The sequence below is a fragment of the Lissotriton helveticus genome, chromosome 6 (assembly GCF_964261635.1).
Source record: "Lissotriton helveticus chromosome 6, aLisHel1.1, whole genome shotgun sequence".
Classification (NCBI taxonomy): domain Eukaryota; kingdom Metazoa; phylum Chordata; class Amphibia; order Caudata; family Salamandridae; genus Lissotriton; species Lissotriton helveticus.
In genome coordinates, this window is record NC_136067.1 from 1,308,946,730 (window position 1) to 1,309,090,908 (window position 144,179).

Sequence of the window (144,179 nt, forward strand, 5' to 3'; positions counted from 1 at the left end):
GGATTCAAAATGGCCCCTTGACCCCTGCCTGTACCAGTCCTCAAAATGGCCCCCACCCACATGGCCATGCCCCATCAACACCCCAAAAAATCGAAAAACACACAAAAATCACCACAATCCAATGCCATCCATGCCCTCCATGATGTTTACATTCAAGACACCCCACAGAAAGACTAGGCCCATGCACCACTGAGTACCCCTGGGCAAAAGGCCCCAACAACAGCCCAAAAATCGAAAAACACATAAAAATCACCACACTCCAATGCCATCCATGCCCTCAATGATGTTTACATTAAAGAGACCCCGCAGAAATACTAGGCCCGTGCACCACTGAGTACCCCTGGGCATAATGGATGAAAGCAAGGCACATTGGATGAAGGCCTATGGCACAAAGCACACTGCCTGGATTACAAAATGGCCCCTTGACCCCTGCCTGTACCAGTCCTCAAAATGGCCCCCACCCGCATGGCCATGCCCATCAACACCCCAAAAAAATCGAAAAACACACAAAAATCACCACAATCCAATGCTATCCATGCCCTCCATGATGTTTACATTGAAGACACCCCACAGAAAGATTAGGCCCATGCACCACTGAGTACCCCTGGACAAAAGGCCCCAACAACAGCCCAAAAATAAAAAAACACATCATAATCACCACAATCCAATGCCATCCATGCCCTCAATGATGTATACATTCAAGACACCCCACAGAAAGACTAGGCCCATGCACCACTGAGTACCATGGGCAAAAGGCCCCAACAACAGCCCAAAAATCGAAAAACACATAAAAATCGACACAATCCAATGCCATCCATGCCCTCAATGATGTTTACATTAAAGAGACCCCACAGAAAGACTAGGCCCATGCACCACTGAGTACCCCTGGGCATAATGGATGGAAGCAAGGCAGACTGGGTGCAGGTCTATGGCACAAAGCACACTGCCTGGCTTCAAAATGGCCCCTAGACCCCCACCCACATGGCCAGGCCCTGGACCAGGCATCAAAATGGCCCCCACCCACATGGCCAGACCCTCGACCAAGCCCCACAACACCCAAAAAATCAAAATACACACAAAAATCACCCCAATCCAATGCCATCCATGCCCTAAATGATGTTTAAATTCAAGAGACCCCACAGAAAGACTTGGCCCATGCACCCCTGACTACCCCTGGGCCTACTGGCTAGTGTGGCTTTAACACGCACCCCAAAATTACAAAAAAACTTCCACATAGATATAACAGTGAGCTATTCAATTCCATGCCATCCATGCCATAAATTATACTTAAGTTCAAGAAAACTCACAGAAACAGTTGTATCATGCACCCATGACTAACCTTGGGCCTACTGGATACTGTGGCTACCCACAATATATAATTTTTAAATTTGTGAAAAAGTTTATAAATTGTAGTTTCAGCAACTGCAATGCCCAAACAAACAAAACCAACTTACTTGTAAAATCTCAACTCTAAAAGTGATCCAAACAAAAAGTCCTCAAATACAAATATCCAGCAGCAGCCACAAAGAGTAATCCTTCCAGCTCCAGATCCATATGAAAAGTGACCAGGACATGGACAAAGCACTGGGAGGAGCCTGCTGGACAGGAACAGGAAGTTGGAGACTCTGGGGCACTTCTTTCCTCCCAACCCCCCAAAAATGCACTCCTTGCACAAAAAAGTGCAGCCAAATGTCAATCTGAGGAGTTATTCTGATCCAAATCATCAATTTCAGAAGGTTTATGCTGCCAGCGATAGATTTCTTGTGCAGAATTGCAATTTTTGCGATTTCGGGAACTCGAGAAGTTCAAATCTCCTGCCCGATGTCAGCTGCGCGGCGCATCTACGTATTCGCTATTGTTTACTCTTGTGATACGTGATCGCGGGCCCTTATGACGTATTCGCGTTCTGAAAGTCTCGCATTGCAAGATGGTGGGACTCCATGACGTACTCGCGGTCGAAAAGTATCGCGCGATCACGCCATGACGTACTCACGGTCGAAAAGTCTTGCGCGATCACGCAGCAAGATCGAAAATGGCGCAGCACACGCAAACCAGGAGGAAAATAACTCGGCGTACTCAGAATCACAATAAGTCAACGCCGCGCGCGCGAGATTGTATTTTTGAAGCATGACCAAGCAAAAAAAATACGCCAACTCGCGAATTGAGAATTCTTTGACAATTTCCCGAGATTCGCGGACTGCGAAATTGCCAAAAATTTGCACATTCCATGAGCGGAACGGATTTTCAGCCCATGCTTCATCGTTTTGTGTCCAGACTAAAGTCAGAAATCTCACAAATGATTAAAAAGCACAAATTGTGTTGGCAGGTAAAGCTTATCGATGAAATTCTTAAGTATGCAAAATACTGTGGGGATGAAATTGATAACAGGCGAAAGAAATAAGAAGAAAAAGTAATGTGGGCTCAAGTGAAATTGACAGAACAGCAGGAACTCCAGTTAAGTCAACAAGCAAATAACCAAAGAAGCGAGGAAGGACAAGGTGAAAGCAGTGGAGGCAAGCCAAGAGGGAGAATGAGTAAAGAAGAGGCAAAGAAAAAGTTTCCCTGTCATGGGTGTGCAAAATTGGGGCATTGGAAGAATGAGTGTAAATTAATACAGAATAATAATGTCCAAAATCAAAATTTGAATCCACAGATGCAGAATGAGGTTTCAATGAGACAACCACAATAGGTAATACAGAATCCGTTACCATCTGCCCCTATGCCAGATTTTGTGAGTTAAACCAAATACAGTGTGGACACCGGATTTCGGGAGGGAAGTAGTAAGAAAAATACGGTAACATCACAGTTTCTTTTGCAGGACACATTCTTTGAGGATACATACTGACGGTGCTTGAGACCGGGGGAAGAGGAATGCGTACTTGACGCATCCTTACCAGTAGATCAGTCAGGTCCTTACATTGATGGAAAAGTTGTGGGAATTTACATCACTTTTTTGTTGGACACTGATGCTACCCATTCTACTGTGAGAACAGCAGACATCTCAAACCTACCTCTCACTGGAGAAGCGATCTAAGTAGTGGGCCTTTCTAATAAGCAGATTAGGACCCCTATCACAGAACCAATGGAGGTGTGTATTGGTAACTTTAAAGAGATGCACAAATTTGTTGTGTGCGACTCTAGTTCTGTGCACTTGTTAGTTAGGGATTTGTTATGCAGAATGAATTGCACAATCTTTTGCACACCAAATGGTGTTGAGATTGGTTGTATGTCAGTATAACGCTTGCATTTACCCCACATGCCATTACAACGCAGGGATTATAACGAAAGTCGTTACAACGACTTTCCCTGGAGGGTGCTGGAAAGTGGAATAGTTTAATTCTCTATTCCAACTCCAGCCCACGTTGACAGTAGGGAAGGTGTTGGATAGAAAATTAAACTATTCCCTATCCAACAGCGCCCTCCAGCGAAAGTCGTTGTGTAATCCCTGCGTTGTAATGGTAGTGCGGGGTAATCCCCGCGTTGTAATGGCTGTTCTCCGTTGAGATTCAGACTCCAGATGAAGATGGAGTGTACAAAATCATGTTAGCTAAACAGGAGACTGTAATTAAAAAGATGACCCTAAAGGATTTACCAGAAGAGCTTTAAAATACGGTAAACCCTGATGTATGGGATTTTTCAGGAAAAGAAGTAGGATTAATGGCAAATGTCAATCCAATAAAAGTGACAGTGAAGGAAGGTGCAGTATTCCCAAATACTCGTCAGTACAAAATGAGTCCGGAAGTCAAAGCAGGAGTTGCTGCCAAAATCGAGCTTTTGGTTGAGCAAGGCATTCTAAAAGAAATAATGAGCAGTCCATGTAATTCACCTATAATTGGCATAAAGAAACCAAGCGCAAAATATAGGGTAGTTCAGGACCTGCGAAACGTAAATAAAATTGTTGTCCCATGTTGCCCAGTAGTACAGAATCCAGAAGTGATTCTGAATCAGATACCATGGAGTGCAGGATGGTTCACTGTAATTGTTTTATATCATGCCTTCTTCTCCATTCCTTTACATCCAGACAGTACATTTTTATTTTTGTTTAAATTTGAAGAGCATATTTACATTTGGAATCGTGTTCCTCAGAGGTACACGGAAAGTCCATCGATTTTTTATCAGATTCTAAAAACATTTCTTGATTCCTTGGTACTGCCTGGACAGTCCGTTCTGGTGCAGTAAATAGATAACTTGTTAATTGCGTCTAAAACACAAAGTGACTGCTACTGACCAGATTGGACGGCGTTACTGACAGCGAAGGCTCGCTAATCTACCCACGCCTCGCGGAACCCGCTCCGCGGATCCCGCTTCGGATTCCCTGTGTTTGGTGCTTCGGGTGTGGCTTGAAGGCAAAGGGCTGCGAGCGGCAACCGGGACTCGCATTCCCAGGAGTCCCGGTGTGCGTGAGTGGCCGAGTCACCTGGCCCCGCTCTCCCTGACCGCCTCGCCCCACCCCCATCTGCTGCAAAAGGGGCTCGGACTTACTGCTCCATGGGACACTGCTACTGACCAGATTGGACGGCGTTACTGACAGCGAAGGCTCGCTAATCTACCCACGCCTCGCGGAACCCGCTCCGCGGGTCCCGCTTCGGATTCCCTGTGTTTGGTGCTTCGGGTGTGGCTTGAAGGCAAAGGGCTGCGAGCGGCAACCGGGACTCGCATTCCCAGGAGTCCCGGTGTGCGTGAGTGGCCGAGTCACCTGGCCCCGCTCTCCCTGACCGCCTCGCCCCACCCCCATCTGCTGCAAAAGGGGCTCGGACTTACTGCTCCATGGGACACTGCTACTGACCAGATTGGACGGCGTTACTGACAGCGAAGGCTCGCTAATCTACCCACGCCTCGCGGAACCCGCTCCGCGGGTCCCGCTTCGGATTCCCTGTGTTTGGTGCTTCGGGTGTGGCTTGAAGGCAAAGGGCTGCGAGCGGCAACCGGGACTCGCATTCCCAGGAGTCCCGGTGTGCGTGAGTGGCCGAGTCACCTGGCCCCGCTCTCCCTGACCGCCTCGCCCCACCCCCATCTGCTGCAAAAGGGGCTCGGACTTACTGCTCCATGGGACACTGCTACTGACCAGATTGGACGGCGTTACTGACAGCGAAGGCTCGCTAATCTACCCACGCCTCGCGGAACCCGCTCCGCGGGTCCCGCTTCGGATTCCCTGTGTTTGGTGCTTCGGGTGTGGCTTGAAGGCAAAGGGCTGCGAGCGGCAACCGGGACTCGCATTCCCAGGAGTCCCGGTGTGCGTGAGTGGCCGAGTCACCTGGCCCCGCTCTCCCTGACCGCCTCGCCCCACCCCCTTTCACCTAGCTCATTGGCCCTTTTGACTCACAAATACAAGGCTCCTACGCTGCGCGGGAGCGCGCGGGAACGACCGGGGCGAAGACCGGGCAAAGAGCGGGCCGTTTGAGGCCGTTCGAGGTCTGAGCGGTCTGGTCTGGGCCCCCTCTCTTTCGCCCCTTCCCCGTAGACCCTCCCCTCCTGGACGCTAAGAAAACCGTATAAAATGCCGCTAAGATCAGGGAAGGAACGTTCTGTCCAAATTAATACTTCTAATGGCGTCGTTTCTGGCCCCTTGGATGCTTTTATAACACGGGCTACTGGTATCTTAGAAAAGGAAATCGCAATGGTCGAGAAAAGATTGTCAATAGACCTAATTAACGGGAAGCGATCCTCATTGGGGGCCTTAGCTTCATCTATCTCCCCTCCACCCTCTGTACCCCATGCTGCCTTCAATTGTGTCCATACCATCTCTACGGACGCAATAGTCCATACAGAAAATATTGGGGATAGCGAAGCTAGAGATAAAATAAGGGAAGAAATGAATAGTGTAAATACTACCAAAGATACACAGGGGGTGGGGGTGGAGGATAATGACTCGCTGATCAGCGAGGAGCAGGATTTTAGCCAGCTTACTGGAACTCCACCCCTCAACCAGTCCGACATGTCCATATCATCTGAAAATGTTTACTCCCCTATATCTAACTCTGGCCCTAATACTAAAAAAAGAAAACGGGATTTTGGAATGTCAGGGGGAAAAAAGCAAAACATTGATGAAGTACATAAAGTTCAAGGGGAATGGGGCCAGGGGCCTGAGCCTCACCCAAACCCGTTAAAACCCTCAACGCACAAGAACATGCTATGCCCCACCCTTTTGGCCTTGGGTTCCTCAACCACCTGTCCCATGTGCCTCAATAGTGATGAGGTTTTGCTGGCAAAAATGGAGGCCATGTTTAAAACATTACTCATACCAATCCTTGAGCGGACCAGGCTTATGACCACTAAAATTGATAGTATGGTGGATTTGATCCATTTAAACCATACGATGCTTCGAGCATTATCTGGTTCAAATAATACGGGTGCTATTGCTGTACCAGCACCCAGTAGGGTTCCTAGTAATAACAACAATATGGATAAAGGTAAAATTGCCCCCAATAAAACCATAGGAATGAATAACATCGCATTTAAAGGGGGCCAAACAACTAACTCCTTAGGAGCTGGTTCTCAAACTCAGGTATTAAAGCCCCAATCAAAACCAGTGGTTAAACAAAACACTGGTGGGCGTCAAACTATGGGTCCTCCTATACAACCTAACTTAAATCTCCCTTCTCCAAATAACTCAAGAGCCCAACGTACTGCTTCTTCCAATCATAGGGAGAGGGGGCGTAAAAGACCAAATACTCCCAGTGTTGATCTTCCACCTGAAGCAGCCCTACATACCATCGTTTTGACCGGCGTAGCCCCATTAAAACCGGGTGCAAGGGAATCTTATGGCGACCTTTTTAATAAAGTCACTTTCTGGCTGAACAAAAATCGCCCGCTACCCCCTTCCACCCCCACGGAGATATTGTATGTGAGGAGAGTAGATTGGGTTGGGCCGGAGGCAAAAGACCTAGAAGGAGATTGCATCCTTATTTCGCTTAAAGACTCATGGGTGGTAGATGTCATTAAACGAGAACCTAGGTTTGCAAGGCAGGGGGATGTACAAACTTTAGCATTATCTTATTTGTATCCGCGCAGGCAAATACCTTTTCAATCTTACCCACTGTTTCGTAAAGGTCCTGCTGCAAGACATCCCCCGGCATTAACCCCGCTTGACTACCAGTGCCCCTTTCTTTTTAATCGTTTTGGCCCCCTCTCTGGACTAGAAGCTATAGATTGACTCAATGATTCTTCTAGTGAGTCTCTGATTGGTAGTGTGACAATGTTAGAACCCACTGATTATAACATGGTGTGCCCAACTGAATTAACCAATCGAGTAGATGGGGTAGGAGGCCGCACAGTAGTATTAAACAGCCCTCGACCATACCTTGCTACCCAGGGGTCTTTGATAGACAATAAAATTTAAAAAATTATTGACGCCCCAGCAGAGCGTGTTAAGAAACTAGTGGTTAATGCCAATACAGGGGTGCTTCACGGATCTGCCCAGCCCCTACACCCTCTATTGCCAGATAACCCGAAAGATTGTCTAAAAATTTTGTGCTGGAACATAGCGGGTATTAAGGCGCGCTTTGCGTCTACGGATTGGTTAAACTTTATGGACAATTACGATATTATCCTGTTGCAGGAAACATGGGCAACTGAGCCTGTCCATAAGTTGGGTTACATAAATTTTTTCAAACCCGCAATCAAAGGAGGCAAAGGGCGGGCTGCAGGAGGCTTGCTGATCTGGGTAAAACAATCCCTGGGCCTCTATCCAATGGAGCTCCCGGTAGAGAGTCAAGATCTCCTCGCTATCAGAATAAATAAAGGGAGCAAGCAAATTATGAACATTGTTAATATCTATGCAAGAGGCCTGCCTGGTGGTCGAAGCCCACCCCTGTTGAAACTTGTTGATCATATGATAATGAAAATGGGCGGAGGCATTACTACCATTCTAGCTGGCGATCTAAATTGTACTATAGAACCAGTATTAGATATGGGAGACCCATGGATTATGGAAGATGATGCTGTATGGGGTGTTCCAGACTTACAAGTGGAGAAGAAGGCTAAAGTAACAGAGGCTGCAGTGTCTTGGATGGCTTTTTGTTTACAAAATGGGTTCCGTGCATGTAATGGCCGCTCTGCCTCGGATGTGAAGGGAAATTGTACCTTCGATAATGGCCAGAGGCAGAGCCGCATTGACTATATTTTACTGGACATGGAACATTGGGCTCTGCTAATCGACATGGCAGTATTAGAGCGCCCGGAAAGCGATCACAATCCACTGTCCTTATTACTGAAGACACCGGATTTAAACAGACACGAGGAACCATCTGTCACTTATACAGGGGACGTTCATCTTACCAACGACAGGAGGAGATTGAAGTGGTCACGGGTTATGGAAGATGAGTGCTTACTAAATAATATTAATGTCGTAGTTGAGAATGCACTTAATGAAATGTTGCAAATAGATATAACGGGGGTGGATACTGAAGCAGCCAATAGTGTGATGGGTGTTCATATCAATTGTTTTGAAAATGTAAAGACCCTGTTATCTAAACCATGTGGAAATGTTGCTGTTAGAAGTAATTGTTTGCCCCAAAAATGGTACAATAAGGAATGTAGAGAGGCACATACAGCTCTCATTTCTGCCATAAAATCTCGGAACATGGTTGGAGTGAGGGCTGCTAGACTTTACTATAAAAAAAACCTTAGTAAAGCTAAACGGGAGTGGGAGGATGAATTTTGGTCAGACCTCCTGGAGGCCTCCACCACCAACAATCAGAAAAGGTTCTGGGATTTGGTCAAATGGGGCAAAAATATAGATTCTTCTACTCCGGGAAATAATGTGCCACTTGAGGATTGGGTTTTATTTTATTCGGCCCAGTTTAAAGGTAGCAACGATGAGACTATAAACCGCTTAGGCAATGTATCCAGGCTGACCCCACAAAGTGAAAAACTTACCTTCACGGTCGCTGAGGCCGAGTTGGCATTGGCACTGACTCTCCGAGGTAAAGCCCCCGGTATGGATTTGATCCCTGCTGATTTGTTTAAATCTAATCCCACCCTGTGGCTGCCGTACATTACTAGGATAGCTAACACATTGGCCCTTGGAGCTTTAGTCCCTGGATCTTGGAAAGGGGCCGAGATCGTCCCAATTTACAAAAAGGGTGATAAATCCATCCCGGGCAATTACCGCCCTATCAGTTTAATCGATTCGATTCAAAAGATAGTGGCGCGTATGGTCCTGGGACGGGTCCAGGGATGGATCGAAATTGAGAATATCTTGTCACCCATGCAGGCGGGCTTCAGATCGGGAATGAGCACCATAGATCAGGTTTTTAGATTCTGCCTGATCTATTGGAAGGAGGTTTGGTTGGGTGGTGGCACCATCTATGCTGCATTTATCGATCTGAAGTCCGCCTTCGATCTGGTGCCTAGGGATAGGCTATGGGGTGTGCTGAAAAGTTTGGGGTGCCCACTGGAATTATTGGACCTCATTGTAAGATTCCATGAGGACAATTTTGCGAGGGTGAGGTGGGGGGGTCAGGGACAAGTGACGGAAACATTCCCTGTAACCCGAGGTGTTCGTCAGGGGTGTGTCCTGGCCCCTACCCTCTTCCTCCTTTTTATCGACCAAGTCGTTAAGTTTTTCATGGATACCCCTACTGACGCACCAATGTTGGCAGGGATGAGGTTCCCGCTACTTGTCTTCGCAGATGACACTTTAATCCTCTCGAAGACACGTGGCGGGCTCCAGCGGGCTCTGGACCGCTTCGAGGAGTTTTGTGCCACCAATAATTTGGTAATCAACGTGGGGAAAACAAAATTTATGGTTTTTACAAAGAATCGCTTAGTTCGGAGTTCAGTGAAGCTGAATGGAGCAAACCTCGAACAGGTGGATACAATGACCTATTTAGGGGTTACCCTTGATAGCCGTTTAAGATGGAAAGATCAGATTAATACGCAACATCTTAAACTTGCCAGGCTGACGGGTTGTCTCGTCAAAGAGCAGAAGGAATCAATTACAAAACGGGTCCTACCGGCCCTTAAGATCTATGATGTTAAAATCTCTACAGCCATTTTATATGGCGCGGATCTATGGGGCCATATGGACTTGTCTAACTTATTTAAAATTCAATGCAGATTCCTTCGAAATTTGGTGGGCCTCCCACAGTCTACACCTTTGCTCCCCCTTTGTCTGGACCTTGGTTCCCCTCCTATTAACGAGATGGCAAGATTCAGGTTAGTGGCACTGTGGAGACGGATATGGACATCCCCAGACCTGTCCCTCTTTGCAGACGCACTGTCGGAAGTCAGGTCTATCAGGGGTTCAGCGAAAATACCATGGTTCTCTGCTGTCAAATCCATTCTTAAAGATATGGGTTTGGAACACCTCTGGACATCCCCACAATCAAATGTTTTCCCACCCAAAGATGAATTTAAATCTTTATACTGGGCCACTATCCGCCTAAATAGAGTCCTGTTGTCCAACAAAAATGGCCTTACAGGCAGGTTTTTAACATTCAAAGTAGATTTATTGAGAGAGCCATATTGGGATGTTATATCTCGACCGTTAGATAAGAAGCTGTACCATCAGTTCAGAGTGGGCGCTTTGCCCTTAAACATTTTCCTGAATAAACGGTCCACAGGGATATCGCCCTATTATACATGTTGCCCAGGCCATATTGAATCAGAAGGCCACTTCTTCTTTGCCTGCCCAAGGTATGGAGCACCCCGAAAGAAATGGTTAAAACCCTTGTTTAAAAAATTGCCATTTAAAACAGCGATGGAAGCAATATGGGCGCTCAGAACTAATACTTCAGAACTCTTTGTGATAACTTTGGCTAAGTATCTGGGATGGGCTTGGCTTCTAAGGCTTAAAACCATCATGCCTTAGCGCCAAGCACAAAGGTTATATTGCAAATTGGTCATAATCTGTTTAGCTTGAGTATATAGCTGCTAAATTATCCTACGACTACGCCTCATCACCAGTGTCCATTGTTCGCAATTTTGAATTGTGAAGTTGACTTTTTTATGCAATGAATTTTTTTTATAAAATATTCAGGCCTCTTTACTTATCGATTGAAATTTAATCCTGTTTTATCTATTCGATATGAAATGTTTTGCTCTTGTTTTTCTTTTATTGTAATTGAATTGGTTATATTACTTTGTATTTTTTTTTTAATCTATTTTGTCTTTTATGATTTGATAAATCGAAAAAAAAACTTTAAAACCTGAACCTGACTGCATTGTTGATACAATTGCATTACTGAATCATTTGACTGAAAGAGGACATAAGGTGACACCTGAGAATTTGCAGTTTTGCACCACATCAGTCAAATATCTGGGACACCAGATAGAAATAGGGGTCAGAAGAGTGACTTCCGAAAGAATCTAAATAATTAGAAACATGAAACTACCCCAAACACAGAAAGAAATTAGGATGTTTTTCGGAGTTGTTGGTTATTGCAGGCAGTGGATTGTGGTATTTGCAGTGCTAGCTAAACCACTGATTCAACTGACGAAGAAACGGGCAAAAGATCCAGTCGAATGGCATGATGAAAGCATGATTGCTTTCTTAAAATTACGTAACTGTCTGTGCGAGGCTCCAGCTTTAGGGATGACTGATTATTCAAAAGAATTTGCATTGTTTTGTGACACAAGAGACAATTGTGCTCTCTCAGTCCCAACACAGACCCATGGCTTAATGCAACATCCTGTGGCAAAAGTACACTGATTACAGATAACACTAAGTTAAATTGCATTAAACCTAAAAAAAATCTTATCCTACTTACCCTGTAGTACCCAAAAGGACCACCTGTGCACCATAATGTATAACCCTGCCAAAATTCAGTCAAATCTGTTCAACCGTTTTCCTGCTGCACTTGAGTACAAAGTCCATGGGAAATGTATTGATTACCAAATGCGGTTTAGGACCACCTTTTTTTCTTTGCACCCCCTTGGTATGTCTCCTCGAAACTTTGCATACTCTGCAAATGTACAAAGAGGAATACGTCTTTAAAGTTGTTTGGAGATTTGTTGATAAGGCGCAAAGTTATTAGGGGTGAAAAATCTGAGGAATTTATATTTCTGGTGTCTCTAACTATAAATACAGAGTGGCTACCACCACCACCAGTTAACAGAAACATATATTTAACAATTAATCCACAACGTGTATAGGGTTGGTGAATTTTAACAAGCAGACATTCCCTCAGCGTTATCAGCCCATACCATCATGATGGATTCAGAACAAGTTATATTATGAGATGTCTGCACAACACTTACATACCATAGCGTATCTCAAGCGGAAGGACATTTGTAAAATAATTGAAATAAAGTCTCCCATAAATCTTGCATTCAAATTTAAAAAGACCATCATTCTCTAAGTGTTGTCGGAACACACCATCATGGCGCTTTAAAAACAAACTCAATGGTGTATCCAAAAATGGAACACTATATTTAGTAAATATTAAATGAACAATCACATCAGTTATTGCTCATTATTGTACACACAGTGCCATATTAAACATGCTCAAATAGAAATTTTCGAATGTGGTCCAACTTTGGACAAAGAGGACTCTAGATATTCATTGGCCAACTCCCAATGCAGTGTTAATTATAACTACTAACTGTGTCACATGCAGGCATATACACCATGACAAACATTATACTTCAAGTTAAAACTATCTAAGAGGCTGAATTATCATGACCTAAATACCCATCATACTTTACAGTTAAAATGTAGAGATGATAACCTTCTTATATAAAATGCTGGATAATTTTATACTCGCATAAAAAGCCGAACAGGCATAATACTTCATCAATATGCTTTATCCCAAAGAAGCACCATGTTGAAATTGTTGTCCTTATGTAAACTTTAAACCGGAAGCACTCCTTAAATGAAATAAAACACAAATTAAGTCTTGCACTAATCACTAATCAATTTACAGGTCTGTAAAACTCATAACACATATGTGTGCAAGTGTCGACCTTCTTGAAACCGAAAGTGTAGTGCTCAAACTCAAGAACGTATGACCATCATAGGGAGAATAAACTAAAAGGCAACTGTAATAAAATAGGTTGCTTGAAGGAGTCAAAAATAAAACTATGGTGATAAAATAAGTCCTAATCATATTTCTCATAGTTCTCTATGCAGGAAAACCATGGTGTATTACACCTCAAAACTTTGTGTACATCTTCGAAGAATGAAAATTATCTTTAAAAAAAACACATGTCCACTAATACAATCACCAAAGAAATGTGTCAGCCATCTTCAACAAGCAAAGAATGTGGGGGCGTGGCAAGATAGTGGCCTGAGAGGATGCTGAAGTGCGAGGCTCCTCCGGCCCGGACCCCAACACAGCTTCAATAGCGGCTCGCGGATCCCCAAAACGCCAGCATCCATCACTGCGGACCGGCGGAGCTCCTCACCCAGCTTTTGGAGCGAGCTCGCAGCCTGGAGCGCCCAGAAAGCGCCGTCTCACCTGGGGCCTGAGGCCGGACCAAGAGGCCCGGCGTCCCACCGGTGACCCGGCGGGAGACAGCGGGACGTGCCCTGCGGGCCGCGGCGGCAGGGAAACATTGCACACGGAAGGCAGAGCGTGGGGTGCTCTGGGCGCGGGCGGGGGCTGTCTCGCTGGATCCGGCTCCGTCGTCCGAGGCGCCACACGGCTGAGCACAGAGTGGACGGCGGCCCGCACGCATCTCGCGGGAGCCGCAAAAATCGAGGCCCCGGTCTGGGGCCTACAGACAACACCACGGTGAGCACACAGAGCAGCCCGGAGACAGGGGGGCCCTCCTGCACACACCTAGTAACCACAGCGGAGGGGCAGACCGCGAGCCTGCCCCTACATTGAGGGTGCCCGGCTGGGGGAGCTGAGGCCCGCTGAGACACGGCCCTCCACGAAAATTGAGGCTCAGGCTTAGGGGCCTACAGCAAAGAGCGACCACCTAGAAGGCGGAGGCCCGCCTAGAAGCCATCAAACCTCATCGGACAGGGGTCACAGGGGCGGGGGACAACCCCCATAACCGGGAGTGTGTGAGCGAGGTGAGGAGGGGCACGGAGCTGGCCGGGGGTGCCTATTGAACCACCAGCGATGACAGGGCCTAGGACAGAGAACTCCTAGAAGAGGGGGGGGCATTCCTCCCGAGAGACGGCGACACCGGAGACACCTGGACTCACGGCAAGCTTCCTCGCGCCACCTGGCCGGCCTACCCATCCTGAAGGGACGCCCCTGGTTGGTCCAGGTAAACTAATACACATCTCGGGATGGCCGCCGCGGGACGCAGGGGGGGTCGTACGATTACAGACATACTCACCAAGGGGGCCCCGAAAGGGGATAAGAGTCCATCCCCGCCGGTGACGGCAGGCAGCTCGGGATGGGACGACGGGGGAGCCCCCATCACCAAGGCCTTTCTCGAGACCCTGTTCAACTCACTGAGAGAGGACTTTCAGGCCCTGAAACAGGACCTAGCCGGGGAACAGCGCGAACTTCGTCGCGATGTGGACGGGCTGGGGGAGAGAGTGGCGGCGATGGAGGAGGCGAACCAGACGAGGAGCGAGGAGGTGGAACTACAACAGGAGGTCGTCCGTCTTCGAGAACAACAAGTGGACCTCCAAGCGCACGAAGAGGACCTGGAAAACCGCTCCCAAAGGAACAACATCCGCGTCCGGGGAGTGCCATCAAAAGCGGAAGGGAACAGCGTCACCGTGTATTTGCAGGAGCTATTCAGAGATATCCTGGGCGAGCCTGCGGACTTTGAAATATGCATAGACAGGGCTCACAGGGACGGCCTGGCGAGATGAGCTCCTGCCCCACCCCCAGATATCTTGGCTTATCTACCGGACTTCTCCCTGAAAGAGAGAATCCTGAGGGAGGCCAGGTCGAAACAACCCCTCCACTTTCAGGGCCACCCGGTAGCCCTGTACCAAGACCTATCCGCCATCACTCTACAAAAGCGGAGGGCCTTCCGAGCGGCCACCACGTTCCTCCAGGACAACGGGATACCCTACTCTTGGGGTCATCCCTTTCGACTTGTCTTTAAGTGGAAGGGCGCCCTCCACCAACTCCGCTCCTTTAGAGACACGTGCACGCTGCTGGGAATAGACCCGGAGGGTCAGGACCGAGAAGACGATACCTCCCCTGGGCGCTCACAGGCAGATTTCAAGCACCGTCCCAGGAACGAGTGGCAGCGAGTGGGGCGCCAAAGCTTTTCGAGGGCGGAACTTAAACCAGACCCAACGACCATGGCCAAGGAACAAGCGGCGGCCGTGCAAGAGGTAGTCAAGGACACGGTTCCAGAGCACTGAACCAGCACCGGCGTGGGATCCGCACTCATAGCTCCAAGCCCACATGGGTAAGGGGGACGGGCCGGGGGGCCGAAGAGGTCGCCACCACCACACCATCCTACACGAGACTTTTCCACAGACCTGAACTGGTTTCGATAGGCCTGGGACTATGGTTTGCATTGTGGGGTTTTCAGTTGGGGTTAGGGAGGGGGGGATGGTGGGAGGAGTTGGGGGGAGGTCGAAATGGGAGTTGGCGGGCGGGGGGATTCAGGGGGGGACACAGTTGGGGTTGGGGAGGGGGGCAGGGTGGGCTCCGGTGTGGCACGCTGCAGGTTGCGCAGAGACGGGGGCCTAGCTACTGATGCCTAGACACGCAGGGTCAGTCACCAACAGCTCTCAGGGGGCCGACTCAACCTTGCAGGTTATTTCCCTCAATGTCAAGGGGCTTAACAACCCCATCAAATGGAGGGCTGTACTATCCTTTCTAGAAAACTCCTGGGCAGAGGTCTGCTTATTACAAGAAACCCACTTACTGACCAAGGATTGGCACCGCATGCGCTCTAGGGCGTTTCCAACCCAATACTTTTCCTCCACCCCAGAGAAGAAAGCCGGGGTAGCCATCCTGTTCGCACGTCACTTCAGGGGCCTGGTCGGGGATAAGGTCGCAGACATAAAAGGGCGGCTTCAAGCATATAAGATCCAGCTGGGAGGGCGGTCGGTCGTGATAGGGTCGATATATGCACCCAACACCAAATAAGAATCATTTCTCACAGGGGCATTTGCAGATACACTTGCTCATAACATCAATTGCATGCTCGTGGGGGGGGACACTAACCTGGTGATGGACACCCATAAAGATAGGTCGGGGCAGAGATTTGGGTACACGGGCGCAATCTCCAAGGAGGGGGAGCGTTGGTTAGAGAGCAGAGGGTTTGTGGACATTTGGAGGAAGCTGCACCCCGACAGCCCGGGATATACTTTCTACTCACATGTGCACCACACATATGCCCGAATAGACCACTTCCTAGGATCACAGGAGATGGCACCTCTGATCACAGACATTGAGGTCGTCCCGGCAGCGCTTTCGGACCATGACGCTCTGGTAGAACACATTCAGTTCCCCAGGCCCGAGAAGCGGAGGGGTAAATGGCGTCTTAATGAAACTCTCCTCCGCCGTAAAGGAGTCACCAAATAAATCCATGCGCGCATTACCAAATATTTAGCTATGAACGACACAGCGGGGATTTCCTTGACGGCGCTGTGGGGGGCGCTGAAGGCGGTGGTGCGGGGGGGCTAATAGCGATAACGGCGGCGGAAGCCCGGGAGCGCAGAGACAAAAGACAGGCGCTATCCGACCAGGTGCGCGAGCTTGAGCAGGTCCACAGCAGGACTGGGGCCCCCAGGGTGTGGCGTAAGCTCAAAGCGGCCAGGGCCCAACTGGCGAGCCTTTGACCTGGACCGGGCAGAATATGCAGCACTGCGTTTGCGTCACACCTATTATGTGGGCGGCGATAAGACCAGCCGCCTGCTAGCTAGCAAGCTCAAAGCCAAGGTCCTCCGATCGAAGATCTCGGCTATCCGGGACAATGAGGGGCAGGAGCAGCGAAATGAAGAGGAGATCGCCGAAACGTTTCGTACATTTAACTCATCATTATATGCCGCCGAACCTGGCCAGGGGGGCGAACGCGCAAACGCTTCAGGCACCGATAAGGACAGAAGAGGTCATATCCGCAATAGCGCGCCTCAAGCCGCTCAAATCGCGGGGACCAGACGTTTCTCTTCGGGCTTTTATAAACTTTTTTGCCCCCTGATTGCCCCGCTGTTGGCCAGACTGTTTAACACCTTTGGGGGACCTGGCTCCATACCCCGCGACATGCTCGAGGCGGATATCATTGTCCTGCTGAAACCGGGGAAAGACATTACAGACTGTGCGGCCTACAGACCCATATCGCTGCTCAACCTAGAACTAAAACTATTCACAGGCATTCTGGCCTCGAGACTCGGCCCCTGCCTCCCTGGCATCATCGAACCTGATCAGGCGGGTTTTATCCCCAACAGGCAATGCGCGGACAACACGAAGAGACTGTTGCACGTCATAGATAAGGCCCACTTCAACGATTCGGACGCGGCCCTGGTATCGGTCGACATGGAGAAGGCGTTCGACCGCGTAGATTGGGATACCTAGATGTTACCCTAGGGCACTGTGGGCTGGGGGACTGCTTTCGGGCCTAGGTCGCGGGTTGCTACTAAGCTCCACAGGCGCCCATCAGAGTTAACGGGGTGAGCTCCGCGCCATTCACCATCCAAAGGGGGACAAGGCAGGGCTGCCCCCTATCGCCCCTGCTCTTTGCACTGTACATTGAACCGTTCGCGCAGAAGGTCAGGGACAACCCGGCGATTCCCGGAGTTAAGTTTGGGGGAGGAGAACAGACCATAAGCCTCTACGCGGATGATATCCTCGCAGCGCTGGAGGACCCTGTCCACTCGATTCCGGCCTTCTTGGCGGAAATGGAGACCTTCGGGAAAGTATTGGGGTTTAAAATAAATGTCAAGAAGTCACTGATCCTGCCACTTGGGCGCAATGCCCGGGTGTCCGGCACACTCCCCCCCAACTTGGGGGGTCTGTCCTCCCGCATGTCTGTGCCTTACCTGGGTATATCCCTGATGCCGAACACGACGCAAACAGTGGAACAGAACTACGCAACCCTTTTCAGTCGATTGCTAGACGACCTAACGAGATGGCTCTCGCTATCCTGGCTGGGACGAGTGGTGGCGATAAAAATGTCTCTCCTACCAAGGGTCCTATATTTATTCCAGACACTGCCGGTAACACCCCCAATAGGGTTGCTGACAAAACTACAAGATGCCATCCGCCAGTTTGTATGGACCGGCAAAAGACGGCGGCTTCGCAGGGACCTCACTAGTCACACCACTGCGGTGGGCAGTCTGGGTGTTCCAGACCTCCTGAGATACTTTCAGGCAGCGCGACTTAGATATCTCCTGGAATGGCACCGCCCCGAATCCGATAAGAGGTGGCTGTTACAAGACCGCGCCAAGGCCCAAATGCCACTATGGAAGATTCCATTCCTTAGGCGGCAGGATAGGCCTGCATACGTGAAAAGATCACCCGTCACTCGCACTACCTTGCAGGTGTGGGACAGAGTGGCGGTGTCACGGAAGCTCACCACATACCCATCGCCGATGACTCCTTTGTTTGATAACCCGGACTTTGCACCGGGCGCGGTTGGCGGATCCTTTCCCCACTGGCGATCGTCGGAGTGCAGGTCGGCCGGCCATCTCATTAATCTTGATAGCTTCCTGTCGGCGCAAGCCCTACAAGATACCTACACACTTCCACAGATTCCACGCTTCGAATACTTCCAAATCCGTCACTGGCTCACGAGTAGAGACGTGTTACCGCAAGTTAGCAGACCCCTTACCCCGTCTAAAAAATGGCTCCACACCAAGAAATCGGATAAGCTGGCGATAACGGACCTATATAAAATGCTTTGCCCCCCTCTGCCGTCCTCGCGCACGGCGGGTTAGAAGAGGTGGGAGCGGGAAATAGGGCGGTCCTTCACTGATAAGGAATGGCAGGATATATATTACAGAGCGCACCACACCACTAAAAATGTAGCTAGCAAATAATCGGCCGTCAAGATTGCTTACTACTGGCACCTAACGCCGGCACGGCTGCACCAGAGTAACCCGCGTCGGGACCCCCAGTGTTGGAGAGGGTGCGGTCATCCAGGCACCCTGACCCACATACTGTGGGAGTGCAGGGAGGTGCAAGACTTCTGGGAGCAAGTACTTGCAGACATAGATAACATTTTTGAAATCCCTCGTTTCCCTGCTTACACACTGGTGGGCTTACCCTACACAATCACCTTCCAACTTAGATCACTCAGAGGCAAACAGATGGGTTTAGCGATGGGGGCTGCGACACAACACATCTTGTCACTCTGGGGCTCCACACGGAAACCCACGCACACAGGCTGGCTACAAAGGCTCTGGTACACGATGGGCATGGAAAGAATACAGGCCTCCCTAACCCAGACGCAAGACACGTTCCTTGACACTTGGCAACCCTTAGCAGACCTTCTCTCCACTGAATTCAATTAGCTCACTTGCCCAAAATACCTAAGGGTTTTGAGACTAGCGGATGAGTTCTGACGAGCACCTGAGGACCCCGTGTCCGATGCCACAGCTCGATAACATGGCATACAGCTCGTTTGCACAGCGGCCACACCGGGAGGGGGGGATCGGGGCACAGGGAAAGGGTCAAGGGGGGGGTCCCAGGGGGAGGGGGTGGTTCTGTTGGGGTTGTTTGAGGCACGACCAGTCCGCACCTAGCACACACCCGCCAGCATGGACACATTTCCTAACCCAACCCTCCTGGGCCAGCCCGGGGACGGAGAGAAGCGGGTCAGAAGAAGGAGTTGTCCATGACCTGCACATTGTTTGACCGGTGTTTTGTCTTATTTGTTTGAAATGCAATAAAAATGATTTAAACCAAAAAAGCAAAGAATCCAACAAGTGTTGAAAATTTTTAAGAGGCCAAGATTATAACTATTGTATCTATACCACACATTATACAGTAAAAAACTCCTATCCCAAAAATAGATTGCAGCAATGGAGACATTGTTAATTTAACCAGTACTCTGAACTCGCTCTTTACCGACAAATCAAAACGCAAAGCTGTCAATTGTACATAAACATTACTACTCAAAAAACATTCAATGCCTCATAAAAAGTTATCTTAATACTTGATCAAAGGAAACCTTTGCAGTTTAGTATAGTAAAAGTGTCCATGTCGATATTTATGTTTAGAATCAAATCATGTAAACATTATGTCAGCTTTTCCATGATCATGCAGACTGTAGAATATGTCGACCATCTTGAAGTATGTCAATCTAGCAACCTATGATTTTAATCTTGAGTAACAAACTACACAAAGTGATGATATTATTTTTTTTTACTGTGCAAGCTCACCAGATCTTAAATGGCAAATCCATTCTGCCTCACATTGTCTCAGGTACCATTCCCTGTTCCCTCCTCTTGCATCTATAGGTTTATTATCAATCCAATCAATTAAAAAATGAAGGCTACCCATCATTGGCAATGCAATTATGAGATGCCAGTGGATGTGTATTGATTTTCTTCCAGCATGCTCTTATGTATTCCATGATTCGAGATCATAGGTCTCTAATGGCGCTACCCACATAGATCTTATTAGACCCACATCTTTAGTGCAACAATTAATACGATGTCTAATTTTGTCGGTTCAATTAGACTTGTATTTGAAATAAGATATCCTTCTGATCCCAAATTTACATACAGAACACGTGAAACTGGTAGAAAAAAACCAAATAGTTTTTCTGGTGTTCAGGTTATAATGTTGTTCATTTAAATATCAAATAATGAAGGAAAAGTCGTTTCAGTAGAGCAGAGTGGGTTTAATAAAACCTCATCCATAAACAGCCACAAGTAACTGCCTAAAAGAGAATTATGCTACTAGGTACATTCTTAGAACTTGGAACGTAGGGAAGAATGACACATCTTAAAGGGGAAGGAATGGATAACAGGGGAAAGAGGAAACATCACACATCTCCCTTCTTTACAAAAATGAAAGTGATAACTACATTAGGCAATACAAGCAAAAGTAATGTAGACTAAACATAGTCTTTCAAGTGATACGGAGCACTACGAACTCTTTGACTTCTTGTAGGAGGAGAGGGTAGCCTGTCTGATAGGGAATTGGAAGGAGAAAGAAAATTATTGCACAAACTGGTATCACAACTAGAAGAATCAACAAATGATTTAGGATTAACAAGTACAACACAACTCTTGTTCCAGATTCTTCCGTCTTCGGTCTTCACAGCATTTCTGAATACCTTGATAACCGCTCTAACATTAGTATATTTGGACCATGGTTTGCGCCCAACTGGCGTCTTTATTTTTACAAGATCACCGATCTTGATCTCCAGAGAACCCACACTTTTCTTCTTGTCAAAATATATTTTACGTGCATCCTGCATGGATAGTTCTCTTGCTCTCCACTCACCTATATCATTATCCACCAGACCTTTGTTTAGACACATCCACCCAGGACACAACAAAGTATTGGGAATCCTACCTTTAAATAGTTCGAAAGGAGACCTCCCAGTAGAAGAATGGGGAACAAAGCGATAAGTATTTATCCTATCTTGGAGAGTGGATTTCCAATTCAGACCAGAGGCACGGGCAAGTTGAATTGACTCCTTCAGAGTTTTATTGACCCTCTCTACTGCACCGTTAGACTCTGGGTGATATAGTGAACATTTCTTATGGGTAACTCCACATTTTTTTAGAAAATCAACAAAGACTGAGGAACAGAACTGGGGACCATTGTCAGACAGAAGACTATTTGGAAAACCTTCCTTATAAAACAGAGGTTCCAAGAACTTAATGATGGAATCAGTGGTAATTTCTCTGACAGCAGAGACTTCAATCCATCTTGAATAAAGATCAATTAAAACGATGAGATAGGGAGTATCGGCAATACCAGATAAAGGACCCACAATGTCAATAGCAACCTCATCCCAAGGATGATCAGGTAAAGCCCTCTTAACCAAAAGCATTTGTTTAGTCTTCAGGATCTTATCGCTTGAACAACACTCAGGACACTCTCTAACCATTCTTTCGATTTCAAGATCCATGCCTGGCCACCAAAATTGCATACGTAGAAACTCTTTGGTTTTTACTATACCCAAATGACCACAATGGGCATGAGCTAACAACTTATTTCTAAGAGAAGAGGGAGGAACAAGTTTAGTACCTCGAGTCAACAATCCATCATATACAGAGAGTTCATCTGAAACTAACGTCCAAGGTTTGGACAAACGAGATTTATTCATTAAAGATAGCATAACTTGAGAAATCTCTTCATCTTTTCCCAACTCTAACCTCCATTCATTTTCAGCAATTGCACCATCAGTTATTTCACACACATTGGTACCCTCATCAATTTCACAAAAGTCATCAAGATCAACATTCTCACTGTCAACCAATCTAGATAAACAATCAGCCGACCTGTTAGCAATCCCAGGAATATACTCTACTTCAAACTCAAATTCCTGCAAAGAAACAATCCACTTCCTGATTCTTGAGGAAATGGCATCGAGACCCTTCTTTGAAAACACCTCTCTTAAAGGCTTATGATCAGATAGCACACATACTTTCGTCCCCCAAACAAGATTCTTAAACTTTCTCAAGGCCCAGAAAATTGCAAGCGATTCCTTCTCTATTACGGAGTAATTAGACTCTGACCCTTTAAGGCACCGGGAAGAACAACAAATGAGGTAGTCTTTACCATCTCTCTTCTGGACCAACACGGCACCTAGGCCTTTATCACTAGCATCGGTGAATAACACAGTGGGAAGGCCCGGAACAAACGCATGAAGAGAAGGGGCTTTGCTCAACTCTTTCTTAATACACTCAAATTCACTCTTACATTCAGGAGACCAATTATATACAACATTCTTTGCAGTTAATTTTCTCAAATTGTGTGTTTTATCAGCAAAATTGGGAATGAACTTCCCATAAAATTCTACCATACCTAAGAAAGAGAGAAGCTCTTCCTTACTAGTCGGTTCTTTAACTTTGCTTATAGACTCAACAAGTTCTTTCTTTGGAAAGACTCCAACTCCAGTAATACAGTAATCCCATCCTCGTCGCCAGTATAATGTTGTTCATTTAAATATCAAATAATGAAGGAAAAGTCGTTTCAGTAGAGCAGAGTGGGTTTAATAAAACCTCATCCATAAACAGCCACAAGTAACTGCCTAAAAGAGAATTATGCTACTAGGTACATTCTTAGAACTTGGAACGTAGGGAAGAATGACACATCTTAAAGGGGAAGGAATGGATAACAGGGGAAAGAGGAAACATCACACAGGTCTTATTAACAGTTACGGGAAAATAAATCTAGGACTTAGAATATATTTTCTATATAATTAGAAGTTCTCTGTGAGGCACATTCTTTATGCCTACAGTTGAGAGGACATCCGCCGTAAAGCTTTTGGATTATCACTATGTGTCAGAAAATCAAGTTTTTGTTCACATTCCCTGTGTACACAATAATTTCCTCTGATCATTAGGACCCCATCCCCTAGGCAAAATCCTCTTTATCTGGGGGGGGGGTGGAGCCCCAAGAGGCTGGAGAATTTCACCCATCTCTGATGACAGCAAATATTTTGATAGTTTCCCTGCCCAAAATGCTTATAATTTAATTTGTCTTCATCGTCGTGGCCCTAGAAGGGGCAGGGGCATTTACAAACATGTTTTAAATGTATTGAAGTAAGTCTCCTGGGTCATTGAATCCATGACCCCAGGATAGCTTACCATATTTTTTAAAGCACTTGGAGCTGTAACTGTAGGTAAATGCTTTTCATTTGTAGTGCTGGGATCCATTGTGGTGGGTTCTAGGGTTACATTTTGTAGCATGAAAATGGTAAAAAAACAACTCAAAGACATGTTGATTTGTTTAGTAATGTCTTTTCTGTGACATTCAATATCATTTAGCATTGTAATGTGTGACGTTTTTAAAAATACATATAATTATCACTATGTGTTGCTTTTTTACAAAGACAAAAGGTCTTCTCACGTAAATTAACGTGCTGACACTTTGACAAAGTAAGAGGCCGACAATTATTATTTGGTGGTCTGACACTTTTTATGGCAAAGTAGGTCTGACCGCTTTAAATGACACCTTTATATTGTAGCATCTTGAAGTCAGCATTGCACCCACACATGGCTGCAGGGGCGAGGGTGTGCTCAGTGTGCAGGGTGCCAGCAGGGGTTAGTCCCACACTTCCCACAGCATAAGGTAGTGCGCATCAATGGCCATCTAGGCCCTGCACCAAAAACCCACGCTGTGTTTGGTGATGGACTTCTTAGCTCACATTAAAATAAGCATAGACTTTAGCTTAAAAAAAGATTAAAGATATTGGTTAGGTTTTGCAATATCTTACTTTATATTAAAAACAACTTTGCATTCACTGAAATAAGGTTAAAAGAATAATATATCTAGGTGAAAATGTCAATTAAAACATATCATGTTAAACAAACAAAACCACTGAAATTTCCAAGTTATAGTTAGCTCAAGTAACTAAAACTCATGCCCTTAAGGAGGAGCTCAGACAGGCGCTATACAACTGGCTATCAGGAATAAAGAGCACAGAGCTCTATAGACTGTGAAAATAAGGTGCAGCAGAAAGACAAAACAAATCTGGGGTCTCTGAAATTTCCAAAACAATATATACATATTCATATTATATTTTCAACCTCTTTAAGACCATGCACATTTCTTGAACACAGCAGAATGGTTTTAGACCAAATAATGAAACGCAGGATTACAGAGTAAAGTTCCAACTTTCTGACAGATTTAGAGTAGTTCCATTCACTGTTTATTTTTCGTATTTTAATGGGAATTACCATGTGAAAATTACACTTTTGACCCCCCTTTTTCTCAGCCCCAGCTTCATGGATCACCCTGAAACTCTTCAGGAAGAGGCAGAGGTGGATGTTTTTTTTTTATAGTTTCGTGAAGTTCCATCAAATGGTGCAACAATTTTACACATTATGCCTCAAATTACTAAAAGCAAACACCTACCCTCACATTTTTAAACCTGTGAATTAATGCTTATTTACTTCGGGCACTTTTTCTATGACAAAAAAGAACCCCTCATTTTGTCCATTTCTAGCGTAAATACTTTAGGTTTTACATATTTGATTCCATCAAGGTGGCTTAATGTGTGGCAGAGTTTTGTCATATGTACAGAATGTTAGCGCTCTAGATTCTCACCCTTAGTATGTGCTAATATTTGTCACCCTCTTAAACAAACGTTCACTACATTTATTTCAATAGGTAACATGTCCCAGAATCCTGTAATGGCTGACATAACATGTTGTCCATGATGTCAGGATGTGCTCACCCAGCCCCCTTACATATTTTTTTACTTTAAGGATTCAAGAACCATGTCTTTGAGTCCTCTAATGGCTTCCACACATATTGTTCAGATTGGAGCTGCCAAAAAGGATTGTCTCATCTTCTTTGAAGTAGCCAATCAGAGAATATCTGGACACCAAGAGTCCAGATATAACTAACTTTTTAACCAGTTCATGACCTACTCGAATGTTTCTTGAAACCTGAATTTGTCAAAAACAGCTCAAAGGATTTAAACTACATAATAACACGCACACCTTCTGTTAGACCTGGCTTCCTTTGCGTGAGTCTCCCTTCCATTTTGTCGGATTGCCTCCTCTGCTTTTGATATGTTTTTGCTGGTTATATGCATTGGGCACTGCACCACTGCTATTCAGGAAAAATGTTGAATTCAACTGCCCATAGTGCAACAAAATGACATTGTAGAGTTACTCACTTTTGTCTTGAATGCAAACCATGGCACTCATGTGGCTCTTTAGAGCTCTGTGGTAAAGCTATACTTGGTCACTTTGTTATTAACTGACAGGTTGCTGGTGTTGAACGTACATATTTTAGTCTAAATGTCAGACTGTTTACTCAAGTGGATGAGGAATATATTCTAGAACTCATAGAACATTTTTTCTCATTTTAGCTTTCTAAAGCACTATTAATAAATTCAAAGGTAAAAATACATTCTTATTTTGTTCATTTTCAAACAAAATGCTTTAGGTTTTACACTTTGAATCCATTGATGTAGCTATTGGTGTGCCATACCTCTGTCATAAATAGTGAATGTTAGTGCCCTAGCTGCTCAATAGACCACTGTTGAAATTACAGGCAAAAACTGGGGAGTTAACTGACAGTTTGCTACTGTTATTGAAAGTATGTGTTTTAAGCTGCAGGAGAGAATATTTTACTTACATGGATGAGGAAAAAATTTGAGAAATCACAGAAAATGTGTCCTCATTTTAGCTTTCCAGGGCACTTTTTCTATGACAAAAAAGAACCCCTCATTTTGTCCATTTCTAGCGTAAATACTTTAGGTTTTACATATTTGATTCCATCAAGGTGGCTTAATGTGTGGCAGAGTTTTGTCATATGTACAGAATGTTAGCGCTCTAGATGCTCACCCTTAGTATGTGCTAATATTTGTCACCCTCTTAAACAAACTTTCACTACATTTATTTCAATAGGTAACATGTCCCAGAATCCTGTAATGGCTGACATAACATGTTGTCCATGATGTCAGGATGTGCTCACCCAGCCCCCTTATATATTTTTTACTTTAAGGATTCAAGAACCATGTCTTTGAGTCCTCTAATGGCTTCCACACATATTGTTCAGATTGGAGCTGCCAAAAAGGATTGTCTTATCCTCTTTGAAGTGGCCAATCAGAGAATATCTGGACACCAAGAGTCCAGATATAACTAACTTTTTAACCAGTTCATGACCTACTCAAATGTTTCTTGAAACCTGAATTTGTCAAAAACAGCTCAAATGATTTACACTACATAATAACACACACACCTTCTGTTAGACCTGGCTTCCTTTGCGTGAGTCTCCCTTCCATTTTGTCGGATTGCCTCCTCTGCTTTTGATATGTTTTTGCTGGTTATATGCTTTGGGCACTGCACCACTGCTATTCAGTGCCACAATGCAAGTGCTCCCTATGTTAAACTGATGAACTAATTAGTGATTCCATGATTGGGTTATTTGATTTACTTGTCAGACCCTAGTACAGTGCACCATGTGTGCCCAGGACTTGTAAATGCAAATGCTGCTGTTGGGCTTGCTTTCACAAAGACAAGGGAACCCGAAAGGTATGCCATAGGGACCTTGGGCAGTATCAATTTACAAAAAACAGTGGTCCCTACATGTGAATAAGATAACATACAAAAATCATTAATCATACACCTGATAAGTAGTATGTCTTTTGTCCAGCCGGACAAGAAAATGTATTTTAAATGTTCTGGTTGATAAAGTGAATTTTAAGAACCAAAAAAGATAACAAGTGGGCACAGCCGTGACCCACAACAATCAAGACAAAACAACAAAGAAATGGCCAAAAGGGCAAAGCGAAAATCTGTCTGTATACTTGTGGTCAGTGCTACAGACTCAATCTCTTAAACATAACCATACCATTGCATCAAATAATATAGCATTATCATATTGCATATGGGGTTTTTTAGTCGACAACGTTTCGATGCCTTTTTACATTTGTGACATCATCATCAGGACAAGAATTATCAACATTATTGTTTTGTACAACAGTTATTAACACAATGCCTATTATCGCATTACTTTACATGAAGGAAATGGGAGGCAAGGGGGAAGGAAAAACAGGAAATATATATCAGTTTAGGCATGTTGGAGACAGTTTTTTAAAAAAACGAGTGACTTGAGAATTGCGGCGAGTGAAGAGGTGAAGATTGTGACCTAGGAGGTGTTCAGGCATTCGTGTGGTTGGACAGAGCGGGTAATCGGCGAGTGAAGGGGATAGTGATATAAACACGAGTTCAAGGTCTCTATTGAGATCAATGGGATGTGAGGTAGAAATAATTTAATCAATATTGGCTTGCTGGCTAAGCGGTCGTTCTGGTGATCGAATGGAAATAAGTCTAAGGCAATTGCATGGCTGGGTCGTGAATGACGTGAAGAAATAATGTGACTAGGTCTCTGGGTGTGACAATAATCGCGGGCGGTGGCAGGAGAAAGAACCGAGAACCGAGTTTCTCCTCCCCACACCTTTCCCCCCCCCGGATCTTCTTTAATAGGCATGTCTGATCCTCACCCTCCATTATATAACTTAGAATACATCAACAACATTTTAGGAGGCCCCTCTCTCCTCTCTGACACAGCAGAAACACAAATCTGGGTCCAGCACTTCCCTAGCAGATGATCTAGAGAAACTGAAGAAAAAGGAGGTACGGCTACTTTTAATGATCAGACTCCTAACTGACTACCTCAAATCCAACACAATCCCATTAGGGCTACAAGTATGCAATGTACCAGGGGTTTTTACCAATAATCCAAAATACCTGAATGGTTTCAGCTACATAGGCACCACATGCTCCCGGCACTGGATGGTGCTCGGGATTGACATTGCTACTGAAGAGCTCCAAAAACTAAATACAGAAATAACAGAACTCGATAAACAGATTAAGGACAATAATACCAGCTCAGAAACCAGTAAACGTCTTGAAAAAATCAATAAAACTATCGAAGATTTTCATAAAATTGAATTAAACAAAAAAAAAAACAAAGTACGCAAAGATATCAAAAACTTTAACCAAGAGAGAACGTACCCCTATCTTGCCAAAGATTACTACACCACTCGCCCTTACAACGGCCCACAAAATCAAAGACCCTGGGGAAGATTCAACAGGAGGCAACAGTTTGTTGGCTTCACTGACAGCTCAGCTGATTCTTCAGGACAGTCAGACCAAAGCGATAGCCCAGGTCCCTCTAACCGTACTTTTTTAGAGGGTGGTCGAGGTCAACCAAGGGGCAGAGGAAAGCAGCCCCCGACATGGCAAAAACCAGCGAACCCTCCAGGCGAACGTTTCACACGCAGACAGCATTAACGCTGGTAACCACGTCAGATCATACTGCCAATGACAACATCACTGACCTAGAGACCGGTCTCTTACCCATTTTCAACCTCACTGAACACATTCTGTCCAGTAATGAAGTCTCACTATTGAGCAGAGGCCTGTCATTTGTTCCCACAGTACGCCCTAATTTTCAAGATGTACAGGTGGAACTGTTGTGGTTCTTTAGGAAAATTCGCCTTCACAGTTTTTTCCTTCTGAATCCCTCCCCTTCCAAACCTGGCAACACTCCCTTCAAACCACCGTCCAAATTCTTTCCCACCACTGGCATGATCCCGCCAGAGATTCCCACTTTTGAAAAACTAGTTCTTAAGGACCTTACTGACCTAGAAAACAAGAGGTCTTTTATACCTTATAACATCACGTTAGATGAAAAAAATGCCATTGCCTCCTTGAAAAACAACCAGTCATTGATAATAAAACCTGCTGACAAAGGCGGGGGCATTGTGATCCAAGATGTCAATCTGTATAAAGAGGAGATAATGCGTCAGTTGAGCAACCATGAGCATTATTGTAGACTCCCTCGCAATCCCACTGCTGAGATTCAGGACATGATTACTAAAATTACTTCAGAGGCACTTGACCTAGGCTTCCTGTCTAAAAAGGAATTTGATTTCCTTAACATTAAATCTCCCCGCATCCCTGTGATCTACTGCCTCCCGAAAGTCCACAAGAACCCACAATCTCCACCAGGCCGCCCCATAGTATCTGGGTGCGGCTCAATTCTTGAACCATTGGGCCACTATATAGATTTCTTTATCAAGCCATTTGTACCGGATACCACATGCTATATCAAAGACAGTATGGCTATGATTAACATGATCGAAGACTATCCATTTGATCCCACATCCAGCACCATGTGCACGCTGGATGTGGAATCACTATATACTAACATCACCCCATATGAATCCCTTTGTGTGATTGAAGGGGTGTTAGAGACACGGACACGCCCACATAATGTCCCATCTAACTTTATCCTCCAGTTACTGGAAATTTGCCTGACGAAGAACTTTTCCTTTTCGAAGGACAGTTTTATGGCCAGGTTAGGGGTACCTCCATGGGAGCAATTTTTGCTCCTAACCTGGCTATTCTGTACATGGACTACTTGGAGACCAACAACATTCTGAATGCGTCCAATCCTTTCCACAATGGCATCACAATGTGGAAACGCTACATTGACGACATTTTTTTACTATGGACTGAATCACTTGATAACCTCACATCTTTCCAACACTGGCTTAACAACAATAGTGGAGGCCTCAAATATACCTTATCGACTAGTAAGGATTCTATCCCATTCTTAGACCTAGAAATAAGACACACTGAAGGTCGGCACACCACCACCCTACACCGAAAACCCACTGAACGCAACACTCTCTTAGAGTACACTAGCCATCACCCGAGAGCCTTGCGTGATTCCCTGCCTTTCTCCCAGTTTCTACGCATTAGGTGCAACTGCTATTTCAAAGAGGATTATTTCACTTAAGCAAAAACCTTCAGCCGCAAACTCAGAAATAGAGGCTACCCTGGCAAGTTAGTGTGCCGCTCTCTGAAAAGAGCCTGGTATTGCCCAAGGGAAACCCTTTTCGAACCAAAGGAGAAAAAAGATCAAAATAAACCTCATATGTGTCACCACATTTTCCCCAGCTTCCAATGCAATCAGAAAGAGTGTGCTCAAACATTGGCAAGTTCTTAACGCAGGGCAATTGACAATAGAACATCCAATGTTTGCTTTTAAACGGGCCAAGAACATTAAAGACCACTTAGTAAGAGCATCTCTGCCTATACAACCCCTAAAAACTACTATAAATGATGCATGGGGTCTCCAACCGTTAACAGACCATTCAAAATGTGGGAATTGCATTTATTGTGACTCTACCATTGAAGGAAAGTCTTTTGAATATGGCACTATTAAATTTGACCGCAGATACTTTTCCAACTGTAACTCTGCGAATTTGGTATATGCAATTCTCTGTCCCTGCATGCTTATCTATATAGGGCAGACGAGTCAAAAAGTAAAACTAAGAATCGGCCAACATCGAAGCAGGATCCGGTGTAACACAGCCAATGCACCACTTGTGGAACATTTCTATGAAAAAGGCCACAGCGAGGAAGAATTACTTTGGACAGTTGTTTCTATCATCAAACCACCTGCCAGAGGAGCGGACCTTTCCCAATTGCTCAATAAAGAGGAACTGCATTGGATTTTAAAAACTGACAGTATCAGAAAAGGCCTCAACCGCCTTGAAGACTGGACCTCCTTATTGTAATCTTTGTTATATGTCATTATGTTAATGAAAAAAGTTTTTAGAAAGTCACCTTTTGCCCTTAGTGCATGCTGCACTATTAGTCTCACACAATCACAATGATCTTTTCACCACTCCAAAATGGCCGCCTCACTGCTGCACATTCTCCACCAGATACCAAGTCACAGTAAGTCCCTCATCGGTTTCCACAGACCATGTGGCTTGAAAAGCCTGTTCCTCTGGCTGACCGGAAGATCTATCCCATCGGACTGCCGTATTCGCCATAGCGCTCCGGCCATCACAAGTAAGTGACTCTCGCCCTTTGGTAATTAAGCAAGGAGCAATCTGATACACTGCAATGCAGGTATCTAACTCTCCTACCCCGCTCCGTTTGTTTAGATTGAGCCATCACGCTCCTTTCCTGGCAAATCCATACAAACCTGATGGAAGCCCTGGACTTGATGTGAAAGGTAAATATGTCCTACCCCCTTACTCCAGCACTCCGCCTAAGACAAACGACCGGAATCACTAACCCCACACCTTTTTTTCCTCAGAAAGCACATCTATCAGCGTTTACTCATCAGTATTCCTGAACCTACGAGGAAACCAATATGTAGGTTACTCGGTTCTTTCTCCTGCCACCGCCCGCGATTATTGTCACATCCAGAGACCTAGTCACATTATTTCTTCACGTCATTCACGACCCAGCCATGCAATTGCCTTAGACTTATTTCCATTCGATCACCAGAACGACCGCTTAGCCAGCAAGCCAATATTGATTAAATTATTTCTACCTCACATCCCATTGATCTCAATAGAGACCTTGAACTCGTGTTTATATCACTATCCCCTTCACTCGCCGATTACCCGCTCCGTCCAACCGCACGCATGCCTGAACACCTCCTAGGTCACAATCTTCACCTCTTCACTCGCCGCAATTCTCAAGTCACTCGTTTTTTTAAAAAACTGTCTCCAACATGCCTAAACTGATATATATTTCCTGTTTTTCCTTCCCCCTTGCCTTCCATTTCCTTCATGTAAAGTAATGCGATAAAAGGCATTGTGTTAATAACTGTTGTACAAAACAATAATGTTGATAATTCTTGTCCTGATGATGATGTCACAAATGTAAAAAGGCATCGAAACGTCGTCGACTAAAAAAACCCATATGCAATATGATTAGTTGATGCAATGGTATGGTTATGTTTAAGAGATTGAGTCTGTAGCACTGACCACAAGTATACAGACAGATTTTCGCTTTGCCCTTTTGGCCATTTCTTTGTTGTTTTGTCTTGATTGTTGTGGGTCACGGCTGTGCCCACTTGTTATCTTTTTTGGTTCTTAAAATTCACTTTATCAACCAGAACATTTAAAATAAATTTTCTTGTCCGGCTGGACAAAAGACATACAACTTATCAGGTGTATGATTAATGATTTGTGTATGTTATCTTGTCCACATGTAGGGACCACTGTTTTTTGTAAATTGCTGTTGGGCTTGCAGCACTGGTTGTGCCGCCCACAGAAGCAGCTTGTAATGTGTGTCTCAGGCTTGCCATTGCAAGGCCTGTGTGCAGTCTGTGACTGTTATGTCGACTTGGCCAGTGCACCCACTTGCCAGTCCCTAAATCTTCCGTTTTCTTCATATCAGAAACCCCTATGGTAGGCCCAAGGGCAGGGTGCATTGTAAGTATAAGGTAGCAAATGCCCTGGTGTGTGTGGCATTTCCTAATAGTGTATTACAGCCATTTTCGTTTTTCACTATTGCAAGGCTACCTGTTCTCCATAGGCCAGAATGAGCAGTTAGATTATTACATCTTATAATCAAACTGACTCAGGGAACATGGTAGAAATTCGAAATTAGTATGCCTGAACTCGGAATGATGAAATACATCTTTTAGTAAAGTTGGAAAATACCACTTTTAGAAAGTAGGTGTTTTCTTGTCTAACTATCCAGGCTTGCTTCTGCTAGGTTGTGTCATCTTTGTCTGGAGTTTGAGTGACAGGGCTGGGGGATTCCAGGAGACAGAATGAGTCAGCCCAGTGGTGAATAGGGAGATCTGCATCTAGATGGGAGGGAGGAGTTGCACCTGGGACCTGAATAGGGCTGGGCCTTCCCTCCACAATGCTGGCTCCACCCCTTGGGGTGCGGCCGATGTCCGGGCCCTGCACTGTGAAAGAAGAGAAGGAATCATGTCAACAAAGTGCTCCAGGGCTGTGCTTTCCCTCCACAATGTTGGCTCTAACTCCTGTGGGGCGGCTGATTTTTCTGCCCTGCACTGTGAAAGGAAAGAAGGAGTCATGTAAACAGAGTGCTCCAGAGATGGTTTGGACTGGGCAAAGGCCCCTCTGCCTTCAGAGAACAAAGAGAAAAGTAGTATAAATATTGGGAATCAGACCCACGAATGTTAGATCACTTCTGGGAACAAGACAAACCTTTTGCCAAAGAAAAGAACCAAGGAAGCTGCAGGATGTTGGACTGCCAGTGTGATGTTTGTTGGGTTGGCCTTCAGTGGTTTCTTTATTGCCTAGTAAACGGAGGAGGAACTTTTTAAGGACTTTCGTCATCTTACAGAATATTCTCCAAGGGCTTGAATTTGTGCATCCCTCCTGCTGAAGTCTCAAGGACAAAAGACTGCACCTCCAGCTCCCCTCTGAATTTCGTTGCTGGGAATTCTATCTGCAGAAGCCTGTGTGTCGCTGGGAGCTGGAATCGCGGCGCAACAAGAAGAAACAAGAAGAAGCCTGGCACCGCCACAGCTGAGATCGTCGCCGCCGCATCTCCCAGGAAGCGTGTCTTCGTCGAAGCTGCCTGTTGTTGCTTCACCGGAAAAGCGTGATGCCATCGAGAGGGTCACCATTGCATCACTTGAGAAGCGTGTCGCAGGGCCTGTCGCGGCTCCAAACAGAGTCGTCGCAAGGCTGCCAGGGCATCGTCGCATCAAGGGCGCCATCTTATCGCATCACACCAGGATTGTCGCATTGCATCGAGGCTGCAGGCTGAGAACCTACGCATCATCCTCGCACCAGTAAGTATCATGACGCATCCCCTACTCTGCGCAAGCACGGTACCGACGCATCTCTCTTTGCGAGTATTTTGTTTATTTTGCGTTACGCATCCAGGTACTTTGTTGAGAACTTTGTCGCATTTATCATCAACTTGAAGTAAGCAAATTTTACCATCTTTAAGTCAACCTTAAGTACAGTTTTGTGGATTTTTGTCGTTTGTGGTCTTGTGTTAAGTCTGTATAAAGAATACCTATTTTTATAAAACCTGTGTTGTGTCCATCTGTAGTGTTTTCACTGTATTACTGTGTATATTCACAAATGCTTAACACACTGCCTCTGAGATAAGCCTGTCTGCTCATGCCAAGCTACCTACGGGGTGAGCAGGGGTTTTCTAGGAGTGTAATCCCCTTATGCTGACTTAGAAGCAAGGGTCCCTATTTGGACAAAGGTGAATATCATTGCCAACTAGAGACCCCCAGATCTAACATTGGTGGTCAGCAGTGAGGATTTGGACCTGCATTTGTGACTCATATACAGTAATTGGTGTACACTACTAGTGAGTGCAGACCAAACGCGACCACATACTTTTTTTGGGTAGAATCTTTTTCCTTGGACTGTTATTTTTTCCTGAAAACTCCCAATTCTTACTACCATGAGTAGACCAGCATCTGTTGCATTTATGGGTCTAGAATTTGTGGAAGAGAGGATGGAAACCTACACTTTGAAACAGCTCAAGCATCTCTGCAAGAAATCGAAAGTTGCAACACCAGGCATTTCTAAAAAGGATGACTACCAAAAGGCGGTGAGGGCCTGGGTAGAAGCAACAAATGCCCTTGATCTTGTGGTGGAGCCAGCTGGGGATGCAGATGGGCAACTGGATAGGTCAGTGTATCCAGCCAGGGGAGGGGTACCGTCCCCACCTGGCAGTAGTATATCTTCCAAAGACCTGTCCCCCAGAGAGTTGGAAGACAGGGAGAGAAATAGGGCACACAAGCTGGAGATGGCCAAGCTTAAGATGGAGAGTCAGAGGGAAGCAGAGAATATCAGATTGTCTTTGGAGAGAGAGAGAATGAGAATGGAACCTGAGAGGATGGCGAGGGAGTTAGAAATCAAGCCAAGGGCTTAGAGATCAACCCCTCTGGTGGCAGCACACCATCTGTGCCTTCAGAAGGCAGGGTATATATTCCCAAGGATGTCATCAAAGATGTCCATAAAAATGAAGATATTTTGCATGGTTTGCAGCCTATGAAATAGCAATGTTGGCCCACTTGATCCCTGAGAAGGATTGGGGAGCAGGGTTGTAGGGTCGCTTTGTGAGTGAGGTGAGGGATACTTTGTTAGACCTACACAGTGAGAATAGGATGTCTTATGCCCACATGAAGGAAGCACTGATGACAAGATATGGTTTGACCCCAGAACTCTATAGACAGAGGTTCAGGAATTGTACAAAGCTGGAGGGAGCCAGGTGGGTAGAATATGTATCTTTCTTTTGCAGAGCTATGGATGGTTGGGTGAGGGGTAGCAAAGTGGATAACTTTGGAGCGCTTTATGATTTGATTGCAAGGGAGCAATTATATGCTAATTGTTTTCCAGAGCTATGCCAGCACCTTATTGATAGCAAGTTGACTAACCCTAGGAAGCTTGCTGAGGAGGCGGACCGCTGGGTCAATACCAGGGTCCACAAGGGTCATGTGGGAGACTACGTCAAAGGTGGGCAGGGTCCCCAGCAGAAGAGTGGGGGGACAAGGGTAAACAGAAAGAGTTCCAGAAAGGGCCCCAAAGTAATTCCCAAGGGAACCAAGGTAAGGGTTCCCAGCCTCCCCCTGAGAAGAAGTCGGAACTCCCGACGGGTAAATCTGTTCATAGGGGGCCTGTTACCTGCTTTCAGTGTAAGCAGGTGGGACCCAAAAAGGGTCAGTTTGTTCCACCTTGTGTACCACCCCTTCAGATGGCCAGTGTAGCCCTGGGTGGGGAGGAGATGGGTGCCCAAGGTAGTTGGGGTCCGGCAGAAATGTCCCTTGTCTCATTAGGAGACTTTGAGATGGTCCCTAAAATTCAGCTGCCTGATAACACTAACAAATACAGGCAGGGTTGACCATCAATGGCCATAGAGTGGAGGCTCTTAGAGACACCGGAGCCAGAGTGACAGCTGTCAAGTGTCACTTGGTGTCTGAAGAGCAGGTGGTCCCCAATGCATTCTTCCCAGTTGTTGCCGCTGACAACACAGAGAGCCATTGCAAAGTGGCTCAGGTTCCCTTTGAGTGGGGCGGTCTCTGGTATTCTTCAAGTAGCTGTGCGGCCAGCCATGCCTGTTGATTGTCTGTTAGGCAATGATTTGGAAAGCTCCCCTTGGGCTAAGGTGGAGAAGAAGGCTCATTTAGAGATGTTGGGTCTGCCTGAGTGGGTGTGTGTGACCACTCGGTCTATGGCAGCCAAGGGTGTTCAAGAGATCCTGGAGCCTGGAAGTATGGCCCAGGAACCTGCCTTAAAGAGAAGAGGTAAGGGCATGGGAAACCAGCCCCCATGGTTCCCATGGTCCAGGAGGAGGCAGACCTTGAGGGAGATGCCCTGGAAACTACAGGGGAGCACGCTTCTGAACTGGGGAACCTTCTTGAGCTGACCCATTGGCCGCAAGAGGGGGGCCCTCCAGGGAGGAATTTTGTGCAGAGCAGAAGTGCCCTTCTCTTGAAGGTTTGAGGCAACAGGCCACAAACCAGGCAGCAGGTGATCAGCCAGTATCACATTGGATGTACGGGGGGGAACGGCCTCCTGTGTAGCGAGCCTAAGGTTGCTGAGCCATGGGTCAGCCTGTGTGCTGGTGGCACCCCAGTGCTTCAGAGCCTTCCTACTGGGGTTGGCTCATGACGTACCTTTAGCTGGACATCTGGGGCAGAACAAGACCCTTGAAAGGCTTGTCTCCTACGTTTATTGGCCCCAGATGCGGAAGAGTTCAGATACGCATTGTAGAACTTGTCAAACTTGCCAGGCAAGTGAAAAAAGTGGAAGGAAGCACAAGGCTCCTCTCCAACCTTTCCCTTTAGTTAGTACCCCTTTTGAATGGGTGGGCATTGACATTGTGGGGCCACTGGACCCCAAGACAGCCATGGGCAACAGGTTTATCCTGGTCTTGGTGGACCATGCTACCCGGTACCCGGAAGCCATCCCGCTCAGGACAGTGAAGGCCCCCGTGTTGGGACATGCACTGATGGGGATTTTCTCTCGTGTGGGGTTCCCCAGAGAGGTGATGTCTGACCGAGGTACAAACTTCATTTCCAGTTATAGGAAGTCTCTGTAGAAGGAGTGTGGTGTTACCTATAAGTTCACCACTCCTTACCACCCAGAAGGTAATGGGCTGTTTGAGAGATTCAACCGGACCCTTAAAGGCATGATCATGGGTCTTGAGGAACCGATGAGGCATAAGTGGGATGTCCTCGCCATGCCTTCTGTTTGTTTACCGTGACGTGCCACAAAAGTCCCTAGAGTTCAGTCCCTTTGAACTGTTGTATGGACACCCGGTAAGAGGACCTTTGAGTCTGGTCAAGGAAGTCTGGGAGCAATCTCCCAGGAAATCTCCCCAGGATATATACAGTTTAAGGCTGGCCTTCAGGAACCATACTCAGTGATTTAGAGATCTCGTTCAGGCGAATCTGGAATCCAGCCAGGAAGAGATGAAGCGGTGGTATGATCAGAATGCCACTCTGATTGAGCTTTAGCCTGGACAGAAAGTTTGGGTCATGGCCCCTGTAGAGCCGTGTGCGCTCCAGGATTGGTGAACCGGTCCATTTGAGGTGGTGGAGCACAAGAGTGATGTTATCTATCTGGTAAACTTGCGGTCTCCGAGGAACCCTTTGCGGGTCCTACATGTTAACCGCCTGAAGCCCCAATTAGAAAGGTCCGAAGTGGGCATGCTCCTAGTGATGGTTGATGGGATGGAGGAGGAGACCGAGCCTCTTCCTGACCTCCTGTCTGCAACAAAGCAAGATGGGTCAGTGGATGGTGTCAGTCTCTCTGCCACACTGACCCCTGATCAGCAGCAAGATTGTCACCAACTGTTGGGATAATTCTCTGATCTATTTTCCTTGATTTCTGGTGTCACTGAGTGGTGCGTCCATGATGTGGACACTGTGGACAGTCCTCCTGTGAAGCACAAGGCTTACAGAGTGACTGACAAGGTCAGGGCTTACATCAAGGAGGAAGTCTTCAAGATGTTTGCTTTAGGGGTGATTGAGTCCTCAAACAGTCCTTGGGCCATCCCAGTGGTTTTGGTCGCAAAGGCTGCCGCTCCTGGTGCCACACCAGAACTCCGGTTCTATGTGGACTACCGAGGACTCAATTCAGTCACCAGGACTGACGTGCACCCCATCCCCAGAGCTGATGAGCTCATTGATCGGTGAGGGGCTGCACAGGACCTCAGCACATTTGATTTGATGTCTGGGTACTGGCAGATCGCCTTGACTGATGGGGCCAAAGAGAGGTCAACATCCTCCACACCAAATGGGCACTACCAATTCCCGGTTATGCCTTTTGGGATAAAGAATGTTCCTGCCACCTTTCAGAGGTTGCTCAACCTGGTGTTGGCTGGACTGGAGGATTTCAGTGCTGCCTACCTGGATGGCATTGCAGTATTCAGCACCAGTTGGGAAAAACATCTGCGCCACCTCTGGAAAGTGTTGAAGGCACTGCGAAAGGCAGGCCTTATGATTAAGGCGAGTAAGTGTCAGATTGAGCTGGGTTCCGTGGTGTACTTGGGTCACCAGGTAGGGAGCGGCCTGGTGGCACCCCTACAAACAAAGATTAATATCATCCTGGCATGGGAAGCCCCAAAAACTCAGGCACAGGTGAGTGCCTTTTTAGGACTCACGGGGTACTACAGGAGGTTTGTCAAGGGGTATGGCAACATTGTTGCACCCTTGACTGAGCTGACTTCCCGGAGGCAGCCCAAGAAAGTGAACTGTACTGACACCTGTCAGAAGGCTTTTCACGCCCTGAAGACTGCCATGTGCACAGCACCCGTGCTTTGGGCGCCCAACTTCTCAAAAGAATTCCTTGTTCAAACAGACACTTCAAAGCATGGTGTGGGGGGCGTTCTATAACAGATTAATGAAGAGGGCCTGGACCAACCTGTAGCATTCATCAGTAGGAGGTTACTTCCACAGGAACAGAGATGGAGTGCAATTGAGCGTGAAGCATTTGCTGTGGTCTGGGCACTGAAGAAGTTGAGATCATACTTGCTTGGGACTCATTTGCTGGTTCAGACCGACTAGAGGCCCCTCAGATGGTTGATGCAGATGAGGGGTGAGAACCCAAAGTTGTTGAGGTGGTCCATTTCCCCACAGGGTATGGACTTTACGGTGGAACACCGCCCTGGTACAGAACACGCCAACGGTGATGGTCTGTCCAGATTTTTCCACCTTAGTGAAGAGAACTCCCAAGGGGAAGGGTAGTTCTCCCCACATTTCAGCTGGAGGGGACACTTGTTAGACCTGGCATCATTGGCATGAGTCTCCCTTCCATTTTGTCGCATTGCCTCCTCTGTTTTTGATATCTTTTTGCTGGTTATAAGCTTAGGGCACTGTTATTCAGTACCACTGTGCAAGTGTTCCCTATGTTAAATTGATGTACTAATTAGTGATTCCATGATTGGGTTATTTGATTTACTTGTCAGACCCTAGTTCAGTGCACCATGTGTGCCCAGGGCTTGTAAATCAAATGCTGTTGGTTGGCTTGCAGCACTGGTTGTGCCACCCACAGAAGCAGCATGTAAAGTGTGTCTCAGGCTTGCCATTGCAAGGCCTGTTTGCAGTCTGTGACTGCCAAGTCGACTTGGCCAGTGCACCCACTTGCCAGTCCCTAAACCTTCCCTTTTCTTCATATCAGACACCCCTATGGTAGGCCCAAGGGCAGGGTGCATTGTAAGTATAAGGTAGGGCATGCCTTGGTGTGTGTGGCATTTCCTAATAGTGAATTAAAGCCATTTCTGCTTTTTACTATTGCAAGGCTACCTGTTCTTCATAGGTCAGAATGGGCAGTTAGATTATTATATCTTATAATCCTAACTGACTCAGTGAACATGGTAGAATTTCGAATTTAGTATGTCTGAACTCAGAATGATGAAATTCATCTTTTAGCAAAGTTAGTTTTAACATTCTGTGTTTGAAAATACCACTTTTAGAAAGTAGGTATTTTCTTGTCGAACTATCCAGGCCTGCCTCTACTAGGTTGTATATTCCTTGTCTGGAGTTTGAGTGACAGGGCTGGGGGATTCCATGAGACAGAATGAGTCAGCCCAGTGGTGAATAAGGAGATCTGCATCTAGATGGGAGGGAGGAGTTGCACCTGGGACCTGAACGAGGCTGGGTCTTCCCTCCACAATGCTGGCTCCACCCCCTGGGGTGTGGCTGATGTCTCTGCCCTACACTCTGAAAGAAGAGAAGGAATGGTGTCAACAAAGTGCTCCAGAGCTGTGCTTTCCCTCCACAATGCTGGCTCCACGTCCTGTGGGGTGTCTGATTTTTCTGCATAGCACCGTGAAATGAAAGAAGGAGTCATGTAAACAGAGTGCTCCAGAACTGGTTTGGACTGGGGAAAGGCCCCTTTGCCTTCAGAAAACAAAGAGAAAAGTGGTATAAATATTCGGACTCAGACCCAAGAACATTAGATCACTTCTGGGAACAAGACAAACATTTTGCCAAGGAGAAGAACTAAGGAAGCTGCAGGAGTTTGGACTGCCCCTCTGACAGTGTGCTGTTTGCTGGGTTGGCCTGCTTTTATTTTTTTTTTCCAAGGAAAGAGAAAAGGAACTTTTTAAGGACTTTTATCATCTTACAGAATATTCTCTGAGGGCTTGAATTTGTGCTTGCCTCCTACTGACGTCTCTGGGCAAAAGAGTTCACCTCCAGCTCCCCTCTGAATTTCCTTGCTCTATCTGCACAAGCCTGGGAGCTGGAAGTGCGACGCAACGAGAAGAAGTGTGACGCCGCCGCAGCTATGATCGTCGCATTGCCGAAGAAGCGTGCCGTCGCCGCATCTCCCAGGAAGCCTGCATTTTTGTCGAAGCTGTCTGATGTCGTATTACCGGAGAAGCATGACACCATCGAGAGGGTCGCCCTCGCATCACCAGAGAAGCGTGTCACAGAGCCTGTCACGGCTCCAAAGTACAGAATCGCACCATGGTTGCCGTATCGCATCGAGGCGCCATCTTGCGCATCTCAACCGGGCAGCAGCCGATCATAACGCATCCCCTACTCTGCGCAATCATTGAGGCGCGACGCATCGCCTCCCCCAGAGCATGGAACCGACGCATCTCCCTTTGCAAGTTTTTTGTTTATTTTGCATTACGCATCCAGGTACTTTGTTGAGAACGTTGTCGCATTTATCATCAACTTGAAGTAAGCAACTTTTACCATCTTTAAGTCAACCTTAAGTACAGTATTGTGGATTTTTGTCGTTTGTGGTCTTGTGTTAAGTCTGTATGAAGAATACTTATTTTTATAAAACCTGTGTTGTGTTCATCTGTGGTGTTTTCACTGTATTACTGTGTATATTCACAAATGCTTAACACACTGCCTCTGAGATAAGCCTCTCTGCTCGTGCCAACCTACCAAGGGGGTGAGCAGGGGTTATCTAGGAGTGTAATCCCATTATCCTGACTTAGAAGCAAGGGTCCCTATTTGGACAAAGGTGTACACCATTGTCAACTAGACACCCCCAGATCTAACACCTTCTAAGTAAAGTTTTAACATTCTGCTAAATTTGGGGTCATTCTGGTCTGCCTTTTTTCTTTTTCTAGGCGCGCCCAGGAACAACTTTTTTTCAACCCTCTCTGGACATTATGAGGCCCTCTTTTACTGGAGAAGTGATTTATCATTCTTTTGCTTTAACTTTATTTATGTTTGCCCCCATGCCCACCCGGGGCACCGACAACATGCCAAATGCCGAGGGCTGCAAGATGAGCTGGAAGGCTCCGGTAGTCCCTGCCTGCTCCCCAGCTAGCACATTTTGTGGATGCTAGTGCGAGCTAGCTACTTTCCTCACACTTGGTGCCCCCATACCTATTGGTTTGTCCCCAATTAAGACAATTTAGGGGACTGTGAGGGGCAGCCCAAATGATCAGATGGCCCTTGCTAGCTCCCTAGCCTATAACTATAATCGGTGCAGGCACGAGCCCACTATTTTCTTACGGTTGGTGCCCCAGATTACACCCATGGGCACTCAAAATGTAGCTTATGTTGGGGGAGTCCCAAGGCCCCCAAGACAAGGAAGAGGAGAGAGGTGACTAGCGGTAGCGAGAAGACGAGAATACTATGGCGCCAAATACAAATTGCTAGATCCCTGGTAGGACGGTCGTCTTTCAAATAATGTCCTGGTGACCTAGGCGGCATATTGGCGAAAATCACTTGGAAAGAATATAAGAGAGTCCCGGAATTATATAGAAGGAAAGTGGACAGGCGAATTAATATACTCGATTCATCGCGACTCCCCTTTTCCAACTTCAAACAGTTTTCTACGTATTGGTGCAACATAAATCTATATGTATGCTCAAACCCTAGTCCTGATGAGGCTCAGAATTTAAAGGGGCTGAAACGCGTCGACAACTCTAAAAATGGACACCTAATGGATTCAAATTCGGTGACAACTAAAGAGCAGTTTTAAATAATAAGGATAAAATAATCTATTCCAAGGAACCTGCGAAAGTAAGGTGTACCAGTATAGTTACGGAATACTCTTTAGATAACAAGATATAGAGTATCCATTTAAAGAATAGGGACTATTTTTGAAATAATATGTAAATAATGTAGTCAATTTTTGTTTACTTTTTTCAAGTTTTTCAATCTTTTCTAAAAAATGTCCTATTGAGATTTTTGTATGTTATGTGATAATTTTGTATATAATGCCTTTTAGATTTAAAGAACCCAAAAGAAATATATCTTTGTTTGAAAAAGAATTGTGGAAAGTAAAAGAAGAAATATATAAAAGAAAAAAAGACTTGATAAAAAAATAAGAGTGAATAAAATACACTATATAAAGAATATACATATAATGTTTTGATTGATTTCTTCAGGTTTTTGGATATAAGTGAAATATATAACTTAGTTGATTTATCTTGAAAAATTATGTAAGATCAGATGGGTAATTTATAGACCTATCTAAAATAAGTAAATATACATATTGGTTCCATGGCATCATTTTGTTATTGAAGTATATTGTTCCCAGATGCTTTTTGGGTTATAGAGGGAAAACCCCTTATTGTATTGAGGCCAGATTACACCCATGGGCACTCAAAATGTAGCTTATGTTGGGGGAGTCCCAAGAAAAACAGACATAAACTTCCCTTGCTAAACAGTAACATTTCTAAATCTACATCCTATGTCTTATAACAGTCATTAAAAACCTTCACAAGAAAGCATATATATACAAACTCAGAAGCGATTGCAGATAAATAAAAGCTGGTCAATATTGCACAAATCCAAGTTGTTTTAACAGAGGCTTAATAAAGCATTGTTGCATTGTACATTGTATTCACTATTTATTTCTTGGAACTAGAATGGTGTACCTGCGTGTACTCCCTGGTTCTATGTTCTGTATTCTGCTCTTGTCAGTTAAGATCTATCTTCCCCACCTGACGGTTGCGCTGTGCCTTCCTTATCAATTAAACTCTTAAACCTTCATTTTGTATTTTTGGATATTTATGCAACAAATTTGGCGGCGATTTTGGAACTCGACTTCTGCAGCATTACCTCTGGCACAGGTGCGAAGCAGTTCCTCATCTTGTTCCAGACCCACTCTCCATTTCAACAACGCTGTGAGCCTTTTCCTTGCCTTTTTCTGTGCATGCTCGTTTTTCTCCGATTTCTCCACCTTGTTTTGCGGAGAATTTGTGGATTTTTGACCTATTTCTTCGACCTACTGGGCTGTCAAAGTTATCCAGTTCTTTGTGGCGGTGGCGACGTTCTACACTGCATCCTGGTCCTGGTGATGTTTTTGGCTGCTTACGTAGGCCTGACGGGTCATTGACATCGGATGGAAGTGGAGCTTGTTTTATTAACGTGCTTAACGTAACGTGGCGTCCCACGTCATCATTAGACGCCATCTTGATTTCCTGGAACCCGGCTGTCTTCAGCTGTTACCCGACTTGTTTTCCTGGAACCCGGCTGTCTTCAACCTCTCAGGTGAGGTAATTTGGATGAAATGTAAGATGTAAGAAAACGTTACCATCGTATTTTTTTTTGGTTCACGTGCACTTCGTCGATGTGCACGACATTGACTTTGCGGTAAATGCTTTGTCTATGACGACATTGACTGAATAATGAGCTATTCCCAAGGCTTGTTTTTTTTTTAAGCTGTTGCACATTTTAGGTGGTGAATTCTTCGGTGATGTGCACGACTTTGACTTTATTGTCCTCCAAGGCACATTTGTATGGTTTTTTTTTTGGGACCGATGCACACATCCTGGCATTTCTGGTGCACATATTTATGTTGAAATTTTTTTTTTACAAAGTTACGCAGTATATACGACTAATACATTTTTAATATTAAGCTTTTACCCATTGTTATCTTGTATGTTAATACTTTTCTCTCTGTTCTTCGTGTACTTTTGCTTTTCAGTATTAGGAAATGCAGTTTGACCCTCCTAATAAATTTTTGCAAAGCAAGGGTGATCCTCCTAATCCATGGGCAAGATGGAAAGAGGAGTTCATCACATATTTAAAGGCTATTGATGGTGAAAGGATGTCTGCAGAGAGGAAGAAAAATATTTTTCTTCACTGTTTGGGTTCTGAAGGACAAAATGTATACAGAACTCTTCCTCCAATGAGATCTGGGGGTGATCATAATGTGTATGACGAAGCCCTATTGCGCATTGAAAACAGATTTAAACCCAACACTAGTGTTGCTTTGAACAGGTATAAATTCTGTACCAGAGCACAAGAAGAAAATGAGAGTTTTGATGCTTTTCTTACGGCTCTTCGTGCCCTATCTCTACACTGTAATTTTGGTTTAATTACTGACGAAATGATTAGAGACCTTGGCCTAGATGTAGGTAAATGTGAATTACCGATTGATAAATACCGAATTTTACCGATTCGTTATTCATGAATCGGGAATTCAGATGTAGGTAGAAATTCGGTAACAAATACCGAATCTGTATGATTCGGTATTTACCGAATCTGTAATTACAGAATCGGTATCCACCATTGATTCCTATGGGCCTTGAAGCCCATAGGATTCAATGGCAGTTACCGATTCGGTAATTACAGAATCAGTAAAAATACCGAATTTACAAGGGGGACAGGGTGTCACTTTGACACCCTGTTGCACCCCTGTAACTGGCTTGTGCGCCATGTGGCACACATACATGCCCTTAGGGCATGTCTGTGTGCCACATGGCACAGGTGTACATGCACAGATGTGCATGTATACAAGAATTCGTTATTTACCATGCAATTGTATTACATGGTAAATAACGAATTCTAAAGGCCCTGTAGCACTGTTAGAAGTGCTACCTACATAGGAAAATACAGATTCAGTATTTTTACTGATCGGTAATTTTACCGAATCTGTAAAATTACCGATTCAGTAAAATTACCGAATCTGTATGATTTTGCAACCCCTACATGCCAATGTCCAAATACCGGTCGGAAACAGCTGAAAATCAGTATTTTCGGCCATTTCCGAACGGTATTTGGACACCTACATATGGCCCCAAATCATTGTTCATGTCAGAAATAAAAAAGTCCAGGAACAACTCTGGATTTTAGGTGACCCTAATTTAGAAACTGCTATTAGTACTGCTAAAGCCTTAGAACAGTCGGAGAAATGGATGAAAACCCTTGAAAGCAAAGCTTCTAGTTCCGCTTCTGCTTCCTCTTCAGTTAGTAATGTGATTCTTGGTGCTATAGATTTGGGTACTGTTAACAATATAACTCCCAATAATTCATCTTCCACTAACAATTCGAAGTTCAATCCCAATGTCAGAGGTCAATCCAACTCTAAAAGTTATTATTGCTATAGGTGTGGCAACCCAGGTCACATTGCTTCTTTTTCAAGATGTCCTGCCATTGGGAAAGAATGCACCAAATGTGGGTGTGTAGGGCATTTTTCTAAAATGTGTAAGGATACTAATACCAAAATAAATTTTTCTCCTGGTGGGTCGTCTGGTTACTCAAAAGGTAAAGTTTCCACCATCTCTCACAATACACCTTCCCATGAAGATATTCAATCCAAAATTCACAATGCTTATGACACTAAATTAGCTGATAACTTAGGTCCACCGAATTGCATTGTAGGTATTTTAGGAAAAAACCTGGAACTCATGGCGGACTCAGGTTCACCGTGGACTATTATTACAAAACGGCATTGTACATGAAATATATGGGGATTTAATTGATCACAAGATGTTAAGTGAACCTGATATTATCGCACAGAACTTTGATGGGTCTTATATTGATTTTATTGCTTTTAAAGAAGTTTTAATTGAGTTCAAAGGCAATGAGGCATGGATCAAATTGTATGTGGCCTTCAGGGGTGTGAATGTATTGGGTTGGAGGGACCAAGCCAAACTTGCAATCCAGTTAAATCCCAGAGATAAAGATCCTGTTTCTGTCATTGCGGTCACAAATGTTAAAAGTACTTATGTTGAAGAGAATGTTTCTTTTTCCAATGAGGTTAAGGACATTCAATGTACTGCAGTTGGAATTAATAATGTGGCCACTACTGATGACAGGGAAAAGAAATTGACTTTGATGTTTCCTCAAGTTTTTTCTGAAAAACTTGGTAGACTTAAGGGTTTCACACACAAAATTAAAGTCAAAGAACATTCTATCCCTATCAAACAGAAATTAAGAGGGGTTCCTATTAGTATTAGAGATGAACTTAAATCGTTACTTGACGAAATGGTTCAAGGTGGTATTATAGAAGAGATTGAATCTTCTGAGTGGGTTTCGCCCATTGTTTTAGCACAAAAACCTGATAAACGTATTAGACCATGTGTTGATATGAGGGCATAAAATGCTAATTTGATCACTGATTGTCATCCCCTACCTAATATCAACGAGATGGTGTGTATGTTAGATGGTGCGAGCATATTTTCTACTCTTGATCTCCGCTCCGCGTATCACCAGATTGAATTGGCTGAAGTTTCAAAGTATCTCACCGCGTTTATTACTCCTCATGGCCTATTTTAGTTTAAGAGGATGCCCTTTGGTTTGGCATCGGCCGCCTCTGTCTTTCAGAGAGCAATGTACCATATTTTCAAAGATGTCAGCATGTTCGTCAAGTGTTTCCAAGACGATATTCTTATCTTTTCCAAAAATGAGGATGATCATTTTATTCATCTTAAGGAGGTTTGTAACAGGTTGGGTGAGAGTGGACTGACTCTTAAGTCCAAAAAGTGCAAGTTTTTCTGTAGGTCTGTAGAGTATTTAGGCCATACCCTTTCGGCTGAAGGTGTGATACATAAAAAGTCTTTAGCTCAAGCTATTGTGAATGCACCATCACCAGACTGTTGAGAGAAACTTCTTTCTTTTGCAGGGTTGTGCGAATATTATAGCAAGTTTATCCTGAATTTTGCTACCAAAATGGAACCTCTAAGGGAATTAACTAGGAAATCCTCTGAGTTTTTATGGTCTGACAGGCAAGAAATGGCTTTAAAAAAAATTAAAGATGAAATTGTAAATGCCCCCACTTTGAAGTCATTCTCTCTTAACAAGAAATTCATTATTACGGTGGATGCCAGCTGTTATGGGTTAGGAGCCGTGTTGAGTCAAACCTCTGGGAAGGAGGAGTGGTGTGTTGCTTTCGCGTCTAGGACTCTATCTGTTACTGAGAGAAAGTATGCAGTTATAGAGAGAGAATTGTTAGCTTGTCTTTGGGCCGTTGACCATTTTAGGAATTATATATGGGGAAACAGGTTTATTCTCAAAACTGATCATAAACCTTTGATTGGAATTCTATCTCCTGGTGGTGGATGGAATTCTACTGCTTGTATAGCACGGTTATCTTCCAAATTACAGGAATATGATTTTGAAGTATTGTATGTAATGTTACTGCCGATTTTCTTTCCAGGCTGCTTTGTCCCAATCAGGATTTGAGCTTGAATGAACAAGAGGTAGAAATTGTATCTACTGTTAAAGATTTTGTTTCTAGTGAGTTTAATGGGTTGTCTGAATCTGAATGGATGTTAGAGATGAAGAAAGATTGTGTGTCCCAATTTATTTTTGATTGTTTGAAGAATGGTTGGCCCAAGGACAAATCCACCATAGCAGATTTTGCCCCTTTTTGTCAAGTATCTACAGAGGTTGAAGCAATTGGTAGGTTACTTTTTAAGGGTGGAAAGATAATTCCTCCTGTTTCATTACAAGGAAAAATCCTTGACTTTGCACACCAAGCTCACTTAGGTATGTCCTCTATGAAACGCCTTATCAGGGCAAATTTTTGGTGGCCTGGACTTGACAGAATGGTAGAAAAGAAGGTTAGAGATTGTCCTGAATGTATAAGCAGTGATAAGATGCTTAGAGTTTTTTCCTCTCCCTTCAATCCGGTTTGTTGGCCAGAACATCCCTGGCAAAAGGTGGCTTTTGACATTTCTGGTCCATTCTATCATCTTCCTTGCAATGCCCGTTTTGCTTTAGTGCTGATAGATTACCATTCTAAATGGCCCGAGGTCAAATTTGTTGCGAGTGCTACCACTTTAGTCATCATTTCTTTTCTTAAAGAGGTTTTTGCTCGAGAAGGTTCACCAGAAACCTTAGTTACGGACAAGAAATGAAGAATTTCCTTGGTTCATGTGGTATTAAACATCTTACTACTTCTCTTTATGAACCAAGAGAAAATGGTCAAGTTGAACGATTCAACCGGGTTCTCAAAGATGCGGTTGAAGTCGCTTGTAGATTTGGTGATTCTTGGAGAGATGTAGTGAGGAAAAGGTTATGGATTTACCGAGTTACCTTACACTCTGTCACTGAAGTAAGTCCCTTCCGGCTTCTCAAAGGCTGGGAACCCATTACTGATATATGTCCTTGGTGGGTTAAGAAAATCAACAAGGATGTTGATCAAGTTGATATCAAGCAAGTTGCTGAACGTTTGGAAATTAAACAAAATAAAATGAAACTTTATTTGATCATGACATGAAGGCGAAAATTCCTAGTTTTGTAGTGGGTGAGTGGGTGAGAATTAAAAAAACAGGTTTTTCATCCAAAGGTTCTTCAAAGTTTGGTAATCCTATCAAAATTGTAAAGGTTAGTAAAAATTCAGTTATCACCCAAGATGGAAGAGTCTGGAATATAAGGAAAGTTGCTAAATGTAAATTTGTAGATTGACACAATGTTCAGAATGATAAAATTCAACAAAGTTCACATTCTTCTCAATCCATTGCCTATAGAGTTAAGAATAATTCCAGACCCGTTGTGTTACCCTCTAGATTTTTGTCATAACTTTATTTATTTGTTTTTTTTCCTTTTCCCTGTTTTGTAGCTTTCCTGAAGGAATGAGATGTGTTGCATTGTACATTGTATTTATTATTTATTTCTTGGAACTAGAATGGTGTACCTGCGTGTACTCCCTGGTTCTATGTTCTGTATTCTGCTCTTTTCAGTTAAGATCTATCTTCCAGACCTGACGGTTGCGCTGTGCCTTCCTTATCAATTAAACTCTTAAACCTTTATTCTGTATTTTTGGATATTTATACAACAAGCATTTTAGCAGATCTAAATAGAATTTACAAAAAAAGAGAATGATGATAGTGCTCTGCATGGAGACATTGTCTCAAGGGCATTTCACAGGCTTGTGCGACCAGTTGTTAAAAATAGAAAGATGGTTAAATGGTTAAAAATGTCCAGCCGAAACCGGGTCAGCACAAATCTGTGGTGATGATTATACACATTAGCTTGATAAGGTTGCATGTCATAACTAGTCAAGATCAGCTGGCTTTTCAGAACAGAAGCTTTCATTATGTCAGTCGACAATTTCAGTTCCTTGAGTGTTGATAGGCATTTCAATTTGAGTACTTTTCTTTGGATGCTAATTAACAGCTCAGGGTGATAAAAAAACTCAGGGTGGCCAATATCAACCAAAAAGTTGTGAACAAATCTGAGCCAGAGGTTTTTAAATGCAGATGATGTTTTAAGACATTCCTCTACAATGGAACGGTTGAGCACTGTGTAATCTGAAGACCAGATCTTATGCCCAAACAAAAGTTACTGGATCTTAATCACATCTGCTAAAGAAGGAATTCCCAATTCAGCATGGCAGACAAAGTTGACCAACTTTTCGGGAGGGCAAGGAGATTCCTAAGGAATACATTTTCTGCTAGCTGAAGTAAGTCAGCATTCGCGTATCCCCAAAGCTCGGACCCATAGGCGGCAGTTGGTCTACATTTGGCCTTATAAATAGTCATAATTTCCTTAGGATGTTTTAAACTCAATTTCCTAGCAAAGTTCTGCAAGGCCATGGTGCTATTGACTAATTGGCGCCTCATAGAATTATTCAAACTGGTCCAGTTACCATCTTTGTTAAATAAAATGCCTAGGTATGCAAATGTAGGTGTAGACAAAATATAAGTGCCCTTGATAAAAAAAGTCACCACAAGTTATTGCTCTATTCTCAAGTTTCATTCCAAAAATGTTGCTGGTGTTTATTTTTTAACCAATATTCTGCATAAACTAGGAAAATTCATCTCAGTTAAATGCTGTAGACCAAGAGGAGTTTGAGCCATTAGTACAGCGTCATCAGCGTATAAAAGTGCCGGGATCGGACGGTGCCCAAGTTGGGGTAAATCTGTGCACTTACTTGCAAGGGTCCTGCCTAAGCTCTTAAGATAAAGGTAAAACAAGAATGGAGAGAGTATGCAGCCTTGGCTAACTCTTTCAATGTGAAATGGCTGGGTGCATTTGTCATTTAGGCCATATCGTACTCTGCCCCATCCAGATATGTATAAATCATTAAGGAAGTTCACAATTGAAGGGTCTTAGTCCATGCTGGCCATGATTGAGCATAATGTGTCATGGAACACAAAGTCAAAAGCAGAGGATAGGTCTATGAATGCTAAAAACACACTACCTTCTTTAATGTACACATATTTCCCTATGAGTATGTTCAGGTTTATGGACTGCTCTACAGACCCACCGCCTGGTCTGAACCCATACTGGAAGTCTGAAATAATACTCTTGGACTCTACCCAGTCCTGTAATCTTCATAGAATGATGCATCCTGCCATCTTAATATTGAGCTGCACTCTTACAGTCTCTCTTCTTGAATATAAGAACTATAAGGGGCTCAGGCCATGTGCTTAGGAATCCTTCACTCTGACAAGCTCTCAAGAGCTGTATTAAAAAAGCCCCCAAAGGTCAATGTTAAGTTTAAACAAATCAATGGGGATCTCATAAGGGCCCAGCGCTTTGCTGCCTTTGCTTGCATTAAGAGCTAGAAATACCTGGTCTAGAGAAAAGTCAACATAAATATGGTTAGGTGGGGATGGAGCTGTGGTGGGGGTGCTATTGGGAGCTGGTATAGAAGGGACAGTGGCAGTGGCATCCTGTATTGAATAGAGATTAGTGAAGTGGGTTAGCCATTCGGCCTATGTAAAGGCGATCTCAATACTAGGAGAGTTAATAATGCACCAGAAGTTAGTGTTGTCATTCGTCAGACTAGCACTGACATTTTCATAAAAGAGATCTTTAAATTACAATTCAAATAAGTGGAAACCGTATTTCTCTAGCTGTCCCCAACTGAAGTTAAATGTAAATACATGTAATAAGGTAACCCAGTGTTAGTCTATGGGAGAGCTAGTCTCTTGCTTGGACAAGTGTTGTTATTTAATGAAGTTAGGTTGTAACCTTCTGTTATTAATGTCAGAAGCATTGTAAGGTAGAGAGCAGTGCATGCAGTTGCTGATTTTCAGTCTCATAGTGAGGGTTCCCATTATGGTTTGTTAAACTAACCACAACTGTCCAATTCAAAGTTTGGGGTTTTATTTTGTAACCATAACTGCACTCTGTGATTTGAAAAGAATCTCATAGGTGGTTTTAAACATTTAGGGCCAGATCTAGGAAGGCCATTACCGGTCAGTAACGGCTGAGATCGGCCGTTACCGACCGGTAATGGACTTTTCCTATGTAGGAGGCACAGTTACTGATTCGGTAAATAACAAATCTGTTAACTGTCAACTATTAGTTGGTGGTAAATAACGAATTCCTATGTAAATGCAAATCTGTGCATTTACACCTGTGACATGTGACAGACATACATGCCCACATGTGTACACAAGCATTAATCAGGGGTGCAACAGGGTGTCAAAGTGACACCCTGCCACCCTTGACTTTTTCCCAATTTTACCGAATCAGTAATTACCGATTCGGTAATTGACATTCATTCCTATGGGCCTCAAGGCCCATAGGAATGAATGGCAAATACCGAATCGGTAATTACCGATTCGGTAAATACCGAATCTTAACGATTCGGTATTTTTTACCGATTTTTTACCCACATAGCATTTACCGATTAGAAAATACCAAATCGGTAAAATTCGGTATTTTCGAATCAGTAAATTTAAATTACCTACAGAGTCTTCATTTCTCAAAGCTTTTCTGTTCATATCTGGGGGTTGATGATAATATACTTCATCCATCTTCGATGATGCAAGACCCGTTGTGCAATGTCCAATGTAACAAATAGGGTTGTTTGGATGGAGGGTCTGCATATATTGAATATTGAGAAGTACAATGGAAAAAAGACAAAACCAATTTCTCCAAATTCTCGAAATGTATTAAAAATTGCTGTGGCTCTGATACAGGAGACTCCTATGGGTAGCACGAAAGCAATGAATTCAAAATAGCAATGGTTAGAGGACTATTTAAGTTATTATGAAAGTGAAAATCCCCAAATCCCTAAAGTTAGAAAAAACAGAAACATTTTACTGTCAGGTGATTTGAAAATAGCACTGGATCAATTATTAACTAGAGGTTGCCCCACATACATTAATGACAAAAAGAAGAAACATGACGTAAGATAATTAATGGGCATAGTAGGCTTAGTAGAAAATTGAAGGGTAGTTAACCAAACAGTTGCCACTCATACTCGTCTGCATTTCTGAAAACTATTCTAAAATTTACTGCATTCTATGCTAAAAAAGTGTTGGAAAAACCACCTGATCTAAAGTTGGGTCATGTGCATATATCATATCACATCATGATAAAATGATCTTAAGCTTTAAATCTGCTTGTGTTTTTATTGATTATTTTCTCATTGAAGGATGCTGCACTGGTAATAACTCTAAATTAACGTAAGTAGTTTTTAGAGAGAAAAGAAGAATTCTTAAGAATGGAGATATGAGAGAAAACAGAGAAAGTACGTTTCGTTAATATTCCAGCAAGTGCATATATTTAAGGAAAAGGAAATTTGAAAACGAATTTGAGAGTCCAAGCATACTGGCTTTAAAGAGACTATGCTGTGCCCTAATGAGTTTTTTGTCTCAATTGGGAAATTAAAGTAGTATCGTTTCTAATAAAACTGTGCTGTAAAAATTGCAGCTTTAAAAGGTGCATATGGAACCTAACTAACAATGGACATGTGATTTCAGTGCGCAATCTTAATACATTCTATTAGCTAGAGACTTCAGAACCATCAAATTATTTGGCATTAAAATCCATATTTTAGGTAATTTTGAGATCCATTGAATGAACTTGAATAAGAATTCTATGTGAACAGTTATAGATACAGGTTCAGTTTGTTTAACATTTTGCATCAGCTTATGTTACTTTTTTGATGCAGCCACATTGTGAAAGAAATTTCAGGATTTAGCCAGATATGATTAATTGCAGGGTGTTCTCATTTTTTCTTGTTCTTAACCCCTTCCACACTCATGACGAGCTGGGCTCGTCATGAGGTAGCCTCCTCGCACGCTCATGACGAGCCCAGCTCGTCATGAAACAATGGGAATCAACAAATATCAGCACAGGAGGGGAATATGCTGAGCATCGATGTGGTTAAGATACTAGAAAAGTCCCTTTAGTTAACAAACGAAAACCTAGGCAACATTCTGCAATTCTGTTTCATTCTCTATTTCTTCCTCAACAACAGTGCCCTGCACTCCATGTCTATCTACGACTGGAGGAGTATCATAGAAGAACTCAGGACGAGAGCTACAGGAATACTTCATCAATAGCTAGAAGCAAGAAATTATTGTTATACTATCGACTTGAATTCAAAGGTTAACCAAGAGTCTGAGGTCTAGTACTCAGCTGTGTGGAAGAGAGGTGTGTTTGTGAAGTGTTGTTATGTGAGTGTGTGTGTGTTTGTGTGAGTGTTGGACTTGTGGCAAAAGTGATACTTTGAATCCCCCTTTATTTTTTTGTGTGGCCTTGAGTCTTCTTGATACACTCCTCGTGAAGCTTACCTTCCTTCTGTCCTTCTCCTTGACTCTAAAATACAGTTTCTCCTTCACAGTCCACAGGCCTTCCTCTAGTCTCCTTCATGAATGAAAGTTGAAAGCTGGCTGAGCTCAATAACACTCCTGCTTACCTACAGGACCAGTGCAGACAGGCGCCAAAGCATGGGCATTTCCGAGAAGAATGCAGACGCACCATCCAATTTTTCAATGCAGTATCATTTTTCTTTTAACAATGGTATTAACTAAGAGAAGTGGGTGGATAGGTTTACTTCCCAGCCTTGATGACAGAACATTTTGATATATGGTAAATTAGGTTTCGAGAGCAAAGCAACTGTTTGCAATTCATGTATCTGTACTCTGTCACACCCATCCATTTGTTTCCTTCTAACATCAGATTGATGGCAAATGATGTGCTGCAGCTTATTGCCCAGATGAACGTTGGCCTTGTGTTGTAGTGTTTGTCTTTTTCAAACCTTTCCCCAAATTCCATTACCCATCGATTCATCAAACCCCTAATCCTCTTCCCCCAAGTTGTGTGATGTATTGAGGTGTGTCTTAAATGGCACCATCACTGGATCAAACATTTGGTGAGGTAGATGTGGTGAAAGCAACACTAATTTACTGTAGATTCTTCTAAACAGTAGCCCACACCATCCCTTTACCAGCCCATACATTACAAATGATCCATGTTTTTTTAGATATAGAATGAAGAACATCAGTGGTCAGAATTATCATCATTCAAGCCTTGTGTTGCCTAATCCTAAACGCCTAACCTCCAGACTTTGAGTTCATTTGTTATAATTTGAGGATTTCACAAATAATCCTGCTAGCTCCAAATTAGCCAAATCTTACTAGTATTGCTATTTTGTCTATTTTGGCACATTCAGGCACTCCTATTGTGTCATCACGTTGTACTCAAGTGGTGTCAATTCTTTGTAAATCTTTGATAATATATAACCCACTTTCTCAGTCTTTCTACTTCCATTTTGTTGGCTACAATGGATAATCAATCAATCAATCAATCATTCAGATCAATAATACAGTTGGAGCTCACCTGGGTGGAAGTGCGACTTCGCTTGAGAAGTTGTGATGTCTACCCTGTTATTGCTGCATGTATATTCAGGTAAGACAACTATTATGGAAGTAATTTAACTTAGTAAGAAATAAATTAACTGCTACTGTTTCATGATCTGGATAGTTCAGAACTTCGACACAATGTAGGTCATCATGGCAGTGTTCCCTATAATGGTCAAGATAGTTAGAGGAGCATATGCCTAGACTCTATAGCTAAGTGCTATGCTATCTCCAAAGTTACAAGCACATAAAAAGGCTGCTTAAAACTACTTGAAGGCAGCAGTGCAAAGTAAAAGTAAAATAAACAACTTCAGGCATACATTTAAATTAGAAAATATAGTTGGCCCCCCCATTTATTTATTTACAAAGCCACCCACCCTCTCCAACCAAACAACATGCCCACCCTTCCCACAAACAAAACTGACCCAAGCCCCAAAACTCAAAATGTCTAGGAAAGTCTCTCCAGTCCTAACTCCCTTCACACCCTCTTCACCCAGCCCCAACAAACAACAAATCCCTCCCACCAAAACATTTTCTTTTAAACAGGGCATAATAGACATCGGTCCGGAGCTGATCTGTGCTCTGCTCCATCAAGGTGAGCCTGCACTCAATGGTGTCCAGCCGCTGCAGAATGCAGTGCAGCGATGGCCTTTTGCCATTCTGGTGGGGGGTGGCAGTAGTTGGCTGATGGAGGTGCAGGCGATGGGATGGCTGAAAGGCTGGAGGCTGAGGGGGACTGGGTGCACTGGGACCTAGCTGTTGTGCATGTAATTCTTCCTTCTCCTCTTCCTTAACCATCAGCCACCAGTATACCTCCAACAGGCAGGAGGCTGCTGTCTCCTGCCTGTTGGGGGCCTAGCTGGACAAGCAGGAGCAGCTAGATTGTGAAAATCAAAAATGAAAATTTTTAAATAAAGCTCTGTGAAAATAGTTGTTTTAAACAACTGGGTGGCACAGTAGCAGTACATTTCTGGTCCCCTGGGGCCACTGGAATTTATTTGATGTGATTATGATTAGGGGAGTCACAAGGTCAATTTAGTGTTTTACCCACACATGTTGCCAAACATAAAAAAGAACTGACTGTGTGGCAGAAAAGTAACAGACAAAGAATAACATCACATGGGTAAAAAAACAGGGATTTGATTATTTTTTTCTAAAGGCTTTTCAAGTAACTATAAAGAGAGTCAGACACTTTGAGTTGAAAAATAAATTACTTCTCATTAATGAGTATGGCATTATGCACTTATTAAAGTGCAAGTTGTGTGCAGTGCCAAAATATTGAATCAATGCTCATTGCTAGCAAGCGTCTCTGCTAGTTTGGTACTGTCTGCAGCTGTAGTTGACAATGATCTATTTTTAATTCCAATTGCCCTGCTCTTCACCAAATGCATTTCTCTTTCTAGCCTGTCTCCAAAGAGGCAGAAGAATAATAAATAGGATACTATGTCAGTCACATACCTTGTGTATGAAATGTGGATATTAATATATTATCATTTGTGCATAGACTTTGAGGAAAATTAATCTATTCGAGTGCACTACAGGTAAAGAAATGGATTATATAGATTTTATTTGACACATTCGTCACTGTGTATCCCATATGCCAAACTTGGTATCACATCATGCACTTACTCCCACTTTAATCTGTGGCCTCGCCCACCACCACATATTTCCAATAAATATATTTGCTGATCAGTAATCAAGGACGGTAAACTTGATTTTCTCTACTGCAGGGGGTAGTAGAGATTAGACATGTAGGGTAGAGCGTTTTTTAAATACATAATAGAGTGGCCACTACACTCATCATTGATTCATCATCTTTGGTTTATTCAGTCACGGCTCAGTTCAAAAGGAAAAAACCTGAGCAAGTGAAAATAAATCTGTTATGGGAAACCATGATATATGTTCTGGGTATCACATGATTAAATGTGGCACATGTCAAGAATGAACTTTCCAATTTGGTGGGCTGGGACGGAAGAAAAATTAAAGGTGTAAAGTACTAAGATGAGTGAGTGGGGGAAGAGACAACACCACTTGTGTTTTTGGCGGCATTGCATTGAAAACATTATAAATGCCACAATAACTGAAACAGATGCATATTACAGAGCCAACACTTCAGTCACACATTGATGGCCCCATACCACACTTCGGTCATAGTTGCCAAAAATGCCATGGGTGCGGAGGGGGGAAGGTGAATGATAGATAGGATAGATCTGGCTCACTTAACAAATACAGCGAGTCAAGGATGTAGGACAAAGAATAAAAATGTATAAATAACCCCCACTGAGAACCAAAGCTTTGAAAGATAGTGATAACCCTACATAAACCAAGTAATTCAATCATCCTTATATTCGAATTCACCCAGAGCCACCATGTTTAAGATTTGCTTTCTCCCATCCAGTCTTTCACTAAAATGTCAAATACATTATCCACCCATTCAATGCATAGACATTCTTTTGCCCACCCACCCTTTCACTCCTTTACCATGCACTATATTTTAAGTTACCTTCTGTTCTTTTGTGTCTCCCTCATGCCATCAAAGCTCATTATGTAAGATGTTGCGGCATCACAGATAGAAGAGGCCATAATAACTCAACCACCACTATGGCTGGTAAAATTGGAGGGGTTTCATCTCACGATCATTTTTGATGATGAAGAGCAACACCATAACACTGCTACTGAGCAAAGTAATTGCATGAAATTCTGTCACTTACCAGCCCCATCCCTGCTGCCATTTTTCCCTCTCAAACTGACCCATCGCCGTCTCCTCCAGCAGCGGCACTCAAGCCGGCATTACCGATGTTCTATGTGGCTAGAATAAAACGTTACGCATAATTTAGATCCCAGATAAGCAACCCCAAACAAAACAGCAAGGCAGCACTAGAGCTCAGATAGGATATCAATAGCTTCAAAATATCACTTTGGGAATTGGATTGGCTGGTTCACAAAGTTAGAATGGCCAGGTGTGGAATAATGGTCAATGAAAGACATATGTGTTGGATGGCAAATGCAAAGGAGTGGGACCTCATACTTTTTTCCCAGCCTTGCTGCACTGTTTTTGGAAACTGCTGGTATGCTGTAACAATAAATGAATGGGTCTGCAGCACTCTACGTTGGGAGGGGGGTGGTCCATGATGACCATGGCCACTGTCTCGTGAACCGAACTGTGTTAGAGCTAGTCATAAGCAGGAAAAGGAAAGACTTCCGAACAAACACACTTGGTGATTTTTATTTAAAATACTAGCTTACTTGAGCCTGCTATCTGAAGCTTCACAAATCGCAACAGATAGCAGCAACATTCCAATAGGCTATACACCAAGATTTTACAGTTCTAACCTAAGAAGCTCACAACAATCATAAAAGGACTTGCTAGGATCAGCAGAGCCCTCGGCAGTGGCTCTGGTGGTCGGTGCTGCCTGACCAGTTTGTCTCGGACCCTCAAGTCATCCCTCTTCTTGCCCTTGGGAGCTGATGAAAGAAATTAAGATGATAATACAAAATAGATAGTCCTAAAACAGACCACCTATTGCACTACTAGTTTTGACTTGAGTCTATTGACTGTCAATAAATCTATATTCCAATCGCCTTAACAAAAACTACATTTGGAACTAATGTACTGCAGAGAATGATTTTTGATTCCATCTATTCCCTCTTCTCAACACCCTTGATGCACCAACTCAGTCTCCCTTTTTTGCAATGCATAGATGCATACTTCACCTCATCACTGTGAATTCAACTAAATGTCCTGGAACTGTACAGCTTTCAAAACAAAGTCACAGAGAGAACGCACTACTCAGTGATTCACTATGATGACAGGAGTACAGTCAGCAATGGCTTTTTAATTAATCAGCCAAAGCGAGCACCTGATGAATGCGGTTAGATAGAGGCACCTGCCTAGCAGAAACTAAAAACTGGATCACACAATAATATACCAGCATAAACTTCACTAAACATAACATACCTCTGAGTGTGACCAGCGTGCTATTGGTATTCTTTTTTGTAGCTTTGTAGGACACAAACACAGCAAATACTTAATACTCAGCAAGCCCCGGAATCTCGATGCCAGGCAGGTTGAGTAGGTCCTGTTTGGGGTCGAGAATGTCCACCCAATGGTGCGTCAGTTGGTGGGTGGTGTGCCAAACATGGCTGGTGCTCAGCACGCACTAGTGGGCAATCCCCCTGCACCGCAACGCTTGGAAAGGGTGCACCCACTTCTGAGCCTGCCGCCTGCTGCTAGCATAGAGGGGAGGTGGCACTGCACAAAAAAAGCTAGTACTTCCGCCTCCCCCCCTCCAAAGATTGCCTGGGGCTGCACACATGGGTGGCAGGTCCGCCCGCACGGAAATGGCCCCTCTGCCATGGCACTAGGTAGGGAAATACTAACTAAAAGGAAAATGAAGGAAAGTAAAAAAGACAGAAATGAGGAAAGAAGGGGAAATTTACACAAAAACGTAAAATACACAAAGATACACTATTATAAAAGATAAACATTAGGTGTTGAAAAGTAATAAAGGAGTATTAAAAAGATTAAGTAGAGATTAAAATTTAGGCACAGCACTATAACAGTAAGCAGAAAAACAAAAGTGCGGTGGCCATGCATAGCACATGGTGCTGTTTGTTCACTATTTAGAACACAAGTGCACTTCAGGACAGTGTAGTGCCGTTCACATGCGATTTTTGAACACTTCGATGCACTCTGCGTTTGCAATGTAATGCAAATTTATTGCCCGGTAATTCTGCACAGTGGAGTTTTTTCACAACTCTGCAGAATTGTGTGTAGTAGGACGCCGCAAACTCCGCCCAACCATACTGTAAAGGTGAGTTTGCACCAAAGTGAAACATCTTCCCAAGGCTGCAGTAACGGGGAGAAATATCTTCATTTCTCCTTGTTACATCCTCTTTGCACGCATTCTGCAAAGAAGAATATGCCTCTGAAGATAGTGTTTGTGGAGGAAGATACCGCGTCCTGCAAAACATTATGCAGACCGTATGCAACCACCCTTGTGATATGTCACAAGGGTGGCTGAGTAGGCACCACTCGGCCAGAAGTGTGAGAGCGCAAGGAGAGAGCAGAAGTGTGCCATATCTTTGTATATATGGCACATTTCTGCTCTTTCCCCTTCAAGCAATGCAACGCAAAAAGATCCCTTCCTGTGTTGCGTTGCGTGAACGTTTAATAAATCCGGGCACATGTGTGTAAATGAGAATGGAGGAGATGTATCGCACAGTGGGGCATATTACCAATGATTAGCGATATTTATCGCTAACGATGCTTAGCAACGATTTTTTCAACGCTAAGCATCGCCGGAAATTATCGCAGAGATAACTTGCTATTAGCAAGGTTTATCTCAAAAGTGATAAAAACCCTCGTGCTAACTGCCAAATGAGAGATTATTGCTGGAAAACCAACGATAATCTCTCGAAGTTTGGCGTTAGCTTGATGATAGGGGCTCGCAAACTTAGCCATGATATCCACCTTCCATAGGATATCATGGCTAAGTCAGGAAAATACCAGGTGTAAAAAAAGCAGTGCTAACCGCGGTTACCGCTGCTTTTTTTTATCACTAACAGGGTTAGCGAAATCCTTGATAATAGGAGAAATGTTGCTTAACAACATTTCTCTTATTATTTTTCTCTGGAACGCCCAAGGGGAAGCGTAGAAAAAAAACGGTGCTAACATGCAAATTTGCGTGTTAGCACCCTGTTGCTGATAGGGAGATCATTTTATCTCCGCTTTCTTGGCTTTTAAAGCCAAAAAAGCAGAGATAAATCCCTTGATAATATGCCCCAGTGTCTTTACAAACCCCGAGACAACATTTTGTGAATGTTTTCTCGCAACTTCTAAATGATTGGAAGAAATATGGTATAAGAATTGCTCAGATATTCTAAAGGTTCCTGTGGATACTATTAGCTTGTCTCTACAAAAAACTTGTTGCAGATTGATTTCTGCAGCGTTGTAAAGTACAAAGTGGAAGCTGTTGAACAGAGATTTGTGATGGAACTGTCAGGAGAAATAGGAAATTATAAACACATGGTGCGCTGTGATAGAGCATAAGGATTTCTGGATACAATATTTCAACTTAAATTGCAGTGACATAAAATTGATATTGGCACCATCCAGTGAAGATATAATTTTATTACAGTTCCTGTGAAGGAATTCTTGAGTTATTGTTGACTTTTATTAATTCAACCAGCTATTGGAATAGCTAAAACCATTTTTGCATAATGAAGTGTAAGAAGCATAAAGTTGGTGACTGTATTAATGAACCCCAAATCTGGTTCCCTTTGAAAGACTCACATTCTCTCTGAGAAACTGAATTAATCATGCTCAAGAATGTCGAGGAAAGTCATATATATTATCAGTAATAAAGTTATTTCTTGAAAGATTAGGTACTCACAAAAGGATGGGACACCCATCTTGCTCGCAACTATATTTTCAGTTTACTGAATTTATAAATGCATGTTTTTACGTTTCAATACAATATATTTACATGAAAATGCACATTGGTGACGCCCAGTAGTAGTAAGACTAACTTGTGGCAGCATTAAAGTACTTCATAACCCAAGTATTAATGACTCTGAATAGCTCAACAAAATGCAGACGTAAAAAAAGTTAATTGCACCCACATTTTACTAAAGAAGCGTGCAATCATATAGCTATGAAAGTATGTAATTCCATGCCATGCTTAATACTGTGACTCATATGAGACACAAGCAGTAATACTTGCATGTGCATAAGTGTACTTAAACATTTGCTTTTCTCAATTTGACTTAAATGCTACTATGCTGTGAGTGTTATTGTGAGTGAGTGGAAAAGGCCGAGTGAGTGAGTGAGACATACTCCCACAAACGGAACCCCATGTATACATTACTTTGCTGAGTGATGCTTGCATTGCGAATGTTAGAAGAGATGTGTTTACTTCTTTCCACAAAGCCAAAGGACCGGATTTACAAAACTGTCACACAACTCAGCTCAGCACCTGAAGTTTCTATTCTGCATTATGTGACAAGGAGAACACAGGAAACCATCATATCTACTAAGATATGGCACTATCCTGCGCGCTCCCTAGCATTGGTGCACAAATAGGCTGCCAGGTGACACATGCACAAACCTTAGTGCCATTGTGCAGAGGTGGTCTGTGTGAGTCACACAGAGGTTTGTGTTCCAGCAAGATAGCCTTCCAGTACAAAATACTAAGCCTAGACATACTTTGAAATATTTCAAACATGGATGTGTTCTGTACAGTGCAGCACACATGCTAGGAAAAGTTAGGTGAAATAAAAGCAATTCTCTTTTTTAATACCAGCTTTCAAATGCATTACCTGCTTTCAAATGGAATTATTTTTTGAGGCAAAACCCTTTTTTTGTTAGAATGTAGGGCCTCAAGTCAAAATCCAAGGTTGCCTATAGGAATGCCCATGCCCAACCATGAAAGGCCCCCTTGATGCATAGTAACACAAACAGCACTTTGTTCGGCTTTGCATTACTTTCAGGCAACTTTCCAGGACAAAATAAGTTTCGCAAGTACTGTAAATCCCCCCAAAAATGTGCAGAGGCTATAGTCACTTTTTTGTTGCAAACCATTGCAAAATGTTCCAGAATCATTCAGAAGTGGTTTGTCTTAATGTGACCATCAGCAGGATTTGTATTCCACAGACAGGACAATGAATTGCAAATGAGTCTTCAACTTTGAGTTCATGGCAATGTTGAGAGAATGTAGAGTAAACTTTGGTTGGTGGTGCTTAGGGAACTGCCTGTGGCCTCTTGTTTTTTCGTTGCTGGGGTATCAGATTTTTAGGGCTCGCCTATTATATCCCGCAGGGATATAATAGGCGAGCCCTATTGGGGTGAAACCAAGAGCTAAACTAAAGCAAAGCGTTTTCATCAAGTGCACGTCCTCGTGCACGAGCTTGCCCGAGCCTTCCAGCAGCATTTCTCCTCCCCTTACCATTTGCTCCTGCCTCCGAGAGCTTCAAAGGGATCTGCTTCCCCGCCCACTGCTTCACACTTCACACTTCACGGCCTCCAGGCCATCAGTCGCATTTCTCATTCCTTCGTGCCCAGCCCCCCTCCCAGCGCTGCTTTGTTCTAAAGTCCATCTGTGGCTCCTCTTAATCTCGTCCATCTTCCCTTTCTTTCCCTTGCCTTCGATCCCTTCATGCCCTCTCTCTTCTACCCGCCGCTTTGCCTCCCCTCCCTTCTTCTTCTTAGAAAAGTCATTTTCTAAGGCCTACATAACTTTCAAGAAGAATAAAAGTTCTCTCGTGTTTGCAGTTGTTTATTCCTGCATTTCGGGAAACATAAAAACAAATGAACAGACAGGATAGTATTCTCTATGTCATCTGCACTACATGTGTTTTTCTGACTTTTAAATTCGTGAACATTTGCACATTTTCCAGTTGTATTTCCAGAATTTACACGTTTTTAGTATTCTTGGGATTTCACACACATTAGTACTTTATTAAAACACACACGGGTGGATTTTCTCTGAGCAGATTTTATTTACTAAAATCGTGCTCCATCAATTGTGACACTTTTTGAAAGTCTGCCATGTAGTCCGCAAAATGTTCCGCTTTTCCGACGAGTGGTCGGTGTTTTCTTTACAAGATGAGAAAAAGATATTGTGGTGACCTGACCACCGACACGGGGCACTAGGACCCTGTGGGTCACAGGGCAGCGTCCAGCAGGTCACTGGACACGACTTCCTGTGGACAGACAGGAAGGGGGCATTAAGAGCCAGGACGACGAGGAGGACGGACGCGAGGTGCCCCCCTGAGCATGCATGCTAATAAAGATCTGTAACTTCATACCTGGTCTCCTGTGTGATTCATTGCCTGGCTGAGGCAACCGGACACGACAACTGGCAACGAGGCGGATGATCCCATGCGTGTGCATTCCGAGAACAAGTGAACGACTGAAAACAGGAGCCCACCCTGCATCGCCGACACAGAGGGAAGAGAAGCATCTCGTTGAAGCGGGAGCCCACCCCGACTGGCGGCGGACCGACGAAAAGACCGCCATCTGAGCCCCCCCCGCCTGATCGTGTAAGCGCTGAATGAGAAGCGCGCGAAGGAGTGAAATTGGCGCGAGCTCTCGCGAGAGTCTCGGCGGCCATCTTGGGGTCAGGGCCAATCGGAAAGCAGCAAAGCGGAGCGGCCATTTTAGGGACAGGCAAAGGAGGTTTGAGCGCGAAAGATCGCGAGACTTGGCGGCCATTTTACAGTCAGGCGGCCGGACCAATCGGAAGAGCCAAAAAACGGGCGGCCATCTTGGAACCAGGCATAAAGTAGAATACAGGCACAACGAAGTAGAAAAGTGCCGAAATAAGGGACAAAGTGGTCCACAAAGAAAGTAAAAGGACGGGGCAAGTTAAGAAAAGGACAAAAGAAAGCCCAGGAAGGAGAAAAAGGGCAAGGGCAGCCAGGCGAAAGGCAAGCATACAAATAGAAGTCCCACGAAAAGGACAAAAGAAAGCCCAGGAAGGAGAAAAAGGGCAAGGGCAGCCAGGTGAAAGGCAAGAATACAAATAGAAGTACAAAGGCAACAAAAAGAAAAAAAAAAAAAAAACACACCGAAAGAAGAAATGCCAGAAACAAAGCAGAGTGCGCAGTATCGCACACCACTACCGTTCAGTGTATCGGAACCACAAGTGGGAATACGATGGGAGAAGTGGATCGTGAAATTCGAGCGCTACGTGGAAGCAACCGACGTAGTGGACGGAATGAAACTAGGACTATTCCTAAACCTAGCGGGGGATGACGTGGAGGACCTCCTCATAACACTGCCCCCGAGCGAAATAAAGACATATGACAAATTGATCAAATGTCTCACGACCAAGTTTGACCCTCAAAGGAACGTTGATTTTGAAAGATACAATTTCAACATGGCATTTCAACAGCTGGATGAGTCAATGGATGACTTCGCAACAAGACTAAGAAAGTTAGTGGCTCATTGTGAATTTGACAAATTTGACAATGAACAGGCCCTTCGCCTAAGATTGATAGAAGGCTGTCGCGACACAGAATTTCGCACAAGGCTACTCAAAGAACCGACAAGCGTAGAAAAAATTCTAGACTTAGCAAGAGCGGAAGCTAGGGCAATGGTGCAAGCCAGGCAGATGGACCGAAAAGGAGAACAGATACACCGAATGACAGATACCCGCAAGCCGGGCACCTGGAAGAAAGGATCGAAGGAGCAAGGTACAAGGAAAGAAGGTTCTCAATGCTACAGGTGCGGTCTGGACTTTCCGCACCGAGGAGCATGCCCGGCATTCGGGCAGACATGCAGAAAATGCAACAAAAATGGCCATTTTGCCACCATGTGCCAAGGGGCACACTTCAAAAATGAACGAGGAAAACAAAGAGCGACAACAAACAGGCATGTACGGCACATGGAAGCGACCGCAAGGAGCTCGTCAGCAGAGTCGGGAGATGAGGAAGAAGAGGAGAGAGCAGCCGGAAAGGTGGAACGCCTCTACCTCATGTCCACGGAAGAAGGGCACGAAGAGGAGCACATCAGACTGGTGGACAGGAAGTCAATAAAAAAGACGGATTGGGTGACGATCGACGTGGGACCCCATCAAACAGAGTTTGTGCTAGACAGCGGGGCCACGTGCAACATCATGTGTGCCACGGAATATGATAAGATGAAGAAGAAACCAGAACTTAGACCGTCACATGTCAAGGTATTCACCTGGGGTGCACAGAATCCAGTGACGAACATGGGAAAATTCACGGACACCATGACACACAAGGGCAAGACTATCACTGAAGAAATACATGTGCTACGAGGGGACATTCCCGCACCATGTCTACTGAGCAACGTAACAGCAAAGATCATGGGCCTACTAAAGATGATGTATCACATGTCGGACAGAGAGAACATCCTACAAGAGTACCCAGCACTGACAAACGGACTTGGAAAGCTGAAAGGAAGGCAAATAACGCTACACATAAATGAGTCGGTCCGGCCGGTGGCCCAGCATCACCGAAGGGTGCCCATTCATCTACAACCTCAGGTAGAAGAAGAAATAAAGGCACTACTGGACCAGGACATCATCGAGCCAGCAGAGGGGCCAACGCCATGGGTGTCCCCAATAGTAGCGGTACCAAAAAAGGACGCCGCCCAAATAAGAATATGTGTGGACATGAGAGTACCCAACACGGCAATCGAACGAGAACGACACCCAGGGCCGCATCTAGATGACATGATAAGTTGCCTGACCGGCATGAGGAAATTTTCCAAGCTCGACCTATGCAAAGGATACCACCAACTGGAGCTAGACCAGCAGTCCAGATACATCACGACCTTCTCAACACACCTCGGATTATTTCGCTACAAGAGGTTAAGTTTCGGGATATCGTCAGCAGCAGATATCTTCCAGGAAACAATTAGGCAGATCATCAGACCGATCAAAAACAGTCTGAACTATAGTGACGATATCCTGGTGTTTGGCAAATGCGATGACGAACATGACAAGGCTCTGAAAGAAGTGTGTTCACAGCTAGTAGAGGTAGGCCTAACAGTGAATGAGAAGAAATGCGAGCTGGGCAGAGAAGAACTAGTCTTCTTCGGACACATCTTCTCGAAGAAAAGAATGAGACCAGATAGTGGCAAAATAGCCACCCTTGAAAAAACAAAAGAACCAAAAGATGTTGCTGACGTGCGCTCATTCCTCGGCCTTGCCAGCTACTGTGCAAGATACATAAAGGACTTCGCGACAGTGAGCACGCCGTTGAGAGAATTGACGAAGCAGGGCCAAACTTTCGAGTGGACCGCAGAGTGTCAACGGGCGTTCGAAGAGATAAGGGCATCAGTAACGGCAGTTGACCACCTGGCCTATTTCGACCCGAGACTATGCACCGAACTAACAGTGGATGCCAGCCCGGTAGGTCTGGGCGCGATATTGGCACAACACAAGCCAGGAAAAGACTCACCTCGACAGATAGTGGCCTACGGAAGCAAGAGCTTATCGGACATTGAGAGGGCATACTCTCAACCGGAAAAAGAGAGCTTGGCGGTAGTGTGGGCTTGTGAGCACTACCACATGTTCATATACGGAAAACCGTTCACGATAATAACAGATCACCAAGCCCTAGTAACAATATATGGAAACCCAAAGGCAAAAATACCACCAAGAATTGAACGGTGGGGGATCAGGTTGATGGACTACAACTTCACGATTGTCCACAAACCAGGGAAAGATCAAAATCCAGCGGACTACATGTCACGGCATCCGCTTCCCTACAAAAAAGGTGACCCCACAATGGCAGAAGAATATCTCAATTTCATTGTGAGACAGAACACTCCGGCATCAATAACAAATGAAGAACTAGAGCGAGAAACAAAAGGTGACCTGACAATGAGGGCCATCGGAGTGGTGGTACGGCAGCAGAGGTGGAGACACATCAACAGCAACACCATCACAGAAGAAGGAGTTAATAAAGAGGAACTACTGGCATTCAAAAAGATAAGCGAAGAACTGTCTGAAACGGAAAAAGGAATCCTGATGAGGGGTTCAAGAATAGTAATACCACGTCGACTAAGAAAGAGAACAGTGGAACTAGCACACGAGTCACATCGAGGCATCGTAGCGACAAAGAATATGTTGAGAGAAAAAGTGTGGTTCCCGGGATTGGACAACATGGTGGAGGAAGAGATATCGCACTGTCACACCTGTCAAGTAACAGGACCTCCTGCCAAACAGACACCCCTAAAAATGTCGGAACTGCCACCTGCAGTATGGACAGAGCTTGCAACAGACTTCTATGGGCCACTGGAGAATGGAAAGTACCTACTAGTGGTCATCGACGAATTTTCAAGATTCCCCATAGTGAGAGAAGTATCGTCGACGTCGGCAAGTGCCACACTACCAGTGTTGGACGACATATTTGCCGCCTGGGGTTCCCCGCAGACACTGAAAACAGACAATGGTCCTCCCTTCTCGGGAGAGGAATTCCGTAGATACCTGGAATATCTGGGGATAAAGCATCGGAAAATAACTCCTTTGTGGCCACAGGCCAATGGAATGGCAGAACGATTTATGGGGACGATCAAGAAAGCCATAATGAGGGCAAAATTAACGCAGATATCAGTTGGTCAAGCGCTTTGTCAGGTGCTCAGAGACTACAGGAATACCCCTCACAGCTCCACCGGCAGGTGCCCAGCAGAGCTGGTGCTAGGGAGATCGAGCAAAACAAGGCTACCCCAGGTAGATGCAACGGAAAGTACGACAAGAAGTGTCATTGCAGACAAAGATCACCAAGCGAAAAAGAGAATGAAAGAATATGCTGACAAAAGAAGAAATGCAACTGAACACCAGCTGACTGAAGGGGACCTGGTGGTAGTGCGACAGAAACAACAAAGAAAGTCGGAAAGCCCATTCTCAAGAGACCCGCTGGTTGTGACTGACGTAAAAGGGTCAATGGTGACTGCAGCTTCGGACAACAGAAGGATAACAAGAAACAGTTCCCACTTCAAGGAATTCAAAGTGGAAAAGGAAGAATGCGCAACAACAACAGAAGACCGAGAACAAGTGACAACAAGAGAGGCAACACCACCAAAAGAGGAAAACGGAGGACAAGAACAGAGCAGAGAACAACGACCAAAAAGGGAGTGCAAGAAGACAAGAAGACTACTAGAAGAAATGTAGAGACTTTCTTTCTCTCTCTCTCTCTCTCTCTCTCTTTCTCTCTCTCTCTCTCTCCCTTTCTCTCTCTCCATCACCATCGGTCTATCACCATCGGTCTATCATCGCCTCGTAATGAGGCACTGTGCCCAGGACTTGCACATGGGGCACAAGGACACTCTGTTTGGAACAAAGGGGGAGATGTGGTGACCTGACCACCGACACGGGGCACTAGGACCCTGTGGGTCACAGGGCAGCGTCCAGCAGGTCACTGGACACGACTTCCTGTGGACAGACAGGAAGGGGGCATTAAGAGCCAGGACGACGAGGAGGACGGACGCGAGGTGCCCCCCTGAGCATGCATGCTAATAAAGATCTGTAACTTCATACCTGGTCTCCTGTGTGATTCATTGCCTGGCTGAGGCAACCGGACACGACAGATATGAGCTGCAACAAAGAGGGTGTCCTGTAATGTAAACTCATCCCAGAAGCACCTATAACAAGCATTTGCAATGCAATAGGTCTCGCATTTATGCAAGTTTGAGCTATTGACATTGTAAATGACTGCCTTTTCTTTGTTTTTAAAACTTAAATAAAAGGCAGTCATTTACTATGCCAATATTTAAAACTCGTGTAAATGCGAGACCTATTGCATTGCAAATGCTTGTTTTTTATAGAAGCAGATGGTTTGGACACTTGCAGAAAACTTGTCCATTAATATCCTGGTAGGAATGAATGATTCTAAAGGGTTTATGATAACCAGCCTTCTGACTGTCTGCGAAATTTCCGCTCAATAAGAGGTAAGCGAAGTGGCGTTTTTGTAAATCTCCATGACAAAATACGTAGATGTTATGGGTATATGTTAGTTAGGAATGGAAATGTGTCATGTGATTAAGTCTGTCATTGTCAACAGAGTGATCTGTGCATTAAATTTGAAACATGCAGCGTCAGTTATAAACTGGCAGTCCCGGCATCACTGGCATATGTTAGAGTCATCATGCACGCAGTCATTTAGTCCATGTGTAAATGCAAATATTGTGACATTTGGGACCGCCTCTTCAAAGTATGAAGTCTATGTATGTCGGTTTACTATAGAAGTTTGTAATCCTCACTGTACCTTCTCAGAATGAGATTTATGAGTCAATATTTTGCACCAGAGTCTATGCTGTGAGCCTATTATCTGCTTTTGGTGACTTGGTAGTAGCAAAGTAGCCTTCCCATGCTGAAGTAATACTCCATGAAATGTAGCTGGTTGCTTTGGCTGCAGCCGAAGTAATGTGAATAGTAGATAGTGATGAATTGAATACCATCGCAGTTCCCCGAGGTCCCCTAATTCACTCTTCCATTTGGTTCAGACAGAGGGAAGTTAGAATATGTCTTTAAAATTCCTTTGGGCCCACCACATGGGTAGTAAGCCCGAAATAAAGCAACGTACCTCTCACGATGACATATGCTTCATATGAAGACTATAAAAGATTGAGGTATTAAAATAATGTTTCATTTTCATGCCATTTTATTTGTCAGATTGGATGAACAACGATCCATCGACAGCAGTTAGATAAATACTTCATTTCCAAAATAGATAATTAAAGCCGAAATTAGTCAATTCAATTTAACAGTCATTGAAATATTTACTAATGTTTCTCACAATACATTTTTAATGCAATTAAAAATCAATTAGCGCGTTTGCTCTCCCTTCTCCGTATCGAAAATACTAAAAATATCAGAGTAGAAATTAGTCAAACCTACATCACAATCTTTAAAACGTTTTGTCGTACATCACATTATTAATGCAAATTTAAGAATGTTTCAGCGCCTTTATTCTCAGTTGCCAAGCGGCTGTCAAATACTTAAAAATGCCAAACACCACACAGAGACTAGTATCCTATTAACAAATTCTAAAAGCTTCAATGTAATTCCTAATGCCCAAGATCCAACACCATGGTTTCACCCATTTGGATTTGTTTCTTTTGTATGCAGCGAAAAAGAATAGAAAATGTCCCTCCGTCTCATCAGACTGCTGGCATTAGACACAGCTTCCTTAATTGATTATCAGTCAGCCAAGTATTTGTAAATGATACTAACGGAGAGGACCCACCCAAAGCTTAAGGGAGAGAGAGTTGGCCAAAAAAGTTTCAATGTTAGACATGGTGCTTAAGTTGTAAAAAATTAACTGCCAGGGCACTCATCAGGAGGCCAAAACAGCTTGCATTGACCATTGCCAGCCCAGGTTAAACAGGATTAATTTAGAAGCCATCCCAGAGTCATTGGATGATCATCCGACTACTGTAGAAGTCATTTTCATGTCATCAGACATCATCAAGCTCTTGAAGTCATCAGCAGAGCTTAGAAACGTGAGCCTGATGGTTTCAGGATGACTTGAAAATGAGTATCTGATGACTTCAAAAGATGTGACTATTCGAGATGACTTCAGGAGGATTTAAGAATGAGCAGCTGATGACTTCACAAGGTGTGAACATTCGTGATGGCTTCAGGAAGATTTAAGAATGAGTATCTGATTACTTCATAAGGTCCAAATTGTTGATGATGATTAGAGGATGATTTGAAAATAAATATCCAAAACTCAACAAGCATAATTTCTTTTTAACATATTGAAATTCATCCTGATGTTTGGAGGATGATTTGCTGATTACCCCCAGAATACACCCATTATTTTGGTTTAATTTTTTGTCAGAAAGGTCCAACCTTAGAATTATTTGCTGATTACTACTCAGTAACCACTATTTGGGTATTAAACGAGTCTTCTTTAAATGTAAAGTGGCATACAGCGTGTTTCATTAGATATGTAATAACATTCACAGATAAATATTTTTAGAGTCTTTTTTATTTTACACCATTTCTATTTATAATAATCATTATTAACAAGTATATTATGATACAATGTTCAAAACAAGTTAATTGTGCTTCCAATTGATCAGTTGTAGGTAGGTAGCAGCAATGAAATATGAAATTATGGGGCAGCTCAACTGGGTGGGGCAGCGCAATGTCAACTGCCTTGTAAATAGGAGAAAATTAGTTTCCTGGCCCGTTGCGTGGTACATCATTTAATACAATCTAGTGAAATCGAGTAATTTAATATTGAGGGGGCTATTGTTATGAGAACAGAGCGTGGAAATGGTCAGCACAGCAGGATCCCCTCATAGAGTGTGCCTTGGGATGGTTACTATGGTGCTATAATTGCATAACTAATACATTTTTGTGCGGATTTGCACACACCAGCACTAAAATGCGTTAGTCTGACCCATGATGCATGGTACTTGGCAGGGCTGTTTATTACACCTCTATTTAATTCTCATTGGTTCCAGTGAGTGTGAGCTTTGAAACTCTGCCTCTGAGCCATTTAAGGGTGTGTACATGTATACTTTAACGAATATTGCAGAGCTTTCTGATGCAAGGTGTATTAGATTTCTAATGCAAGGTGTATTATGACATGTTGATGTGCAACTTAAAAAAAAATGATTGAAAATATTTTAGGTTTCAGAAGTTCTACTTGCTATTGTAGATCAATATTTTCCAATCTCCCACTTATTGAGTCATTTTTTTGCCATATGTTTGCAGTAAGGCTGTTTAATTAAATTAGAAATTAAGTTTTTGACCCAGTTCTAGTCCGAAGATGTGGCTAAAGGTAGAGCTATGTAAATACTTTCACAGAGGGCTACGCAAATGTTGTTGAAGGCATTATATTTCTATTTAAAAAGTGCATGTGCTGAAAAGGCTACCAAGGCCTTTGTGCTGTGCAGATTTAACAACTATTAGGCAAGGATGCAAATATTTTTCTCTGCACTTTTCTCATGCTTTTTTTCATGGATTGTGATGTTGAGAGTGAATCTAAATAATGAACCAAATGTTCCAGAATGAAATTCGTGATAGGACAGAAAGTCTGTTGAAGGTGCTTCCAAGCAAACCTCTAATTCACTGCACCAATCAGACATTCAGATGTTGGATATTTCCCCATTATCATTTTCTTTGCACTTGATGCCTTTGTTTTCGCTTTTTTTTACATCAATTTGACTACAAAAATGAGAGATAAACGGAAGGCATGATTCCCACGTACTTCTTGTGGCACTCAAAGTTACGTCAGCCGGAAGGCCTTTTATTTGGTGTGGGGGCTAGGCTGGTCAACACCTGTGATTAACGGGGTAACCATTCTGCTGTTATGTTTTTAGGAATGGTTCAGTGGGAGGTCTACAAGGATGAGATGCCTGGGAATGGGGATGTGGGATGGCCCCACCCCACTTTTCCAAATGGCCAGCCAAAAACCAATTAGCAGTCCTGTTAATTGACTGGAGTTGTGATTTGTTAAGGCTGCAACTTTCGAACGCCATTTTTATGTTCCCCTCCAACTCACAAGCCGAATCCAGGGGTATATTATCAAGGGGTTTTATCTCCGCTTTTTTGGCTTTAAAAGCCAAGAAAGCGGAGATAAAATTATCTCCCTATTACCAAGCTGTCGCTAACACCAGTTAGCGACAGCTAATAGGAGATAGCGACCATCATGGGCCCCACTTTGCATGTCAGTGATATTTATCACTAATGACATGCAAAGTGGGCGTGCCAAGATGTTAGCGACTGGAAACAGTCGCTAACATCGCTATCTCCTATTACCAACTTTTGGAGATATTCGCGCTAAGCGCGAATATCTCCAAAAGCTAACACCTGCCCTGAGCAGTTCTTAGCCATGTTATCCAATGGGAGGTGGATAACATGGCTAAGAGCATTTGCTCGATAATGCATGAATATCGCTGACTTTTCAGCGATATTCATGCATTGCGGCCGTTGTTTATCGCATTTGCGATAAACCTTGCTAATAGCAAGGTTTATCTGCGATAAAAATCGCCGGTTTGCGGCGATAATTTTTGTCTCTAAACAAGTTAGAGACAAAAACTATCGCTAGTTGTTGGTAATATACCCCCCAGTTACCCCACTTCCAAACATATTCGTTACCAAAATAAAATCCATCTGACTCATCTCCTTCATAGTCAAGATATTTAAAAATATTTCATGTTAAATACAAGTCTTTCCTTCAGGCTTTTGCAGGTAGGGGACTGAGGCAGAATAAGATAATATAACTCGCAGAGTTTTGAAGTGAGGAAGCCACGGCTGCAGTGTAATCATCCTGGTATAATACAGGGCAGCTTGGCTAAGGGATCACACGCTGGCCCTAAAATTCAGTAGTGGGGCAAAGAGAGTTATAGCGACTTGACTGTCATTATCTCACTCTCATACAACTATGGTCTGTTCTATATATGTCACATAGAGTATTACATTGTCAGTTAACATTAGAGTACACAGTGAATGACATTCCCCAGTGTAGAAAGCCTGGCGTAACTAATCCATTCTGTGTACACTTCTTCTCCTTTAAAGTTCATACACAGCAATGTCTGTTGTAGGTATCATATGCATGTATTTTTTGTAAAGCGCTGCACACAGCTGCTGATAGCATCAGAGTCTTTAAAAGGTGAGAGGCCATCCTACTTTTAAATCCCATGCAGCCTGACTTATGGGCTTTAAGGTCTACATAGGGGTAACTTATTCATATTCAAATGAAGGCGCACCTAAGGCAAGCCCGCCTGTGCCCATCCGCTACCCGACCGCAACCAGTGCCAGGGACCCTGGTCCTCCGACCCACCACGGCTACACCTACAACACCCTCTACAATTTTAACCCCGGACGCAACAACAACTGCCAACTCTCTATACTGAACACCCACGTTCCTCTCTCCTATCTACACTGCCGCAGCACCTTCAGCCACCTCCCTACCCCACCACCATCTCTCAATCTGCTGGACATCACTGCTGACAAACCACTCATCTGCATCCTCCTCAGTCAGTTAAATTAGCTTTATTCGGTTATTTAAAACCGTAAAATGATACTACAATAAAAATCACTATAGAATTTTCCCTTGAAAAAATTACAAAAACATGATTATCACAAAATACAGAGTAATCAAAATCTTGATCATCAAGATACAGTCATAACTCATTAAATTTAAAATATACTAATTAATAGCGGTCCTTCTTTTTTTTTCTGTATTCTAACTGCTGCTGTCAAAAAACTTGCTAAAAAAATGTTTCCAAGCATTGGTCAACATTTGCAAATATATAAAAGCATGTATCACCTGTATAAAACAGTTGTCTTTTAAAATTGTTAAAATAAAGCAATTTTGGATGTGCAAGAAGTGCTCAGAGAAGAAGACAAAGTGCATTGAGTCCTGAGTAGAGAAGTTATCACACGTAAAAACATTCAGATCCTCAGTCTTGTGCCATCCTATTGGTTCCGCAAGAAGTAGATGTAATTGATTCAATCTGAATCTCATCAAAAGGAAGCAATGATGGGGGTTAGTAACTATATTTAAATATGGTTCAATTGTTTGTGAGGTGGATAGCAACTGATGCGCCTGCACACAGGGCTTAGTTAATTTTACAGCCTCTCTATCCATTTCTGATAATTGCAGGTACATACTTTTAGCCCAATGCCTGTCCACCTTTCGCAATTTCTCTGGCGAGCTAAATAACCCTGGCCTCCCCAAATAAAATGCTGTCCTTTTAAAGTAACTTAACAAAGGAATACTATTTGATCTATCAAGGGCGCTAAAGAATCACGCATAATATCATGGTTCATCCCAAGCTCCGGTTTAGTCCAAACACTTATCCATTTAAGTATCGGAGCCACACCTATAGTGTCTGATATGAAACTTAAACCTTTTTCTTGATGGATAATATAGGTAGGTGTAGATTGTGGCACAGATAAAAGACTCCTAAAAAATGTATTTTCCACTATTTGGATGTCGCCCACTTCTCTGTATCCCCATAGATCTGAGCCACGGTTTGCGTAGATCTAGCCATTGCATTTCTTTTGGCTTTCATTTGGGAAACCCATGTACCTCTCTCGTCGAATAACACTCCTAAATATAAAAACGACAACACCCATGTTATTATATTCCCTTCACAATAGTGAGTTTTATATTTCTTGGGTTTAACCCCCATAACCATAGTGTGAGACTTTGAGAAATTAATATCCAAATCCAGAGACTTCATAAAACTGGCAAATTATGTTAAAAGATGCTGTAGGCCAACTGCCGTTCTGGCTAAAAGGGCAGCATCGTACGCGTATAGGAAAGCTGGGATTAACCGCTCTCAGACCTGAGGAATATCCAAACTAGCACCCATTAAAACCGTATCTAAATTATTAATATGTAAAGGAAATAATAATGGGGCTAGGATGCATCCCTGTCTCACCCCTTTGATAATGCGGATACTACGTGTAAGGTTACCTTTTTGGTCAAATCTAACCGTCGCTGTAAGGTCCTGATGCAGATCCGCTAAAAAATGTACTACATTTTCATCTAAACCTAATTTTAATAACAGATGCCACAATTTTGATCTATTAACATGGTCAAAGGCCAAAGAAAGATCCATAAATGCCAAATGAAGTGAACCTTTCTTCGCAACCGTGTATTTTCCAGCAAATAGAAGCAAATTTAGGCACTGATCAGTTGTTCCTCTCCCTTTCCTAAATCCATACTGTTGATTAGAGAGGATATTAACATAATTTAGCCACACAGTAAGCTTACTTAAAACCACCTTACCTAGAACCTTCACGGCTGAATCTATCAAATGAAAGTGGCCTGAGCATTGCTGTTAGACCTGGTATCATTGACGTGAGTCTCCCTTCCATTTTATTGTCTTCTCTGTTTTTGATCTGTTTTGTTGGTTAGATGCTTTGGGCACTGTGCCACTGTTATTCAGTGCCAAAGTGCAAGTGCTCCCTATGTTAAATTGATGTATTGATTAGTGACTCCATGATTGGGTTATTTAATTTACTTGTCAGACCGTAGTACAGTGCATTATGTGTGCCCATGGCTTGTAAATCAGATGCTGCTGGTGGGCTTGCAGCACTGGTTGTGCCACCCACAGAAGCAGCTTGCAAAGTGTGTCTCAGGCCTGCCATTGCGGAGCCTGTGTGCAGTCTGTGACTGCCCTGTCGACTTGGCAAGTGCACCCACTTGCCAGTCCCTTAACATTCCCTTTTGTTCATATCAGACAGCCCGAAGGTAGGGCCAAGGGCAGGGTGCATTGTAAGTATAAGGTAGGACATGACCTGTTGTGTGTGGCCTGTCCTAATATTGAATTACAGCCATTTTCGATTTTTTACTATTGCAAGGCTACCTGTTCCCCATAGGCCAGAATGGGCAGTTTGACTATAACATCTTATAATCCTAACTGACTCAGGGAACAAGGTAGAAATTCAAGTTTAGTATGCCTGAACTCAGAATGATAAAATGCATATTTTAGTGAAGTTGGTTTTAACATTCTGTGTTTGAAATATCACTTTTAGAAAGTAGGTATTTTCTTGCCTAACTAGCCAAGCATGCCTCTGCTAGATTGTGTGTTCCTTGTCTTGAGTTTGAGTGACCGGGGCTGGGGTATTCCAGGGGACAGGGTGAGTCAGCACAGGGCTAAATAGAGAGATATGCATGCAGATGGGAGAGAGGAGTTGCACCTGGGACCTGAATAGGGCGGTGCTTTCCCTCCACAATGCTGGCTCTACCTCCTGTGGTGTGTCTGATGTCCCTGGCCTACACTGTGAAAGGAAAGGAGTATTGTCAACAAAGTGCTCCAGGACTGACCAGAACTGGTTTGGACTAGGCGGAGGCCTCTCTGCCTTCAGAGAACAAAGAGAATATGAGCATAAATACGGGGACCCAGACCCCAAGACTTTAGATCACTTCTGGGAACAAGACAAACCTATTGCCAAGGAGAAGAACCAAGGAAGCTGCAGGAGTTTGGACTGCCCCCCTGACAGTGTGCTGTGTTGCTGGGTTGGCCTGCAGTGGTTTCTTTATTGGCAGGGAAAGGAGAAGGAACTTTTACAGAACTTTCATAATGTTACAGAATATTACTCCAAGGGCTTGAACTTGTGCTTTCCTCCTGCTGAAGTGACAGGGACAAAAGACTTCACTACCAGCCCCCCTCTGAATTTCCTTTCTGGGAATTCTGTCTGTAGAAGCCTGCGTGTCACTGGGAGCTGGAAGCGCGACGCATCAAGAAGAAGCGTGTCGCAGCTGTTGCCACCACATCGCCGGAGAAGCGTGTCGCCGCCACAGAGTTTGCCGCCGCATCCCCAGAGAAGCGTGCCTTTGTCAAAGCTGTTACCCGACGCATCACCGGAGAAGCATGTCGCCACCGCAAGGTCGACGTCGCAGCACTGGAGAAGCATGTTGCAGGGCCTGTTGCGGCTCCAAACCTACAGAGTGCGCCGCATGGCCACCGGGCGTGCATGCATCATCTTCACGTCGTCACATCAAGGCCGCCATCTTATCGCATCGCACCGGATTGTTGCATCGCATCGAGGTGCCATCTTGTCGCATCGCAAGCAGAATGCATCACAAGAATCTACGCATCACCTCCTCTCCGGTAAGGACCGTGATGCATCCCCTACTCTGTCAAGCATTGAGGCGTGATGTATTGTTAATCAACTTGAATTTAGTAACTTCTACCATCTTTAAGTCTATTTTAAATACAGTATTGTGGACTTTTGTCATCTGTGGTCTTGTGTTGAGTCTTTAAAAAGAATACTTATTTTTATAAAACCTGTGTGGTGTCCATCTGTAGTGTTTTCACTGTATTACTGTGTGTTTTCACAAATGCTTAACACATTGCCTCTGAGATAAGCCTGTCTGCTCGTGCCAAGCTACCAAGGTGGTGAGCAGGGGTTATCCAGTAGTGTAATTCCCTTTCCCTGACTAAGAAGCAAGGCTCCCTATTTGGCCAAAGGTGTATACCATTGCCAACTAGAGACCCCCAGTTCTAACAATTGCGGATCACCTCTATTCTCCTTTTTAAAAACTATAGAAGTATTGCATACATGCATGTGAATGCATCCCTGTGTGAGGCACACCTCTGGGTTCATCAAAAGTTGACTCCAAAAATAAAGTTCATTTGAGTTTGTCAAAGTCTATATTTAATTGTTGACGTCTTCAAATGTTTATAACATATCATTTAAACGATTTGCATCATTATTCATCATGTATGTACATTTCATAACTCCAGTGCATTTCGGGCTTGAGAGCCCTTTTTCAAGGAGCTCTAAAAATAAGAAAAAGAAGATATAGCAGTCAATGTAAATAACACTATCGGGCTGTGTAAGATTTTAAATACGTATCATGCGGTAAATTATCCTACAAGGTACTGCCTTATGGGTCACCGGTGTGGGTAATCAGTGAAAGTAAAAAACATGCTTAATGGGGAATCCATCATGCGATGTAGTGTCCATGATAGTATAGCCACAAAAGGTCGGACTTAGAAGCTTATACCATGTCGTTCACTCTTTACAGCCCAACTGATACCATTCATCACACCGTGCAACTGTAAGTTGTTTCGTTATCACGAACACCCGTATTGACCTTTTTAATCACCCTTTAGCCGCCGTACCTCGTCGAACGTTTTAGTCTCTTTCCAATGTACACTTTGTTCTTTATCATATCACCGTGGCGACTTTTTGTGACTACACATTTTTGTGTGTACATTTTTAAATTCATTAAACTAATCCTTTTCAGGGATATTATACTCCAACAAACTACCATTCTTGTCCAAGAAGAATGGTCTATTCACAACATTCCAAAACTATTTTTATTACGTCAATTCGTTCAGAGCATCATTTTTGATATCTGACTAGTGTGCATTATTAGCTAATTTATATTCTTTCCTAAGGGCAACTATAGAACTCTTGTCTTATGGTCTGTTCTTTAGAGCGGCCATCAAGTTCTGATGCATCCTCCTCAATGTACAATCCCTACACAAGCACACCATAGAAATCTGGGTCCTCCTCAGCACCTACTCGCCCGACGTCGCCTTCCTCACGGAAACCTAGACCAATGCCAAATCTGCACCTGACATCGCCACTGCCATTCCTGATGGATACACAATCTTGCACAAGGGCCTGCCCATCGATCCAGGAGGAGGCATTGCTGTTGTTCAGAAAAGCATTCTCTGCATGACCACCCTCCTGGATGACACAGCGACTCTCATGGAGCAGCTCCACTTCCAGATCCGGACCAACCCCAAAATGACTGTCCGCTGAACCATCATCTAAAGGCCACCCCCTTCCCCCACTCTCCCTTTATTGACACCATCACCGACCTCATTACACCGCACTCCCTCGCATCCACAGACTACATCCTACTCGGAGACCTAAACTTCCACCTGGATAATCACAACAACTCGAATACCGCCTCCCTCCCAGAGAACCCCACCAACATAGGACTGAAACAACTAGTCATTGCCCTAATGCACACAGTGGGACACACACTTGACCCTGTCTTAACCTGAGGAAACATTGTCTCCTACAGCCACACCACGGAACTCCTCTGGACAGATCACCACTGCATCCACTTCGCCTTAAAAAAAACACCATGCACAAGCAAACCCACCGCCTTTCCTGCAGAAGCTGGAACAAAGTCACAGAAGACCAGTTCACCTCCACCCTCATAAGCACCCACCACCGAATATGTCAGACACAAACACAACAGCATGCACCCTCCACTGCTGGATAATGAACTGCGCCCACACCCTTGCCCGTCAAGAAATCCACTATTAGACATATCAAGAAAGCAAGCTGTTTCACCCCTTGCACTCCAAGAATCCATATGCTCCTGTTGATGACTCAGAAAGACATGAAATAACAACAAAACCCCAGAAACACGCACCGCCTACAATCCAGCCACCCCCACACACCATCAACACATTAAATCCACAAGGAAAAAATCGCTCGAAGACAGAATCCTCACCTACGCACACAACACCAAATAACTCTTCTCCATCATCACAGAATTTGCCAAACCCTGCAGCAAAACAACAGACATCGCACCCTCCCAAGACCTCTGCAACAGGCTCAGCACCTTCTTCCACAAGATCAAGATGATCTACGGCAACTTCGACAACCAAGACCACCTCACCGCTCCAGCTCCCCCTTCATGTGACGCCACCCAGCAGACCCTGCTCAAATGGATTCCGCTCACAACAGAAAACACCTTGAAGACCATGAGAAGCATCAACTCCGGAGCACCCTCACACCACATCTTCCAGAAAGCTGCATCTGCCATCACACCTGAACTATGTTGGATGATCAACTGCTCCTTCGAGACCGCCACCTTCTCCGACGACTGAAAACATGCCTAAGTCAACTCCCTCCTGAAGAAATCCTCTGTGAACCCGATGGATCTCAAGAACTTCAGGCCCATATACCTGCTTCCCTTCACAGCTAGCAAACTTCATTGAAGCTAACGACATCCTGGGCATCTCCCAATCCAGATTCTGAAGCAATCACAGCACCAAGACTGCCCTACACACTGCCACTGACTACATCCGCTCACTCCTCAACTATGACAAAGCAGAGCACTCATCCTCCTGGACTTCTCAACTGCATTCAACAAGGTCTCCCCCCGCACCCTAGCCACCAGACTCCACGACGCCGGCGTCCGCGGCAAGTTTGAAGTTTATTTCATTATGCTTGATAAATTAAAACCATTGCATACAAAAGATAAAAATTTCTTGTGTTAAAATTGTTCTGTAATGAATGATTTTACATTGTATTAAAATAACACAAATTATTATCACAAATTATTAAAACATTCTGGGGCAGATTTATGAGTTCTGGCGCATCTCTGCAAATCAGCAGGGATGCGCCAGAATGGATGCGTCACGCAATTCCCTCCTTGCGGCACCACAGATGCGCCGCATTTACAATGTGGCGCACCATGGTGCAAGGAAGGGCAGATGCGTGACGCATCTTGTGGTGTACGGGCGGCGCATTGCTGGAGTAGCGTTGCAAGTGCGACGCAACTCCTGCAATGTACAGAGGCCACCCATACATAACGTGGTGCGTCACTCCTTACGCCTGCTTCAAGCAGGTGTAAGGATTTGACGCAGCAGCGTTGTAAGACTGACTCAGTGAAATCTTGTAGATTTCACTGCGTCAGTTTTACGGGGCTTTCCTACAAGGGAACGCCCACCCTGCGACAGAACGCCTACATGAAACCTGACGCAGGTTTCATGTGGCGCAGGGCTTTACAACGTGACGCATCTGCCTAGATGCGTCACGTTGTAAATAGGTCGCTGGGATGCGCCACATTTCCGCACCATTGCGTCACGCAACGGCGGTGTAAACGTGGCGCAAGTCCGACATAAATCTGCCCCTCTGTACTTTAGCCTTGCTCATTACTAATGTTATTTTGAGTATGACTATTCTTGTTACGTTCCAGTCAGTTCATGTGAAGATTAGTCGTTTTGCAGCTCTTTCCCATATTTTATTCTTTTTGCGGTTATGTCGAGGAATTTCATTAGCGGCAGTTTAGCTGAACCAGGTCGGGATAGAAACACAACATTGTCTACATGTTCTGGCTCTGTACTGTTTGAGTGCTGGCTTTAACAGGGTGACCCTTATATCTTTTAGCCTGATGCAGATGCATATAACATGAATTGCGTCCTCAACACCGCTGCCGCATAAACGACACTGCTGGGCTCCTTCGTTTCTCTCCCAAGGCGACAGAAATTGTTTAAAGGGGCCGACCCCCAGTCGGAGTCTTAGGAATTTTTCCTTGATGTTGATTTTTAATCCCATTTTCAGGTAAAACTGGGGTTTTAATTTGTTGTATGTATGTAGGACCATCCAGCCGTGTGATCGTTTGGCTAATGTTTTCTTGTCCTCAATTGCAGATAGTAAACGAGTTACCTTTTTCACCGTTTTTTTTAATGTTAGATGGTTTACCTGAACTTCCCACAATTCTCTTAGACCTAGGTGTTTGATAGATTCCTCAAGATAAACGCTTGCAGGTGTTTTTCCTGGACGGGAAAGCTCTATCCAAAGTTGGTCGTTTAGGGTTCCCTTTTCATCGCCTTTAATTTTGTGCCAACATTTCACAAATGCTCCCATGCGTTTAAGGGACTGTTTTTGGAGGTCAAATTCCAATCGTATTTGGGCCGGGGAGACCATTTTCGGAAGTTGGAAAATTGCTCGGTATGATTTAGATATTATATTGTCGAGAGTTGTTGCATCTTTTCCCTTCAGTGCTTCACTCCCAAAAGTAATCGTTGGCTGGAGTTTTGCTTGCAGGATCCTTAATAGAGGGTCGAATGTCAGATCCGGTAAAAGCTTCTTATGGGGCTTTATAGCTAGGTAGGTCGTTACCCCCTTTTTCCGCAGGGCTTCTAATTGTGGTTTTGATGAATTGTTTTGGTCCAACAATAGCCCTAGGTATTTGTAGCTCACTCCTTGTTCCAAACGATAACCGTCAAGGAACCAGCTCAGATGTTTCTTCTTGCGGTAATTAACTGCCATTATTTTTGTTTTGTTGTAGTTTATTTTTAATATGTTTTCTTGTGAGTATGTCTGAGCGACATTCAGTAGATGCTGGAGACCTATTGGGGTCTTGCTTATCAGAACTAGATCATCCGCGTAAAGCAGGTTTGACAAAGTAAAGTTCCCTAGTTTTGGTGCGTGGGCTGCACAACCATTCAACTTTGCTGGTAAGTCTGCTAGAAAGAGGTTAAATAGCATAGGGGCTAGAGGCACCCTTGTTTGAGTCCTTTAGAGGTGGGATTTTTTTTTTATATTTGTCGACCGTCACCATGCTTTATCCTGACCCATGTTTTGGTGTGTAAGTTCTTTAATTGAATTAGGAGGTTTGAGGAATCCCCCAGCCATCTAGTTTTTCCCAGAGTTTATTTCGATCTACGTGATCGAATGCTGCAACAAAGTCTATAAAACAGAGGAAGAGCGGATATTTCCCCTGTTTGGCTGCATCCATGAGGAGGGTCAGGGCCATTATGTTGGTGATAGTTCCTTGCCCTTTCCGAAATCCGGGTTGTGTTAATGGTATTATTTGATTCTTTTCTGCCCAGATGGTTATGTCAGTTTAGAAGATAACTGTTTCCTAGAAAGGTACTTATTAGAAGGCCAAGCTTCCAGAAATTTAAAGACAATAGACACATCCCATAACAGTTGGTTTCCCAACTGGCTTGCCATCCACTAGAATATGAATTGCAGAGATGGCTGAACAAACGTTATTTACCGTTCTATAGGCTAAGCCAGAAGATGCAATAGAAGCCAGGAAGTTAACACTAGAGATATGTGCTTTAAAGGGATCCACCTCCCGTTGAGAGCACCAACCACACCATCTTCTCCAAGAGGAGGAATAACGTTTGTGCGTATTAGCTGACCATGCCTCATTGATGAATCTGTTAGTCTCCTGTGAAAGGCCTGGGACTTTCCATTTATCCCAAAATCCGCCAAACAACCAGAGGAAGTTGACCCAACTCTATCAATGGATTGGATGAGGAGCTTGTAAAGGGTCCAGCAACAGGTTCCATAACCATGGGAGGAGAATGGGAACTGCGCAGATTATCTCTAGGAGGATCGGGAACCAAGCCAGTGCCATCCAAAGTGGGATGATCAAAATCAACTCCGCCCGATACAGCCTGGTTCATGCTAGAAACCATGAAATCATTGCAAATGGAAGGAAGGCATAACACAGAGAAGTTGGCCACACCTGTAGGAAGGGATCCGTGGCTAGAGCCTCCGGATCCGGATGCCAACTGTAAAAGGCTGGAATCTGCCTGTTGAGGCGGGACGCAAATAAGTATTTGTGACAGACACCCCAAAGGTTGTTCAGAGTTTGAAACACCAGGGGATGCAACCTTCAGTCGCTGAAATCTTGCAGATGACGGGAGTGCCAATCAGGCACCTCGTGGCTGGAACCCGGAAGATATTCCGCTATCACAGAAAGTCTGTTCTATAGGCAAAAGTGCCAAAAGTCCTTGGCGATCTCCACCAGCATGCGGGACTTTGTGCTGCCCAGTTTGTTCACCTACCTCACCGCTGACATTTTTTCCATCCGAAGAAGGATACAACAATCTGTCTTCTGCAGTGAAAGGCAGTGGATTGCAAAGGAACCAGCAAGGAGCTCCAGGCAGAAAATATGTAGAGCGATCTCTTCCTGCGACCAGCGACCACCCGTGGACAATTGGCCGCAACGGGTGCCCCAACCCCACTGGCTGGCATCGGATTCAATCACTACGTCTGGTGTCGATCCGAACAGTGCACAGCTGTTCCAGGCCTCCATGTGGTTTAACCACCAAAACAACTCCTGCCTTGCCTCCTCTGAGAGGGGAATCTGCTCTGAAAACTTGAGGCATTTTCTGAGGTGTCGAATTTTCAGCCATGGAAGGGCCCAAGAGTGGAGGGGACCCGGAAAGATTGCCTGAATCGAGGAGGCCAACAAATCTATGATCCTGGGCTACAGATCGCAAGAATACCATCTGTATATGCAGGGCGGACCTCAATTCCCATTTGATCGATCTGATCTTTTGTGCCGGTAAAAAGGAGCGGAAAACTCACAGAATTTACTAGAAATCCTAGGAACTCGATCGATTGAGATGGAGTCAGAATTGTCTTTTGTAATTTCACAATGAATCCAAAACTCTTCAGGAGATTGACCGCCCATTCATCACTAGATGAGCGGAGGTCACCATAATAATGATGATGTCTAAGTAGACGATCATGTGGACTCCCCGAGCTCTCAAAGATTCCAATACAGGGTGGAGTAGTTTTGTGAAGCACCACGGTAATGACGAAAGGCCGAGTGGGAGAACCGTGTATTCATAACATACTCTCTGCCAGAGAAACTGAAGGAACATGCGATGAGGTGCGAGTATGGGAATGGACAGATACACATCCTTCAGGTCCAAGTGGACCATCCAGTCCCCTTCTCTGAGGAGATCGTGCAGGAGATGGATGCCCTCCATCTTGAAATGTTTGTAAACATTTAGAAATATCCTGGATTAGAACTAGTTTAGAACTAGCCTGGATCTACCTCCTTTCTTCTCCACCAGAAAGACATTGCTGATGAAACCTCGGTGGTGCAGAGACAAGACCACTATGGCTCCTTTCCGAAGTAAGGAAGCTATCTATGCGGAGATAAATGTCTGAACGTGTCAGGAAAAAAACATTTGTGTGAGAGGAGCGCTCTGGACAGGGGAATTGTAAAGCTCCAACTTGTATCCCTGAACGGTCTCTAAGACCAATGGTTCCAGTGAGATTGCGCTCCAATTGTCTAGAAAAAACATTACTCTGCCCCCCAATATCACTTCTGAACACTGAATCAGTCTCACCTGAATTTCCGGCAATCTGTTGATTTCCTGAATCGCCACCAAATCAGATCTTGTGGAAAGTGTTCCTGGAGCGTCTCATGGGGTAGATAGAGGAGGTGGAGTTGGGATCCTGATACCCTCCTCACTGAGAACCTCGAGGGGGGCCTTGATTATACCCCCGGCCAAATGAGCGCCCCCGAAATAGCCCTGCCCTGCCAAAAAACGGGCACCCTTGTGCCTTGTCTAAACCACTAAATGGGGCAACAAACCTTGTTAGCTCTTTAAGAAAAGGTTGTCCAAATTGGAGGCCCTGGGCTAAGAAGCCAGATTCAGATGTAGAGAGTTCGGCCAGTTTAGGATCCAATTTCAACAAGATTGAGCGTCTGCGTTCTTCAGATAATGCACAATTCAACACCACACTTTTGCAATCCACACCACATAATTAGACACCAAAGCACATAATACAACTCAACACAATTACACAACACACCACATACATCTAATCCACACCACACAATTCTATATTGTGCCACAAAATTTAACAAAAAACACAGTTGATGGACAGAATGTAGAACAATGTCATACATTCACCCCAGTACAAGGATCTGGGCCTAAATCCATCGTTTTTTTTGCACTCCACACCACCCTGGGTTAGACACTGGCTATATGCAAATCAGCTCTGACCCTGTGCCTCATGGGAACAGTCCAGTCCAAACTACCAAGCCATGTCTTTCCCAGACCGGAATCAAGCATCCAAGGACCGGTTTCTGGCTATCAGCCTTCATCAGCCTGGATAGCTTGACTCCAGTGGTGTGGAGAGCCTGAGACTCACGTCTGAGCATCCCCAGCACACTCGGGGTGAAAATTGCAAAAAACACAGTTGATGGACAGAATGTAGAACAATGTCATACATTCACCCCAGTACAAGGATCTGGGTCTAAATCCATCGTTTTTTTGCACTCCACACTACCAAGCCATGTCTTTCCCAGACCGGAATAGGGTCAGACTGATTTGCATATAGCCATGTCTGAAATGGGGTGGCTGAGTGGGCTAAAGAATGGTGATGGATTAAACCCAGATCAGTTGACTGGGGGTGAGTGTTTGATTTGCTCAAACGCTCCGTCCATCATCCCCTTTTTTTATCGCTTTGTTCGCCCTAAGTGTGGCAGGGTATGCTCAGACGTGAGTCCCTTGCTCACTTGGCCACTGGATTCAAGATAGCCTGGCTGATGAGGATTATGAATCCGAAACCGGTCCCAGGATGCTTGTTTCCGGTCCATGGAAGACATGGCTTGGCAGTTCGGGCTGGACTTTTCCCATGAGGCAAGGGGTCAGACTGATTTGCATATAGCCATGTCTGAAATGGGGTGGCTGAGTGGGCTAAAGAATGGTGATGGATTAAACCCAGATCAGTTGACTGGGGGTGAGTGTTTGATTTGCTCAAACGCTCCATCCATCATCCCCTTTTGTATCGCTTTGTTCGCCCTAAGTGTGGCAGGGTATGCTCAGACGTGAGTCCCTTGCTCACTTGGCCACTGGATTCAAGATAGCCTGGCTGATGGGGATTATGAATCCGAAACCGGTCCCAGGATGCTTGTTTCCGGTACATGGAAGACATGGCTTGGCAGTTCGGGCTGGACTTTTCCCATGAGGCAAGGGGTCAGACTGATTTGCATATAGCCATGTCTGAAATGGGGTGGCTGAGTGGGCTAAAGAATGGTGATGGATTAAACCCAGATCAGTTGACTGGGGGTGAGTGTTTGATTTGCTCAAACACTCCGTCCATCATCCCCTTTTGTATCACAAAATTTAACAGCATACCTTATAATTAAACTCCACTACATACCACACCACAACACAAAATACCATTCTACATAATTCCACTCCATAACAAACAATCCTACTACACATAATTCCAGCACACTCAATACCACATATTTACTATCCATATAATTCCACAGCACACCATGCCACATAATTCCACTACACAAATGCAGTCCACACCACACAATTCCATGCCACACCATTACACAACTAGCTAACCCAATCCAACATACATAATTCCACTACACACCACATACAGACATACATTCCATAGGACATAGGAAAAAGACATTGCCATTTACAATGCCAATAGTTCTGACTCAAACAAATGTGAGACTGATTACATTTCCGATGCTTGTCTTGAAACTGCTGCTTGATGTGCTCTTCAAACCTGCTCAAACACAAGGAGATGATGGATGGAGCACTGAAACTATTCAGACACTCACCCCCATCTTCAAATCTTCTTGACACACCACATTTCCTTCACAATATCCATAGTCTCGATTCCATGTTGCACTGCTCCACTCGCTCTTCACAACCACTTCTCGAGTCTGCTCTGCACATTCAGTCTTCACAATCCAGTTCTTTGGACTTTTGTTATACTAACCCCTATTCATAGCCACTCCTTCCACTAAAATCTCTAAGCATATCGTCTCATCTTATACACTGTCTAGGGCATCATCTGCACTTGACACCATCATTTACATTTACGATCCAGGATTATTCAGAAAATTAAAATTGTACAATTTGTGCTGCCATTTAGAATACTATTCCCTGCATTACCCACTGACAGCCACTTTGATAGTACTCTTACTACTTACCCATCACCAACAGCAAACGCTCATCCATGTACAATACCTATTAACACTCAGCCAATTACATCATTGCTTGCCACTCACTCATCCCAAGGCATTGGTACTCACAGCACTACCTAATAGCCGCCTCTTACCACCACTTGCTAATAGGTACTAACAGTACCATTTGCTCACACCCTCTGCTCACAGACAACAAATAGTTGTAGTTTTTCACATCATTCATTCACTACAACCACATAGCACCATTCACACCAAACAGCCACTTGCAACATGTCAATTTTTCTCAGCCTCTTAAAGTTCATATCCTCATCCTTACATCATCACTCGCATTGCAGTTGCTCTGAATATTATTCTTAGCCAGTCTCCAACACCTATTCGTATCAGTCTCCAAAATCCACCGTCGAGACACCCATTGACAACTCATCGGTGTTTCAGATCATATAATTTCAACCACTCAAAATCCCCACTTTCATTACATTCTCTTTACCCTACTCACACTAGCCGCTTACAAAACCATTTGCAATGCTGTTCACCTGTTTCACTACACCATACTCTTGCATAACACCACAAACTTGCAAACCCATTAATTGAGAATTTACCTGCTCCTTACCCAAAGCTAATTGCAATAACGCTCACATCTGTTACCCTCCCACACTAATAATATTACTTACTGGCACTTCTCAGAACTCCTATAACATCCTCTGACCATACTTACAAACACCCTCTCACTCATAGGCTCTCTACTTGCTCCTCTCCCACTGTTGTTACCATCTACCTATCACTGCTGACATACATTGTGTCAAAAAAGGGACGATGGTTAGGAAAGTAGAGCTAGCTGGGTTGTAGACATGATGGTAGTTCTCTCTGGTCCTCTTTTAACAGATTGTTTTAAGTGCACAAAAACATCTAGTACACAGAGAGAATTCCTTACCCATCAAATGATTGTTTCAATTTAGAGAAAAACACAGTTGCTTCATAATAAAATGCAATAAGGCCATTTCAGTTCACTGAAAACTGACGGTCACTATGCATCTTTAAATGAAGTACATACTAGTTATTCCCAAAGGATATCTACATTTGCGGTTGATGCAATTTGAGATTATGCTGATATATTCAGTGGAATTGTGGTATTACCACAACTGTATGTCAGGCAGGTATCTGACATTCACTGATTAAGGACCTGTATGTCTTTTTTTAACAGTACATTCCTTTGTTGTTAAAGTCTAGTGGAATGACCCTGAGAGAAAGACTTATCAGCCAAAATGCACGCCTTAAAAGCAATCTGTTATGCCCTGCATAGTTCACTTATTCCTTGTAGTTTATCCAGCTTCCTGCTTCTCAGCCAGTGTGTGTGTTTAGAGTAGAATGTTGGGAATGCAGTGATGCACGGAATGTTGGGTGTCTGTGTGAGTGAGGAATGACAGTTAGAGATGGGCTGAGCAGCAGGCAGGCTGCTCTTGGTGAGGTTTTCTGTCACCTGAAACTAAGGCTTGACTTCTGGCTACCTACATCACCTGTTTACATGGACTACCCCTATGATGTACCCATAGACTATTTGGATGTACTGGACTACCTATCTGATGTACTTGTGTACCATTTGAATGTACTTGGACTAGCTACAGAATAAAGGTACTTGTTAAGAATTTACTCGGCTACCAGTGCTTATTTCTACCACAAGGTACAACACAATCCTCTTGAATTATTAATAGAATGGGGAAAACTATCTAGAAGTCCTCATGAAATCATAGTGAAGTAATAAAACCACACTGTGATGTGCATATGAAATAATCCAAACAACACCTGAAGTAGTAATAATGTAATTATGAAATAGTCTGCTCCCATCCTCTAGTTGCCATGGAGTCGTCAGAAAGTAATCTATTCCCGTCCCTTAGTTGTCATGGAATCATCGTGAAGTAATCAGCTCTCATGCCCTAGTTGTCATGGAGTCATTGAGAAGTAATCTGTACCCATCCCGAGTTGTCATGGAATCATCATGAAGTAGTGAAAGATAATCACACATTTTCCAAGGAAGTAATCAGGAGCTCTTCCTGAAGTAGTTACTGCTATAGCTCTGGATCTGTAACCATTTCATTTAAATATTTCTCCTTATAGGCATACTTCAAAATGCACGCCTTAAAAGCAATCTGTTATGCCCTGCATAGTTCACTTATTCCTTGTAGTTTATCCAGCTTCCTGCTTCTCAGCCAGTGTGTGTGTTTAGAGTAGAATGTTGGGAATGCAGTGATGCACGGAATGTTGGGTGTCTGTGTGAGTGAGGAATAACAGTTAGAGATGGGCTGAGCAGCAGGCAGGCTGCTCTTGGTGAGGTTTTCTGTCACCTGGAACTAAGGCTTGACTTCTGGCTACCTACATCACCTGTTTACATGGACTACCCCTATGATGTACCCATAGACTATTTGGATGTACTGGACTACCTATCTGATGTACTTGTGTACCATTTGAATGTACTTGGACTAGCTACAGAATAAAGGTACTTGTTAAGAATTTACTCAGCTACCAGTGCTTATTTCTACCACAAGGTACAACACAATCCTCTTGAATTATTAATAGAATGGGGAAAACTATCTAGAAGTCCTCATGAAATCATAGTGAAGTAATAAAACCACACTGTGATGTGCATATGAAATAATCCAAACAACACCTGAAGTAGTAATAATGTAATTATGAAATAGTCTGCTCCCATCCTCTAGTTGCCATGGAGTCGTCAGAAAGTAATCTATTCCCGTCCCTTAGTTGTCATGGAATCATCGTGAAGTAATCAGCTCTCATGCCCTAGTTGTCATGGAGTCATTGAGAAGTAATCTGTACCCATCCCGAGTTGTCATGGAATCATCGTGAAGTAGTGAAAGATAATCACACATTTTCCAAGGAAGTAATCAGGAGCTCTTCCTGAAGTAGTTACTCCTATAGCTCTGGATCTGTAACCATTTCATTTAAATATTTCTCCTTATAGGCATACTTCAGGATGGCTTCAGGTGACTTCTCAAAATATTTGCAGGGATAGCCTGGCTGAAGTCATCAAATGACTTCAGAATGACTCCAGGATAATCTTTATTTTTTACTTGAGAGCAAGGCTAATGACTGACCGGGCACAACAACTAAACATCTCACTCCTAAAAGTGTGACAGTACAGACTATTAGGAATGGCTCAGGCAGCAGGTATTTGTCATTTTACATTCATATTAAATAACTGTTGTTGTGCTCATTTCAATAGTAGCGAGCAGCGCCCCAAGTGGACGACTGCCACAAGAACCGGAGTTGACTATTAAGTGCCGGTGCTCACCAACTGAAACCACCGCCACAAATTAAGCATATGTTAGCCATAATTCTTCAGAATTTATAATCCCATTTTATCGTTATGAATTCATTTGTCAATCTACCTATGGTGGGTAAATTTTGCATTTATGCTACAGCCCAGCACCAAACTCTTTCCTTCACAGTTATTTTATCAATTGACAGATAGAACCTTTAGTGCTTTTTTTTAATTACATATTTCAGCCAGGTAATCTTGGATATCTGACCTCCTTCTAAAATATCCTGAAAACCCATTCTATATTTGCCTAATTCCTCTGAAGTCCAGAGCCTGATCCAATATAAATTTGATTACAGCAGCGCAAACTCATCTATAGGTTTCAAATTAAGATCAAGTTTTAAAACAGTGCTATCGGGGCACTTTCAGGTAGCTTTAATAATGATTGTATCAAAATATTTTTAGCTATCCCAAAATTATTCAAGCTGCAGTGGCATCAAAGCTCTGAAAATTAAAGAGCAACACTTCATGCCTGGGATGTGTATATTTCAAGAGCTGGTGACACTGGCTTATTGTTAAGCATATTGCAAACCTAGCAATCAGTGTGCCTCTCTGTTTTACCAATATTATGCTTTTTGTATTTGTTCACTCCATGCATGTGAATCAGAAAGTCTAACTCTAACACCTAAATATTCCAATTCTATGACCCTCTCCAATCTATGTGAATCTAATATTACTTTGCTGTGTGACCTTGTGTGAGGGATACATGCCATGACCTCATTCTCCAGGAGATGTATCTCTAATCCATGATTACTACAGAATAACTCCCACTTCTGTAGAAATATTTGGAGCCTTTTCTCTGTTTTAGAGATAAGAAAGGTGTTATCTGCATAAAGCATAGCAGGAACCTTTCTCCCAGCCAAAATCAGAGAAAAATTCTCACAGTTAAGTAAAAAATGTATCCAGCCATTTATAAAAAAACAAAAAAACAAAGAGAAGACGCAAGAATACACCCTTGGCAAATCCCCAGCGGTAATATAGGAGAACATCGGGCAATAAACAGACCACGCAGGTGTCAAAGCGTAAAAGGCCATTTATTAGACCAGGCTGCACAACATAACAATAATCAAAAACATCAACATTAATAACAGCAACCCCCATATCAACTCTTCATGCCTCACACTCTTCACCCACTCTGCCTCATGTCTCTAACCACTCCATGCTCATACCGTACCTCATTCATATCCACAAATCACCTAGCCTCCTACCCCGATACCTCTGACATTCCAGTCATGCCTCCAGCTCCCCACATCATTCAAACTTCCCCCCCAAGGGATAGGTGTGCCTGCTCTTGACCCCCCTATCCCTCCAAAGTACCACCAACCAGGGAACCCCCTGTAGGGCGGTTCCCTGCCCCACCCCTCCCCTCAAAATGGGACCTCTCCCCGAGCATCATTCCACCATACCCCACTCACACTGATCTACAACACCATATCGCCTCATTCCACAGCCTACTGACCACATCTCTCATTTCCATCATATAGTACGCATTCCCCAAGCGTGAAAGATGCACTCCGTCCTCCCTAAACAGTAAGGGTTCCTCCAGTCATATACCTGCATGAGAGATCACCTTTATGTCCTTGTTCCAACAAAACAGTCTCATTGCCCTATTGAGCTTTCTCCGAGCCTTTTCAATGGCCCCATGTTTCACTGCACCCCTCCAAACTTTCCTTGGGACAAATTCCGTCCAGGCTATGCAAGTCCCTGCAAGCCTTGTCTTGAGCACCTCCAGATCCCTTTGCATCATCTGCAAGAGCGCCAAACCTGACAGCTGCACCAAATAATTTTCCCCCAAGTGAATTATCAATAGGTCCGGGCATCCTCTTTGTGGAACCATCTTTGCGAGCCAAGGCAATAGTGCCCCCATCGCATCCCCCCTTTACCCCACCAGTGTACCTCGTGTTGATGTCCTTTGAGTCCCAGGTTACGGCCGTACACCTGTTGCTCCTCATACTTGGATGCCCAGTGCACAAAGGAATGCCCCACAATCCAGGTGACCATCTTGGCCCCCTGTCCGCCCATGCAACCTATGAAAGAAAAATATGTTAGCAATAAACCTAAAACGACAATACCAATTAGTATTCCTCCTGCACATCCCCCTCACTTCCGCACACACTGCTCACAGCACCGTGACCTCCATCGCCCAATCTGCCGAATCCTATCCTATGACCACCCAAAACCGGCCGCGGCTGTCGCAGCCCCAATGCGGAAGGAATGAGTCCCAAAACCGGCCGGCTCCAGCCCCAGCCGCCGAAACGCCATGCGCAACACTGCCAACAACTGACCAGACGTCTCCCTCGACCCAGACTCATGACAGAAGATCTCACCCTGTCCACCTTGAGAGGCAGCCAAGAACCTCCTCCATTCGGCCACCGGGCACACGCCCCCAGCACCCGCTTCACACAGCCAGACCCACTTACCCCGGCCTAACTGATCCATCTTCGAGTGTCCCAACCAAATCCCCAAATGTCCTCCATCCAAGTGTATCTCATCATACCTCCTGCTACCCAGTGACCTCGTGCCCAACAACTCAGACACCCGAAACGCACCAAAGAACATCCAAACCGTGCACAACCGAAAAACTCGGGCCTCAAACAGATTATAACAACACTCCGGCAAAACCCCAACCAGCCGAACTAACAACTCAAACGTAACTGCCTCCCGCAATATCCCACCCCCCCCTCTGTTGCTCTCTACCCCAACCACGGAGCATTCTACTCAGAATCACATCCCAAAAACAAGCTACAGTAAAAAGACACTCCTGCCAGTTTTCCAGATATCGTAGCCGCAGTCAATCCTTTGTCAATGCAACACAAAACAAACCGCCGGACACCTTGCTTCACTGCCGAATGGTCCCCCAGCACAAAATCCTGCCGCCAACCCATAAATGCTCCAAACTCTGCCCATGCCAGTTGGTACGTCCTCCTTGTTGTGTCAGCAATAAAATGTTTCACCAGGCCTATCACTATCACTCCCCCAAGTTCCAGATGCCGACCGGCAGCTCGGTCTTGCACAGATCCGCTCCTGGTGCAAGACGCCGGAACCACTGCCACTGCGAACGAGACAAAGCATCCGCAATGTTATTATTCGCTCCAGGGACATGCTTGGCTCTAAACACCACATTCAAACGCAGGCACTTCAACATGAAACTCAGCAACAGCCTCAGCACTCTCAGATCTCTGGCCCTCTGGCGGTTAACCAACTCTACCACCGTCATGTTGTCAACATGGAAAAGAACTGACCTATTCTGAAACTCCAGACCCCACACCTCCAGCGCCACCAGCAAAGGAAACAATTCCAGAAAAGCAATGCGCCTCCCTTGTTTCAGCCAGTGAGCCGGCCAACTCTCTGCACACCACCTGCCATCCCAAAATAGTCCAAACCCAGCCGAGCCCGTTGCATGCGAGAAAATTTGACATTGCCAAACCGCCCTCTCCTCATCAAAGTCCAGAGACACTCCGTTGAATTCCGTCAAGAAAGTCAGCCAAGTCCTCAAGTCAGCCCGCACCCCCATGGAGATCTGGACCCTTTGGTGTGGAAGCACTGCCCCCGACATGGCCATGCCGAGCCGCCGACAGAACGTCTGTCCCGCCCTGACAACTCTGCACGCAAAGTTCAAGAAGCCTAAGAGCCTTTGCACTGCCCTCAAAGCAAACCTCTTCTCTCTGATCGCCCACAACAGGCACAACTAAATTTCCATCACTTTATCCAAAGGGAGGCGAGCCCGCCACTGGATGGAATCCAGCTCTATCCCCAGGAATGTCAAAGCGCAGCTAGGGCCAGCCGTCTTCTCTGGCGCCAGGGGAACACCAAACCGCAATGCCAACTCCTGAAACAACGACAGAGCCCTGCCACAGTTCCCAGTGTCCACCCTCCCCAGAAAGAGGAAATCATCCAGATAGTGAGTGACGTCTCGGCATCCACTAAAACTCGTGAAGGCCCACTGCAGGAAAGTGCTAAAGAGTTCAAAAAGCGCACAGGAAATAGCACATCCCATGGGCAAAACCTTGTCCACGTAAATGGCTCCCCCGCATTGCATCCCCAGGAGCGAAAATCCGCGGGGTGTATGGGCAGCAGCCGGAAAGCTAACTTGATGTCACACTTCGCCAGTTCCGCCCCCAGCCCACACACTCGCACTAGGCGAATCGCATCGTCCACCGACGCATAAAGCACCCTTGAGTCCTCCTCCATGATGAAATCATTCACCGATTGACCCTCTGGCCACGATAGATGATGGATCATCCGAAACTTACCCTCCTTCTTCTTAGGCACAACCCCCAGCGGAGAAATGATCAGGTCATCCGTCGGCCAGTCAGCAAACAGGCCAGCTACCCTACCTTCCTCCACCTCCTTTTTCAACTTAGCCACCACCACTCCTGGCAACTCTTTAGCAGACCTCAAATTGTCAGCCCACCTCCTCACTCTGGGACCCTGATATCCCACCCTAAAGCCCTCTGTGAAACCCCCAAAAAGTCTAAAAGCCGCCTCCTGGTCCGGGTAACGCAAGAGCCACGGGGCCACCGCCTCCACCCTAACCGTTGTAGGCGCCCTTCTGTCCAGGTTGTCCCCTACCCTTGGCATTCCGCCACTGATCCGAGGGGGTGACCAGAGTAAGGCACTCCATGAGAGCATGTTTCCCCCCACACTTAGAGCACTCGTGCTTAAACTTACAGGGGTATCGCGAACAATAGCCCCTGTTGTAACTCGAACAAGCCCCAGTGTTGTAGCTTCCCGGTTCGGTGACCTGTCCAGTGGTAACAGTGCTGGCGGCAGCACTGCCCCCCTCCCCGCCGTGGGCGGGACGTGGCGGAAAGGACCGATACGCCACAGGCAACCCGCTGGCTGTATGGGTAGATGCTGAGGAATGTATGGACGCCATCCATTGCATCCAGAGCTCCTGATCCACTTCCCCCCAATTCTTGTCCGGATTAGCACTAACTCAGGCCCTAAACTCCTCATCATAGCACAACCATGCAAAACCACCAAACTGCATTTGCGCCTTCCTTACGATGTCCATGTACTTCAGCAAAGCAATGGCCCTGTCCAGGTACTTCTCGCAGTAAATGCTGGCATAAATCAAGAACGCAGAAGTCCAATTTTCCATCGTGACCGGGACCCTGGGCCGCCTAGTCAGCTCCCACTCCTCCTCTTTTGAACCCTCCTTCGCCTGTACCTCTCTGTGCAACAGCTTAAATATGTCCACATAGTCATGTTTCCCTATCCTCCCCTTAATCTTCTCTGATAGGTGAGACCCCAGGGGCATAGCCAACCCCATATAGGGGAGCTTCCTCTGCAGTTTAGCATCCCCTTTTTTGCCTTTGTCGTCTTTTCCGTCCCCTTTGTCTGTCTGTACCCCAGCAGTAGTCACCGACTTACCCTCCGCCTGTTTACCTTCCGCAGGCGGACCGCACGTTGGCGCTCCCGGCTCCCGGACTGACCCATCCCCTACTCCAACCGATCTACAAGCCTTTTTCCTACCCCCTTTAAACCCATCTTCCCAGGCTGCCGAACAAGTCCCCTCACCTGATAACGAGTGTAACTCCCGGGGCCATCGTCTGGGTGTCGAAGCCATAGCCGCTCCTGCCTTTTCCTTGCCTCTCGCCATCTTAGGAGCCTGCAAAACACCAATGTCTCTGTTGTCGTCCTTGTCATCCCGCACCTCCCCGTCCTCAAGTTCCTCAGTCTCATCCTCATAATCCAATTCTGACACTGGCTCCACATCCACAGGTGCACACAACACTTCCTTGACAGCTCTCTTCACCCCTTTACTCTTCCCAGCAGTCGCTTTCCATTCACCAGGCGCACACGCCGCCGTTGCCCGATCCCGCGATGGAGGGATGGCCGCCGCGGACCGCCCTGCTGCTTCCGGCCGGCGTTTTGGAGCTGTTTTGTGCTCCGCCAGGCCCCCCGACCTCTACCGACACCCACTGGCTTGGAACCTCTTCTGCCCCTCAGGTCGCTCCAGCCTGTGCCTGCTGACCTTTAGGACCCACTCCGCTCACCTTCTTACCCTTTGCCCTTCTGTCCGCCTCTTCCTGCTCTGCAACCGCTCTTCCTCAGACGTGGGAGTGGGCGGCCCCACCAGCTCAGTACCTCAAACAGCTCCAACCCGGGCCACAGTCTGTTCAGCCCACCTCGCCTCATTCAGCTGCACCAGGAGCCTTTGCTCCCGTAACCTGTCTTCCCACGCCATTGGCCCCCAGCTCCAGAGGGGAGTGGGCGGGCAGTAGCCCTGGAACCCCGCTCCAGGCGGCAATACCCAGTCATGAGGAGCCCTATGGGCCAGGCCCCCACTCACCCCCTGGGCCCCCAGAAGAGCAGCCCCACCCAGCCCCACTGTCTATGTCACAACCCTCAAACCCCTTGCCGGGGCCGGAGTGCTTGCCCTGGACACCACAGAAAGGTCAATGGGAGCGTCCTCCCATTGCCCCCCTTCTAACTCTTCAATTGCAGGCGCAGGATCCTGCAGCGCTGCCTGCCCTGCTGTATTATCGGTCCCCTGTTGCCCCAAGCTCACCTGGCCTGCCTCTGATCCCTCCCGGGCCCCACCACTCGCCAAGTACTGCTGCCCCGCCCCCTCCCTGACTAAGGCGCCACCTGCCTCCTCTGTTGCCAGCTCCCCCGTGGGGGCCTTCACATTAAGGGCCTCACTCGGCCCGGGGGACACAAACTGAAGTTGGGGGAATTTGCGTGGAGGCAGGCTCTTTCGCTTGCCGCCCCGCGCCGCATCCTTCAAAGCCCCGCCCCCTCACGGCCGCCTGTTCAATCGGCGGCCGCAAGTCCTCCTGGCACGCCAGAACGGCAGCAGCGACCCCAGCCGAGGAGCCCTGGTACAGCCCACCCACGCCTGATTAAGAACGCAGGGCTGTAAAAGATCCTTCCGGCCTGCCCTCGCCAACACCAAAAGTGCCGCCCTTACTTCCTCAGCGGGCACGCCAGCCATGCCGCAAACACCGCTGCAACACTGCCCCACTGAAACAAAACCGCGTCGCCGGCCAGCGACCACCGATGCCACTCCAAACCTCCGCTCCAAGGTAAACTTGCCAAGTTCAAGCCCCACCCGACCTACACACTGCCTACTACCCCCCTACCCCCTTCGATAAACCATCCCAATGGTGCTCAGTGCAGGAAGAGGAAGTTGCCTTCCTCCCCTGCACTTATAACCTCCCCCTAACTCCACCCTTTCCCCCTAGCTAGCCTGATCTTGCGCGAATTAACCTTGGGGAAGACTTGTCTGCGACTGTGCTTCCCCCAGGGCCCGGCATGGCGGCTGCAATACTAGCAGGTTGCTAGTGCACCAACAGCACCCACCACTGAAAGAGCCGTGAAGGACCCGCGGTAATAGATAAGCACTCCCCGCTCCCCTTACTGACTACCTGTTGGGAATGTGCCTCGCCCATCCCTCTTAGGGCACACTGAGGTCAGAGGTAACCCAAATCACAAGCACCTACTGGGCAAGAACTCCCTGGAGCTCAGGAGGAACCGCAGGGCAGCAGCGTATGGTCTCCTCTGGGGCATGGGAGGAAGCGGCAGCACAAGCTCTGCCCCTTTCGCATTGGTAGTGCTCCAGCAGGGTTTGAAAGTCGTGGAGCTCTGGGAGCAGCAGAAGCAGAACCGAATATAAGATTGAGCCAGTGCTAAGAACCTAGAGCCCCTGGAGTCAAGCAAAGGTAGGGGGGCTAGGGTAGGGAGAGAAGAGCAGGACCTAAATATGCTGACAAGATGAGGGAGGTATACATTTTACAATACTGAAAAGAATAATAGTTGTTCCTTCAAGACCACATCTGCTTCCCCCCACCTGGGATACATAATAGAATTGAGGGCTCTGACCCTCCTCAGCCATTAAAATGTAGGTCGAAAGATTGCCCTATCAGGTCTGGTAAAGGTAAAAACAAGCCTGAGGGGCATGCCATAAATTGAAAATTACACACTCATATATGTCTTTTTTCAAAGTGCTGCCCCGTGGTGGATATTAGACAACAAGCAACAGAGTTGGCAAGGTGTCGACAGGTCAGATAGCGCCTGCACTCATGGCTGCAGAAAGGGGTATATCGAAAATGGAGGCTGGGGTTGACCTAGAGGTAAGCCAATAGGTCTGAATGCCAAGCAAGATACGTTAGAGGAAGGGGTAACAACTTCCAGCGGTGACACTATTCAAAACTCAAACCATGTTAAGCTTTTGCTGCCTTTAGTTCCAATACTCCCAAATGAAAATTATATTAATCCAGAAAATTCGTTTAGGTCCCTAGAGGGTATGTTTTCAATACTGTTGGCAGACATCAGAAAAGGATTTGGAGTCTCGGAAGCGAACCAGCGTGAAATAAGGAGCTTTTGCGAAGCCCTGGGGAAAAAAGTACCTCCTGTATATAAAAACACAGACTTTGGAGAACTCGGTAGGGGAGCTGAAGGAAGAGTTGAACAACACTAAAGCTGATATTCAGATCATTAGACACAGGAGCAAGAAATGCAGGAGAAACTGGAATAGTTGAAAAATAACTCAAGAAAGAATAATCTACAGATTTTGAATTTCCCAGAAGGAAAGGAAGGGGCTTTTGTGGTTGTCTTGATAAAGGAACGAGTTCAGATTAAGGAAAGTGAGGAAGAATTAATCAAGGATATCTAAAGGGTGTACAGAGACCCTTTCAGAAGAAATCCAAACAAGGTCAAGCCACGTATGATCCTTCTAAACTTTCATACCTATGCATTAAAGGAAAGGATCCTTACTAAGGCTTTGGAAATGAAGATGTCAAGGGTGAAGGATGTTTTGTTCTATATCAGATCTCTAGAGATCTACTTTAGATAGGCAATGGGAGTTGGATAAGCAACCTAGAAGAATTCAAACAGATAGGGGCTACCGCTCAGCTCAAATTTCCGGCATCCTTAAAAATTATGCACAATAACAAAATGCATAATTTAAGGAGTGAGAGAGAGGCCAATGGCCTACTGGAAACCATAAAAAAGAGAGTAGCTAGTCCATTACTATCAGGTGAAAAATCTGAGGATAAACAGTATAATGGAGGGTCGACTTAAGTCAGCACAATGGCAGATTTTAGGGGTGTTGCATGAAGTTAGAAGTTAGGCGGCATTGGTTCGCCAAGTTTGTTTTAGTGAGTGATGGTGGGCTACCAGTGGCATAAAGGAAACAGACTAACATCAAGTTCATAGGAAAGAGCGGATGGGTTTTTCCAGGGGGGAGACCAGGGGCAAGCGGGTGCATTAGGTGAGAAGCATAAGGGAGTCTAGCGATAGAACAAGGGAAAAGGCCATTCAGTTGCTAACATGGAATGTTAACGCCTTATGCATAAAAGGGAGAAGGGAACCAATTATGCAGTATTTAAGGGACTCCCCTGCACATATAATACTCCTGCAAGAGACTCACCTGGTGTCAAGTGGGTGTATGGAGACCTTTAAAAAAAATCAGATATAAGAGGAGTTGCAATACTAAAAACAGGTGAATGCACTTATAGTAGACACAGTGGCTGATGAGAGTGGTAGGTGGATTATTTCAAAAAGCAAACTACAGGAGAAGATAACTTTGGTAGGATATTACAGTCTGAATTGGGACAATATAGAGCCATTAAAGGCAGTTTTTACTAACATGCTAGACTTTTCGGATCCAGTTTCAATTTCAATGTAATAATGGACTTAAAATTGGATAAATCTAAAAATAGCAGTAAAATAGCCACCCCTAAATGTCAAACATATTGACTGACAATGATTAAGCAAAGCACACTTTGTGATTTATGGAGGGAATGGTCGACTGTCCACCATGTGCCTCCTTTCACAATAAAAAGTATGGACATAGGTCCAGAATCGATTATTTTTTTGTAAGTCTCAATCTGAGAGAAGATATCCGGGACAATACCTATTTGACTGCCGACTTTTCAGACCACTCTGCTGTTACATTGATAATTGAACTAACAAGCATTTACAATGCAATCGGTCTCCCCTTTGGGACTTTTTGTGTATTTAACCATGCAGCATATTAGCGTGGGCGCTGAAACATCTACTGTTCTTTAACATGGAGGGAAAGTAAGCACCAAACTGTGTGACATGCCAGGTATGGGAACACATGGAGAGAAATATTGCCTTTCAGCGGGAAATGGTATAGTCCAAACCTCTGTTTTTAATATAAAAGCAGGGCCTTTGGTGGTCATATCACAGAAAATACAAAATTAAAAAAAAATAATATTGTCTACTGGTACTTGTGTAGGACAATTTCTATGGACTGGAACCTAGAGAAGGCTAAAGTGATTCTGGTATTTTACTAACCTCTGCTGGTCATTTCCTATCAAAAAATTTAAATAGAGGCAGTTGCCAGAAGAGTAAAAAAAAAGAAAGTCCCTCAGCAGAAAGCAATTCTGGTATTTTACTGACCTCTGCTGGTCATTTTCTATCAAGACAGTTAAATAAACACAGTTGAACAGAAAAAAAGTCGCTAAGTGGAAGCATACAAGTCCTAGGGCTACTGTCCAGAGCCCACAAAGTACATACACATATAAGTATATACTAAAGTATATACAAGATGTCTTGAATGCTCGACCTAAAAAGTAGGCCCTCAGGGAAGAAATGGACATTAAACCATACCATACTCTCTGATACATAAGAAATTAACCTCTTGAACAGAGAGGTAGACGAGTTTCTAAAATACAATATCGAGTCTGCCTCCACCATAGTAGTCTGGGACACACTCAAGGCCTATATAAGGGGTAAAATCATGAGCATGCTCTGCTTCAGAAATAGGAGCTAGAGCTGAGGTTAGTCTCTTAGAAATAGAAATGAAGGCTCTAGAAGCAGGTATAACACGGAGCAAAGATGAGGTGCATAGGCTTTTGCGAGAGAAAAGGTTGCGTACAGTGAAAGAACAACTAGAAACTATTCCGTAGGCCCAGATAAAAAATCGATTGGAGGGCAGTAAGCTGGCCCATTTTTAATATGGGGAGGGAGCTGGGAAACTGCTGGCTTGGAAAGCAAAATCAGAGAAAAAACAGAAATGTAATCAAGGAAATAGAGGCATAAAGACAAGAAGTTAACAAGTGAATTGGAAATAGATGCAGCCTTCAATGATTACTTCTGGAAACTATATGCAGAAGAGTGGGTAGTGTGTGAGGATGAGGTTGGCCATTGGTTTGGTTTAAACGTAATAAAACCTCTAGACTCAAATCAGCAGAATCTTCTTAATCAGGAAATCACTCAGGACGAGGTTGAGAAGGTTATACAATAAAGTAAAGGGGAAAAGGGGTGTGTGGCTTAGCCGAGCAGCAAGATGGCCACTATCTAAGCATACTCTGCCAGCCAAGCTTATAATCCAGCATTTAACCATAATCCACATAATCCAGCGATCCCTCACCAAATCTTAATGCATCCGCTGGAGATCGAACCGGTTACCCCCTTTCTGCGAAAACTGGAAGACGGCGGTGCTTTACAGCTGCGGACTGCTCGTATGCGCTCGGGCGATGAGTGCCTGCCTGCATCCCTGCCGTGAGTGCGCATCTGAGCGGCGATGGAGAATACAGATCGACTGCCAGTGCCTCCTACCCACCTTCGAGTCCTGATCCCCGTGTCCGGCCTGAGCACTGCTGGTGCTTGTGACATGCTGTTCATCCTTGGGGCAAGATGCCAGGCGTACCTATGCGCAGCCCTTGATTTTGGCATTCCAGCACACTCGAAAACATGCGTCTACTGGGGATTTGATTGTCAAAGCAGAACTTTGTAGCGTCTAACACTACTAGCACCACAAACAGAACCTTCACCGCCACTGTTAGATATCCGATTTTCCTTGATCATCCAGTAGACATTGGACAATCCAGCTCGGTTGCGGATCCAGCCCGCTGGTCATAGAAACAAATAGAAAACTGCACCATATGTAGTTGTGCATCTCCTTCCAGCTCCCAGAAGAGATAAAGATGGGGAAAGACGACGCTAAACAGATGATAATATCATTTGACAGTAGAAGAAGTACTCGTACCACTGACACTGAAAATAATCAAGACACAGAATCATACGCGAGTAACTCCTCCGAACAACTAGATGATGATATACACAGTATTTTATTGGATGTTAAAACTAGTTTCAAAGCAATTGACAATAAACTTTACAGACTCTCTTCCCAACTTGATCTAGTTCAAAATCGTGGAGATGCTCATGAAACATGCTTAGATCAGCTCGAGAATAGAGCATCCCACACACATTACTGTCAAGTGGAGTCAAAAGACATCTACTACACATGGAGAAAATCTTAAATGTCATGAAAGCAAAGAACAAAGATCTTGAAGCACGCTCAAGAAGAAATAACATTCGCGTTCTTGGCTTTCCTGAGATGACTGCAATCACAAAAATGGAAATATTCATCGAGGACATCCTGCATGAACTATGTGGCCAAGACTTGTTTACTATGTTCACAGTGGAAAGAGAACACCACACTCTGGCCCTCAGGCCTGCAGTGGGAGATACACCTAGACCCATTATGGCTCGCCTGCTGAATTTCAGGGACAGAGATATGGTTTTACGAAAGTCCAGTGAAAAAGGGACCATCACTCATCAAGGAAACAATTTATCATTTTTCCAGACATTAGACCTACAGCCCAGGCAGCCAGACGCGAGTTTAGACCTGCCAAGCGCCTTCTTCAGAATTAAAAAAACAACAGTTGATGGACAGAATGCAGAGTAATGTCATACATTCACCCCAGTCCAGAGATCAAGGCCTAAATCCATTATTTTTTTGCTCACCATGCCATTCCACTTTGAAATCAGCCATTGGCAAATCAGTTTTGACCCTGTGCCTCATGGGAAGAGTCCAGCCTGAACTGCTAAGCCAGGTCCTCCCTGGACTGGAAACAAGCATCCTAGGACGGGTTTTGAGGTGTCACCTCTCTTCAGCCAGGTACGCTTGTTTCCAGTGGCATGGAGAGCACAGGACCCACGTCTGGGCATACCTGTCCCACTCGGGGTGACAAATGCAAAAACAACAGTTGATGGACAGAATGCAGAACAATGCCATGCATTCACCCCAGTACAGATGTCTGGGCCTAAATCCATCGTTTTTTTTTGCTGACCATGCCATTCCAGTTTGAACCCAGCCATATGCAAATCAGTCTTGACCCTGTGCCTCATGGGAACAGTCCAGCCCCAACTGCCAATCCAGGTCCTCCCTGTACTGGAAACAAGCATCCTAGGACCGGTTTTGGGGTTTCACCCCTCTTCAGCCAGGATAGCTTGATTCTAGTGACATGGAGAGCACGGGACCCACGTCTGGGCATACCCGTCCCACTCGGGGTGACAAATGCAAAAACAACAGTTGATGGACAGAATGCAGAACAATGCCATGCATTCACCCCAGTACAGATGTCTGGGCCTAAATCCATCTTTTTTTGCTGACCATGCCATTCCAGTTTGAACCCAGCCATATGCAAATCAGTCTTGACCCTGTGCCTCATGGGAACAGTCCAGCCCTAACTGCCAATACAGGTCCTCCCTGGACTGGAAACAAGCATCCTGGGACCGGTTTTGGGGTTTCACCCCTCTTCAGACAGGATAGCTTGATTCTAGTGGCATGGAGAGCACGGGTCCCACGTCTGGGCATACCAGTACCACTCGTGGTGAGAAATGCAAAAACAACAGTTGATGGACAGAATGCAGAACAATGTCATATTCACCGCAGTACAGAGATCTGTGCCTAAATCCATCATTTTTTTGCTCACCATGCCATTCCAATTTGAACCCAGCCATATGCAAAACAGTCTTGACCCTGTGCCTCATGTGCACAGTCCAGCCCGAACTGCCAAGCAAAGGCCTCCCTCAACTGGAAACAAGCATCCTAGGACCGGTTTTGAGTTGTCACCCCTCTTCTGCCAGGGACGCTTGTTTCCAGTGGCATGGAGAGCACAGGACCCACGTCTGGGCATACCTGTCCCACTCGGGGTGACGACAAATGCAAAAACAACAGTTTATGGACAGAATGCAGAACAATGCCATGCATTCACCCCAGTACAGAGGTCTGGGCCTAAATACATCGTTTTTTTGCTCACCATGCCATTCCAGTTTGAACCCAGCCATATGCAAACAGTCTTGACCCTGTGCCTCATGGGCACAGTCCAGCCCGAACTGCCAAGCAAAGTCCTCCCTAAACTGGAAACAAGCATCCTAGGACGGTTTCGGGGTTCACCCCTCTTCAGCAAGGATAGCTTGATTCCAGTGGAAGAGAGAGCACAGGACCCACGTCTGGGCATACCCGTCCAACTCGGGGTGACATAAGCAAACACAACAGTTGATGGACAGAATGCAGAACAATGTCATACATTCACCCCTGTACAGAGATCTGTGCCTAAATCCATCATTCTATTGCTCACCATGCCATTACAGTTTGAACCCAGTGATGCAAATTTGTTTTGACCCTGTGCCTCATGGGCACAGTCCAGCCCCGACTGCCAAGCTAGGTCCTCTCTGGACTGGAAACAAGCATCCTAGGACCAGTTTCCGAGTTTCACCCCTCTTCAGACAGGATAACTTGATTCCAGTGGTATGGAAAGCACAGGACGCACGTCTGGGCATACCCGTCCCTCTCGAGGTGACAAATGAAAAAACAACAGTTGATGAACAGAATGCAAAACAATGTCATACATTCACTGTGCCGCTGTATTTAAGCCAGCCTGGATGAAGAAGGGTGACATACCCTGAAACCGGTCCCAGGATGCTTGTTTTTGGTCCAGGAAGGACCTGGCCTGGCAGTTCGGTCTGAACTATCTCCATGGGGCACAGGGTCAAGACTGATTTGCATATGTCTGGGTCCAAACTGGTGTAGCATACTGAGGAAAAGAACAATGGATTTAACCCAGATCTTTTGACTCGGGGAGAATATTTGCTTTGTCAGCATTCCGTCCATCATTTGTTTGCTTTAACATTCTTCAGAAATCCGGCACGGCTTATTTACTCTTTTCCCCTGCAAAATTGAAATTTACACATGAATGAATGCCACATTACTTCACTGACGCGAAAACAACGCTTAAGTTTGCAAAACACATCGACAAGTCGCAACACAAGAACCAAACTTCGACCAACCACGTCTCTTCGAATGCTACCCTTAGTGACAATGACTAATGCTTGTGACTGGTCACTTCTTTCATGTTGACTTTTGGCTCCTTTTTTTAACTGACAACAAGGTAACAAGAAGTTGTGGGATTCAGGACCTCGACCTCACTACACATCAGGCTTTGCCTGAGCTCATTGAGGGATAAGTTCCATTTAGTCATTCTCCGTTGCCTTGGCCACCCTTCATCAGGATTGGGTTATATGCCAGCGACCCCTCGTCCCCCTGGAGATTTCCCTTAGTACTGCACCACTGTCTATTGTTATGTCTGTTGGGGCAGGAGGCAGTTGTGTTAAAGTACTCAACCTATTTGGGGGGTTGATGTGGGTGGGGGAGATAGGGACGTTAAGGAATTGTTCCTGGTTACCGCAGACACATACAAACAACATTTCTTGATTCAAGTGGAAGATTCACATCTCAACATACATTATTGGCTTGCAGTACATAGATTGAGGCACATTCGCAGGCACTCTGTCACCCTGGAGACTCAGACAGGGCCGCCGTTGACATTTAGTGTCATCAGCGGACCCCTTTCAGCTGCTCATTAACTACTAAGATGGCAACGTACAATTTCAAACATGGAATGTATGAGGTGTCAATAATCACAGAAAGGCGCGACTGGTACACGCTTACCTTGCCAGGCAACAAATAGACGTATGTTTCCTGCAGGAGACTCAATAAAGGTCTACTGACTCGGATAAACTGAAACATAAGCACTGGGGGGAGTACCATTCTTGTACCTATTCCAACTATGCAAAGGGATTAGCCATTTTGATACGCGACGGAGTTGATTGGACACTGACACAATCTCACATAAACACTGAAGGAAGATTTATTATATTAAACAGATCTTTTGGTGGAACACAGACTGCCCTGCTTGCCATCTACTGAACAAATGTTCATAATCCAGATGTTTTTTATGATGTTTGGGCAACGGTTGCTACAATGGGGTGTGACGCTGTCATTTGGGGGAGAAATTCTATGTAACGACTTGGACAGATAGGGCGTTTCATGCACTCTCCACCCCCGCTCTAGCCATGCACTCAACATGATCACATCAGACTGTAATCTAGTAGACATATGGAGGCAATTGAACCCACACAAATGGGAGGGTAAGTATGTCTCATCACAATATAACTCCTGGTTTAGACTAGATCAGTGGTTAATCTCAGGTGATGTAGAAACGTGGACAGTAGATGCACAGCATTTACCAAGAACCTTATCTAACCATTCCCCATGCACTCTCAGGTTTGCCTCTCCCACATCCATCAAACACGAGTTCACGTGAAGGCTTCTTCCCCATGCCCTGCTAGACTCACCATTCCAAACAGAAGTCAAGGACAACATTGTTGAATATGTCTCTGAAACCAGGGGTCTATATCCTCTTCTTCTGTGGTTTGGGAGGCCTTCAAAGTTGTTATATGATGGAAATGTATAGCTCACCAGGCAAGAGTGCTGAAAGCTATACGCCGCACACTGCAGAAATTAGAAACAAAAATCAGGACACTAGAGCTCCAATACTTTGACACTAATGACGGTTCACTCTTAATACCAATTCGTGAAAAAAATTCTGAATTTAACGAGGAAGCAAATAGAGAATTTTAATTTCTGGGGAAATAGGCTACAGCCAGGCCCTATAGAGAAGGATACCACTCAGGTAAAATGCTTGCAGATACACTCAAACCCTCTTGCAGCACTCCCTATATAATGGAACTCCTAGACAATGACAATAAACCCATTAGAGGTCCCAGAGAGATACATAATCATCTCACCGAATTCTACACCTCACTACACACCTCCTCGGCACCTCATGTAGACTCTGAACTCACCACTTACTTGGGTTCATTGGAACTGCTGTGGCTTGATAACGCACACAGAGATTATTTAAATGAGCCCTTCACCGTTTAGGATATAGTACAGGTGATTAATAGCCTCCCCACCGACAAGGCCCACGGTCTTGATGGCCTAACGACTACCTTCAATAAGACCTATGCCACACTCCTAGCACCCCATCTCATGTAAATGTTTTTGGAATCCCTACAAAACGGTTCACTTCCCCCAATGACTAGGGAGGCTGTCATTTCAACAATGCTCAAACCAGGCAAAACTCCAAAAAAATGCGATTCATACAGACCTCTTTCCCTTAAAACATTGATAATAAAATCTATGCGAACCTCCTTGCAAACAGACTGCAACCCTTATTACCACTTATTCCTAGACCAGATCAATCGGGGTTCATACCAGGGCGCTCCAAATCGCACAATCTAAGAACCTTCTTCTCCATTTTGCAAATAGCTAGACCCACAGACACCTGCCGTGGCAGCATTTCTTGATGCCACCAAGGCCTTCGATTCGCTTGAGTGGCCATATCTCTTCACTATCCTCACCAGACTGGGTCTCAGCCCTCGCCCTCTATTAATCGATCAGATTAGGCTGCTGTACTCCAAGCCTCTTACCAGGCTGCGGGCTAATGGACTGATCTCGGCCCCGTTTAGCATTACACAAGGCGAATTTCCCTGCTCAATGCAGATTACAAACTTTATGCACAAATCCTAGCGGACAGACTAAGTTAAGTAGCAGGTTAGGTGATACATAGTGATCATAAGGGTTTCAGAGGTAATGGCATGAAATCTCGAAGAGGAGAATTTGTTGATTTAATTTGGATTTGAGATATCTGGAATTGTAGATTTTACAGGATATTTATAAAATCGCAGAAGTAAAAACAAGCAGAAATAAAAATATTTCTCCTTGTTACGCCTGCTCTGGGGCGGCATAAGCTGTTGGCGCTGCCCCACGTTTACGTGATTAAATAAATCTGGAGCAGCATCAAAATCCTTTGGTATTGCATAGGGAATCCTACTGCAACACCCATGGAGCGCCTCCCTGGTGCAGAGTAAGGTAACACAGCGAGTTGCACTGCCTTACTCCATATCTATATGGCCAATCAAAGCCATGCAAAGTGGCTTTGCGTGATTTCATTAGTATAGTTGAGAGCTTTGCACTGCCGCAGAATCAGGAAAAGTGACACTTCGGTGGTGCAAGCCTCTCATAAATTTGCCCGAAAAATTTGCTGTACTTACTTAGTGGACTGTCAATCAGATACAGTGTTTCTGATTGAGTGGATTTGCTAATGCATATGTTGCATATGTTTAATAAAAGAATAGGCTTATGATCTTTTAGAATGATGTTAATTGCCATCAAATCTGGTAAACCAGTTGGCATTTTCTGTAGGTCACATGAGAACAATCATTTTGGCTACCCACACACAATCCCTCTGAAGGTCTGCCCACCCCTCTTTTTTCATCCTAGACTCAAACATGTGTGTAACCCACTCTAGGATATTTCTCAGTAGCCCAAGTATTTTGAAAAATATAAAAAACAAAGATGTCTATGAAACATCTCCAGTATCTTTTGGCTTGTTTGACTCATAGCCGAGAAATATTTCGACTCGTCATTAATACCTTACTGTGTGTGGGGAGATTAAAATGTATGGACCTTCTAGAGCCATATTCTGCTGTGACTGGAAGGGTAATAGAATTCATGCTGGTTCCCTAGGTTTCTTATATGTTTGAGGTGAAGTTAGGTGAAGAACTTAATCTAAGGATTATTTTACCTCAGCCAACATGAGTATGTGTTCTATGGCTAATCACTGGAAGTCATTGAAGCAATTTTAAGCAGTATGTGTGACGAATTTGGTATTAAAGAGGTTGAATTGGTCACTTCCTTTTCTATAACTTTTTTATTTGCCCCCTCTGTCCAAAAGTCAACAAAGCAAATGGTAATTTTATAAAAAATGCTGGGTTTAAAACTTTGTTTTAAAGTGGACAACACACATGGGCTCAGATTTCTGAAAAAAACACTCAAACCAATGCAGCAACTGAATGTACTGATTTGCACTGCATACATGCGAGAGAGAAGGACAGCACTATAACTACAAAGAGTTGATGCTGTTCTGCTCTCCCCTTGCACTGGTTCACTTTATGCTGCCATCTGCTAATGTGGTCACTCTTGCACAGGGCATTTTTCTCTGTATATATGTGCTGCAGAATGCAGCAGACATGCAAGGATGGAAAAACAAGGAGAAATAAAAATATTTCACCTTATTACACCAGCCTCAGGGAGGTGCAGGATTATGGCACAAACCAATTTCTACAGTCGTAGATATGAATTTGCCTCAAAATCCATGAGTGGATGCACAGGAATGCTTATGCATCACCACTGAAATACCTCCTTGAACATTCATACAAACTCAAGCTCGGGTGTTCCCATCTGGACGTCAGATAGCTGTATCCAAGTGCAGCAGCAGCTACCCAATGCTTGCCCTATGGTACTCGTGGCTCTTCTCTTACCACCCTTCTTCTCAGGATGTTTTCTAAACAATAGAAGGAAATGAAAGTAAACATACCTCCAAGAACTCTGTTACTTTATTTTGTCTTCAGCTTACACCCTTCCAATAACCTCTCAGCAGCAAGCAGAAGGCTGTTGAATGACTGTGCTTAGGCCAAGGAATAGTCTTGATGGAAGTAGGTGTGAAAAGGATTATGATGACATTTTCTAAACCCCCAGCATTTTTGTTGAATCAATGTAAATGTTGGTATGAATTGAAATGGAATATATTCCATTTTCAGAATTATCAGTGCAGCCTTGATCTCTGTTGGGAGTTCACAGCCCTCCAACAAATACATCCATGAGAGGAGGACACCCTAATTTGTTTCTAAAGTTCAAGGAATCTACCCTCACTTGTTCCAAGACATACCATTTTCTCCTGTTTTCAACAAGAGGGAGAGAGAGAGAGAAGGGAAATTTCCACTCACCAGGAGTGGTAGGTCCAGCGTCAGCATGTGCCCTAACAAAGTAGTGAATACAAAGAAAGCTGAGCTGTTCCTCAAGTGGGAGAATGTCCGTGTCACACTAGTGTCTGGATCCTGTTGGTCTCAAAGAGTCCAACAGTTGGGCATCCATTTTGTTGGATGTAATGCCCTCACACACCCTTTCAGGTGTCATGCTTCATCATCTGGGCTGCTCCTCGTTGGGTCGGCGGTGCAATACCCAACGGGCTCACCTCAAAGAGGGGCACTTTACCGGAGATCTTTTATCCAACAGTCGTTTTGTGAAGTGTGGGTATTGGGCCAAGAGTGTGTAGACGTGAAGGTGAGTTAAAATAAAGCTGGTGGTACCAGTATCAAGTTTATTCTGAGGGTCTCCTGCTTTAGTTAAAATCAGAAAAGCTAGTGATGGTCTTCACGATCACATACTAGCTTAGACTCATGCAGGAAACATTGACTTCCATCGAGTACCGGCTAGTTTTCTAATTTTAACTAGAGCAGGAGACCCCCAGAATAAACTTGATACTGGTACTCCCAGCTTTATTTTAACTCACCTTCACATCTACACACTCTTGGCCCCATACCCGCACTACACAAAACGGCTGTTGAATAAAAGATCTCAGGTAAAGTGCCCCTCTTTGAGGTGAGCCCGTTGGGTATTGCACCGCCGACCAAACGAGGAGCAGCCCAGATGATGAAGAATGACACCTGAAAGGGTGTGTGAGGACATTACATCCAACAAAATGGATGTCCAACTGTAGGACTCTTTGAGACCAACAGGGTCCAGACACTAGTGTGACACGGACAATCTCCCACTTCAGGAACAGCTCAGCTCTCTTTGTATTCAATACCATTTTCTCCCACAAAGGTTTATCTGAGCTTATATTTAGAGTGGCAGACATGGGATCTTCGTCTGACCATTTAGTTCAAGATAAAGTGTTGTGTATTGACACAATGTCAAATGTAAAATAATGTATTATGGCCTGCAAATATTACAACCAATGGCAAACTTAATCAGTCTCGCTTTACCAATTCTTTGTGGTTGCTACAATCGGCTTTGCCAAATATGGATGCTTTTAAAATGTTCCAGCAGTGGCAAAGCAATAGAAGAAAATTGCCAACTTGAAAGTTTTTTTCCTCATACTTTCAAGATAGGCGACATGATTCATGATGCAAAGCATCTCCATCTTGACAGGCAGAGCTTCTTTTTGACAAAGTTTGCCCTTTGTGTCTTAGAGGAGGAAAAGTATGAAGGGAGTCCTTCCCGCCGTTGTTAAGCTCATGAAGCTTGATTGTCAAGCATAAAATATACCAATATGGTTATTTTTCTATTAAGGGGTCACTGAACCCTAACTTAACAGACCTGCCAATTTTTACAGTCTGTACTGAGAAGAATAGGCATATCACATATATATAAAAATAATTGATTTGAGTGTAGTAGGGATCATATTAGGTCCTAATGAGTTAAGCAGCGGGGACTGCTAATGAAACATGTTGACCAAGTAGGGTGGAATTTCTAACTCCGTACACATACTTCCTCATTTTAACTTTTCCAGCTAGAGAAGCAAATAAAATGTATTTTTTCTACTAGCCAGGAATCTTTTAAATAACCCACACTTTTATTTATTTAGTTTCACACACTCCCTACCACTCCCAGCACCCACACCACACATAGCCTATTCACACAAAACTACGTGCTCCCGCGTATTCGTTGGTCGAAGCAGGCCCCACCCCGTAGAGGGACAGGAAGACCCCTATGATGAAGCATGACACTATGGGATTCGTAGTGTGTGAGGGGTATTTTAAAAACACTTAGTGCTTCTCCCTGACATTTCAAGTGACTAGCATTACGCACTCACTTATGCATTACAAATAAAAAATGTAAAAACGTACAAATAAGACAGAATCCTTTTGTTTATACATATATACTTTGGAGGAAGATTCTACCTATCAACCTTCCTCATCTTTGTAATTTTTTGATGTGTTGAGTTGTAGTCTGTAGTTTCTCTTACAGTCATCGATGTTCATGACACACCTGCGGCAGTTTGTCAGTGTAGCACAGGGGTATTCTGATGAGCTGGGTATCACTGGCATGGGATATAAGGTTTAGTCTCTGAGATCTAACATTGTTTCCCAGGTGTTGAACCGGGTAAGGCTGAGTGACAAACCATTATTGACGCCGCAGATGTTGTTCTTAGGTTCATGGGTGGGTGGCGGGAGGTATAATCACTGGATTCCTTGAATGAGGAAGGAGGTGATCCATTTGAAGGCGTTTCCCGGATTCCAATGTTGTACAGCCTTTTGATCAGGGTCTGGTGTGATACTGTGTTGAATGCTACTGAGAGATTGAGGAGGATCAGGGCGGCCATTTTTCCTTTGTTGAGGAGAGATCTGATATCATCTGTGGCCATCATTGCAGACATATAGGTGCTGGCCATAGGGGGGAGAAGATTGTGTGCAGATAATAACCCACCGAGGGTAAGCTGCTGATGCAGTGACTTAATGGAAATAGAAAAACGAAGTGCCAAGTATTTGACGTCACTGTCTCCTTGCAATCAATAAAGAAATAGAAGAAAAACTTAAGTCAGCACTCTTCACACAAAAAAAAACAAAGGTTGGTGGCTGTTTACAAGCCATGGGGAGCTTTTGTGTTTTTGAAGGACACAGGACCCAATAAGGTGGAGGAAGCTGTTAGTACTGGGGTTTAGGGTGCACAATATTTTACTTACAGGATGCTCTCTATGTAGGGTTTCAATGTTTGCTGGACAAAATATGGTGCAGCCTTATGACACAAGTTGTTAGTAAGTGACTGCCTCTTCCCCAGCCAAAAATGAGTTGTTGGTGCACACATCAGCTATATATACCCACAATGAAACTTTGACCCACTAGTGAAGAGGCAGTGTCATTGGAAATGGTAACATACGGAGGTGAGCCACAAAATTAACATTTTGGGGATGAGATAGAGAGACCATGGTGCCAAGATGGCGGCATCTGAGAGAGGATCCTTGTGCAGAGATACATATCTGTCACAATCCTACACGCAGTAGATGAACAACAGCCCAATCTGTATTGAAGAAGAGGGCAGAGAATATAACAACACAGCAGGTGCCTTGTCTGTTTGTCGATGACTGGCAAATAACCAATGACTAGCAGTGGCTGAGATCCAAACCAATTCTCTTAGTTGGCAGTTTTGTTTCAACTGTGTGTGTCATATAACCAAGTGTGTTGCGCCTGGTGGACACCATTAATCATCTGCAGCTTGTATGCAACACTACAATAGGAATGACCAGAGTGAGGCGGATCCTAATCCTGGCACAGATCTTCGAGATAGAGCCACGCAGAAATACTGTGCCTGGTGCACTTCCAATTGGGAAGCAGGTGATCAATTTGGGCTCTTTCCAGGACAACTGCATCTGGCCCAGATTCTGCACTAGCAGGAGCCACACTACCTGCACAAGTGCCCCGACAATGGCGATCAGTAGGGGTGCTGGATGAACCCAGCAAAGAGATAATGGAGGGAGCCCACCCCCAGGGGCTTCAAGAAATTATGACAAGACATGTTGGGGGGTCAACAGCAAGAAGCTTCACTTGGAAAGGGGTGTGTCTCACCCAGTGTACAAAGCTATAACTAGATACCTTATTAAGACCCTTTGGTCCCGAATAGAGATTTATGGAGAGATAGACCCTAGACCCCTATGCAGCACCTGTGCCTTAGATACCCATAGAACCTGGGATTGGGGAGGCGAGCCAGGCCTTCTCTTTTGAGTCTTTCCATGTGGACAACCTGCAACTGTTATCAATAACACCAGCACGTCATGGGAGCAAGGATCATACATTCATACAGACATTGGCTCCAGCAGTGGGAGTCCTAAAAAAAACATGTGTTTCCCTAAGTTGAACCAGTGTATATTATTTACCCAGGCTTGGGGAGGGCCCCTTCGACATCAGCCTTATCACTGCTTCTTGACATGCAGGTTGTCAGTCTGACAACTATTGGCCAACTGGCAGTTGCTGGGAGAAACAATGGGCAAAGGCGAACTGAAAGAAGCAAAGCTGCCCTATTACTCCAAAGGTTTGCTGGTTTATCAGAGAGAAACAAACAATGTCACATGAAATAACATCTCCTCCTCATATCCGGACTTCATGGCAGAGGTCTAGGCAGCACATCCTCTGGGGCTGCAGCACCACCTGTGCCACCCCAGAGCCCCCTCACCAGGACTATGCAAACTGCATTTGCAGGCTGTGTGCCTTGCTGCAGTGAAAACCAAAGAATCAAAATCACACACTGTCCTGTGCGCCATGCCCCCATACACTGCGTGAGGTATGGACAAGTCACCCATACTGCAGGCCTTACAGCTCTAAGGCAGGGTGCACTGTATCTCGTGTTTGAACATATCTGCATAAGCAGATATAACCCTGCAATATCTGAGCCTTTCTTGGATATTGTAAGTGCACAGGGAAATCATAGAGAGTGCAAGGGCTGGATACTTGTCATTACGAGTTTCCTAGCTCCATGATGGCTTCACCATACCCTAAGATGTTTGGTACCAAACATCTTGTCTTAATAAATCGTCGCGGATGCTAGTGATGAATGTATTATTAAATGCACATGGAAGACCCTTTAGGGGGTGCCCTGAACCTACCAAGCACTGGTGTGGTCTCTGACTAGTCATAGTCAGTCTGCCACCACCAGACATGTTTCGCACCTCATAGGGTGAGAGCCCACACTATCAGAGCCCGAAAACAAAGCCTGCTCTGGGCAGAGGGGCTTCACACCTCCTTCAGGCTGGAGTGGTCCTCCAGAACGGGAAGAGTCAAAGGAGTGCAAACCAGGCTTCCCCAAATATTGGGTTATGCCAACCCCCCCTCTCCTGCTCCACATTTGGTGGGAGGACAGACAGGATAATTAGTGAGATAAGAAGGGTGCCCTCATTAAGCAAGCACCATTCAGCAAGCACCACCTCTATGGTAGGGCAGGCCATGTGGACACTACTTTCTAAACCCTCCATTTTAAGATGGTAGTAAAATAAACTATTAGGGCTAGGGTAGTGCCCCTTCCCACAGGAAGTGGTCTCTTAGATGGTGTAGGCACCCTAAATGTAGATAGCGCATTAGCTACTACCTGTCACTTCCTTTAACTCCCCACCCTTGGAGCAGAGGCTCTGCCCCCCTGCGACAGCACTGTGGCAACAAATGATGGATGGAATACTGAATGCATCAAACATTTTCCCCCAGTCAAGAAATCTGGATTAAATCATCCATCATTCTTTCGCTCACTACGCCATCCCAGTTTGGACCCAGCCAGATGCAAATCTGCCTTGACTCTGCTCCTCGTGGCAACAGTCCAGCCCAAACTGCCTAGCTGGGTCCTCCCTGGATCAGAAACAAGTATCCTAGGAACGGTTTTGGGATATATCACACCTCATCATCCAGGCTAGCTTGACCCTAGGGGCAAGGAGAGCACCTGACTCATGTCTGGGCATACCCATCCCACTTGGTGTGACAAATGCAAAAAGAACAATTGATGGATAGAATGTTGCAAAATTTCAAACATTCACCCCAGTACAGAGATCTGGGACCAAATCCATCATTTTTACACCCAATTCCATTCCAGTTTAAACCAAGCCATATGCACATGAGTATGGAGCCTGCTTCCCATGGGAACAGTCCAGCTCAAACTGCCAAACCAGGTCCTCCCTCGGACCGGTTTGGGGATTTTACTCATCAGCCAGGTTAGCCTTACTCCAGTGGCAAGGGGAGCACGGGACTCACGTTTGGGTGTAACCATCCCACTCGGGATGACTAATGCAAGAAGAACAATTGATGGTCAGAATGTTGAACAATGTCAAACATTCACCCGGGATAGAGATCTGGGCCTAAATCCATGCCTCGACCACTGGAGTTGGGTGGGAGTGGATGCTGGCATGTGCTGTTTCTGTGACCTACCCACCCACACACACGCACCCATATCCACTGATCTGTGGGTATTGGTTTGATGTTACATTTATTTTTCAGCACGCCTAAGTTTGGGTAGCTCACCATTGCCATACTGCTCTGGGGCTGGGAAGTTGGAGAACTGTTTTCCTGTTATGTGGGTTCCAGAGTGGATGTGGTCATTTCCTTGATGATGTTGGGTGTGGAGGGGGGAGGTGGGGTTGGAGGACCCTGAGCCAGCTTACATTGCATGCCTATGGCTGAGACACATGTGGGGCCCGATTCACAGAACTAACGTACTCCAAATCTTAAACTTACTACCATTTTCGTATTCAGAGAAGTCAATTACTCATTTTGGTATTCACAGAATGCATGTACTCATTTTGGTATTCACAGAATGCACTTACTCATTTTGGTATTCACAGAATGCACTTACTCATACTAACTTTACGTTCACACTCGGGCTGGAGATTCCTGCCCGGTGGCAGAAATTCGGGCCCAATGGCGGAAAGTCCTCCGCCGGGCTGGAAACTCAGACTCAGGGCCGGAATAACTGCATTTTGGCCATTTGATCATTTCAAGTGCCTACCATCCCCCACCATGCTCTAGCTGAAGTCAATTAAGACTAACTGCAAAACCAGCACCACAAACCACATAAAAACTGCACACATGCAAGGACCAGGTTTGGCCACAGAGAGTTCCTTTTTGCTTTGCTGTTCATCGCTACTGCAAAAGGTACAAACTGAGGAGGAAGAAGAACTTCGCAACTGAGGAGACCACCTTGAATGTGGAATTCATTGTGAGGCACCACAAATGCCTACATGGTTTCCCACCTTGCTACACCAGTGGCACACAGAAGGCAGCTCTCTGGCAGCAGTTAGCCACTGCTGTCACAGCATTGAGGGAGGATGTGCACACAGTCCATGAAATAAAGAGGAAGTGGCAGGATGAAATGTAGAGTGCGAAGGTGAAGTACTCCAGGATTGAGTTGAACAGCATTCTCCCTGCCCCACACTCTGGAACCCACGGATGTCTCACCCCACTTGAGGAGGATATCCTCAGTACAATACACGCCCACCTGATGCATGGGCTGCCTGTGAGTGATGTCCGCAATGTGGTACCAGATAAATGGGCTAAAATGGGATGACAAGAACAAGTATACAAAATGAATGTCTGTGTCGCACTGCCACTGTGAGTAAGGAAGTTGTCCAAAGTTCATATACAAATATAGTCAGTCAGAGGCTCATGTGTTTCCCTCTGTATGTTGCTCTACAAGTCCCAGAAAACGTTGTATTAGAAATGGCATATCCCATTCACACTATTAAATACATAGGTCCAGTACTGCGGCCGTATATACCTAACAATGTTAAGTAGCAATTGTCAAAGTGCCCCTTCCTCTTATCCAGACGCGGCTGGATCAGTCAAGAATGTAAGGGGGTGGGGGTGCAGTGCAGAGGCAAATCAAAAAACAAAAGAGTAGGGAAAATAACTACAAAATATCCTAAAATCAACTCACCTAGGGCCTGTCAAAATCACAAAACTGAAGGTGAGAGATCGTTAGGTCAAAATATTTCATTCCCATATCCCATTATTTAATTCACACCCTGCCACGCCATCACATCACCAACAACCCACTGCTCCTACCTGCACCAGCCGTGGCAGTACTGCACAATACTGTTAGCATGCAGTAGATATGAGGAAATGTCTGACAAGTTCCACATGTACATTTTCCATGTGTTGATTTTGCTCTCTTCTCACCCATTGCCACATTCAGCCAGAGTACAGACACCCACAGTAGCAGAGGTCCCTGCATCTTCTGGGAGGAAACATCATCCAGAGCAACGCAGACCACCCTCAATAACTGATAAGTCAAACTTGTCAGGAGATGGTCAAAATGCATGCATAGGCAGCAGACAACCAAGGAAGAAACATAGTGTCTTGAACTCAAAGGCAACTGGAGAGGAAAAACTAGCCTTACAACTATTGGAATTCTCAAAGGACACTTACCTTTAGTAAATCATATTTGTGAATAGCGAAAGACAAAATATAACATATCTAGGCTCATCATATCATTGTGTTTTCTGAACATTACATGTATTCCACCAACAGTACCAGGACTGGGAACACAATCGTGGAATTGAGTGCCATAGCAAGTCTGAAAGTATCCACCTCTAGATTGCAATTATATTTGTAGACTGAATCAAAAAATACAATGATAACAAATATAACAATGATGAACAAGAAGTGAGATTCCAATATCAGGATTGAGAATGCGTCCACTGTTCATCTTAGAATGTTTTTTTCCATACATGAATTTGGCCAGTCCAACCAGCTGGTCATAGATGCCATAATTGTATGGTATGTCTTTTGGTCCAATAAAAAAACATGATAGTGGACCTTACTTCAGGAATTGTTGTAGTTTGATAGACGTTGCTTCTAGGCAGTGGGGCCATATTAAGTTGAATGTGTGATCACTCATGATAATTTGTTGTAGACACTTCTGCAACGGTAGGGCCCACACTGCTTGTGCTCATCCTTTGTGCCTCAAATTGAGAGCATCACATGTGGCACCAGAAATGTAAAGTTGCAAACACACTTTTCAGTCTAGGTCCAATGATGTCCTCTCAGATGCCAAGACACATATTGACTTCTGCTACAAGGTTGGCTGTGACATCTGGTCAGGGACCACACACTGGGCAAGTGCAGAGCCATGGTAAGTAAACCTAGGAACAATTAACCTGCATGCCCATACCCATTAATGTGCCTTTAATCTCTGCTGTCTTTTGTATGTGTTTCACATAACTGTTGTCCTGCTTCAAAATATGCCTACATATTACATTGAACCATATACCAGATCACATCATGGTGGCTAGTGAAAGGATGTCACAAAACATATGACAAGTGAGTACAGGGCTGCATCCTGTTACATCCCCTGCTCCACCTGACGTCTTACTTGTTACACCTGCCCGGGGGCTGGTAGACAGGACTGACCGTTTTGGACCGCCCATGGGCAAACTACAAACACAATCTGTCACTAGCTCCATGAGGGGTGCACAACCGGTGGTAGCTGTGACAAAGAGAAAGCGAGGGGGTGCTCCGTTAAACAAGAGGAAGGCCAAAATACAGAAATGTAATAATGCTGTAGATGGTCAATTGTCTACAGCTGTAGAGAGTCCAGCTATTGATCCAGACACTGATCAGCGCCTGGAACAAATGCCGATGATTTCCCCAACTACTAATGCTATATCATCCTACGGCCATGGAGAGGAGTTTTGGGTGAAAATGGAAAACATCTTTCTAGAGACTTGCCGCCCCCTACATGAAAGACTTAATGATATTGAGAATAGGTTGCTACGCTTGGAATGCTTGCAATCAGCAACTAGAGGGGAGCGGGGGGCTAGTCAAAGCATGGATGCTAATGTTGACACTATAGCAATGCACACAGGGAGTGTCAATGCCCCCTGTAATCCCCCTGTTCTGCTAGTAAATAATTTAGACGGCCAGGCCTTAGAAAGCATCCCGTCATCGGGTCAGCTGGTACACTCTAGAGAGAATGGTGCAAATAATCCTAGGGGGAGTAGAACGTCTATGTGTGAAATGGGTGGAGGGGCATCCAATCTAATTCTCGAGTCTTACATACGAAAATTGAAATGTTTGGATCTCCCCCCGAGTCTTCCCAGTATGTAGTAATTCTTGCGGGGGTTCCAGTCCTGGACTGGGGGAAAAGGGAGGAGTACGGGGATCTTAAAAAACAAATGCACGCATTGGCTCAATCATAACAGGCCACTAACTCCATATGTATCAAGTGAAATTCATTTTGTGCGACTTGTTGAATGGGTGGGGCCAAGGGTGAAAAATATCAGGGGAGATTGCGTAGTTGTTAATTTTAGAGATAGGAAGGTGGTGGACTACATATCCAACTGGGGTCCATGCCACTCAGGCACGCAAATTCAAACATTCCCCCTGACCTATTTCAATCCAACTCCTACCGGGGAAAGAGGGCAACAGTTAATGGATGGCCATGTTACCCACGGATCTAGGACCCAGGACAATCAGGTTCCCTGGTTGGGCTACAACAACAACTCCCCCAGTTGGGACCTCTTTGCACTGAGTAATAGATTTAGCGTCCTAGATCAGATAGATTGACGGCAGACTTCTGATCCACCCCAGCTCCTTAAGGATGACGAGGAGGCCCGCGTATGGACTATAGCCACCCTGATTCTTCTAGGTGGGCCAATAAAGTACCTAGCCCACACAAGGGTTGGATTGCTAGGAAAGACTCGGAGTGTGCTGCCAAGGGGATCAAGAACGGCAACCAGGGGGTGTGTATAGAGGCCAGAACTCCCCATTTAGCTAGCCAAGCGGTCCCCAGAGGCGCAGTGCCCCAGGTGGTTGTGGAAAGGGTGTCTATATCTGAGGGTAATGGGACCAGCCAAATCCGTAATGTAAATGGTGTTGATGTGCTGACTACCTTAGGTCCTAATGTAGATCCAGTGGCAATTGAAACCAGGAAAGGTGAGGAAAAGGATTCAATAAAAATTCTTTCCTGGAATGTGGCTGGAATCAAAAACAAACTGTGGTGCCCAGAACGAGGAGCATTTGTAGAAGAAAGTGATGTTTGCCTTTTTCAGGAAACCTGGGCGCTGGTTGATACACAAAGGCGGGGGGTTTCTACCTTTAGTATACCGGCAACCAAGAAGGGAATGGGGAGACCATCAGGGGGTTTTAGTATCTGGGTGGGCATTCATTTGGGGGCCCAGGCTGTCCAGATCCCTACTGGGTCTCTAGATGTACAGTGTGTCTTGCTTACATTCCCAGAAAACAGGCAAACTGCTTTTATAAATGTATATTCTCAACCAACCCAGAGCGGGAAGGAGTCTGGCACCATTGATCAGCTCAGGCAGTTTATTTTATCTCTTGATCCATCTATCATTCAAATTGTGGCAGGTGATTTTAACTGCCAGTTCGAACCACTCACTGATGCAACTCAAGTTGCTATAGAGGATGAGGATTACATCTGGCATGTACCGGAACCGCAGATCCAGGTAGTTAGAGCTTGGACCCCATTAGTTCTACAAATTAATTCATTTATACTCTTGTCCTCTCTTAGAGCATGCAATGGGAGGACGTAATCTGATAGACCTGGGCGTATTACATTCAACAGAGAAGGCCATAATTCCATTTTGGATTATATATTAGTCGAACACAGAACTTGGGGAATGGTCCTGGACTTTAAGATATATGACAGAAAAGATAGTGACCATAACCCATTGGTCATGATGTTAAAATCAGAAAGTATGGGTATTCCAAAATCAGCCCCCGACCAATATTTAGTTGGTCTGCCACTCCTTCTAACCAACAATACGCGGAGAGTTAAGTGGCCACAGATAGTAGATTCCCATGACAAACTTGCTGAGGTATACCGAAGGCTTTTGCCCTGCCTAAGTGATATGGGTGAGGTGCTGGACAGAGATATGCACCCCGGGATGGGGGATGAGCCCCGAAAAATCCACCAGGGGTTCATTCAGAGTCTCTCTGATGTGTTTTGCCCACCAGGAAGACCAAAGACAAATCTAGATATAGTACACTGTAGGGAAGCTAAAAAGGACTTGCTCTTTGCGGTCAAGTCAATTGACAAAACCAGGATAAACCTCTGTCGGCGTACATACAAGCAGGCTATCCAGAGGGGGAGAAAAGATTGGGAGGCAGAAAACTGGGAAGACCTTAGAACTGCGCTTAACTGCAAAGATTTTAAAGCTTTCTGGACAATCATAAGCTGTGGGAGTAGGGCTGGCACCGTGGCCAATGAACCAAATATAGCCGCTTCAGCCTGGGAAGCAAACTTTGGGGCTCTGTATTCCCCCTGAGCAATGATCACTTAGAGACTTTTCTCCCATGCCTCCCCCACGGGTATAGACTGGAGGGGGCCTGGGAGATTACATTGAAGGAAGTAGAGGAGGCCATTTTTAAGTTAGCCCCAAATAAGGCCCATGGCTTAGATAAGGTACCGGGAGATCTATATCGCTCTGAGCCGAAAATATGGGTTCCTTATTTATGTGTTCTCTTCACTACTATACTTAACGGCATGGATCCCCGGATACTTGGCGGTGTGCCGAAATAGTACCCATCCATAAGAAAGGATGTCCCCTTAAGCTGTCAAACTTCAGGTGAATAACCTTATAGATGTGCCGCAGAAACTGATGGGTCGAATCATTTTAGGTAGAATACAGAGTTGGATGGAGGAAAACGAGATCCTATCCCCTTTCCAGGTGGGTTTTAGGAAGGGCACATAAACGGTGGACCAGTTGTTTAGACTGCAGGTCATTTATTGGAAAACTGTGACTGTAGAGGGTGGCAGCCTCTACATGATCTTTGTTGACCTGCGGTCGGCATTCGACCTAGCACCTAGAAGTAAACTGTGGAGGGTACTACAAGACTTGGGCCTACCACAGTATTTACTTAATGTCCTAATGAGACTGCATACCGATACGTATGCCCGGGTAAGGTGTGGGAAACATTGGGATTTGTCAGGTCGTTTCCCGGTGAACCAAGGGTCTGGGTTGTGTACTGGCTCCTACCCTTTTTTGCCTCTACATAAATGGTTTGGTTGACCATCTCCTTGGAGAAAGTAATATCGATGCCCCAAGACTTGCCACAGGCAGGGTGCCCGCTTTGATGTTCGCGGACGACACTGTGTTGTTGTCCAAGACATCAACGGGCATCAAACGTATCCTTGATGGCTTTGCCAACTTTTGTGTATTGAGGGGGCTGGAGATCAACTTGGATAAAACCAAGTTCATGATCTTTAACCCGCCGAAACAGACACGTCTCTATCCCATTCTAGGTGGAACCCCATTGGAGAGAGTAAAGACGTTCAAATACCTGGGTATCACCTTGGGAGAACACTTGGAATGGGACCCGCAGTTGGCTAAAGCCGCACTCAAGCTAACTAAGTTGGTGGGGGGGATCCAGCGGTTGTATAGAGTGTCCGAATTTAAACCTGCGGCCCCAGTAATTGAAATTTATAGCGCACAGGCCAGAGCGGCAGCCCTATATGGGGCCGAGCTTTGGGGGCATGATAAATCACAAAATTTAGCCAGGGTGGAGCATGCATTCGTTCAGAATATATTGGGTCTTCCTGTAAGTACTCCTCTGGTACCACTGCATATGGACTTGGGGCTACTCCCTATTGAGGAAGCTATGCCCTTACGTCTCCTATTATACTGGAAAAGACTCTGGTCCGTGCCGGAACTCTCTTGCTACTAAAATAAATTTGTGGAAATTTGGGGTGCATTAAGAAGTAAGAGCATTAGGTGGCTTTCGCACATAAAGTTAACAACTTGTAGGCTAGGCATATTGGATCTTTGGGAAACCCCGGAAGTTGCTTGCCCGAAGATATCCAAAGCCGACCTGAAACTCCACTATAAGAATTATAACTTAGCTTCCCTGCATGAGAGCTCCACGGGGGGTAGACTGACTATTGAGTTCCTCCAGGTTAAAGAAGATTACAAAAGGGAGGAAATCTTAGACTTAATATTCCCTGCAGTAGCACGCAGAGTGTATATGCAGTTCAGACTTGGCACTCTTCCACTCGGATCTCTTACCAGTAAATGGGATAGAGCTTCGAGTGGGGAGTGCCCTGCCTGTGGCGCTGGTCTGGAGGACGAAATTCATGTACTTTTCTTTTGTCCAGCGTATCAGGGCCTCGTAACCACTGGCTCATTGCAATTTGTAGAAATCTTGGTTTTCGCCAGTGCGCGCATGCATATAGGGTGTTAAAATATGATACCCATCGCCCAATAGTCTTTGCAGTTTCCCGTTTTTTTAAACTCAATGTGGCATACAAGCAGGAAATCAATTATTGTATCCAGTGTTCAATACGAGTTTGTTTCCCTTTTATTATTATTATGAAGTTCGATAATGAGAAGTAGTTTAATTCTGTTTTATATTATGTACAGTATTGTATGTATTTGTTCATCTGTATATACAACATACTTTTAAATGATATTCTTATTTATTGTCTTAAATTTTTGTGTGAACTTTCATGGTCCATGGTGGCTGAAATAAAGTTATCGAACGAACGAGTGCAGAATAGACATAAAAATAGTATATAGTGTCACATGAAGTGTACTAGACACAACTGGATTGTAATTCAATGATATGAAAACTCCCTAGAAGAATTCCAAAGGACAAAACAGTTTGAAATTGGTATGGATGAGGCTCGCACTGATGCCAGTTCTGTTAATTTGTGAGGGATGTATGGGCTGCCACGGTGATTCTTCAGGAAGTCACATTTCAAAATCTCTTGGCTGAAAGGCCCAAATCAAATCCAGTGGGGGCGTCAACCATCAAAGATTCACAACTTACCCACAAAGTGGGATCCTAGTCAAATGTTGCACTCTGCTTGCCTCCCCTTCTACTGTATCCACCTATATAGGTGAGTGTATGATAAATGAGGTAAGGATGTCTGCGGTACTGGACATAATCTGTTGTCAGCTTAATTCTACCATGATGTAAAAAATTGATAATTGGAACCAAGGACACTCCAAGGATGGACATAACAAATGTGTGATCTCTCAATTCAAAATAGGATATGTTACTCCATTGGTAGGGAAGCACAAATGACACACAAAATGTACCAGACTATTGCACATCTCACATATGAACTCTGCAACGCAATGTTTGAACTGATGTGCAAATGTGAAACTGGTCTGCCTGTGGATGTACACTCCTTTCAACTTGTCAGCAGACAACATCATACTCTTGAGACATATTAGTCTTAATGGTGAAGGTGTAAGCAATGTAATGCGGTGGTGTCCTGATCATTTTTCCCCTTCCTTCCTATATCAGTAACCATATCATATACATTTGTCTGTTCATGTGCCAACTCATTGATGTCAGTGCTGCGCGGAGGTAACAGCTGCCAATTGCTGCATGTGAGCAGGGGCCCACATGTAAAGTCCATGAGGTAACCATGCTGCATGTTGTGCAGGAATATCCTATCAATGGTCATTGAGAAAGACAGATACATGTTAGCTCATAGCTACCATCTGGTGTACTGAATTAGGGATATGTATGTCTCATTACAGCTGCTGACAGGATGACACCAGTGCAGCGTACAACACCATCCCGTAGAATGCAAGACATCCTTGCTGCAGCAGTGAAACCCTCTCACATATGTCTATCTGGTAAATGTGGCATGAAGTGTTTCCCTATCAAAACCATAACAAACATCAAAATCCCCTTCTGCATAGAACCTGCAGTTGTTGTTGACAAAGTTTCATACATATTATAAGTGTCACATGTGCCTGTTTGTAAGTTGTAATGCAGATGATTGAGATTTGTGTCACTTCCCTCTACAGCTGCTGGCTCAGGGGCCGCTTCATCAACAAATCCCATGAGGAGCCAGGTTCAGCAGTTGACATCAGGGGGATCGCAAAAGGACACAAAGCTGTGGATGGAGCTGCTAAGTTTGCTTTTTCAGTGTACAACTCCATTTCTCCCCTCAGTGCTATTGTGTGAGCTGTCACTGGGTCACATGTGCGTCATCTGTTGATGCAAAGTACAATAGTACCAACCCTTGTGTTGCACCATATCTCATACTAGGTCAATTACTTAGCCTGTTGCAACCTCTGTGTTCCAGGTGATGATTATGATGAGGAGCATGGACCTTCCACCAGTGTTGGGCGAAGGGCAATCAGTTGTGAAAATCCACTGCTACTCCAGGACATAATGTCAGCTGCAAGTACTATGCAAGAGGAGGAGTAGGAGGAAGTATCTGAGGAGGATGAATGATTGGACAAAAGTGAATGTCTGTTCATCCCCTGAGAGGATGAAGAATCTGATGCCATGGGCAGTAATTTTCCCACATCGCCCACATTTAGCAAGGCCTCACACCCTCTGCACAGCAAAATGTGTCAGCCTCCTCCAATGAAAAAGATTGCCTGTCCACAGCATAGAGATAACCAGCCACAGCCAACCCACACCCCAACACAGACTTCACTTCCTCACAGCCCTCACATCCGGGACAGACATGGTGGTTCCCCTACACACTCTTCCCCAAACAGTGTTTCCCAGGCATTCTCTTCACCATCTTAGGGAAATACCAACCCAGTTGTGGTACAGGTATCCCCTGGGCACCACTCTCCTGTCCACAGTCTTCCACATGCCATCCCCCTGCTGTTAGACCTGGCAGTTTCATCCATGGCTGACCCCTGCAGAGAGGGCCTGCATATTGCAGTGGGAGCAGGGCTTCTTCAAACAGCAGCCAGATGTAAGGCAGGGCATTCGTGCCATAGGGGCCACCCTGTCAGACATGTCTGAGGCCCTGCACCAATTCCCCCAGGTGGTGGACAGACAGACCCATGTTTTTGATAGGTTGGATATAACTTGGCAAGACCTGTCCAAGAATATCAGAGACATGATATCCTTCCGAAGGGAAGAGAGTTTAAGACACCATACCTTGGAAATGAAGATGATGGACGGCCTGATGAAAGTGATCCAAAGTCTCTCTTCACGGTCAATGAAGGGAGGGGAGCCATTACATCTGCCTGCAGCACATAACACCCACACACCTGTACCACAAACTGTACAGGATCACAGCAAGGGTACACACCCACCACCACCCCCATCCAGGCACTCACCCCAGCTGCACATCCACCACCACCTCCTGAACAGGCACTACCACCACCTGCACAACAACACCCTGTCCACTCACATACACCAAGTGTACAGACACAATCCGCCCCTGCACATGAACTTCACTCTTTACAGGCACATGCACGACATCAACCTGCACCTCAGCGTCAACCTAGACTTAATCCCTCACAGCGATCATCACCTCCGAAATTGCAAAGTCAAAAGCACGATCCCCATCGATCACATCCCAGGAACTTTTTGACCAGTGTGAATATGTGTAAATAAAAATAAAAATATGTTCCCAAGTCAAAACACGGTTGCGTATCATGCCCTGTTGGGCTGATATTCACCAAGTGTGTTGGTGTAGAAATGTGAGGATGTATGTGTGTGTGTGTGACACATGTACATGTGTAACCCCGTCATTGAAGCAAGCCCTCATGTAAAGAGCAGATGACTTCCAAAATATCTGTGCATATTTTGTACAAGACATTCACAATGAAGTCAAACAAGATAGAGAAAGTATGTATCAAAGTAAGTTTTTATGTAAAAAATATGTGGGGTTAGAAAAACAACAACAGTCTGTATGGAATGGAGAAAGGAAAACAAATGATGTCCTTACTGCAGAAGGAGAAGGGAACTTGGATTGAGGTAGGGCAATATAAATATAACACGTCAGGAACGTCAGGGAAACCAGTCTTTTTACAAGGGAAAAAGTAAATCATTGTCCACAAAGAAAAATATGTCCAACTGTTCAAGTGTCCTTCAATTCATCCTCTAGGACCACAATGTCTAGATCCTCAGAGTACTATGTGGGTTGGTCGACAAGCGCACAGCTAATATAGCAAGTAGTTTGAATGAACTGTTCAATCTTTAAAGTAGGTGCTCCTAAGGTGTCGTCCTCTGCCTAGGGGACAAGTGGATATATTGAAAACAAAGTGCTGTCAATTGAAAATTGATTGCATCCCTTAGGGCACACTTGTGTCGGGGGTCATATGCCTCCACAATCTTAAAGAAACTTTCCAACCAATTTGTTGTGGTTTTGAAGATGATATTTTTAATCCAATATAGTCATTAAAGTATGTTTCTCCACATACTTAATGTAGTTCATAGAATAATACTTGTGGTATCAATAATTATTTCCTCCAGCTCCAATGCATTTCGGGCTGCTGCCCTTCGTCTGGGAGCATCTAAAAAAACGACATAAAACACACCCATATATCTTCGTCCTAAATCTTAAACGAACATGTCAAAATAAATGATGTAAAAGTACAAATCATGTGAAGATACAAATGTAACACAATGTAATGGTCCTCTGGTGGTGTCAATGGGCAGGTCAGGGTACGGTAAAAAGCTCAAACGTGCGGTTAAGGTTACCGTTCGTGTACGTGAAGAAAATAGCTCTATTACGGGTGAAACACGAAGTGTAATGTTACGTGGTTAAAAGATACCGGGTTAACATAAAATAAAGCTGTGGTTTCTAAGCAGTGGTGTCGGATGAACAATGTGACTGGTTATAGACAGGCGTGAGAACGCTACTCAAATTAAACGTGAACAGGTTTAATGTCCGCATGCTCAACTGAGGTTTGTGAACTTAAACGGCTATAAGGTAACTTACGTTAGGAGAAAACGATCAAAGGAGTTTCGGACGTGTTCACGCTGGTACACGGGCACTCGGCAAAGGAGTGTGGACTAATACGGAAGTGTAAATCAAACCCGGTGTTCCGATCACGTGACCGGGTGCATAGAGCTAGAAATGGGGCTGTGCTCTGTGCGATTCAAGTGGTGGTGTATAACAAAGGGGATATATCCAATAAATCTAAACATGTAAATGCACCAATGAGAGCAAAAGCGAACATTACATAAAGTGAAACATTACATCAATGAAGATATATGGAACATAATGATTGAAAAAACGCTTATGGGTGCTAGATACTGCAATAAGGAGACAGTCCAGAACTATTGACCCAGGTGGTTCAGTAAAGTTATTATAGGTAGCAGGAAAATTCAATTCGTTCATTTAATCCATATGGTTTCATGTACTGAAGTCTATAAATCCAGTAGTTTTCTCTTTGAAGTAAGAATTCGTTATTGTCATGTCCCTCAACTTTATTTATGACTTCAAAAATCATGTATTTGAGTTGTGAAACAGAATGATTCATTTCATTGAAATGGTTTGCTACAGTCAATTTTTCACTCTTAGTGCGATTTCTCCCGAGTTTTTTCCCCATGTATAAGCATACAAAGGTTGAGATTTGAACATGTCTTTAAAATCCGTTTCCAATTGTAATAGCGGCCAATGTTTTAGTACTATGTTTCTGAATGTCGTGCTTACATTAGAACATTTTGAGACAACAACCATGCGGTCACTTTTAGATTTTAACCTTGGTTTAAGCAGAATGTCTTGACGGTTAAGTGGTTTAATTTGGTTTTTAGCAGTTTCCAATATCTGGTTGGGGTATCCTCTTTGACGAAATCTATCAGTCATTTCATTGATTCGAATTTCAGCCATGGAGGGATCCGATGTAATGCGTTTAACTCTAAGTAGCTGAGACTTGGGTAGGTGCTTTTTGAGAGATGCTTGATGAAAACTAGTATAATGTAAGGTATTGTTTCGATCTGCGGATTTGCGAAATATGTCAGTGTTGATTTGGTTGTCCTTAAGTGTGATCCTAACATCCAAAAAGGTGATTGATTCTGCATCGGTGTTCCATGTGAATCTAATACGGTCGTTGATGGTGTTCAAAGTGGTGAGAGCCTGTTCCAAACTTTCTCTAGTATCCTTCCAAAGAATGATGAGGTCATCGATGTAGCGCACATACATTTTGAGATTTCTATTCCAATTAGGATTTGACCATATGTTAGTGTGTTCGAATTCACCCATGTAAATGTTCGCGTAGACTGGAGCTGCGCAATTGCCCATACTGGTGCCTACTAGTAGCAAATACCAATTGTCTTGATGTTTAAAGTAACTTTGGTATAACGTGAATGTCACTAATTCCATCAGGAAAACTTTGGTTGGTTCATCCAGGTCTAATTTCAAAATGGCTTGTTCCATGGCCTCAATGCCTCCTGAATGTGGGATTGATGTATACAATGCACTGACATCGGCAGTGCACAACCACAATGTTTCATTGGGGCGAATTTCAAGATTTTGTAGTTTGCATAAAAAGTCAGTGGTATCTCGAATATAGCTCGCCCTTGATTGAACTGTTGGTTGTAATTTACGTTCCGGGTATTGTCCAAGTGGCTTGTGAATGCTTCCACGAGCGGAGACAATTGGACGAATCGGTGGGTTAGTCAAATTTTTGTGTATTTTTGGCATGGCATATATTGATGGACTTCTCGGATGAGATAATACTAGAACAATTTTTGTTCTTTGATCAATGATGCCTTGTGTATAAGCTTTATCAACAATGTCTTTCAACACTGTGGCAAATTGTTGAGTGGGATTTCCTGGCAATTTCATGTAGATTGTTTCATCTGAGACGTGTTCATTCAATTTTTGGTTGTACATAGAAGAATTCATGACAACTATCGCGCCGACTTTGTCTGCTTTCATGCAAGTAATTTTTTCGTTATTAGCAATGGATTTTAATCGATCTTGGCCCTTTTGGGTAATGTTTTTATGTGTGACTTTTTTGTAGTCAATAGTAGTCAGATCCTTTTTGACAAGCTGTACGAATAAGTCAATGGTTTTGTGACTTACATTAGCCTGAAATATGCTAGGAACTTTTAAACCCATTAATGGGTCGTCTTCTTTTTCGCCTTGAGGGCTCATGATGTTATCAAAGAAATGTCTGAGTCTTAATTTCCTGGTCAGCTTGAACGTGCTGATTTCCAATTCCAATAAATTAGATTTGGTGGCAGGTACGAAGGAAGTACCTTTTTGTAAAAGCTTGATTTCTTGGTTCGTAAACGTGTAGTCTGAGATGTTGATTACCAATTGGTTGTCATTGTCTATTTCTTTTTCTTTTCTTTCGGTAGGGTCACGCTTCTTGTCTGTGGTGCGCTTTTTTGTTTTGCCCCGCCTGGGTTGTCTTGTTCTCCTACCTGTTCTAAAAAAGAAGTTTCGATGGCACCTGTTGATGTGCTTGGTGTCTGTTCTTGTATTCTTTCGGTTTGCCGTGGTCCCTGTGGGCGACCACTTTGTTGTCCAGACTTACGTTCGCTTTCTGAAGACGACGTATCCGTGTTTTGGGTGTATGGGCGGGATCTTCGCCTCTGGGCATACACCTCTGCCCAGGTGTATACCTCATCCAGTTTGTAGTCAAGCGTATCACGCCTGAATTTTCAAATTTTTCGATCATTGATCTCATTGTGGTGTTTCTCTAGTTGTTGTTTGATGTCTGTAATAAAGCCATCCCATTCTTCTGTTGGCATATTTTTGGTGAGCTCTTCAGTGGTTTCCTCTATTTCTTTTTCTATTTCAATTATGATCTTAGATAACTCCTCAACTATTAAAAGAATCAAATCAAGACTGCATTTGTTAAGGATGGCGTACCACTTATCTTGAAATGGCTTGGAATTCTTACAGAGTGATGGTTTGAGGGCAATTCGTAGGCCCCTGGGAATGCGTAGAGTCTTGTGATATTTAATCAATGTCGCAGCATGTAGTGTTTGGTTAATTTTCCGCTTTGATAAGTATAACAATTGTTTTGCCTTCTGTTCTTTGCTCCTTGTTGTAGAAGATTGTGTTATGTCGTCTTGTATTAAAGCGTAGATCCTGTTGGCTTCTTCGGTGCCAAATGCAAATGTATCTGCTCTGGCTTCTGTAGAACGGGCTATATCATCATAATTCATTTTGCAGTTTGTTGGCGTGCTGCCTGTCAGGTGGGTAGAAACAATTAAGCGTACTATGTGGGTTGGTCGACAAGCGCACAGCTAATATAGCAAGTAGTTTTAACGAACTGTTCAATCTTTAAAGTAGGTACTCCTAAGGTGTCGTCCTCTGCCCAGGGGACAAGTGGATATATTGAAAACAAAGTGCTGTCAATTGAAAATTGATTGCATCCCTTAGGGCACACTTGTGTCGGGGGGTCATATGCCTCCACAATTTTAAAGAAACTTTCCAACCAATTTGTTGTGGTTTTGAAGATGATATTTTTAATCCAATATAGTCATTAAAGTATGTTTCTCCACATACTTAATGTAGTTCATAGAATAATACTTGTGGTATCAATAATTATTTCCTCCAGCTCCAATGCATTTCAGGCTGCTGCCCTTCGTCTGGGAGCATCTAAAAAAACGACATAAAACACACCCATATATCTTCCTCCTCAATCTTAAACGAACATGTCAAAATAAATGATGTAAAAGTACAAATCATGTGAAGATACGAATGTAACACAATATAATGGTCCTCTGGTGGTGTCAATGGGCAGGTCAGGGCACGGTAAAAAGCTCAAACGTGCTGTTAAGGTTACCGTTCGTGTACGTGAAGAAAATAGCTCTATTGCGGATGAAACACAAAGTGTGATGTTATGTGGTTAAAAGATACCGGGTTAACATAAAATAAAGCCGTGGTTTCTAAGCAGTGGTGTCGGATGAACAATGTGACTGGTTATAGACAGGCGTGAGAACGCTACTCAAATTAAACGTGAACAGGTTTAATGTCCGCATGCTCAACTTAGGTTCGTGAACTTAAACGGCTATAAGGTAACTTACGTTAGGAGAAAACGATCAAAGGAGTTTCGGACGTGTTCACGCTGGTACACGGGCACTCGGCAATGGAGTGTGGACTAATACGGAAGTGTAAATCAAACCCGGTGTTCCGATCTCGTGACCGGGTGCCTAGAGCTAGAAATGAGGCCGTGCTCTGTGCGATTCAAGTGGTGGTGTATAACAAAGGGGATATATCCAATAAATCTAAACATGTAAATGCACCAATGAGAGCAAAAGCGAACATTACATAAAGTGAAACATTACATCAATGAAGATATATGGATCATAATGATTGAAAAACGCTCATGGGTGCTAGATACTGCAATAAGGAGACAGTCCAGAACTATTGACCCAGGTGGTTCAGTAAAGTTATTATAGTTAGCAGGAAGATTCAATTTGTTCATTTAATCCATATGGTTTCATGGACTGAAGTCTATAAATCCAGTAGTTTTCTCTTTGAAGTAAGAATTTGTTATTGTCACGTCCCTCAACTTTATTTATGACTTCAAGAATCATGTATTTGAGTTGTGAAACAGAATGATTCATTTCATTGAAATGGTTTGCTACAGTCAATTTTTCACTCTTAGTGCGAATGTTAGATTTTTGTTCATTTAAACGTAGCTTAATTTTCCGCTCAGTTTTTCCAATATAAGTTTTTCCACATGGACATTTTAAAAGATAAACAACGTTAGTGGTGTCACAAGTGGCTGTGACATGTAAAGAAATCTCATGACCTGTCATCGGATGTGTTACCTTGTTGCCCAAGATTATGTTGTGGCAATTGTTGCAATTGTTGCAAGGTCTCATGCCGCGTGATGGTGCACTGATGGTTTTGGATTTTTTTCCCCTTGTATAAGCAAACAACGGTTGAGATTTGAACATGTCTTTAAAATCTTTTTCCAATTGTATTAGCGGCCAATGTTTTAGTACTATGTTTCTGAATGTCGTGCTTACATTAGAACATTTTGAGACAACAACCATGCGGTCACTTTTAGATTTTAACCTTGGTTTAAGCAGAATGTCTTGACGGTTAAGTGGTTTAATTTGATTTGTAGCAGTTTCCAATATCTGGTTGGGGTATCCTCTTTGACGAAATCTATCAGTCATTTCATTGATTCGAATTTCAGCCATGGAGGGATCCGATGTAATGCGTTTAACTCTAAGTAGCTGAGATTTGGGTAGGTGCTTTTTGAGAGATGCTTGATGAAAACTAGTATAATGTAAGGTATTGTTTCGATCTGTGGATTTGAGAAATATGTCAGTGTTGATTTGGTAGTCCTTAAGTGTGATCCTAACATCCAAAAAGGTGATTGATTCTGCATCGATGTTCCATGTGAATCTAATACGGTCGTTGATGGTGTTCAAAGTGGTGAGAGCCTTTTCCAAACTTTCTCTAGTATCCTTCCAAAGAATGAAGAGGTCATCGATGTAGCGTACATACATTTTGAGATTTCTATTCCAATTATGATTTGACCGTATATTAGTGTGTTCGAATTCACCCATGTAAATGTTCGCCGTAGACTGGAGCTGCGCAATTGCCCATACTGGTGCCTACTAGTTGCAAATACCAATTGTCTTGATGTTTAAAGTAACTTTGGTATTACGTGAATGTCACTAATTCCATCAGGAAAACTTTGGTTGGTTCATCCAGGTCTAATTTCAAAATGGCTTGTTCCATGGCCTCAATGCCTCCTGAATGTGGGATTGATGTATACAATGCACTGACATCGGCAGTGCACAACCACAATGTTTCATTGGGGTGAATTTCAAGATTTTGTAGTTTGCATAAAAAGTCAGTGGTATCTCGAATATAGCTCGCCAATGATTGAACTGTTGGTTGTAATTTACGATCCAGGTATTGTCCAACTGGCCCGTGAATGCTTCCACGAGTGGAGACAGCACTTTGTTTTCAATAGATCCTCAGAGTCCCATACAGGCTCCTGGCTGGCCGATATATGAATAGGCATCACACGGGTAGGGACACACGAGGAGCAGGGGGGTAAAGAGTGTGGGGCAATGGACAGGGGGATACATTGATGGTGGTATTGGAGGGATGTTTGGACACAACAGATGACATGGCTGTACTCAGAGAATTGAAACCCGCAGTGAGGGTTGGCCAGAGCTCGTGAAATTTCCTCTCGCATCATGCGTACCTCTAGGCACAATTGCAGCAAGATGTGAGAGGACATGTCTGGCTGACCCTGGCATGCCCAGATCAGGTCATCTGGTACAGCCACAGACAGACCAACACAGGGAGGGTTTTGGGTCGCACGTGAGGGGTGTGGTTCTCTGGTTCAGAACCAATGTGGGTGTCTAGTTTATTATCCCCACTCAATGTCCTCAGCCTCCACCCGGTCTGTAGCACCAGAGTTGTCTTCTTGGTCAGTCCGGGTGGGTGCAATCACCATGCCTCCTGGTGTTGAGGGTCCCGCCTCATCGCCTTCTTTCTCAGTACTGGAAAGATGTCAAAACCGCCGGCGCACCAGTGATGTCCTGCTCCAAACTGGGTCAGCTGAGTCCACTGAAATCTAAGACAAATCATTATGTTGTTGTTGTACACGGCAGGACAAGACATATATCGAGATGAGCCAAGGTCAGACTTTGTTCTCCTCTGATCACACTATAGAGTTGTCTGTGTTTATGAGCTTAAATTACATGCATGTTCACTGTCATGTCTAGATTTGAGTCTGACATGGACATCTCACAAGATTATTGGTGGATTGCACGTCTGTACTGCCAACCCTCAACTATGGCATTCTTGTGACCTGTGTGTCCTGTCAATGCAACATGGGCAGGTTCCATAACCCAGTCCATATAAGGAGATCTGAGAGAGTCCAAAATAAATTGGAAAGGGCCTATGATGTGGAGTGTCTGCACTTTCACGTTTGGAAAAATGCTATCTGCTGTGTAGTATTGGATGGGACAACACATAGGCCGATTGGGGGTAAAACATCCATATAGGGTCTGTCCAATTTGGTTTGCTAAGTTTTGAGTCTAAGCTTTTGATATCCTCTCACAAAAACTGACATTCCAGTGACACATATTGGCTTTGGAGGCTGATCAGGTAGTGCTGTGGACTGGTGAACAGTAGTGGCACGTAGTTAAGGCTACCTGTACATGGAAAATTGCATACGAGCTACTGGGGGTAAGACGTGTGTCTGTGGACACACTTGGCAACATTTGAAACACTTATGAGTGTGGAAGGGGCCTCAAAGTCTGTCTTGACTCCATGGCACATGATGATCTGTCTCAATCAGAACCCAACTCACCGAAAGCAACCCAAGTCAGAGCATACAATTCTAATTGGCCTCACATACACACACTGGACAGTGTCTGTAACATTCCTCATCCAATGCACACATCAGTTATGATTTCCTTAGTTCACTGTTAGTGGTGCTGGCAGTGCAAATTTCATTAGTAATGCAACTGTGTGCCTCAAATCCCCAGTTGTCATGATGACACTACAACTCCCAGAATGCACTCTGCCCTTTACAGTTAATGCGCTACAGTGAGCTTTTGGCTTCATGATGACTGCTGCATAGACACATAATAGGTGACTGGAGGCATTGGACACAGAATTGTACAGCTCTGTCTGCACTCACATCATACGTCCAGATACATTTTGCATATAATGCATTTACCAGGTCTCTGCTGCTCTTGCTCCTCCATCTGAGCATGGAGGGTTGGATGAGCTGCACGCAGGACCCTCCTGTAAAGTGGGGAGAGGCGAGTATGATGAACATGGTGCTGGGAAAATGGACCCAGTAGCTCTTCAGCCTTGATCCGTGCCTAGCGTTTCAGGTCCTCCCAGCCCTTGCAGCATGCCCTCACGTTCCTGGTGTGAACGCCCACTGCACTGCAGCGCTCACCAATGTTGGCCCATAATCTGACCCGCTCTGCATTGCTCAGCTGTTCCTCTGGCCCGCCATATAGCTGAGGATATTTCAGTATCACCCCCTCAGATAGGATGTCTAATTCACTTTCACTGCACATAAGTTATTAAGTCATGCACGACATGTAAAAGGAGAGTATTATTATACATACGGTCTGATACATATATGAATTGTTGTGTATATGAGGTCTTGTATCAATTATGCATTACGATTTGATTTAATTTCTAGATTGTACTCCCTGACATAGAGCATTTCATGCTCGAAATGCATTGGAGTGTTTCAAACTTAAGTAAAGCGTCTTTGGTTTAAAATTGATGCTTTGAGAATGGACTAAGTTTGAAAATAATGGAAAATAAAAAAAGTAATTTTGAATGCAAAATAAGAATTGAACTCATTAATCATTTGAAAGTACATTGGATATAATTCAGAGTGCCCTTAGGGGGATGTAACCAAGTTCGCTTGGAAGCACTGACTATTGATTGTTTAGAAGACGTTTACCTAGGACGGAACCATCACTCCAAGGAGCACCCAAAAAATAGAGAAAAAAATAGAAGGAAATATTTGAAAATAATTTTTACCCCACACCAACTCAACCTACAGGTTGTGCACTAGCTTTTGATTTGAATATATTCTCGCAGAACATATACATTTCATCCTCAGAGTCAATAGAAGCCTTGGGAAATCCACTACAATGATTGCTGACACTGGCACATGACCTGATGCATGGTCAATCTTTTGACTCCTGTCAACAGTTGTGGTTGACATCCAGTTAGTGTGGTTTGCAAAGTGGTCTCAGGATGGAGTTTTTGCACAGAGTCGTAAATATCAATTTTTCATCATTGACAACAGACAGCAAGCCACATTTTTTCCATGACACAACAGGTTGCTCACTTGAAAAACATGGCAACCAGCTGATCAAGGACTTGCATATCTTGACCTCGGTTATGTGCAATGGCCCGGTTGCCCGGATTCAGAGCTAGCCGAGGTTCTAGAGATATGTGTAAGCCATGCATTAAAGCGATATTGTGCAAGACACAACAGGCCATAATGGTCTTGCACACAACTTCAGGGGAGTACGTCGGCACTCCCCCTGAATAGCTGAGACATCTGAAATGCAACTTCAACAGACAAAATGCTCTATGATGGCTCAAGTTTGTATGTGTGCTCGATTGTACCTACGCTGAGGTACAGTGGTTGGATGTGTGTAAGGTCTAAGGAATTGAGGGGAAAGTGCATACCCAGCATTGCCTGGGGAGAAAAGATAGGGCAATAGGTTACATTTCCATCTTAAATTTGAACAGAACATGATTTATACTTAATACATGCAGTGTCTGTTGAGACCGTGTATGTGGCTTGGTGATTCCTATTGTAGAATGGTTGTTGATATAAGGTGGCATTCATTCATTACTGGTCTTCTTGACAGGCCCCTTGTGCCACCTGTGCGTCACTTTTCATATGTGAGAAAGTGACGTACCGGCAGCGCAAGGGGCTTGTACATGAGCACTTTCATAAGCACACATCACTTTTTTTTAGTGCTTGATACTTTCCCAGTAACCACATGTTGCCAAATTCTCCCACAGCCATCCACAGGGCAAGAGGTGACATGTGGAATACGAAGCTGTCATGGGTACTGCCTGGAAATAATGCATGCTCATCTATGAATCTCCCACAGGCATCACAGACAGCCTGCACATTGATGGAATACCATTAGTGTCTGTTGCAGTATATGTGTGCAATGCGGCGGGGTGGCTGAAGGGCCACATGGGTACAGTCAATTGCACCCAGCACACGTGGGAAGCGGAAAATTAGAAAATAATCCCTAGCTGCCCTTTGTCTGCTGGCCAGTGTATGGGGCATTCCTATGTGAAGGTGGGCTCTAGAATTGATGCAGCTCAGTACATGATGCAAGCACCGCGACTGGCTAGCCTGGGAGATGCCCACAACATCACTTCTGACACTTTGGAATTACCCAGTCGCAAACAAATGGAGAGCAGAAAGGACCTTCAGATAGGCTGGAATGGCATGGGAGCAGCAGGTAACAGAGTCAGTTTCCTCCTCCCAATCACATGCCATCTCCAAGATGACTGCTGGAGGGAAGCGGTATCTGGCCCTTAGATCTTGGGTGGACATCACAAATATGTTGATCCTCTGTCTGAAGATCCTCTCTCTTCTCCTCCTCCTCCTCCGCAAGTCTTCTTGCCGCATGACAAGGGGCAGAGCAACAAATACATTCAGCGACATGTTGAAAGAGTTTCTGTGTGTCTGCTCTGCTTTTATATGTGCTGCAGGGCTGGGATTGGCCGCATTGTATAAGTTGATGCATCATGGGGGATGGTAGACACTTGGACAGGTGTTTAGCATTGAGGTAAGGCTCAAATGGCAAAATGGGGGTATTCCGGCCCGTAGTCGGAGTTTCAAGGCCAGAGGCAGAATTTCCAGGCCCGGAGGTGGAGATTCCGCCATTGGGCCAGAATCTCCGCTTCCGGGCCGGAATCTCTGCCCCGAGTGTGGACGTACAGTTAGTATAAGTAAGTACATTCTGTGAATACCAAAATGAGTAAGTGCATTCTGTGAATACAAAAATGAGTAACTGTATTCTGTGAATACCAAAAAGAGTACGTACCTTCTGTGAATACTTACATGGTAGTAAGTTTAGGATTTTGTATTAAGTTAGTTCTGTGAATCGGGCCTGTGGAGTTTAACATGTTGACCTGGTATATTAAAGGCATGGGAACAGCAGCCCCAAGATACAAGATATACATGTTCCTCAAATGCAAGGATATAGCTCTCTTGAAGGAGATGCACCTTACCACTAAGAAGGAAAATCACCTCCAGCAGTGTTGCAGGGGTCAAGTATACGCCACAAGTGGACAGAGAGGGTAGATATGTTCTGGTAGATGGGAGTTTAAATGGTAAACGCCTGATTCTTGGGTGTTAGTATGCCACGATCCAGGACCAACTGCCATTCCTAACCCCCTTGTCGGCACAGTTTGGTTCTGTTTGTGGAAGGGCCATGATTATTGCAGGGGGCTCTAACTGTATGGTGTACACCACCCTTGATCACTCTACTCCACCACTATCAGGGGTGTGGGCACATAGGATAGCAAGGAGTTCAGAGACTGGGCAAACAGTTGGGGGCTTGAAGGCATTTGGAGGACACAACTTGGTGGGGAGAGTGATTAATCCTGTTACTCTGGCCTATATGCTCTCCATGTTTGCCTGGATGAGCTCCTGTGTTCTGCGCCCCTTTACCAATTTGTTCATCACACTGAATGCTTTGGTCACACTATCTTGGACCACAACCCTCTACTAATGAGAATCCGGTTTGGTGCACATAGGCTGGTGATACCCGAGTGCCACCTTCATCCCAGTGCATTGGAAGATGACACTGAGGACCTCTTGAACTATTTCACAAATGATTTAGGTACAACCTCCAATTGCCTCATCAAATGGGAGGCCTTTAAGGTGGCCATTTGTGGTCCCTAAATGGGTATGCCAGTGGGCGTCCGGTAACCTATCAGAGAACTGGTGTCACTAGAGGGGACCATACATGAAGTAGACAATTGAGGAGACATTGATCCTAATTCAGGAACATAACTGACAGAAGCCATGGAATGATGCAATGTTATTCTTGAGAAGATCCGAGGCCATAACTACAAACATTACCTCACCAGGGCACAAGATAACTAGATAAGGTTGGCAGACTACTGGCCTGGTTGGTATGCGATGAAATGCGTGGGGCCCCAATGACTTGAATGACCTGGCCTGATGGGTGACAGGTGCAATCCCAGGTGAGACTAACAATGCCTTTCTGGAGTATTGCATGGGTCTACATGAGAGGCATCCTGAAGAACCGAGTGTACATGTGTAAGGTTTTTTGGCTCCCCTGACAATACAAACTAAGTATTGGCGAATTTTGCGGATTTGTGGTCCGCAAATTTGCGCGAAATGGCAAAAAAATCCACGAGTTTGTGGATTTTCCCGCAAACTTCCGGATTTTTTTGCCATTTGTGACACGTGTGTCTGTAACTTTGCCACCGCGCCGAAAGGCACCGAGGTCCCTCGAGTGAGCTGTCCATCATAGTGAGGAAAGGGCAGGAAGACGTTGCATACCCTAGTGTGTGTGTAGGGGGGCCAAATGGGTGGGGCTTCTATGCCAGTACACATGCCTCTTGTTTATAAAGGGTCAGAGACCTATCAGAGGAGAGCACCAGATGAGGAGAAAGCAGCCTCCTGTTCACAGGAAGTTCAAGGAGATTGCGCTTGAGAAACTCGTGGATGCAGACCTCCATCAAGGATTACATCTAATTGTAGGCGGTAGAGATATGGGGAGGAAGCACACCTGCCTAGCCTCGACCGTGCTCACTAGTTGTTTGGGCTGATTATAATGCGTGACTGAATTTGAGCTTCAACTCGGGCACCTGCTTTATTTATATCATTCTGTAAGTGCTTCCTGTTGAGGTTTAATTTTTGTGACAGGAGCATTGTGCCAGAATGAATCCTGCCTGCATTATCCATGAAGATGCTGCAAAAAAAAAAAAAAATCTGTCCGCGAGCGAATTTGCTAATTTTCTGCAATTTCGCGAGATTCACGGATTGCGAAATTGCCAAAAATTGCCACATTTCGCGAGCGGAACGGATTTTGCGCCCATACTTAATATGAACCCTAACTTCCATTGCCACGGAGGCACTGGTGTGTCCCATTACACCTCATGAAATCAAGAGGGCCATTCAGGACATGGCAAGGGGAAGACGCAAGGCCCCTATGGCCTGTGGGTAGAATTTTACAACACATTTGCTTGGTCACCTGCCCCGCATTTAGCCGACATGTCCAATAGAGCACAGGAAAGGAAAGAGCTGCTGGCTACCATTAGAGACGTGATAGTTTTTCTCACCAAGGATGACTATGCAGGGGGCCATCTTCTATGCTAAATATGGACTTTAAGATCTTAAGCGAAATATTGGCCATTTGCTTCTTTTTTTCCACACATGCAAGCATTGCAGGAGGAAGAAGCTGGGGTGGGCCTGATGGCTGTAGACCTGGAAAAGGCATTCAAAACCAGTTGGGCCTATTTGGACACAGATATGAACCGAATGCACTTGGGTGCCTCATGGGTGATGTGGGTCCAGGTACTGTACACCAAACCTACTGCCTGGGTCCAGATGGACCGGATTGTGTTGGATCTGTATGATGACTGTTGGGGTACCAGGCTGGGTTCCCCTCTGTCCTTGCTCCTGTTCACCCTTGCTATTGAGCCACTGGTGGTAGGCACTGAACAGCTGATATCGCTAAATGCAGATGACCTGTTGGTTGCTCTACATTTCCAATATGACCACTGATCTTCCATTCTTGTTAAAGCTATTGCATGAGTTTGGTGAACTATCCCTACTACAGGTAAATCTGGCAAAGACCTGCATTTTCCCGGTACTACCCGACTTGGACAGACCGGGGACCTTGTTGCAAGGCCCCTTTGAGGTTGTCATATATGGGAATTCGAATTTATCACTTCCTAGAGGACCTGTGGGAAGGACACATGGGGGTAGTGCTGCACACTCTGGAGGGGAGGGAGAGTAGCAATTCGGCACTCACTCTGACTCCCATTATAGCACAAATAGCTTTGACCAAGATAAATATGCTGTTCCAACGGCTTTGCTTTTTTACCAATCTTCCAAACTGGTTGCCCAACCCATGGTTTAGGCATTTGGATTCACTGCTGAGAGAGCTCATATGGGATAGGGTCGGCACAGGGTGTCCTTGGATACTCTTAAATGGCTTATTTTGAAGGGGCGCCAGACTTTGAGCTATACTACATGGCTGCACAGCTGCAGACAATTACACTCTGACTGGATAGTGCAAATCTGACAGAGCTGGGACATATGGGGACTGAGCCCA